This window comes from Nymphaea colorata, chromosome 5 (genome assembly GCF_008831285.2).
Source record: "Nymphaea colorata isolate Beijing-Zhang1983 chromosome 5, ASM883128v2, whole genome shotgun sequence".
Classification (NCBI taxonomy): domain Eukaryota; kingdom Viridiplantae; phylum Streptophyta; class Magnoliopsida; order Nymphaeales; family Nymphaeaceae; genus Nymphaea; species Nymphaea colorata.
Window position 1 is genome coordinate 661,243 of NC_045142.1, and position 105,476 is coordinate 766,718.

Below are 105,476 nucleotides of genomic sequence, written 5' to 3' on the forward strand. Positions count from 1 at the left end.
ATACAGAATGCGTGATGAATCTATTCTAAAGGAACATTTTTATGTGCATTCCTGTCATTTCACAACGAACAATGGGTCTACAGTTATATTCTAGTTTTCACTTCTCTGGGTAAAGGCATCAAGTTTTTTGTACTGCATACTTTGAAAAGTTTAGTAATGTATTTTGTGAAAAATCTCAAGAGGTTTATAAGGGGGTGGTCTTAATGATTGGTTATCTTGTTCCTAGTATTTTTGAAGCTAAAACTTGGTTTTGATCAGCCAAACAAGGAACTTGAGACCCCCATGTGAAAGTGGGTCGAGCTATTACATTTATATCAAAGCTGGTTCAATACTTAGACCTGAATGTAAACACATATACCTTAATGGGACACTTTGTTTGTCCTAATTGAGTTCGGATTTAGTTTGCTTTACATTACAAGCCAGCCACCGTTGGGTGCTTTGATCTTCTTGGAAAGGTAGAAATTTTCACATTTTCACCTTTGTCTTTATAGGAGGGTATCCTTAATTTTTCTCATGTGAGTGTATTTTGGACATTTTGGTGTAGTGGATACTTGGGCAGTCTATAATCATCATCTCCACTTCTAATGTACTTGTAATCATAAAAGAAGTTATAAAAATGACTAGTTGCCTTGGTTTCTAATTTTTTGAGTATTGGACCTATAACTATTAAGAGGCCAGTCACTAGATCTAGGGTTCACACACATAGATGCATGTACTTTAAAAAAGTAGATTGTAACGTTTGAAGTTTAGTCCTGTTTCAAAGACTGCCAAAGATCTTCAATTTATGAAGTTTAGTCTTACTTTAAAGATTGTCAAAGATTTTCAATAACTTTTAGGGAATGTTAAAGTGTTTAGTTGTGTTTGGTTTCTAACTTTGTTGACCCTAAAACCGAAACTCGTAGAGAATAGATTGGAATTTGTATGACCAAGGGCCCAAGCTCAATAATATGAGAGGACCAGATTGGAATTCATCAAACCAAGAGCCCAAGCCCAAGTCCGATGTGGAAGTGGTCTGCATCGTCACACTAATTATCAAAATAGGTCTCCAGGCACAATATCAACATCTAACAAAAGATCTATGTTCGGGTCAGATTTATATCAAATTGGATGCTTTCTCCATCCTACCAAAACTTGTGCTTGGGCACCTGATTTGAATAACATTAAGGCCACTATCTTTTGAGTCGATTTTTTTACGCATGATACAATTTCTCTGCCATCCCCTTATTTTCTTGTAGTGCATGAAACTAACTCTGAAAGCTACCAACTTCATGGCATCTGAATGTCTTACTTTGCACAAGAAGGATGATCCTTTGAAATTTTAGGCAACAGTCGTACCCAGATGCTAAAACATGACAGCAACGGTGACAGCCGCTGCTCTTTCTTAAAAGCTTTTCTAATTCATTGTATTCGTGGTTCAGTGGGACACTGTAAGAAATTTCTAAACTTGAGGCTCAAATATGGAGTCGAGCTTATGTTGAAATTTTCCTTCGGATTGATCGTTAAACATTAGTCTTTCAGGTTCCACAGTTTAAAATTTTAAATATATGAAATTTACGCCCGCTACTTGTGCATAGACCCCACACATATTTTAATATTAGTTCACCTTTTTTTTTTCTTTTAAGCATTTATATTCTTTAATATTAATTCACCCTTATTTTTTTTTCTTAAGCATCCATTTGGGTTACATGAACAACTAAATTTAACAAAACCAAAATCATGCAAACAGCTAAACATTAGTTAAAAAGGGGCAGAAAAGGAAACAACAGTGGCATGGCCATGGTGAACAGAGGGAGGACACTACTTCCATGGCCATATTATTTCCCTCAAAGACACCATTAGCTACATATTACGTGATCTTGCAGAGACAGACATACAAGGAGAGGTGTTCTTCACACCATATAGCAGTCATCTATGGCCTGCCATTCATTTGCCACACTTGCATGAAGAGCCACAGCTGCAGTTGGCGCCACACTTGCACCCATCATTCTCATACCCAACCATCTCCATGTCCTCAAAGTGCCTGCACCCCCCACACACATCCACACAGAGTTCCAGAAAAGTCATTGAATTTACAGGGGTTCTTAAACAGAAGATGGAAGAAAATGAAACAGAGATGAAGGTTGCATACTTGGCTTCAGGGGCAATACCAACGACGCTGATCTCCATGATCTTTTCTCCAGAGAAGGAGAGATCAGGGAACATCTTGCACCTGCAACACCACAAAAAGTTGCCTCTTCAGTCATGGGGAGTAATTGAATCTTCAATTGAAGGGACAAGGAAAAGAAAAATGAAAGAGAACACGAGAAATTTCAGTGAGCAGAACTGAGGAAATTGAAGCCGAAATTTTTTAAAACGTAAGACTTGTCATAAGAACAGAAGTTGATGCAGCTAAATGCATAAATCATAGGTCTAGATTTAGAGAAACAGTATATGAAAACATAGAATTTATATCAATCGACTGCGTGCATGCATACAGAAAACGAGCAATAGAAAGAAAGATCACAGAGATGAAGAAAGCAGGAGATAGATGGCAAAGATCAAGGACCAAATTAAGAAAAGAAATCAAGCACGCATCGTCGTCAAGAAAATATCCAGAAATTCAGCTAAAAAAAAAAAAAAAACTTTTATTCAAGAAAAAAGATCTTTACCCTCCACAGCCCTTGCCGCAGCCGCAGCCAGAGCCGCATCCGCAGTTTCCACCACAGCAAGACATTTTCTCTCCCTAGACTTCTGCTGAAGAGCCCTCCCCCCAACAAATCTAAACAACACTCTTGGCTGCCCTGCCTGAACGCCATTGGACTTACTTAGGCTTATATAGAGCGCAGGGGAGGCGAGGTGGGCTTCCCTACCGTCCACGTGTCACCATCTTAGGCAACGAGTAAATTACTTTTGGCCCATTTATTTAGGCAGACGTCACCGTCCTTTATCATTATCTGTATCTCCAATTGATTGCACCACCTTTCCTTTTCCCAATCCCCGTTTCACTTTTTTTCGTTAAAATTGACCAAAAAATTTGGAAAAACGGCTGCGCCGTATCGGATTTCCGTAGTCCAAGTTCAGGAACTGGGCCGAGCTCACCTAAAATAGTTCCAGATGATATTTAATTTTTCAATTTGGTGTAGTAAGTATTTGTTGTTGATATAAAGGATCTATGTTTGTAATGATTTATTCTATTCACGGGAAGGAAAAAGAAGAGAGATATTTTTTGGGCTCGAGATGTGATGCAATCATCTTAAACAGTCAGCTAAGAAGTTAAAAAAGTTCTTTGAAATGGGCTTATAACATAACAACAACAGAAGAAGAATGAACTTTCATGAAAAGCAATCTTCTGAGTTTCGAAGCCGATTCTTTATGGACTCGGTTCGATGAGGAAAACGGTCCAGCCCTCCCACTGCATTCGGTTATCGAAAAATGGTTTTTTAGGAGTCATTTTCTTGATGGAACTGGAGCAGGAAGAACCTGTTGCCTTCCAGAAAATACCTGCCATTGCTAGATCTTTCCTGCTCACGGAGTCGCCGCCGACACCCAACGAACAATCTAGAACGTTTATTTGTTTATTTACTTTTACCATTTGCACACAAAATATTATGCAGAAATTGAGTTTTATAAAGGTTTATTATTTAAACTTTGTTTGAACTATTACAAATTTCATTTCATGTTTTTCTCTTGACAAATCTTGGGTATATTATCTTGCATCCATCTTCTCAATCAAGTTTTTGAAACAATGATTAAAGGAATAATACATGGAGAGTATATTTATGCGCATATACAATAAATTTGGCTATGTAACAGTCGTGGCTTGATCTTGTGCATTGAATTGAAGACACTCAAGGGAGATTTGAATCTTTAATATATATATCGGACAAGAACGGGAAGGAAAGCAATATTCTACCATACATGTATTAATGAATTTATCATATATAAAATAAAAGTGACAAAGACATTTGGTAGGTTTGATGGGCTAATCATGTCCCGTCTTTCCTTTCGTGATTCCAAAGAGGCTATGGAAAAAGGATTAAGAAATTAATGGGATTTTCAAAAAGCAATAGGGGAGATACATGTAACGCTTGAAAAACGTTCAACGAATCTATGACAGTATCATATATATTATAGTCTACCTGATGCACGCGTCTCCAAACTTTTAAATATGAACAATTTCCCCCCCCCAAAAAAAAAGGATCAGTGATAATAATTTGGCTGTTGCCTACTATTGTAGATAGAAATGACTTATGAAAATCAGAAATCATTGATTGGGCAATTCCTATGTTACCACGGTCCAGTTTTGCTTAATATAACGAGAAAAATCGGTAGGTATTGAACGCTTAGATGCTAGGCCAGTAAGAAATCATTTTGACCCTTAATAATCTCAAATATAACTCCATAGAAAATGATTTTACAAGAACAAAACATAGAAATTTCATGGTTAGCTACCTATCGCAATGAGGCAGAAGCTTAAATGTTCATATGACACCAAAAAAGTGGTGATCAAAATCAAATATTATATACATATATATAGTGGAATTCAACTTGCTAGATGGCAGATGTCGTCAGATAGTTAAAATTTTAAAATATGTAAAAGACCGTCACTATAAGGACATTAGCGATTATTTATAGTGCAGAGATAGTTTCATACTTTTAATGGTAGGTCATGGTGTTTGTCAGTGACATTTTTTTTTTTTTATATTTTTTTAACATATGACAATGTTCAACACTTGAGAGATTTGAGTTTTCATACACACTCACACAGAGAGAAGAGTTTAAATTTCAGGCTACTTAAAAGAGATTGAATTACTTGAATTTTAGCGGAAGGTTTACACCAAAATTCATGCAGAGTTCCATCAAACTGAGGAGCTTATCATTTTTTATTTTATGCAGGGGGCAAAGGTCCGATTCCTTCTCCATGGATCTCAAACACTCCAGAGGTCAACAAAGAAACCAAACCTACTTGACTTCTTGTCTACAAAGACAATTTAATTTTTAGACAAAATATCAATAATGGGGTTGGGAAGGTCAAGTTCTATCTAAATGCATGGCTTTTGGGAAGGGCGGCCTTACACTCACCCGGAAAAAAAAAAAAAAAATGCTTGACAGAGACGGACCAGAACGTAGCTAGGCATTATCTAGGACGTCTATCCTTTTAAGTTTCTTGCCCATCAGCCCATCCAAAACCTCAATTATTTTAGATTCCCCAAACACGAAAAGGATTGCCCTTGTCCTTTCGCATATAAATAATATACGCAAGTTGCCTTACAATGAAAGGAGAATACCGTTTCTCCACTAACACACTTTGCGTGTGTTTGATTGTCTAGGATGGGTTAATTTCTGCATACGCCAAGGCAAGGTGTATCTAGTGAAGTTTATAAGCTGACATATCCAATGAATTTTTTTTGCTGCTGCTTCCAATTCTATAATATTAGATAGCAAGGTGTACCTTTAAAGTCAAGGATATTTATATCATACATATATATATATATATAATCCTTTAGCCATATGGAGCTCCATCTATTCATAGGATTCAGATGCAATGGCATCGGGTGGTGTGCTCTCTCTCATTGTGGGAAGCCGTCCAAATCTGAAGGGAGAAATCCACAAAAAATTGATTGATTGGTAAGAAGGTCCTGGTAAGATCATTCATTAGGTCAATGGAACGTTGGAAGGCCTTAATATTCTTCACACGTTACGCTGCCGTGCACTGTGAAGACTTTCTTGTACTGATTCTTTTCCTTTTCTTCGATAATTTGAAACTTTATGGTGATTGAGAAGATTTGCTTTCTTCGACATGACCCCGCCCCACTAACCATACACCCACTGTCTATTCTATTCTAAGGTCCACTTCATAGGGAACGCATCTTTATACATATACATACAATCTGCATATATATATACACACACACACACCTTTTGATACACATTTTAATTTGTATTGTTTAGTGTTCCGGATCCCACAAAAATGATACAGAGAAGGGGTCCCCATTAGTCGTACTAAATCGGCCTGCATTTTTGTTGTTAAACATAACAATTGCTCATTTCTAATGTTTTTACTATTATGTTGAGTAAATATTAAGGTTAGGGATGCCAAGTTTCCCATATAATTTGATTCGGGTCCAAACCCAATATTAAGATTTTATAAGAAAATCCATGCGTAATTTGCAGTGGATATTTATTTGGATCCATGTCAAACTTAAGTCTCAAATTTAGTTTCGATTATTAGACAACTTCAGAGTCCCAATCTGATTTAGATAGATTTTGAATCGGATACGTAATTGTGTACACCCTGCCTGAGTCCTTCCAAATGACTACGGACAATCAATAATTCAATCGGATAGGTAGTCGGTCAGGCTACGGACCCAATTCAATAATTCAGTTGCACCAGAAGAAGACATTATTTGTATCGATTTAAAAACATGAAAGGCATACACAAAGTAAGCAAAAATATGTCAGAAATAATAAACCAATGAACTTTGTATAAAACGTAGCATTACTGTATCAGCCGGTGCCTTAAATTGTTTTTCAGAATATTTATATCGTCCCTACAACAGAGAGAGAGAGAGAGAGAGAGAGAGAGAGAGAGAGAGAGAGAGAGAAAAGGAAGGTGGACCCAAGTACGATTGTTCCTTGAGCTTGACTCGTATGGCCAGACTGAGCCTTTTGCCGGGTCACCTTTTTGTATGAGTGTTTTGGCTGGACTTGGGCAAATCCTTAAAAGCTTGATAAGTACTTGGCTTGATGTTTACGCAGCACCAATCAATCATACGATAGTGCCTCTTGTTTAGTCTAATTACTCAAGTTCATTAAATAGTTTGGTTCACATCATTTTGAAAAGAGTAATTGGCGCAATGGTCAGGATAAGGAGGAGGGCTAATCGGCTGTCAGTTCCCGTTTCAAATTCTCCGGATGTTATTTCTCTGTACTGCAAAAAATACGCATCATTATGTAAATTGAAACATAACAGATATGCTACCCTTAAACACCGCCCTGACGGTGAGATTTCCTCCCAATCACCAAAAAGAATAGTTTGGTTCACGTCAAGGCCTAACCTTACCAATATATTTGAAAAGGAAAAAAAATGTTTTGCTGTTTTATACACAGTTTTGTCCTTTATCACCGCTCTCAGAGTCTCAAACGAACGATAGTTATAAAGGTTGCGATTAGACATATTTGGTTATTGATCAGATTTTGTGTCCATTAAGCAAGATCTAGTTGCTAGCTAATCAAATTTGGACTTAGTACTTAGTTTTACAATTGAATCAAATCCTCCTCCAAAATCCGACTGCGACCCAATTACATGTAAACATCAGTCCTGACAATAGTCGATCCAAGTTTAGGTGTGGAAAATAAGATTCTCATCCAAATCAGACCTTGTGTTCGTTGGACCAAGTTTGGTTTTGGAAAGTAGTAGCATTCAAATTTGAGTTCGATTACATGGCAGAGTTGTACAAGTTGAAGCGCTGCATACTTCAACCTTAGCAGCAATGCATTTTTGGGCTTTTGGGACAGGGAAAAGACCGCAGCAGAATGAAATATTTCTCCTGCTCACCCAAAAAAAAAAAAAATCCTGCAAAGGTCAATGAGACCTTAATCTAAACTGCTTGCATTCCCCGATAAGTGGTGACCAATAACATCACTAGTGATCACACTTTTTAGTTGGTTTTCTAAAAGTATGTGGCGCTGTTGGTGTTTCACTTTCACAATGTCACCCACTGGTCGATTTCATCTGCATGCACGAATCTCCATACATACAGTAACGAGATAAATAAATATTTTGCCAATATCTGATCATATCTGGCCGTGTTGACACGAGCGGCGAGACAGGTTTGCATGTGAAACATACCAAAAATAAAGGCTACAAGCTAGCTGGTGGAATCAAAGTAGGAAGTTTTGTGCCTGCAGGGACCAAGTTAGGCACATTGTGCGGGCTATGGGTTCATGGGTCTGGACCCACTTGTACTGTACGTGGGTTTACTTAATCCTGTCAAGATCACCATAGGTCTGTCTTCCACCATGATTTGTATTCTTCCACAGTGACCAGACACGGATCTTGGCAGCTAGCCTTCTTCTCTTGGGAATCAAGAACCATGTGCAAAGTAAGACACTGCTATTGGTGGTAGCACAAAGTACTCCACTGACGTTTGTTCTTTAGCTTAGAAAAAGTACCGCACACTACCAATGGTGCAAATTTGTTCAAAGCAAGATACAGTTTGTTCTTAAAAGATAAAGAATTGGACAAATCTTTAACTGTGGCACTCAATCTACCAAGGATTGGGCTCCCCAAAGCAACAACATAGTTATTGGGCATAAAAGAGTACTGGTTTTCATAAGATTCTATTGATGGGTTTTCTTTTTTTTTTCTTTTTTTTTTTTTGTATTATTGGGTTGAACCCTGTTAAAGATGCTTCCTCTTAACTAACAAGGGTGAATAAAGTTTACGAAAGTCGATATAGTTCTTCTCCTAATATTCGTGTTTATTAGGGATGCAAATGAGCTGGTTCTAGATGTGCCAGGTCAGTTGTTAAGAGTGCCAACTTATTAGTTTCTTTTGGATCTGAATGATTTGATCAATCTCTAATAAATGCCTATCACAAGAAAGCAACGCACAGTCTTGTATCCACAAATACCTGATCTTTTTGTTTTTTTTTTTTTTCTTGGGGAGGGCAGGGGTTGGGTTCATGTCTAGCTAACACGTGCTTATTTCGATTCTTGTGGGTACTATTCTCGTGAGCCATTAAAGGTGGGGTGCGCTCAAATAAGGTGGACCGCTGCCCACTTAAACATGAAGAGAGGTACACTTGGTATTCAGGTTGAGCTTGTTTACATGAAAAGCCAGTGAAATCGAGCTCAAACTTCATACAATCTGCAAGTCATGCATAAGTTGATTTGTCTCCAAAAAACCAACTTTGTTATATATATATATATATATATACACACATATTTTATGTAGAATAATTTTAAGCTCCCATGTGCTGGATTTACCAGGGTCAGAGTGCGATTTCTTCTTTGCCATATGGCTTTGCCAACCCTGTACTTCCTATGGCTACAATTTACAAAGTTGTAAATAAAAAAAAAAACCATCACACGAGCAACAGTTTATGCCTTTAGCAACTTTTTATGGTGCTTTAGCAACAATTTATAGCACTTTTAATAACAAACTTCTAATTTTTGGCTATCCAGTCAATCCTTTGCTCTCTCTCTCTCTCTCTCTCTCTCTCTCTCTCTCTCTCTTTTTTGTATATATATATATATATACACAAAGAGAGAGAGAGAGAGAGAGAGAGAGAGGTTTATGTCCTTTAAAGTTTCAAAAGGTCGCTTTCGGCGTAGTTACTTGTGAGTTATTTGATCATATTATTAAACACCTAACGTGACCAAGTACTTGTTTCCTTTATTTAAAGCTTTTAATTTCAAGCACCATCTTATGTAGAGAAAAAATTTTCCGGCAATGGATGAATGGTTCAAGCACGCATATATGCTGACATCAACACAAAAGGTTATTAAATATTGTACTGTCAATTTGTTTCCATGAATTTAAATGCCTAATTAAGGGGCAGCCCATTAATCATGTTTCATAAAACTGATAAATTTAATAATATTAATTAATTATTTTTTAATCACTAGTTGAACATTTCACATGTATGAGTTGCTTCTAGAAAACACAGGTGAGGAAGTTCACTTCAACTAGCAACCAGCCACCTAACAGTCGGTGGTCCAAGCTCGATCAAAACAGGATATATGCACACAACTCAATCTCATGCCAGATGCTTTGTTTTGTTGATGCTTTCCTCCATAGATTGTTTTCTTTGAATTAGTTGGGTTCTCTCTCTTCTACCCATACCGGCTAAGACAAAGGAGCTTCCCTTCTGAAAAAAAAAACTCAAGCAGAGAGATGACAGTAAAAAGCTACGAACATTCGATATGCAGAATTTTAATTATGAGCAGGAAAAGTTAGGGGCGTATGTAGAATCCGAATTACTCATAAGATTTGACAAATTTTTATCGATCTTATGCGTTTGGACATGCATCGTCGTCTACACTGTTGGATTCGTCAAAATTTTTTTTAGGAAGATGCAGAACAGAGAGAAGAAACGAACGAGGTTGAAACGACAAGTGGAAGTTCTTTATTCATAATCACTGGTCTTCAGAAAGTACAGAGAGGAGTATTTCCAACTACAGACAAGTGATACCCAAGTGACAAAGATGACTCCTTTTCTCATTATTGCTTGGTTCTACTAGCAGGAGTAAACATTGCCATGGTGGGAAGTTGGTTCATTTATTGCAGCCGCAGTTGGGGCAGCTGCACTTGGGGCCACAGTTGCATCCTCCATTCGTAACCATGGCTCCTTCAAACACCTCCTCATATCTATATACACAGCAAATACCCGAACATTATTAATAAATCTGGAACATATAATTCTACCAGAAACTGCGTACATATATAGGAAAAACAACTAAAATGATTGGATAAATGAATGTTTTGAGCAATACCCAGTTTCTGAGGATACATCTACGATCCTGGATTCAACTGTTCTCTCGCTGAACATGCTTATTTCCGGGTACATCTTGCACCTGCACCAAAGCAAAGTGATCAGTTTCAGGTCAGATTTCAATTCTTTTACAATTGGATGGTCCTCACACAAGCATGAATGAATTTATTTTTTCTGATTTGGGAGCATGGAATTATTTGACTGATAAAATTCTTCTTTGAGTTATATCTATACACAGAATAGATAATTAAGCACTCTGAATGCAGGCACACGAGCTCTTTCCAATAGTTTCCATGCCATCAGGTGGATGGCTCATCAAAGGCGCACAAGTGCACATGTGCACACACACACACACACAAACACACATATAAATAGAGAAAGAGATCAATACCCCCCACACCCATTGCCACACTTGCACCCAGAGCCACATCCACAATTTCCACCACAGCAAGACATCTTCTTCTTCTCACCTCTCTGTGTTTCTGGCTATAGAACACTCTCAACAAGACTGCTGCTGGGATGAACTGAGATGTGTGAGCTACCCTATTTATAGGCGTAATGGAGTTCACTTTTCTCCGGATTTCTCATTTATTAATTCGAAGAAATCATTTGCACCCACTGCTTTTTTTTTTCTGGCCATGCTTTGTGGGGTTAGTGCTTTGATATAGACTTCAAGAATCTGCACATTCAGCAGCAAGTTAAGAAAGTCTTCAAGTTAAATATCTAAAACTTATTTTAGAAGAACTAAAAAAAAAAACAATAGTTTGAGCTTTCTTTGTTTATAAATCATTTCATTGGTTTTGAGATATGAAACACAAACAGACATACAATTTGGTCCCCTCCCTGCTTTTTGAAGCACATCTAAAATTAAATTGCCGGACAAGGTTTTAATGGCTATGACATTTCCCTTTGAGAAAGCAACAAAGAAAACTTGGCATACTATTGAAGAAAACAATACATATGTGCTGTGAGCTTTATAGGGACTGATGTAGTGTCCTTTGTCCCTTCCCTTACACATTTTCAATGTCACAACCAATCACACTCTCCTAATTACACGTAACTTGGAATCTTGATTAAGATGCTTAATCAAAAGAGACTGCCAATCATTTTTCTAATTACCCTTTTGCTTATGCAATTGAAAACCCAAATTTCATAAAAAAGCCAAGTTAGAATATTATGTTTCCGAAGCACCAATTTTTCGAAAATTCAAGTGTTTTTTTTTTCTTTTTAATGGTTGTCACTCAACCGATTAGGCCTCTGTGGCAATGGAACTCTTTGCTCGTCTTCTTTCTAGTACAGAGAAAATGCCTCAAGGATAGGAATACTACTTGAGTGCAGTACAAGTTAGGGTCTTTGTTGTACATCAGCCACAGATGAACATTAGTGCAACGGAAAGGGCAGGGAAGGCAAGGCTCTTCTTTGGTGTGGGCAGTACATTCGGAGTCTTGTCTTGTGATATTTCTTTGGTGGGAACCACATGGTAAGAAGCACTGAAATAATTGAGGCCCTTATTCCAGAAGGCTAGCTCGCTCCAATTTCATTTTTTTCACTCAATTATAGTGCGTGTTTGGGATGTCTCACTTTTTTTGTCCCACTTCTCGAATGGGACACAATTTGATGTTAAAGCCAGGACATGCAGGCTGATGGTACGTCCACAATTTTCTTCATAAAACAAAAAGTGAGGTAGAGTGTCCTGATCAAAATCATGCCATGATGGAACTGAATGTCCATTGTTCCCAGTTTCTGATTCAAGGGAGCTGCCAACGTGGGTCATTTGGCAATGGAGTTTGAATCTTTGGCGCATGGCTTTTTATCACGACGACAAAGAGGCTGAACATGGTTCAACTTCTTTATATATTTCGATCATCAGCGGCTTCCTACATGTGGTTACCAAGTTGGTAAAAGGAAAGAGAACAAGATTCCGGATGCATTCTTATAGTATAATCTGTTAGAAATCTACTTCGACGTTCTAGCCAACCAATAACAAATAAAAGAAAGCATTTTTAATCTACTGTAAAGTGATACTTACAAAAATTGAAAAAAATACATCAAACTTCATATATTAAAGTGTTTCTATCATTATAAGCAGGTAACTCAAATGCCGTGACATGAATCCTAAGTGATCACGACCCACATAACAAGCAATGTTGGACAAGAAAATGAGCCCTTGAACAGGTTATTTAAAGCATCCCCAAATCTTTATGAATGTCATTATGTGAGGATGAGTGGTAGAGGACACAGCCTATAAATCATGTGGTTGTCAATCTCACAGTGTGAACAACTTGATCAAATTGAAGTGAGTCGAGATCAGGATTGTCACTTGTTTCACCTTCTTCGTCGTAATCATATAAACTCTTTTTATTTGGGTTATCAGTGTACTCTCATCAATAAATCAATTTGACTTCAATCTCAATAAAATGCCATGGGCGATCCAACTTTACTACGAGTAAAGCTCATGTATAGTGCTGCATATTACATTCATCCGAAGATATATCATAATGTCTCTTTAATTGCTGTGCCATCTTGCCCATTTCCTTTGATGGCAGGGAATCTTATAAGCAATTCGACTTGTTGGGTAGAACAATTGAGAGCTCCAGTGAGAGCTCCAGTTTCAAGGAGCATAGCGTAGGTGGTTGAGCTACAGGCTTGTATAACGGCAGATTTATAGATCGATTCCTCTGGGCACTATGTTCATGTGTCTTAAGGTGGTAAAGTGTGACATGCAAGTTGAAGGGTGCACCGTTGTTATTGTTGACACTGACACAACTTAGGGCCCAAGAAGCAGGGGGAATGGGATGAACCTCTCGCTCACCTGAGAGATCGTTTCTCGAAGCCACGAGAAAACTCCTAATATCACAAGATGAGGGGGAGTTTCGTCTTTGCAGGCAGACAATAGGAACAAGCTCAAACAACATGGCGAGGGAACTGGGGTTTGATCCAGAGCTATGTCACCAGAATGCGGGGTGTGGGTACCGGTGCGATATATCTCAAAAAATTATGGTGTGGTGGTGCGGTGAAGGTATTTATTATTATTATTAATTTATTATTATAATATATTAATAATATCAAATCTGATAAAGAAAACCTAAAAACAAAACTGAAATCAATAGGGTGTGGGTTGGGTGCGAATCTGGGTCGCACCCGCACGTCGACGCGGGTGCGTCACCAGGGTTGCCGCACCCTGGTGACATAGATCCAGAGTCTTCAAATCGACTCTGTCAGCAATCTTTCTTACAATCGACAGTGAGACTTAATCTATCCGGTCCTAGATCCATCAGGAAAGAAGTACGGCATTTTAGTGACTGATTTAGTATTGATTCACTACTTTTTCTCTCATCCGTCAGTATGAAAAAACCAACATCTAAGATTGTTCATGATAGATCTAGCACCGACCTGTTTCTCATGGTTTATACTCAAAAAACTAGTTGGAGATAAAGACCTGATCACTTAAATCTTTGTAAAAGTACTTGAAAGGAACAGAGATAATGGTTCGGATCCAGATAGTATAATTGATCTCCAGATAAGGTATCCGATCAAATTGCTCTAAAAAAATATTGGTTACCAAGGAAATTTAACATCCGATTAAGAAATTGGACAGGATTACATAAAATTCATAATCCAATTGCGATCTGGATGCGGTTTTTAAATAGATACCCAATCAAATTTGGATTCAGATTCAAATTTTAATTTAATGTCAAATAAAAATCCTATATATACCTAACAATATTCATACATTTTGAAAGTTGGTTTTTAATATAGAATAATGCAGTTCTGATTCAGCTGTATATTTAAAAGTTGGATCGGATTCAGTTGTATTTCGAAGTCTGATGTGGATCATATTCAGATTTTGAAGTTCAAATTTGGATTCAAATATGATGTAGACTTTTCTTTGTTTTGTTTGCATTCAAATATGATCCAAATCCAAATTAGATCAGCATCGACTAAATCAAGGATTCAGTTGTATTTCGAAGTCTGATGTGGATCATATTCAGATTTTGAAGTTCAAATTTGGGTTCAAATATGATGTAGACTTTTCTTTGTTTTGTTTGCATTCAAATATGATCCAAATCCAAATTAGATCGGCATCGACTAAATCAAATATGTAAGAGTTTATATCCAATTCGAATCCAATTTGTTGACATTCCTATCGGCAAAATAAATGTGCTAATATGTTTATGAGTACTGCTTTTATAATCAAAACTTTTATTGCATTTTCTACTTTCAAAGTTTTGATTATATAAGAGCTATTTATTTTTTATTGTCAAACAAATGCACTTATAATACATTCTTAAGGTCATATTGCAGAAAACATTCTTTTATAGTCAAACTTAAGTGATTTGGTTGGTTGTTGTAATCTTCTTTCCTTTCAAGTCACTCATCTCCTCCTCTAAAGAAAATTCAAATTTTTATGAATAACTTTAGCTTCAACCGCAACTAATTTGAAAATATTAACTTAGAAAGAAAAAAACAAATTGCTAGTTGTACAAAGTAGTTGCATATATTCAATAAGACAGGTTTCTGACTGAAATATTTGGGCATGGCTTAACGATCGGTTGTGTTTGATTCGAGGGTGCTATGCGTAATTTTATCTTCTTTTTTTTTATATATTTTTCGTTTTCTTAGAAATAAAATTTTAACAATTTTCACCGTCATTGAGTCAGGGATTCGAAAACCGACACTATGGTTGTGTTTGTTTTTAGTGATTTCAAATCCACAAATTTAAAGTTGGACCTTCTCCTTTCTCCTTTTCCCTTTTTTTTTTCAAAAAAAAAAAAAAAGCTTAAATTCATAGTTTTTTACATTATTATAGATTTAAAATCCACTTTATTGAAACCCTAAACAAACCAAGATCTGATCTACCAAAACACATCTTTTAAACCCCAAACTATCAAACACACAACTTAATGTGAATGAAAAATTTGTGAAGACGTAAGATGGGATTTATGCAATTGTTTATAAATTTGAGAAAACCCAAAAAATATTCTTCACAATAAAATTTTTAGGCGAGACTTTAAGAACGAAAATTTAACGGATATTTTGGCAAGCTATTCTTGCAAGCGATATTTTAGGTGCGGGTGTATATTCGATTCTTCGAAACGCCTGATCGCTGTGCTTGTAAGTTGGGACTCATTTTCCGCGCGTTATTTTCCCCTTGAACGTTCGTGTTTTCTCGCGGGATCTCGCAGCGAGGGAGAGACTCCAATTTCCCCCTTCTATGGAGTCGCCATGGACGATCCCCCTCTCTCTGCTTTTCCTCACTCTGGTCTTCTCCTTACTTTTCTCATCCTCATTATCTATCCCCTTCCTCCGGAAGTTCCAATTATTTCGCGATTCTTATTTTCATTTATTGCTTCTTCTGCAGGTCTTGGCTCTAGTTCTGGCCCTAGCGATCGTTCTACTGGGTGCGATAACGAAGCTTGAATCGGAAAGGTCAGAAGCACTTGTCCAGTTTCTTCTAATGCATTCCACTTTTTGGCGTTTTGGATTTGGTTGTCTGAAATGTCTCCATTCATCTCAGAGTAGATGCTGGTCATGCGTTCTTCGTGGACCCTAATTCGTCGAAGCGGGTAATTCTTTCAGGTTTTCTGCGTTGTTTTCATTCTTGGATAACCTAAAAGTAGCGCAAATATTGGTACCAAGAAGGAAGAGAGAATCCCGATGCTTGTGCGGATGGGTTCTTTCGGTAGTTAATCCCTGATTCCACGTACTTTCAAGCATCTTCGAACTTGCTTTATTGAAGTTGGGGTGAACATAGTGATGGTGTTAAACGGTTGTCAGGTGACTGAACCTGATGCCAATTTGTGTTGACATGATGGATTCTAGATGCCAAACTAGTTTTACCTACATTCTTCTGTAAGAAAAGATAAAGAAAAATGAAGTACATATGACTTACGATTGGCTGTTGCATCAAGTTGCAATACTCAGTGTTCAGTTACATTGGCTTCGTGATTAGATATTGGGAGGTGGTTCAGAATCCTAATCGCCCTTGAAGTTAATCATGTAAATAGTTTTAAAGTACTTGAATGCAAGCACATATTGGGGTTATCTAATTGTGATATTCTGGAATCTTGGAAAATGTTCTGCAATTGGATTTGGTTGTACTGTCGTTTTTGATTGGTGGAGATGATAATTATCCGTTTGTGTTTACAATATTGTGAATTTGGAATTATTGACCTAGCTGAAGCAGGTAATCGAATTTCATTGATCAATGTCTAAGATTGTATGAATTTGCTTGTCTTCTGCCTCGTTTATGTTGTCTAGGGATGAAGTTTGAAGTAGGGAGTTAATTTACCCAAACTAGTGAGTTTAAATTTACTCTTTTTCTACACTGTCATATTCTCCAGGTTATCTGAATTTAAAGAATTCCCATCAAATTTAACTATTGTTTGCAGGTAGCATGCCCGTCGATATTTGATCCAGCTCAAAAGTGCATGTCATTGATAATTCCTGCTTTCAATGAAGAGCACAGACTTCCTGCAGCTCTTAGTGAGACCTTAAGGTCAGATTTCTTTCCAGCCTCCAACATCCAGCTACCTTTCCTTTCTGAAACCGTGCTCCAAATAGCCTCTCCTATCACTGAACACTAAAAGTACATAGTTTTCACTTTTCACTATAAGATTTAGCATGCAAATGTACACAACTATATACGTTTTAAATGAAGGGCTGAGGCTAATCTTCCTTGTGCCTGTCCAGATGTTTTGTTAAAGAGCAGGGCATGGGATTGAGGTTTCAAACGTTGGAAATAGATTTTCTGATGTTTCTTTGCCAGTAGATCCTGTGACAACAGTACGTTAGGAACATTTTCATCTCTTGATTTTAGCTTAATGTATTCATCGGGGAGAGCTACAATTCTAAAGAACCTTAACAACCCATTGTTATTACTAAATGGATTTTAAGGTGCCAGCTAACTCACCTACTATGGAATTATGGCCTTCCATTATTTTGTCAAATTTTACATATGTTCTTCTTTTTATTGGAAACAGAACTGGTTGTAAAACTATGTGGTGATGGGTATCATCTATAGAAACAGGGGCATCAACCCACTGCTCAGCCTACTCTGCATGGTCTGGACATTACGGCTTTGTTCACATTTGGAATTCAATCTGCTACCATCCTTTGTGTGTGTGTCTGTTGCTGCAGCCACTGTCATGACTTCCACAGAATAAGGAAATAGCACACAGAGCATTCTGTTGAACACGTTATTGTCCCTTTCTTTGCAGTGTTTAGCATTGTGGGGCTAAAAAAGCACTGGTAGCTGCTGTAGCTTGTTATATTGGTTATTATATAAAGTTGTGCAAGTCTAGGAGTAGCTTTAGTTGTTATTTATTGTTTACTGTGTGCTCTTTTTCCCAGAAAGAACAAAAAAAGTCATGATGGTAATAAAGATATACTTTGTTAAACAAAGGCTGCTCGATTTACTTGCCTTAATATATGCAGTTATCTCCAACAACGTGCGAAGAGAGATAAATCATTTTCTTACGAGGTATGCTTTTCTCTTCCAATATTCAATGCACAGTAAGTGTAGATAATCTGGTTCTTTAATCATGGTTAGATGTTCTCGGACTTTCTGGTGGTTTTGGGATGTCACAATCATCTCGGTTTCTTTCTTGTATTAATTTGCCTAAAGTATTGTCTAAATTTTCAATAATTTCTATGATGGCATGGTATATCTCATGCTATTAAAAGCTTCATTTATGCACCTATACAGTTGACACATGAACTGCTTGGCATCCGGCATGCATCGTGTTGACATATATAATCTCATAGTAAACAGCATTTCGTTTTCATTATTTTGCAGTTCATTTCAAACAGGTAAAGGATGGTTGCTTTCCGTAATGAGTATCTGTATTATTAGATGCATTTATTTGGTCCCTTTACCATTTAAGTTTGCTATTTTGAACTTCATTCAGCAAAAAACTAATTTTTTTCTTTTACCACCATGATGCTACGAAAGCAGGTCATAATAGTTGATGATGGGAGCAAGGACAAAACTTATAAAGTAGCCCTTGATCATGCAAGGAAATACACAATTGATAATGTGAGGGTTATCCTTCTTGGAAGAAACCAAGGGAAAGGAGCAGCTGTCAAACAAGTGAGACACTTAACCTTTATGTTCCAAGAACTACATGGTACTAATATGGTAACCAGGAATTTGAAGGACTTACATTTCAGTGTTAAAATTTTAAATTCTTTTTACTTGTTCCAAATATTTATTTGGTTTGATTCGTTTGAATGATGAATTATGCAAATACATTCATTTACTATGGCCACTAAGGCTCCTTGTATTTTGTAAAACTTGGTAAAACAGGGAATGCTTCATGCACGTGGCGAGCTTCTTCTAATGCTTGATGCTGATGGGGCTACTAAAGTCACTGATCTAGAGAAATTGGAGGAACAGGTTTTTTGTCAATTGTATATATTTTGTTAGTGTTGCATGCTTTTGGTTCTGAATATGCATCGCTAGCTGGAGTTTGCAATGCATGAGTATCTAATGCTCTGATCTCTTGTCTAATGCACTATCAGATACTGGCAGCAGCTAAGAGGCAACTCTGTGTAGGAGGAGGTGCTTCGCCCATCAGTTCGGTTCCAAACATGCCTGAAGTTCCAGTTGTTGCATTTGGTTCTCGTGCTCATCTTGAGAAGCAAGCTCTAGCTACAGTGTGTAAATATTTTTCTCTGGATTTTAGCTTCTGTCTATTTCAAATCTCTAAAAATGCATTCTTGTTACTCTTTCAGCGTAAATGGTACCGGAATTTGTTGATGAAGGGCTTTCATTTACTAGTCCTCCTAACTGCTGGTGTAGGAGTTCGGGACACTCAGGTTATTACTTTGCTAATAATTGCTGTCGTGGTTGTGTGCATGCCTTGATAGCCATTATAAGCTTTTCTGCTAAGCAGCAATAATCTTTGCATTCATTTTTATGATGAAAATATTTGTCCCCTTCAGTGTGGCTTTAAGATGTTCACAAGAGCTGCTGCTCAGAAGCTTTTCACTAATATGCGCTTGAGGAGGTAATATGAACTTGTCCTTAAAGCTTGCAATCCACCTTTGAATGTATCCCTTCTAATGGATGAGCTCTGATGTATCTCATTAACAAAACATACGGAAAAGAAAATTGAAAGATGGGCATGTCCAAATAAGCTGTTTTTGGTATTTTAGTTGTTAATGAAGACACCCTTGATCCTGGATCAGTTGCCATTAGATTCTTAAAATACTGTGAATCTGTTTCTTGGTGGTGCAGCTTAGTTCTATGATAAGTGGTATCATGAAATAATGAAATAAAGTATATTCAAATTCTCTTGCGGCCCATTTTTGTGCCATAATGCGAACAGTGTTAGAATAATTCATCATGATGCCATATTTGATCAAGCATGCATCCAATAACTGGTCACTGTTTATTTTTGTTTATTTAAAATCTGAAACTGGTAATGCACTACAGTGCACCATCTTTTCTTATTAGTTCATATTTTGATGCCTGATACAGCAATCTTATTGATTCATAATTCTAAAACTGGTAGTGCACTACAATGTGATACCTTTGTATATATGTTGTCAATACTTTTGCTGATTTAGCAGTATAGAGCTCCATGCGAGACCATTTCAGTTCTATCATATTTTTACCTTGACCTTTTTGCATCAAAATTCATTGTATCATTGACTTGAGATTGTCAACAATACTTATTTACAAGGTTAGCAGTCGGATGGGTGTCTAGCACACTTGTGTATCATTTGTCACAAGAAAGGAAAAATTGTTGACATGAGCTCTCCCTCTTTGGTGTCTTGAAGAATGTTTAGTAACCCTACCTTAATGAACAATATGGCTAGTATTTAAAATTAGCCTACTGAATATGGCATATGAAATTGATGATTTACTCAAAATACTTCTGTTGAGAGTCTGATCCTTGTTGATCATAGGCACTTGTCTTCAGTCGTTAGCTGTGATTGGTAACATCAATTGATTTTGGCCATCTATGTTCTTAAAAGAACTCATAGAAAGGCAATGGAGTTTCATGTATTTATATGAAAAGGTTCTGCCTTTTCTCCTTGGATCAGACTCCTGAATACCCTGTTTCTTCCAGAATGGCTTAATTAAGTATGACCCCTTGACCAGGTTCACGTACATAAATTTAATGGTTGGATGTTGAACCTGCAATATCTTAGAAAACCTTGTGGTTAGGTCCCCACGATGGCATCTACAGCTTAGCAATCTTTGCTTTAATCTAATACATTATTCAATTGGACTACTGTGGTAGAGACATGGTTGCAAACCCCTAGTTTGTCTCTTTTCTTGATCATTCAAAGATTGGAGAAGTAGGTGAACAGCAAACAATTGTGTGGGTCATTGCTACTGGAATTAAAAAACTTTTTACCCTTGATTTCTTGTACTAGGAGGATCTAGAAACATCATTATCACATTTGTAACTTGATTAACAGCAGTTCATATTTTAAGAGAGCTAGTCATGTCGTCAGATGATAGACATGTTATTTGATTGAATTCTGCAGAGTAACAAAGTTATCAGGTTAAAATGTTACAATCAGAAAGGGCTTGACATTATCTGCATCATCTATGACATTTTCTAAAATAAGTTCCTTTTTTTATTTTGCATATAGTTGGTTGCATTTTGTTAACCACTCAGCCTTTTCTTTCCAGGTGGTGCTTCGATGTTGAACTAGTATATTTGTGCAAACAACTTGATATACCAGTTATTGAAATCTCCGTCAATTGGATGGAAATTCCTGGATCCAAGGTGCGCATGACAAGTATCATGCACATGCTTTTTGAGCTTATGCTTATTCACGTTGGTTATGGATTCAGCTTATGGAAAATTCAGACATGAGATTATTGTTCACTTATTTTCCGAAAGAAGCAAGCCAATGGAGCCAACACAAAACCTTGAAGGCACAATGAGAAACTCCTTTTGCCTACGTTCAAGGTGGAAGCTCCATTCATATTCTTGCCCCATATGACGTCATGTAGTGGTCATATATGCTTCTTATCTATCATTTTATGGGAAGGTTAAATGAAGCAAAACCATTGAGAAAACTCCAGATGATTAGATTTGTATGTTCTACTTGTAAGCTTAAACACTAAATTTGTCAGGTCATTTTTTGCTGGCCTGATGTTTATATTTTGTATGCCCTTGATTTTGTTGCACAAGGTAGATTAAAATTAATTTGTTCAGAAGTTCATATATATCATTTATGTCACATGGGTACAGGACAAATCCGATGACTCTAATATACATACATACATACACACACACACATATATATATAGAAAGCTATAGAACACTAAAAATCTGAAGCATGTCAAATATATGTAACTAACGATAGAACAATAAAGTGAAGTTAGGTGTTGTCCTAAGCGTGAAACAAGTTGGGTGTGGAGTATGACTATACATGTATGTACATGCATATATGTTAAAACGAATTATCTCTTGGCAACATTTTCTGTAGATCAAGCTGTTTATTGATGATTTTAACAATTAAAGTGCAAAACACGTCCAACATATATAACCGAGTAAAAACTTCTTGTCGAAATGTGTCCTTGTAATTTGGATAGTCTTCATCCGGAGTTTAACCACACCTGTAACATCCTTCGTGCAAATTCTGGATAAGTCTAATGGAATTGCCAGGTTAGACCGTTGACTGTCGTTCATACCCGTTGAACTTGTATTTCCATTGACGTGCAACGTTTCAATGTGTCGACTTCATGGGAAATGTCTGGCGATATCTGGTAACTGGTTCACAAGTTGTAGTTTTATCTTCTAAGTATGCTTATGTTCCTATAGTTGCATCTTCAAATCTACTATCTGACTTGATGAAAATATGGCAGAATATCCAATGTATATATTGCTCAAAGAATCTGAAACTAACTGTCAAAGGGAAGCGTAAGCAGCTATCCCAGCGGTGTTCTGATGTTCAAGTCACGAGACTCATGCAGTAGTTGGTTGTAGCTAGAAAACATAATTGCAGGTTTGGCATCGTACCTTATGGAGAAACACTCTCTGGAATCTTGGTCTTCACTCTTGGGGACGCAGCCAAAAGTAGGGCAGGTGAAAGCACATTGAACCTCATAAATTCCCCCCCAGGCAGTCACAGCAAAAATCCATCATGCAAGAGGCTACAATAAGGTTCCAATCCATGACCAGCCATCTGTTTATGTGGCCCTTTTAACTAGTTATGCTAATTGCTTGGGTTCATTCAAATGCGCACCATCGTGAGAAGAGTAAGAATAGTACAATCAATCCACCTTCCAGGAATAACATGTGAATGTTAAGGCGCTTTCTGCTGAATGAATTAATGGATAATTTGGGTATCATTCGGCATTCCAGTCGCTGGTCTTCAATTGGGAAACATTTTTGGGAATTAATCCTGGTGACATGCAATTGGACCATTAGTGCTCTCTTCCAGGGCAAGATACTATGCTTTAGCTACTTCATATATTGTTCTTTCTGTGGTTACAGTCAAATTGAACGCCAATAAGCACCAGTATTTGTTGTATAAGCAAGAGACTGAAACAAGATTGGTTGAATTAGAGTTTCTGACCACATTCTGTGTCTAGGTTTCAGAGTTGGTTGATTTTAGATACCATTCGAGTGTTTGGTCTCTGCTTGTCACTATAGCCTCGATTCATCAGGTTTAGTTAGAATATTGTTATCATGCATGGTTTAACCACTAAATCAGAGGCTAGAACTAACCATATAGATGTATTTGTCGTGATTTTATCTCTCTATTCTCATGCGATGCTTTGTCATGTTAGACATGCAAACATATTTGATTTCTGTGATCGTAAAGAATGGATATGCTACTGTTCGTCCGGATCATAAATATACATTTTAAATCCTTCTAGATTCAGATGGGACAAACATTTTGGAGGCACCAACTCTATCATAGCAAACTAGCAAATAAAGCAGGTTAAATGCGGTCAAACATTATTCAAATCATTCATATGCTACCGTCTTATTAAAAGAAGTTCATTTCATTATCATTGCATAGTGGATGAGGCACGAGTAAGAAAACAGTAAAAAAAATATCAAAAAGATTAATACCATGTGTTATGCTAAGCAACATTAATGTCTTTTATATTGTGGGAAGTAGATACAAGATCAATAATGATATTATTTATCATAAATTAATATAAATAATAAAAAATATTAGCAGTAAAAAATGATAAAAGTATGCAGATCCAGACAAGGATAGTAGAGTCCATGATGGTTGAGATTGCATTATAGAGATCACAAAATCTCGAGCAGATGTATATAGATGTTGACATATATATATCTATATGATATTTTTCTAGTCGCATCGTGAGAAGAGAGAAAGAGGGGGAGAGAGTCGTGATGGGTGATTGCATTTAGATAACTGGATTCAGGGCTGGGTTGGGACTCGGAAAGGAAATGACCAAGGCTGAGTTTGCATTCAAGTAGCTACGAATTCTATATTTGGCATGTAACACAGCACGGACTATTGCAGATCTGGAGGATATTCAGATCGGACATCTGATTTGGCTGCTATACCATAAATAGTCGACCAGACCCAGCAATTTGGATTTGAATTTGTTGAGATATCTCACGTAAAGTCTGTGTTCAGTCAACATGCACATGTGCATGCATGCATGCGCGCGCGCACACAGAGAGAGAGAGAGAGAGAGAGAGAGAGAGAGGATAAGTATGATATATCTGATGATTCACTAATTATTTTTCATGTTTGAATAATGAAGGATGCTAGGGATCACTATTGAACTGAAAGGGGACTCGAGAAGGTCAGGGAAAACATTTGTGCCCCCACCTGACCTCGGAACAGGAAAGGTCTCAATTATTGGTCACTTTAACAAAAACATATGGAAAAAATTTAATATAAAAGTTGGGACGGAATCAATGTTGTCAACGTCAGCATTGAAGAAGGCAAATCATCTTTGCCAAAAGATACAAGGAAATACTGCACCTTATTAGTCATATCAGATTGATGCATGACTATTTCAATTTTCAGAATTTAAGAAATAATAAAGAAGTTTTAAAGTTTTTGAATTGGAGGTACCTGAAGAGGCCGTAGCTACCCCCTTTCCCCTTCTCCTTGATTTGCAAGGCATCTTGGTGGGAAGCGTGACATCTATCAACTATATTCTTGCATATCCATCAGGCTGATACACACCGCTACTGACAACATTGCACAGGTGTGTATTGGTGCTTATTGCATCTGCACCCATTAAATTTCATTTCAGGAGCTGGTTATTGTTATGGCTCCTAACAAGAGACCAAAGGTTATGAGTTAAAAATGACCAAAATACATCTCTTGGTTAAATGGAAGATCCTCTCCCTAATATAAAAAAGTGGGAACATGTCTTGTCATGTTAGTTGCATAACATGGAAGCACTCTCTTAAATTCCTCACAAAAAATTCATGATTGAAGTTCATTTTTAAACCTTGTTGAGATTAGTAGCAAAACCCTATCAAATCCTTTAACAGGCTCGAGAACTATGAGGGCACACCCTCTTCGAGTTTCACAAAAAGTCATTTGAACAAGTATTTTGAAAACTTTTGCTGCTGATCCATCCATTTAAAGTTTTGGAAACTATAAATGGGTGCTTAAAAAAAGTTTCTGGCTTCGCCCCAAGGTTAGGATTAGAAATTTGTGGTTGAGGGATTGTGGGGCACATATATAAAAAAAATATTAGATTTGAAAGGCATTAATATGTAATAAAATTTGGCATTGAGGGGTCTAATATTAAGAAATTTTAGATTTGAAGGGACTAATAAGTAATAAAATTGAACTATTTACAGTGAATTAACATGCAAATAGAATAAATTATGTGAGTTCGTGTCGGCCACAGCCCACGCAGCTCATGAATTTTAAGAATTGGACTTCAGCACTTGATGAAACCGGTTTCCTCGAGAACTTGTCTGTTTCTATGGGAAAACTGCGACAATGGCGGTTGCAAGGGCAGGATCAAGAGATATGCAGAAACACATTGTCTTCATTCTTTATCCCAATGATCACAATCCCATTGACGATCCCTTAATTGGCATGTCTTCCTCTTCTTAGATGCACTTAGTAAACATCACCCATCAGCCAAGCCACTAATACAACCCTAAGGGAAATCCGCCAAGGCGGTTAATTAAGACCAATTTTAGCACAGCACTAATGAACAACTTGGTCAAGCCGAGTCGGGCGTGAAATAGGTGTGTATCGGCATATGGCCTGGCTCATGGTCCAGTCATTTCCGTGACGCGACTCGACCATAGTCGCACCACTGCACCGAGACGTGCACCCTGGGTCATGTTGGCTGAGACCAAGCTAGTATTAGCCGAACAATGGCCCAAAGGGTCGTATGAAGACAAAACATCATCCCCAATTTGTTAAAAAGAACAAGTGGGCATCATGTTTAGCTGGAGATTCTCATGTTAAGGGGGAAAAGCTGGAGATTCTCATGTTAATGGGGGAAAAGAATAGGAGACAAAGATGGCCCACCCCACTCTTCATTCATTCACTTTCTCATGATTGAACGAACAGAAGGGCTTTTTTTTTTCTTTGAATCTTATTGTTTCTATCATTCAATTCACCTCAAATGATAGAAGTTGAACACCATGCATGGGCCAACCCCAAATTCCATCGAGCAGTTCATCCAAGTCTCATCCAGCCAAGCAAATTAATAATGGACCACATGGCCCGCCGCTAATGGCCGGCTGTGGCCATGCATGTGGAATGAGAATGCTTGTTCGGGCATTTCAGCTTGAATCGGCGGAGTTAGATGACATTATAGTATAAGGTTACACTGGATTACCCTATAACGACTCAGCCTACCGAACTCAGACCCTTAGAATTGGACTTCTAATAGTTTTGGTTCAAGCCCTTAAAAGGTATGGGGACCTCTTAAGAACTCCCTTTTTTAAAATACTTTACAATCTTCAATATATAAATAACTAAGCTCTCAAAAGTAAGCAGGCCTTGATTTTTGGATCGGCTTGACCGAGCAACGGTGAAATGCAAATAATACGAAAAACATTAGAAACTCCGTCTTTTTATATTTCAATAAAATCATGCAATTTTAAAAACTTGGCGAACGCAAAAACTTTAGCCTAGCCAAACGCCAAAACGGTGAAAGTAGATCGGATATGTCCTACATAAGGTTTAAATCCATCCCATAGTTTTGGGTCTAAAATGGGAATGTATATCAAAATTGGAGGACAAGACGTCCCCTAAATACAAAAACCCACAAGCAAGCAAAGTGGGATTTTAATTTTTAGCCGGGGTTGGATCAAGTAACTTGGATCAGGTTGTGACTGGATTAAGAATTCCAACCCGGTTGGCAATTTGTACGTGTAAGCTGTAAAGGAGGGAGGATATTACCATGGATTCTGATCCAATCCAACTCTCCCTGCCTGCTATGACCTATGTGCTGCTGACGGAGAATGTGAAGGTCAAGCCACCACCGGGCAGTTTTATAATCCGGAAATCTTCTGGACCGTCGATCGGCGCAAGGTTGATACCGTGGGATGGCAAGTGCAGTTCCCGTGGGGCCAACGCCGGTTCACGGGACGCTGAGACGACCTCGCTTTCAGACAGTTCTGGTGACGGTACAATCTTGGCCGCATGTCCCATTTACATGAGTGACGTTGTTCTCATTCAACACCCTTTAACACACTCGTGCACCGGAGCGACAGAAACTTCCAGTTCAAGTGCCCCCATTCCATTACTTCCCAAAACAAGAAGCGAATTCTAGCTCAAAAAGTTGTCGAAAACTGCAAATTTCCATCCACAAATACAAGAACAATCTTAAATTTCGTTGTTGTTAGACTCAGAGAGCTCCGCCTGAATTTTGAAGATAAAAGCGAAAGAATGAATGAGCTTTTTACTGTTTTGCATGCAGGAAGACGGCAAGGGAAACGACAGGGGACGTCCCGTAGCCATCCACGAACCCGCTCGCTTGCCTTTGTGGATAGCAGCTGTAACGCATCGATGAAGCCTTGACACGTACTGACTTGGACTTCCGGCGCACTTTCATACGCGCCGGAGGCAGCTGAACTCTGACCACCTCCGTGCAGTCAACCCCGGAAAAGAAGAAGCCTGGTCGCCCAAACGGCTTCCAGGGGTTGATTAGTCACATGAAATTGGCCAAAAATGAAACTAACAAATTGATTGTAAGAAGCTCACACTGGCAACCAAGGAAAGAGCCACAGTTCCAACAACGCGTCACGGGTGGCATAGGGCCCTCTAGCTGTAAGTAGTAAGATGAAAATGTCCGAAAAATGTTATTGTCTTTAATCAGAAAGACCATTCGGTCCCCAACTGCCACATCTTCCGCCGGTGGCTCAGAGAACAAAAAAAAAAAAAGTCAGAAAAAGACAACCATGTCCTTCATTTATTTATGTGGGGGCTGAAAAGCCCTAATATTTAATTAACCAGTTGGCTGGCTGGATAGGGGGGGGGGCCATCGAAATTTACGTTGTTGCCCTTCGCCATTCTCTTTAAATACCTCTCCAGATCTCGCACTTCCCCGGTCAGGTGAATGAATCTTTTATCACATTCTCCTGCGACATGTTACGGAAATAGCCTCGAAAATGCGTCTGTTCGAGAGAAGCAGGGTAGGGGTAAAACGGTCACCTTCGACAAATAACTAAATTACGTTGCAAGTTTAACAATCTGACCTGTTGACAGCGGGAAGATCGAGGCACACTGAGAACTCTGGTCCAATTACCTAAATACACCTAAACTCGGGGCCGATGGACACGCGTCATATGAGTCACGACCTTCCGTACGGAGGGGTAATTTCGACATATAAAAAGCTGCAGAGCTTTTCGTAATCCGACCAGAAAAGGATCAGATAAAATAAATAAGAAAATAAATATAATAAATAAAACCCTTTTTCTTGGCGCTCACTCTGCTCCCACTCGCGCGCGCACTCGGAAGCCCGCTGCGCTTGCTCGCCGGAAAATGCCGCCGCTGCCGGAGTCCGGAGTCCGACGTCGCTTCGCTGCCGTGATTGGGGTCGTCCTCTTGTTGTTTTCCCGCGCCGTCGGCTTCAACGTCACGACATTCCTCTCGTCCTTCCCCGACTTTTCCACCTTCAACCACCTCCTCGCAACCACCGAAGTTGCCGGAGATCTCGACCGCCGGTCGTCTCTCACAATTCTTGCGGTGCCCAACCACCTCCTCGACTCCACCAGCCTCGGCAGGCTCCCTTCCGCCCAGATCTCCGACGTCCTGCGCTACCACGTCCTCCTCCAGTACCTAGACTGGACGGCGCTCCGTCAGATCCCGGCGTCCGGGAAGCTCGTTGCGACGCTCTACCAGACGACCGGCCGCGCTGAGGCGAACCTCGGGGCGGTAAACATCACGCACGACCCCTTGACGGGAAACGTCACTGTGCGGCCGCCGGGCGCCTTCGCCCCCTCGAACGCCACAGTCGTCTCGCTGATACGCGCCGTCCCCTACTCCGTGGCGGTGTACGCCGTCGACGGCCTGCTCCTGCCTTCGGGATACGGTCTCTCGGCGTCGGAGAGCCGCCCGCAGGTGCATATCAACATCACCGGCGTGCTGATCGGCGCGAAGGACTTCAACGTCGTGGCGGCGATGCTGGCGGCCTCGGGCGTCACGGCGGAGTTCGAGAACGACGAGCAGGGAGCCGGGATCACAGCCTTTCTCCCGACGGACGACGCCTTCACCGACCTATCGGCGCAGCGCCTGCAGAGCCTCCCGGCGGACACGAAGGCGGTGGTGCTCAAGTATCACGTCCTCCACTCCTACTACCCCCTCGGCTCCCTGCAATCGATCGTCAATCCCGTGCAACCAACGCTTGCGACGGAGGAGAAGGGCGCCGGAAGCTTCACACTTAACATCACCAGGGCCAACGGATCCGTCGCCCTCGACACCGGAATCGTTCAGGCAGCAATCACGCAGACGGTCTACGACCAGAAGCCGGTGGCGATCTTCGGCATCTCGAACGTGCTCCTTCCCAGAGAGGTCTTCGGCTCCGGGCAGGTCGACCAGAGCACGCCGGTAAGCGGCCCCCCCGATTACTCGTCGGCCCCTACAGAACGCCCCGCACAATCACCCGGTGCCGCCATTTCCCCGACGAGCGAGGTGCCCCCGATCGGGAGCCTTGGAGGCGTGTCGAGTAGCGCCGGCGGCGGCGGAGAAGAGCGAAGCGTCGTCGTCGCCGGGATTTTGGGGTTTTTAGGGTTGTGGTGGATCGCCGCCTTGTGAAAACGATTCCCGGTTTCCCATTTTTTTCATTTTTTTTCGCATTAAAATTTTATTATATATGCTGCAAAAAAGCAGTGATTTTTTTTTCTTTTTTGTGATTCGAATTTTTTGTACTCGAAATAACGAGGAATTTTTTGGGCTTTTTTTTTTTCTCTAGTTATTTTATTTTATTTTACGGTATAGAATTGTTGATTTGTGGAAGAGAAAAGAAAATTCTGGATCTTCAAAACTCTTGTTTCTTTTGCTTGTCAGAAGAATTTTGGATTTTCCAGGACTTTGGTCTTTTGGGTGGCACCGAGATCCCAATTAGTCCAGCCACAAGCCGAAATGAACGGCAGAGTGCGTTTGGCATCAGCGCTGGCAGCATGATCAAGTTCATGAAAAGTGGGATCAATTTCAGTCTAGTGCCAAACGGGGGTCCACTTTGGTCGAGTTTTTAAGATGAGAGAGGAGAGGGTAGAGAGAATGAGGCAAAGGAGAAAGGCTTTTAGGCTGGGAAGATGGTCCCTTTTAGGATGTGGGACCCGGAACCAACTGGCAATTCCCTTCTCCTTTGGATTTTTTTCACGCTATATTCCATTACAGGGTACACAACAACCCCTAGTTTTTTGGTGATGTTGCAAAGGTGCGTCTTAGTTTCAATGTATTTCGTTTAACCATCTCTTATCTTCTCTTCTCTTCTCTTCGGTGTGTGTGTATCTCTAAATTAGTTTTAATTTTAAACTATAGTTAGAAGGGGTGGTAGTGCACAAGGACAAGTGCTCTGAAGAACTCGGGATTGAGTACTTGCTTGCCTGTTTCATGAACTACTCACCTTAACATAAAATAAAAAACTATAATTAAAAGTATGAAAAAGATTAATTGGTATAAAAAGTGCCAGGGCAACCAATTTGTCAAATCCACACAACTCAAAGATGAACTTGAAATTCTTTGTGTGTGTGTGTTGGGACTTTCTCTTACATCAATGAGCTCCAAAAGCTCCCAATCAATCATGGAGCTGCTGGGCATTCCTAGAGAGCCCAGCGATCAAAGTGGGCTTTGCAAATGGATCGGGTGAGGTCCGAATTTGATGCTCCTGGCTTTTGGCTTTTTATAGATATGGACCATAAGAATAATTCTTGGGATATCTTTTGTGTTGGGTTTAGTTTCGCATGCTTATGTCAATTCAATACATGGATCAATGTTTTTTCCTTTCCTTCCATAATCTAGGCAATCCAAAAAAAGTCACATGGTGGAAAACCCAGTTTTGTATAAAATTGGCTTTTTGAAAAATTAAGATTTTTAATAAGTTTATAAAACATATTTTTGCATCCAAATCACTTTTTTTTTTTTTTTTGAATAACTTGGAGGGCAAGGTTAATCACTCTCATTTTGAAAACCAGCCAGAATGAGATGTGACTTCCAGTCCCCTAACATTCCCTTTTGACTCCGAATCATTGTAGAAAATTCGCTACATACATGCCCACCATTTGGTAATAATTCCAGAAACAGACTTCACGTTTTTTAAAGTTTTTAGACCAACCAATGTTTTTTTTTTCTTTTTGTTTCTTTGGTACAGTACCGTGGAGCTGGTTATGTCTAACAGGAAAAGGCAACTTTTGCTGGCCTACTTTTCACTATTATTTTTATCTCTTAACTGTAGTTAAAAGCCCGGCTAAATTATTAGAGCGGCAGTTATACCATGTTTGGTTTTTATAAACTTACAAGGCAAACAAAGAAAAGGATAGATCGTCGCCACTTTTAACCAGAGGCCAATTGGCCGCTTGACAGCAAAAGTTTGCTACTTATTGACAAATTCAAATGCATGAAGCCAGCTTTTTAGTTTATAGCCAAAACTTAGGACTAGAACTGAAGTTTACTTTTACACGAATATTTGATTTGAAATCATGATGGTGAAACGTATTTATTGTGAAATGATTATCTTTCCGAAATCCAAGTCTCGTAGGAAGCCAATCTGTTGATACTCCACTTTATGATATTTCACCCAAAAAAAAAAACAGTTTGTAGTCGCAAATCACAGTAACCTTCTAAGTTGACTAAATAATTCACACAAACATGCATTGAAAAATATTGAAACATAAGAAAAGTAATACTCTACCTTTAATAAAATGGGATTTCTTTTCAACAAAGAGAATTGTCACAAAAACATTTAAATTGATCTCTCTCACTCTCTCTCATATGCCAAATCATGACGAAACCAGCCAAAAAAAAATTGTGGATTGTGAACAACACTTCTCTGATTTTTTTTTTTTTGGCGGCAGAATGGTCTTTCACAATATATCTTCCTCTTTTCCGTTCATGAAATGGGTGTTTGTAAATTTTTTTTATAAATTTAAGCACTTTTCTGTAATTTTACAAATATTAGGTATCGCCATATAGCTTTAGCAAAATTTGAGTTTTTTTTTTTTTTTAATTTTCCGCTCACACCATCTATATGGTCTCATTATAATAAAAATAAGAACAGACTCAGTTACTTTTTTTTTTTTTTTCATAACCACATGGTGCTCACATCAGCCTCACAAAATTTGTTTATTTTTATGTTAATGTTTTGATATATTTGATTGTTTATATATATATATATAGGTATCAATAAAACATTACAGTTATTGAACAAGTGCCCCTCCATCCAAAATTTCAGGTTCTATGAAGGTCGAGGTCTGCTTTCCGTTTAAAACAAGAAGGGTTTGCGGTTTCTCACAAAATTTTAAGTCATCCAATACATGGCAGAATCTAGTAGCTTAGAAATCATTTGTTCCTGGATGAAAAGCTTGCTAATAGTTGTGCTTCTTGTACCATGTATAGAAAATTAATTGTGAAACAGATACTCATTTTCTTCTATGATGAGGTATTTTCTTGGGAAAATGATAAAGAAAAAGATGCCTCTCAATAGAATCCTCCGTAAGTCACAGGCTCTGTTATCCTCCATGAACGTCGAGGCCTGAGTTCCGCAATGGAGCGAAGCTTTTTTGGCAGTGATAGATTGAACATCTACGTGAAAGAGATTCGAACTTTAAAAAATTTGTTTTTGAAAAAAAAAAAAAAAAAAACCAAACTTCTGATTGAATTCAATTCAATAGATGCCATGAATCTTTCGAGAAAATGGTTCGGCATTCAATCGATCTGATTTTGATATTCGCGCTCTTAATATTCAATCCCTCCAATATTCTTCTTGCATGTCAGGTGGGCGATAGAACTCAACATTCGAGAGTTACATCATATAATATGGTCAGTTATGTTGTCAATATATACACTAATGATACTTTTAGACTTAAATTTCATCTTACAATTAAATCATGGATTCATGCATGTACACAACGCCAACTTGGTGATGATAAAAAAAGCGGGTTTGGATCAAGGACAGATCCAAAACAGCCAAAATTGAAGGAGAACCGCCAAATCATGACTTCAAAAGGATCCGATATTTGCTGTTGATTGGAGTATTCCCCACGCAAATGATCTTGATGCGTAGTGTCATGATGGTGTGACCGCCCATCGGTAAAATGGATGGTGGAGATTTTGGATACCTTTAGAAGTATGATTTGCAAAGTTACATTCTGATACACAACCACCAAGACTTAACGGTTCTGCAATGGCTTCTGTGGTTTGAGTGTGGTGTCCAACACCTTGTTGGAACACTACTCACACGGCAATTTTGCAGTAAGGGGGCGCTTTGTGACGAGAAATGTGAAGGGTTTGGATTTATGTAAGATATCTAACTAAAGTCAAAGACATTCAAATTTGGATTCAACTAATATTTGGATATGAAACTAATTACAACCCTTTTGCATTTGAATCCGAATCCGAGCATGAATACAATCTGAATTCAAGTATGGTTAAATTTCTGCTTCGTGCTTGTTGGGTTCGAATTCCGCTGGCTGCAAGATCACATCTTCTTATTACTATGAACATGAAAAGAGATAGAAGAAGATAGCAAGACTTACTTATGCCCACCCAGCTAGGGGTTAGACTTAAGACATTCAAGTCGAAGAAGGTCGCATATGAGAGCAGCTGGTCTGGTAAGTATCTGTTCTATCAAACAAAGGTTGGATGGCTTTGAAAACCAAAGAACCAATCTTGTACCAAAAAAAAAATTGATAAAGATCTCAAGTAGTTCAGGTCAGATGTTGTCTATGCACCAAATCTAAGAAGATTATAGCCGAAACTTTTTCTTGTTCCATTTGAACTTCTGGTTGATTTTTAATGGCCATTTGCCCGCGCCTTGCCATTGTGGATCGATCCAAGTGGTCTGCCATGTTGGTCATGGTCAGTCAGAAGTGCACATATTCAAAATTCATGAACTCTTTGAGTCCTTCCAAAAGGAGTTGCAGGCCTCACATACTGTGCTAAGGGGCAGCTTGTGACTGACCCAAGGATCAGCCAAGCCAAGCCACTAGGGCAAGTGTGGCATGATTCCCTACTTTGTGGGCACTTTGGCATCTTATGAAAAGTGGTTGCAAGAAAGAACAAGAGGTGTATGTTAATCCTGCTTGAACAGATCCAGACAAGGAGAAGGACAAGTGCACATCAATAGGCCACAGAAGCCATGTGAGTGTGTTTGCAATTAGATAATCCAAGGGCCTCGAGGCATTGCAGGGATACTGGCCATGTGGCCGGGCGGGATTGCATGAGCATGTTTTTCGCCGTGAATCGATTCAAGCCAGGTTGCAGGCGTGCCGCAGCTTTTCGCAGTTAAATGGTTGTTGTGTGCCGCAACTCAAGATCTACATTGCAAGGCAAGCTAGGCATATCTGTACTTTGGATGATACTAAACCACCATGGCATCTCTTTCTCTTCTACCTTTCTTCTCTTGGTGTGGTGAGTGAGACAGACTTCAATCCTAACAAAGACTTTTAGCATCAGTGATTGCTTTGCGTGATACTAAAACCATGTTAGAGATCAGATTTTCAGCATTGGAATTCGCTGTTGGTAGTTTGTTTTGATGTGAAAAGCGGGTTTATGACAATGATCTTTGCATCTTATGTAAGGCTGAAATCGGTGAACTTCACCCAGATCCGTCAAGATCTTAGAACTGCATATCTGAAGTCGGACGATCCATGGTTTTTATAATGTAATGCGGGCCTCAAATCAAGTCAGCAGTTGTGAAATCCACTGTTTGCTTAATTCAACAGCAGATTTCACCTAATGCTGAACTGAAATCAGCATGGGATCTCAGATCCGAGGGTCCTATGGACTATAAGATGGCCCAGTCCCAAAGTAGCCAGATCAACAAACAAACATGCTAGAATCATACTTGTTTACCTTGGCATCAAGGTGATCATTTTGTCTCACCTTGGCATATCAATAATATTCTCATCCGTTACTCTTTTAGGGCTCGTTTGACAGCAGGGAAGAGAACATCCGCATTCTAAATCATGTGTTCGCCTCCACCATGCTAAGCACTTACAAAAAAATGATTGAGCACTTCATATTAATGCCAGGTTCGCTTTCGTCTGTGTCATGTAATCATAGCCATAAGCAGTGGCGGAGCCTCATGAACTGCCCACACTAGCCTCACAAAGTTTTCTTATTTTTTATGTTGATGCTTATATATATAAGCTAAAGTGGCCAGAAGGATATGGAAACTTATAGAAGAAGCTCAAGTTGAGCATCATCCTCTAGCGATAGCCTAGAGCTGATCTATATATGCATGTCAGACTAACTTGCATGAACAACCAATGTTGTAAAAATCGGTTTCTGAACCGAATCAGCTGAACCCATTGTGCATATGCAGCCGAAAATGCTCAAAAGATTTTGGGAAAATATAAATGAAAAAGCTAATTTAAAATTAGTTGAAATAATAAAAAATAAATTTATTTAAAGAAATAGTAAAATATTGACATGCTGCACTCTTAAATAGGCCACTGAATCAAAAAAGTCCAACTTAAGCTGATTCTGGCTGCATTGCAATAAACACATAATTTTGATATTGGGAAGCTACACCCAGACCAAGATGCCTGTATGTATGCTAGTCGACTCATTCAAGTGGGGAAATAACTCAAATATTCCAATTAGGAACTGGGAATGGAGAGTGGGAACACAGATTGGGGTCGAAACGTTATTAGTACAGGTGATTTGATTATCACAAGTTTGGTAGATCTGGATCTGTTGTGCAGATACAGAAAATTTGAGTTTATTCTGATCCAATTCATATGGATTTCCAGAGTTCACTGCTCCAAGACAACACAAACTCAAACAAACAGAGGTCTTTGAGAGGTACGTAAGAAAGATCCGAACTTGCCCATCCAAATATGAAGAAAAGTTATCCATTTTCCATCTCGAACATATCGAGTGAACCAGGACCAATGTATCCAGATCAATTCCATATCACATACTTTTCTCAAAAGATGGGAGCTATCAAATTGGATTCTGTCCGAACTGTTATAAGGGCTATAGTCGGTTGATCCACCATGCCCCAGTACCGATCCAATCAAAATTGAACCACCGACTCGTTGTTAGGGCTGTATACGAGCGAACCCGAGCTTGGTCAGCTCAAAAAACTCGAGCTCGAGCTCGGCTCAAAAAACTCGAGCTCGAGCTCGGCTCGAACTCGGTTCGAGCTCCCTATAACAAGCTCGAGCTCGACTCAACTACACAAAATCGAGTTTGAGCTCGACTCATTTATCCCATTTAACTCGCATAGGCATTAACTCATGTAAGCGTTAACTCGTTCAACTCGTGTAAGCGTGAACCCGTATAACTTGTGAAACCGGTTTTACCAATATTATATGGAGTACCGATTTGTGAGTTGAGTCGAGTATGAACGAGTCGAGTTGCTGAAACTCTTATCATTTCGAGTATGATTATAAGGTAGAACTAGGCTCTTTTATAAACGAGCCGAGTTTTTTCGAGCGAGTTCGAGTCGAGCCCAAGTCGGCTCGACTTGTTGTGCAGCCGGAAGCCAGATTTAGTTTCATGTGTAAAAGCATCCCAGATCCATAGTCTGTTTCGGATCAGTGGGTTGTCTCGGAGCATTGAAACTAACTAGGATTCACAGCACACAACTCCAAACCATCAGTATCAAGTTTCTGACTATGCAAGGCTCTCAGCCAGAGAGAGAGCTGGGAACATCCATTTTAAAATTTATACTCTTTCTCTCTGGTCTGCAGATACAGTTGGAGTTTTAATGGGTACAGTTGCAATAATGTGAATGAAAGGGGAGGAGAGAAAGGAGTCGTGGGGGTGGATGGGATTAAATATGACAAGTTGAAGACGCTGCGGCAAAACAAGCGAACCCTTTCTAATGGTTTTGGGTGTCCGAAGCCATATATAACTTATTACTTTATACGAACATAGGAAGTATAGGTGATGTGAACACAGCAAATACTGAAGCTTCTACCAATGAGAAAACTCCTCCGTTCCTTCGAAAGACCAAGTTGTTCACTTCACACTGAACAAGTGGGGATCGATAGATAGGTGCTGATCAACTGCTCCCTCATTTAAGTAAGCATTGAGGATTAAAGTGGGAAAGCAATGGAAGTTAGCAGCCAAGAAAGTAGTGGGAGATGCGATTATAAAAATCAACGTTATAGGCGAAAGTCAGAAGTCAATGGAGAAAAGCAAGGGGGAAGGCGATCGTGAGAACATTGCCATTTAGCTTCACTGCTACTCCAATTCTTTCGAAAGAAATTTTTGGTTGAACTGAGTTTTTCTTTTTTTCATTTTAATGTGCGACCAGTTGTCCAAGAGAAGGTTTGGTGTTATAGGGATCGAGAGAGAGAGAGAGTGCTGGTGGATTCAAATGCTAGAAATCCACTTGCTGCGAAATGAATCATGTCCACTTTGAAAGTTGGTACAGATATTTCTTTATTATCGTTACTGTTTCTCTCTCTAGGAGTGGAACTCTACCACCCTTTGCTTGAACTTTTGAACAATCAACTTGCACGTCTTCCCGTTTTTAAATGCGAGTTATGTTGGATGTTGACCTGAATTTCGTCATGAGAAGGTTGGGGGAGCAATGATGAAGCCACCATTTATATATATTCACCAAGTAGCGATGCAATTAAAACACTTGAATAAGTTTTCAAAAGAGAGTTTGGAGTCTTTTTCTACAACTGCTAGTCTTCATTTCATTGTCAGACAACTTTGCATACATATTTGGATTCAACGATTCAGAAGTCAATCCCCATTCAAAGAAACCATTTACATTTTTATGCCTTCTTGCTTTCATACACAATATATAGGAAGGTGCTTATTGCTCAAGCGTTTTTTTTTTTTTTTTTAGGTTGGACTTTAAATTAATACACCTACTTCATTTAATTGTTTAATTTTCTTGGGTCCACCGTGCATTTGTATGGGTCGGACCAGGAACTAAAAGTCGTATTTGATTCATTTGTATGTTGGAGTTTGAGATTTTCTTTTTCTATGGTAGATCTATTTTGAGTAGGACCCGACCCGACCCGACCCATGTAGCCACTGAAGGGGTGGGGATGCGGTGAGTCACGTGCATGGTGATGCCATCTGCAACGTGGCAAGTAACGATTAGGCGATGTTCTGGGTGGGCATGCGTAGATAGGCACTTGTCCTCGTGTTTGCTTTGCCCATCAACAAGTCAAGTCTCTCTCTCGTAATGATATCCTTTGTAGTGCTGCTGACCTCATTTTGCTTTTTACCTTTTTTTTTTTCTTTTTTTTTTTATAAGATGTTATATAAGATGTTATAGTATGAATTTACCAATTAGTTATCTATGGACGACGAGACTCGGCCAAGTGATTAGTTATCTATGGACGACGAGACTCGGCCACACTTGATTAGGCTTGGTTTGACTTGGTCACCCTCGACTAGGCATATGAGAGAGTTGGTGGCTGGTGTGGGCAGTTGCTCCCATAAATTGGGTTTGTCATGCATTCATGCTCTCGACATTTTACTTTGTATCTCAAAAGTTGGCATTTGTCTTACATTTTTACCGTGACTTTTATCAAAGGTACAAATGTGGGCTACCATTAACATGCTTTGCTGCCCCTCCTTAGCAAAACGAGCACATATCCTTGAAGTACACGGTGACATTGATGGAGCCATAAATTTTGGTTGGATGAAAGCTAAGTTAATAATTCACTATCTTCAATCTTTTTAGGGGCACTTCTCCGTACAAACAGTCAAATATTTCAGATCAACACCCAACACCCCTACACCCAACACCCCTATCTGGCTCTGACCACTACGCTTAAAGTGATATCATAAAATGAAGGTAAATCTAGGGTCCAGGTCTGGCTTTTGCATGCAGTAATCACGTTATTCAAAAGCAGCAGCAACCAGCTCTCTACTAGCCATACGCCCAAGCTGATTAACGAGTGGCATCCTACCAGCTGTCAGGGGCGGGGCGAAGGCAGGGGGGCCTGCCTAGGCCATGGCTCCACCCCAGCTTATTAAAAAAGAAATTACATTAAAAATTTGAAAATTTTTAGTTGCGTAATGTATTTTTTAGATTCAGGTTTAATTTGGCCCTACCCGGATAAATTCGTTAAACCGTTGGAACTGTCTCTGAAAAAAAAATCCTCGTTCTGCCCCTGCCAGCCACCAGCAAAACCCCTTAAAGTATCTTCAAGGTCGCTGAGAGGACTTTTAGTTCACTTACTTTGAGTTAGTGGGGAAGAAAAAGTTAATTAGAGGATGAAGTTAAACGAAGGGAAGAATGTATCTCGATGTTTGAAAAAAAAAAAAAAGTATGTATTCAAAAAATGGTGAGTGACATGGGTGATTCTTTGTGTCCATAAGAAGGGACTCGCTTCTATAAAGTTTTTAAAAGAAGAAAAGATAGCGAATTTCTTGATAACTATGCATAAAGTAGAAGCGTCAATGAAATTGAGAAGTGAATATAACGCGATAAACTATGAAAAAAAAAAAACTCTAAAAAGTATTTGGTGTTTAAATCTTTTAATTGACGATGCCAACTAAATCTAAATTCACAACATAAACTCTTACGAGAGAAAAGGAGGAATTCTGGTTTTCTTTACAAGAAGAGAGAAAAGAAAAGAGTGTCACCTTTTAGCCTAAGCGAATGAAACTGTTAAATTTTTAGAAGTGACTACCACTTAAATAGTTGCTTTAAATAGGCAAGTTGGATTAAGTAGATCCTACCAAAAATCATGATATTTTTATTTGTAAGTCAGATCTCATAAAGCGTTATATATGCATCGGCATGAGCTTCTTTTGCTTATAAAATCTAGTTTATGTAAGGAAAGAACATGTTCTGCAGCTCAACTTCACGTTTTCTATTATAAAGATTAGATGATTGTGGTTAATTTTGTTTTAGAAAAAAGAAAGATACTTGCGAATGTGAAGTATAATGCTTCAGAGTGCACAAAGATCTGTTCTTTTCTTTAAGATGTTTGATATGCATATTAAATTATTCCATATGCCTTGTTGTAACTTAATCTGCTGGTAGTTTTTTAATGATGGTGTGCATGATATTGGGCATGCTAGAAAGACGATGTGTAAAAAACTAACTCATCAACAAAAGAGATAAAAAAAATACATGTGTGTATGTAGACTCTCAAAAATTTATTATCGAAAGAAAGAACTATGAACTGTTGCTAGAACCACCATGAATAATCTGAATCGGGTTTTATCCGATTCATTGACCAACAAAACGAGCCAATGTTCTATGCTGAGACGAATCGCTCCCGGAGTTGACATTCGGAGGCAATGGCGTGTCTTCTGCGTGTGCACTGCGAGCACGCTATCTATTTATTTATTTGTTTATTTATTTTTCAGAGATTTAATGTACATCCAAATTAGTAGTTCAGTTTGCATGGCAAAGTAGGCTTCATGGTTCATTATAATAACAGGGCTGCCATCGGAGTGAGGTTTCTTGGATTTGGTACCAAATACTAGAACATATTAGATGTCGGTTTCAAATTTGATAGCGAGATTTTGGTATATAGTTTGATTATGAAGAAGAAGTATAATTGGATTTGGGCATTTGGTTTTCGAACACTCGCATGTTTCCACTGGTATTGAATTGGATCTGGATCTTGAATCAGATTTGTTAAAGGGAAATAAGGATCAAACTGATCTTAAGAGAGCATGTGTGCATATGCATACAACTAAAACGTATTTTGACCTTAATAACAGGGGATTTTAACGGGCCATTTGGGATCCATAACATTAAGTTCTTGTTTCATATATATAATTTGAAAATTGGTTAGATGTATTAAACTCTTTGACTGTTTTACTTTTTAGGGCGACTATGAAACGGCAACATATTGTTACTGTTCCCAAATGAAACGAAACGACCTATGGTGTGACATTGATGTATGCTTTTAGCGTGTGATAATGGTGTAGGACTTTGGGGCCCGGTTAGTTGAAGGAGGGTAAAAAGGTCAATTTTTTGAATTTAGACATTCAAAAAATGAGCAAGTCAACGGTCAAGGGGGCTTGTGTGCCATGTGGACTTGATCCCAATTTGACCGGAGGAGTTGGCATGGCACAGAGGTTCACATTATTAGTTGAAATGGGAATTCCATGTCACATCTTTCAGTAACATTATTTTCTTGTGTTTTAGAAAGATTGGATATGACATTGATTGAACACAATGTTTTGTAAGAACACAATGTTCTTCTTTTCTTACTTACTAGTTGTTCTTTGATTGCGACATCATGAATTATGCTAAGTTTAAACACCGAATAATTCACGTTTATAACATTGGATCATCCATCCAGTTAACAGGACTATTTATTATTTTTTAGAAAACAAAAGCTGGCAACGAAGAAAACCAATCAACGCGTTTCGCGTTGGAGGGCATCCTCGTTATTTCGCGCTTAAACAGCCCCGGACGCGTAACGTTTAAATATTTTTTATTTCATTTAAATAAGAAAAAAGTTGTGAAAAGGGCAAGGCCGTTTTCCTCGAATCTCGCTTCCCGTCGTATGAGCCAAAAAAAAAAAATGAACAAAAAAAAAGAAGCAATTTTTCTTTAAAAAAAAGAAAAAAGAAAAAGAAAAAGACTGAAAAGTCTTTCAAGCAAAGGGCGATGGGCACAGTCCCTCTCAAACAGCGGCTCGGTCGACGCAACACGGGGATCTATCTTCCGCCACGTGGCGTCGAGAAGTTTTTTGGACGGCTCAGATTCTTCCTTCGCCGGATCCGAGACCTTTGACTCCGTGGGGCCCGCGATTAAACAATCCGGTTGGGGTTCCGGACCTAACCCCGGGTCAACGCCCCACCTTCTCTCTCTCACTATGATTTTCTCTCTCTCTCCCCACCGCGGGGGGGGCTCCCTTTTTCTCTCTCTCTCTCTCTCTCTCTCTCTACCCCCACCTTTAATTCAACCAACTCCTCCACTTGCTAATCGAAATGTCAACGCCATCATCTCAAGGGGCAGAAACCACGCCACTCCGACAACCCACCGGATTCCGGCATAAGCCCACCGGAGAACCAGTCCTACGGTCCGATTTTAATTCCGCAGCCTCTACTACCCGGCCAGGGAGGATATTTTTGCCCGTCGAGGGCTGCATCGCCAGCGGCTGCCTTCGTTGTTCGCTACCATTGCACGCTGCACCACTGAAGAAGAGCGATTTCGAGAACCTGGTACTTGAGCATCGAGTTCTTATCTTCCTATTGTTTTTCAGATCTGCTAGTGCATATGTAGGTATAATTCAGCCGGTGGACGGCCGGAAATTTGGTGGTTCTTTCCTAAAATCATAAAAGTCGCCGGAAGGCGGTTTGTTTATGCTTGCTATGTGAAGTTTTTTTTTTCTTTTTGTTCCTTTGGTAATTTGTCGTTGTGATTTTGGGCTTTCAGGATCGTTTAAGGTGTGTAGAAAGTCGAAACAGTCAGAGGTCTCTCGCTCGATTTTCTCTAGATTTGGGCAAAACATTGGCCGAAAACAGCAACTGCTGATCATTTTTACGATTGTGTGGCCGATTTTTTATGTGATTCTTTTATGGGTTCTCGTTTGGAACTTGTCTAAGAGTCGGATTTGTTGCTAGAAAGGAGAAAAGAGGAAAATGTCACTGAAAAAATGGGGTAAATCTGTTGGACTTGGCAGAGGACCGCTTCTTGTTCACCACTGGTGAAATCCTAGTTTTTAAGAATTTTTGAACCATCCGTTTTTACGTTTTCAAGTCATCTTTGTTAAATTTCTTAGGGATTTTCGTTTAGAATTTAGTAAGGACGCCATTTTGTTGCCTTCGAGCGAAGGAGATGGCGCTGTTCTAAGAAGAACAAAGCCAAGAAGACGCTGCCTGTTGCAGCAGCAGTCTGTGGCCGCCTCCCTCTGCTGACTGCTGAGTCCCTTCTTTTAAACTGCACATGATCAACCAGCACGGTACTTATCCTGTCATATTACCTCCGCTGCCTGTTGACGTCTAGTCTTTATGCAGATTCTGGCCTGAGCAGCTGCGCCTGAAGCGTCTGTTGAAATCGAGAGCGAGGCATCAAATCTTTCTGCAGATTCCTGCCTGATTATTCAAGTTGGCGGCTTCCCGCCGTAAGTTGCCGAATTCTTGGGTAGCTTGAGTCGGTCGACTACTTCGGTAGCTTGTTCCTGTTTGTAGAGTGAATTGCTGTCGGGTGTTCGATGGGCAACCGGTTTGGGAAGATATGCGGTTGCTGCATCGTGTCAGGGCGCCGGCGCGGCGACGTCCTAGCAATCGGCGGCAGCGGAGGAGGGCCTGATGAGGGCCTCGGTCACTCCTTCTGTTATATACGGCCGGACCTGGCGCGCCTCTCGTCGTCGAAGGTCCACCACTCGGAGGAGACCACCACTTTCCGGTCGATATCCGGAGCCGCGTTAGGCGCCAACACCTCTACACCTCTGTCTACGGACCTCTGCTCCTATGCCGCTGCGACGGCTGTCTCTGCGTCAGCAGCCTTCGAGAGCTCCGACTCGTTCCAGTCGATTCCGCTCCAACCTGTGCCGCGGTTTGGTGGTGGTGGTGGCGGCGGCGGCGGAGTATTTTCGGGGCCGATCGGAGTTCCACCCTTTTCGGGCCCAATTGAACGAGGATTTATGTCCGGGCCAATCGAGCGGGGATTCCTGTCGGGCCCTCTAGATAAGGCGGTGTTTTCCGGCCCGCTGGAAAAGTTCCAGCGGAGCTTCTCCCATGGCGGCATATTCGCTGGTCGGCACCGGAAAGCCTCCTTAATTAAGGCCCTTCGGCGGGCCATCACCAGTGCGGTTGCTCGGTCATCAATTGTAGCGCCAATTAAGTTAGGCGTCTCCGGATTTTCAAAGGAGAAGAAGTTCTCTTCTGGTGGTAGTGGCGCTGTTGCTGAAAATGTGAGCTGCGACGGCGGCGGCGGTGGTAGTGAATTGGGTACAAATGATGAAGACTTTTCCTTTGAGAGTCAGAACCTTCAGTGGGCGCAGGGTAAGGCAGGGGAAGACAGAGTACATGTAGTGATATCTGAGGAGCATGGATGGCTCTTTGTTGGAATCTATGATGGATTCAATGGCCCAGATGCTCCTGATTACCTCCTATCCAATCTCTACACTGCTGTTCAAATGGAGCTCAAGGGTCTCCTCTGGGACCAGCCGCCATCCATGGTCGGTGCTCAACAGAATGGCTGTTCTAGCTCTGTAGAGGAACCAAACGTCAATGGCTCCGACCAAAATTGGACGATCGGAGGTTATGGGAATTCAGAGAATGCCGAGAAGAAAAAGAACGCGATGAAGAGGTGGAAGAGAAGGAATGGCAGGAGCAGGTTCAAGGGAGTGACCAAAAAGTGGGAGGAGAGCCAGAGGAGATGGAAGGAGCAGTATGGAAGCAGCGCCGCGACAGAAGGAACGGTTGATCATGGCAGAGTTTTGAAGGCGCTCGCTCGCGCATTGAGGAAGACAGAGGAGGACTACTTGGAGATCGCGGACAAGATGCTTTCAGAGAATCCTGAATTGGCTCTAATGGGGTCCTGTGTTCTGGTGATGCTGATGAAGGGAGAGGATGTTTACTTGATGAATGTTGGGGACAGCAGGGGGGTTTTAGCTCAAAAGGTAGAAGCAGATTTGTGGGACTTGGAAAGAATCAATGAGGAAACGCCCACTGATCTCCAGTTCCGCGATGAAGACTACAGCTTCTCAGATAATACACCATCCTTGTCTGCGCTTCAGCTCACCTTGGATCATAGTACCAGCGTGGAAGAGGTAGCGGACCAACTCTCTATTCTTTCCCTTTTCCCTTTGTATTTCGTTTATTTATTTAATCTATTTAAGGTTTATGATTTGATCTATACATTCTCTGATGAATTCCCCATGTTGGGATCCATAAATTATATGATGTAGGGAATTGGTTTCTTAAGGTTTTCATTTTTTTCACACAGGAAGTTGCAAGAATTAGAAAGGAGCATCCAGATGATGCTTGTACTATCATGAACGACAGAGTCAAGGGCTCTCTCAAGGTCACAAGAGCATTTGGAGCAGGCTTTCTTAAGCAGGTCAGTCTTTTCATTTGATGTCTACGCTTGTATACATTCTGTGCCTGCAATCTGCATTTCATGATGGGGTTGTGCATTTGACATATAATTATACATGAGCAATGTACTGATCAGATTTTGTTCTATGTGCAAATATGGTGTCATCTGCTTCTTATATTCTTGAACTGTTATTCTCCAGATGTAGGGATACATTAGTATTTTATATTTTTTTCCTTGTATATGAAACAAGAAATCAACGCAAGAGGCATAAATATGAGCATTTGGTTCATATCAACAAGTCATTCTTGTCCACCTTAACTTAAGCTTGGCCATGTAGAAAAGAAATGCATCTAGCATCCATTCTGATAGATGTGAAATCTGAGAGCAAATCTATATATGATAGGAACTGTGTTTCAATCCACAGAGTTATTACATGAATGTGCACAGGATTCACTTGCTCTGGCATCTTATAGAAGATATGAATCTGCAAAAGTTTAGAAATTTTGGCTGAGAGATGCACTTTATTCTTTTGCAGCGAAAGTGGAATGATGCTCTACTACAGATGTTCCAAATAGATTACATTGGAACTGCACCATATCTCACTTGTGCTCCCTCTCTGTATCACCACCGACTCGGTCCGAGGGATAGATTCTTGATACTGTCATCGGATGGGCTCTATCAATACTTCACCAATGAGGAAGCTGTGGCTGAGGTTGAGACGTTCATCCAGTCATATCCAGAAGGAGACCCAGCACAACATCTTGTTGAGGAAGTTCTCTTCCGCGCAGCAAAGAAAGCAGGTAATGCACAACTCAAAATCTCCCAGAATAGTGAAGAAACTGTGCTTCTTCGTTACCAAAGCATTGGCATGAGCAACTTTAACTCAAACATGTTTGCTTGCAGGTATGGATTTTCATGAACTGCTGGAAATACCGCACGGTGATCGACGCAGATATCACGATGATGTCTCCATAATTGTGGTTTCTTTGGAAGGAAGAATCTGGAGATCATGTGTGTAAATACAGCTAGACAGAACCCATTCAGTACTTACGGAAAAGTTAGAACTTTTCTGGTTTTTTTGCAGTCACCATTGTACAATCCAAGCTGAACTTTCCAATGTGGATCTTGCTTGCATCTATCTGTCATCGGGGTTGAAAGAGGTAAGAGACCCCCACAACCTAATTTCATTAGAGCTACAAAGCCCCAGAGCTTAATTTTGGAATGTCATCTTAATGTAATTCCCCAATAAATGGTTCTTGTGCAGAGTTATAATGCAATTCAACAACTATAGTAACATCCCCTGATCTCTCATCTTCCTTCTCTGCATTCGACTCCCCTCCATTGTCAGCCACCATCTTCACTCTTCCGTTTCTCGAGTTCTGCTTTCCGAACACAAACAAAAGCCGAAAAGCAGAGTAACAAACAATACCTGCTTCTTTGGCGGCAAATAAAGGCGACCCACGTGATGATAGCAAAGATGCAACTGCTCCGAGTACAGAAGTAAAATTTTCATTCAAAGTCCATGTTGTCGTGCATGCATAATCTAATGCACGCAGCACGCTGCTTCTTCGCTGACCAAACAATGGTTTGAAAATGCATCTCTATATATACAGTGTGTGCCAACAAGTTAGGCCTTCGTTTGGACAAAGGCCTGGCCGAAATCCAGATGCCCACCAAGGTTTGCGAGAGCCTAACTTCTTGGCTGTAGCCAGAGAGAGAGAGAGAGATTATATATATATATAATATATATATAAAAAAAGTTGGAGGGCAGGGGTACCCTACAAGCAAACAAGTAGGGCACTTGACTTGGCCTTAAATGAAGGCTACCCTACTTCTACCTAGAAAATGGAAGCTCATTTATGGAGAATTTAAGTCACATCCTCTAAAGTCAAAAGTCAATATTGTCTTTCATTTCAAACTTTTCCATTTCATATTGGTCACATCTTTTTCTTATATTGATAATGACGGGAGGGGTAGGCCCCCTCCACTGCCTCCTGCCCAAGTTGACTTCTTTTATGGATCTGAGAAGTGTGGCTATCAGGGTCGCCGGTTCGGACCCTTGTGCGTGGTTGGTGATGTGAATGCTTCGCAACCACTTCAGCTTTTGGTGGCAGCCATTAATGTCAAAGCACCGATTTTCTTTTTTTGTTTCACTTTTTCGTTTGTCACTTACAAAGATGAACCAAAACATTTTTTGTCTTTTAGTTTTCTTACCGGAAAACGTTCTTCAATTGAAAATGCCTAACTTGTTTATCTTCTAGTTCCCTATAATTTTATAAAGGGATGTAAGTAATTTGGATTTTGATTTGCCCAAATGCAGAAGGATTTGGATTACTTTGAATTTGTCACAGCCAAGAAAATCTAAAATCCTGTAACCATACTGTCATCATCTACTTAGCTCGTCGACAATGGAGGTGCCCAAATCACGAGTTTGGAAACGAGTGCATGATTTCATTAAACAATGGATTCGAGATTACTTAAAACTGAGGATTCCAGATCCTTACTTCTGGCACTCACTTTTAGGGATGTCAACGGATCAGATTCTAATTGAATGTACCCTTAAACACGTATCATCTGATGCTTACAATTTTCTTTTTTTCTTATTTAATTTTTTTTTGAAGTATCCGATCCAAATCAGATGTACTCACTTTGCCATTTCATATCAATAATCTCCACTACAGGGCTGTCAAACACGATCTTAAAATTCCATATGGTATAAGTCCCTAAAGTTGAACTTATCTCTTCTCTTGTTGACGATAAATTGTAATTAACTAAAGATTCGTAACGAATATCTGAAGATAAAGGTAGGCATTCATTTGATTTATATGTTATCCTAAGCACACCTTTTATTCTATTGCGGAAAAAGAATCCCAGTATATTTTATTCGCAAACAACCTCTTAAATCCAGATCCGTTGACGTCCTCAAATCAACGAGAAGAAAACGACGTGATTGGAAAATAGCGTGTGCTTCTAAATGACCATGCTTCCGTCATCAAACCCATCTCTTTTGATTTCCTTCCCTTTTTGGCTTGTCCTGTGAAAAAAGTCAAAATCCTCAGCAACGAAATTTCAGGACTCTTGTTTTTCCACGCCGCTTACTAATTTTTCATCCTCATCATCTTCTCTCTCTCTCTCTCTCTCTCTCTCTCTCTCTCTCTCTCTCTCTCTCTCTCACACACACACACATATATATATATAGTCTGTCTCTATTCATGGTAGTAGATATTTGTTTGATTGAAAAAGAAATAAAGTATCTGCAGAAGATATACATGCACCTGGATAAGTTTGAAGAGGAGACTGCATTTAAGTTGTACAAATTAAAAAGCACAGCTCCATGAAAGGACCTTCTTGGTGCACCTGGCTATGGTTGGCGGTATACATAACATTGGGCTTGCACACAGAATGGTGCGCTGGAAATCATGCAATAACCATCTTCATAATGGAGGATGCCAATCCTTTTGACTTCATATTATGTTAAAGTTTGCCTGAATAGAATTTGGGTAGGTAAACACAATTATAGCTGAATTCAATTTTTTAAAAAATAATGTTATAAAATTGGATTTTTTTTTTTCCCTTGCTCAAGGAATCTCTTGAGACAGGAAAAACCCATTTCAGAAATTATCATTCTCTTGAGTTAGGGAAAACCAAATTACATGTAGCTGGTTTTATCACAGACTTCCATGCATTCTATATCTAAAAAATGAGTTGGGTGTCGACAGCATCCTTCTACATTTATTTAGTTGGCAACTTAGCTTTAGGGCTGGTTAACCAAGCTCTTGACTTCCTTCCTTCAACCTGAAGTTCTCAAGTGAGCGCACCAACCTCGGGCGACTTTTTTTTGAAGCCTTCAGTATCTGAATCAGAAGATGACACGCATCACCTCTTAAAGATTAAAGCTTGCAAATTAATATAGACATAGATTGGTGCCGGAGAAGTGATGTTATGTGTGTGGTTCATCTTTTTCTTGTGAACATGTCTTCCTCACGAAATATCTTTCTCATCACAATAGATTGTGATGGCTGTCCTCCCTCTGCCCGCACTTGATCAACAGCTGATTCGGGTCACGCGCATAAACCTGGATCTAATTGGATAGAATCTGGTAGTCAGTTCCAGTGTGGGAGGATGGATATCCTAGACCCGCTTTCAAATATGCCTATGTATTGATTGCGAGTCGCACACATTGCATATAGTCAACGGTACTTTTTTTTTTTCGATCATCATAGGTGTTATTTTTCTGTACTGTGTACTGTAAAAATGGTGGATGCATTATACTCTAAATGATGAGTGTCTCACTTTCCACCCAGATCTACAAATTAAGGGAAGGAGAAAGGGAGGAGGGCTTGGCCTCTTCGAGGTACCCCGAATGGTACTATTTCTAAATATCTTTGTCTTTTCATGGTACATCTATGATTGGATCGTTATAATTTTGAAATGACCATAAAAAAAAAGATTTCCTATTAATATGGGGGATCATTTTGGTTTTAAAAGCATTAGTTGAGAGTATGAAGTGCTGTAACTAGAAGAAAGTCAATATATTTTAAAGGCAAATTAATTTTTAAAATTACGAGTAATGATCCATTAATTCCTCAATATGATCCATTTAGTTCCTAAGTTTAGCATACAATGTCATTTTTATTTGTGTGTTCAAATGTACCAAAAGAAGGTCTGGTAATCTGAAAGGATGTAGGAAAGGGTGGAAATTTCGGCCCTCTTTAGAGATCTATCTATAAGCCATGAAATCTACACATTTGGCCTAACTTTGTTTTATGGTCCTCATAATATCACACCATCTCTTCAGCCTTATAGCGATGAACTAAGTGCTCAAAAATTTTGCGTCCGCAGGGTTTGTTCAATCACCAAGGTACTTCATCTGGTGTTTGTGAGCTTAATGAGCTTATCATGGTGACCAATTTGGAAGACCATGGTGCCAGTTTGATTCAGATAAACTAAATGAATAGGAAGTCGGATCTGGATTGACTCCGATGCAGGTAAATGAATAGGAAGTTGGATCGGATTGTATTAAATGCGGCTAATTAAATACGTAGAAATGAACTGAACTTCGGATTGGATCCAGTGCGGAAATGAATATAAGAAATCGGACTCATGTCAGATCATATAGGGGCAAATGAACCAAAATTGAGCTGCTCTGGGGATGAAAGGAAAATCGTGAGCACCTGTCTTTAATTAGAAGGTATGAAGGTATTTTATTAGCACCAATTTTTTCTGCTATATGATAAAAATCATCAAAACCTGAAGCCAAAAGTAATCAACTTAGGTAATTTGTTGGATCGTCCCAGTATCATATTTAGTTTTAGGATGTAAATCGGTAATTGAGGTTATGATAGGATGCAGAAATCAGCAAATCTTGCTACCTCTGCCCCTGACTTGCACCACAAATGGTGGGATCGCGGCAGTAAAGCTAAAGGGTAGGCCAAATCCCACCCATCTCTCGATGCAGTTCAAGACCCTAGAAGTAGGGGGAATGGGAGGCCTTCGGGCCTCACTCCAGACAGTGGGGTAACCTCCTGTTCACCGAAATCAGCAAATCTTGCTAACCTAATGTTGCGGATTTGCATTTGGGTGTATAAATTACAAATTAAATTATGTACAAGTACATCTAACAAATTTGGTGTCTGACGAGCTCTTGCACTAAATTTGGTTTTGATTTCGATAATTGGTTCGGATTTTTTTTCCCGATACCGACCCACCTAGTCCTTGGTTAATTAGTTTATCAAATAAATTGTTGAGAAACACTGACATTCAAATGAATTCAAGTGTTAGGCTGTCAATGGATCAGATGATCTGTTCTGCTCCACCACTTTTGGTCGTCACTTAGGTGAGTCCAATGAGACCAATTATCATGAACAGCGCCATTGCCATTACTGTGTAGATCAAACAAACTAATCGCAATCCGTATCCAGTGGAATTATATAACTTTTTACGCTTTTGCATGGAAATTCTGATGAATCATGAAATTGAAATGTGGATCAGATTAGCGGTACAGTTCAGATATATAAAACCATAGCCTGATCGTATAACGGTGGAACCTTGTGGCCAATAACTTAAAAAGATTGTTACGTACTTGATTTATTGTACTGATCTAAGTCCCAAAGGTGGAAAACCGATATGTTGATCATCAGTGCTACGGCTTGAAGTAGGGTTGGCAGGCGGTCAATGTGTAAATTGAAGCACAGCAAAGACAACACCTCAGAGAACATCTGAAGCACGGTATGAGATATGAGCTTTGACTCTCTGCTTGGCAGTGGATGGATCTCCCCTGCTCACCCGAATATGTTGGTATCATCTTACCATTGATCCGCATAAGTCTCCCGAATTTTCTTAAAATTTTTACTTACCTTCATGCATAGTGGTTTAAACTTCGGTCCTTGAATTATTACTGGTCTGGACAACGATTCTGACTGGATTTATTTCGGCTGATTTCTGAATCTCTTGGAAAAGCATTTTCATTCATGAACTGATTTTCAAGTGTACCAGAGGATGGCCAATACCATAGAAGCTGCTTTAAAGATTGCGATTTCTTTCCTCAATTATCAATATTTAATGCATTCATTCATGACGTGTCTGGACTTTCACTTGACGAAACCACGACACAATGATAATGATGGACGGCTTGAGACTTCCTTCAATTTTCGGAAATCTTGAATGCCTCATAAAATCTTGATTTTAGTGGGAAGTCCAACTGTTTTATGGTGGAAATGGTGGCCGGGGAATTCTGACTGATCGAGGTTCACAGAAAGTGGAGAACATAGTGGGCCTGATCCCATGAACTCACGTTTCTCTACTTTTCAGGAATACTGTTCACCTGCAGGACCTGTTTGAATGCGCAGAAGAGAAGATCACAAGGAGAAAAAAAATGTTTGAGACTTTCTCATCCGCACTCCTCGCCCGGTGGATACTTTGGAGAAAATAACCTTTCTTATTTGGTTGTTTGAAGGGGAGGATGTGTATCTTTGAGACAGAACGTTTGATAGCCTTGGATCTCAAATCACTGGCTGATTTGAAATCTTAATTTGTTGGGCCATGAAATCCACTGTTCGAACAAAGAATGAATCTAGAGAAAAAGTAAATACTTTTGCTATTCTAGAATCTCACATCCGAAGCTGATGTGAATCCACATCGCTGCTTAAACAAACAGTCAATTTCGGCATTTTATATTTCAACTTCATCATATTTCAGGTTCCACTATACCACCGCATAAAACACCTTTCAAATGCATGGGCTGAACTTTTTTTAACTTTCGGAGGCTATCTAGATCCAAGAGGATTTTAAAACTGTGGATCTGTAGTCTGACCCCCTCAGATCATAGATCCGTGGTTTTTATAATGTAATGGGAATCCCAATTCCTCGGTTGTGAAATCCGTTGTTTGTTTGCTTCAACAATGGCTTTCATCTAATGCGGATTTGAGATCGACCTCAAATATTAGATCAAAGGCTATCAAACATGGCCTAAGTTATACATGCATTCAAAGTACCACAAGACCTTTCTTTCTAAACATATTTTCCCGTTTCAAAGTGGGAAAACCACATTTCATATTTCAAAATGATAGCATAATTCCCCATGACTAGCACTCTCGCCCTAAGGTCTTTCCCACTGGAAAGAAAGAGAGAGTATATATAATATATATATATAACAAAGTTATCGGTTATTCATTTCGCCAGTTTCATGTAATAAGATACTTAGGATCAACTTTCAATGAAGGATAGTCGCCTCAGCTTTATTGCAAAGATACTTAGAATGTTGGCCTTTATGTGTGAATATATATGTATCTTTTTTAACATTTAATGGCTTTTCATTGACTTCAGAACAAAATAAATTGATTTCGCAGAAAACGGCCTCTAAAAGGAAGTGACATTCTCGGAGGCCCCAACATTAAGGATCCAAGTTAGAAGTCAATTGCTTGATATAGGCATCAGGGCTTCACGTACACTGTTAGTTGAGTGACAAAAAGGAAGAAAATCTTCAAAAGGAGGAGAGAAGAAAGCGTGTTTAATCGACTGATATCATTGAAAAAGTGACAGTATTCTTTTCTCTGTTCAAGATCTACCACCTTTTTTTTTTTTCCTTTTGTTGCTGTTAAATTGTCGCCAAAAGGTGAGGCTCTAATGAAGAAGTTGTGAAAAAGGTTGAAGTCCAAGCTATAAGTTCGGCCTTCTGGGAAGTTGCAGCGGCGGTGACGTTAATGGGAACGATGGAGAGAAGAGATGAGAGTGGGAAAAGAAAGGTGTGAAAGTTAAAAAGATTTGGAGCAATTAGAGTCACAGAATCGGCAAGTTGCTCAAGTGACAAAAAAGTAGAAAGCAAAGGCATCGGTAGTTTGGAAAAAGTGGGACTTTTTATCGCCTTATGGACGTAGATGACGAAGATAAGTGCTTTAACTCCATCGGGTGGGAATGTGATACGTGGTCTCACGCGCCTCCTAACTCGAGAGACCTTTTCCCTTTTTCTCCGGTTTCATGGAAGATCGAGCTCTGTGCACGCTCGTGACTGTCGACTGAGGGTTTGAAGTTGAAGAATCACCAAGCCGCATCTCTCGTGATCAGATCCGATTTGGTTTGGGAATTCTAAGTCTCAATGGGACTTTGATTGTTTGAAGAAGCATTAGTATAGTTGATTGGGCAGATGGGTGCACATGTCACATGTTTGATTCATGTGGATGGGCAGGCGGGTGCATGAAAGGCTTGTCACATGTTTGATTCATGTAGATGTTACTTTCATCTTGCATTGAAAGCACTCAAATAAAAGAAAGATGATTCAACTTCAAACCTTTTTTAATGTAGCGGGCAACAGATGGGTGCATACTATACTCGACCCAAATCTTAATGCAACCCGAGACCTCAAAGGTAGTTTTTTTTCAGGTGGTAAAGGAAAGGGAAGTGGTGATTGTCAACCTCTTGCTCACCTGAATAATAGAGCTCCGACTAAGGTAGATTTTACTAAGTTGAATCAGGTAAATAATGGATCCAACTCAAAACCACCAAACTGTTCACACCCGTAACTGGCTCCATTCGTAATGCAACATGTTGGTAAAACTTGTGCTTCCAAGCTGAAAACAGAAAGGCGTTAAGGAAACCATATTTCACTTCCCATTGCCCACAGAGTGCTCCTGAATAATCTTTTTAAGACTATGTTTAGAAGGAGTTAAAGCACATGATAGTGAAGGATGGGAAGTAAGGGGAAAAAAACACGAAGACTAAAGAAAAAAAAGGGATTTGAACATCATTTTGGTTGTTGGTCATGCACCTAGATTTAAGGCTACCATCTAAGATGAAGAAGCCTTCGGCAATCATATCGATGTGCAATATTTCTATATTCTAAATCAGATGAAAGTGCATACAGACAGCGGATCCCGTGTCCTTTGAAGTATATATAATCATGTGACCAGTGCTTCCTCGAGCCGATCTGAAGATCAAGTGCATGCAAACTGGATCTCCACACTATGCTTACGGTAGATAGATGGACAATATATTTTCGGTACAAGCTACGAGTTTCTGGTATCACTTGTTTAGCTCGTGCGCTTGATCCGAGCCCGTGTGCTGTGAGAGGACTAGCTGGATATTGATCTTGGGTTGGATGATATGCACACACACACAAAGTGCATAATGCATATGCATGCATGTACATATATGGGTGTGAAGAGCAGAGCCACATACGAGTTGATATCAGCAGTTGCCCACACCAGCCACACAATTTTCCTTTTTTTTTTATGGGGGTGCCCTTCAAATATTTGCTTATATATATGCTGAATGCCCTTAAGGAATGAAAATTTTTAATACAGTGCCTACTAGCAAAAATAATTTTTGGTTCTACCATTGATCAGTGTGCACGACTAGGTTCAATCACCTATCCCTATGGTAATAGGAAGAGGTTCCTCTGAAATAATTTGATTATAAAGAGAAGAATGATCCACTCATGTGATCCTCGGAAAAACATATATATGATATATAGAAGAATGAGAAATTTTCAAATGTATCTTGTTCTTGGATTTGCATCAATTTATTCCTACTATTATATTGCTTTTATTACAGATCTTGATGCTTAGATATAGCGCGTATGTTTTTTGCTTAACGAACTTCATATATTACTCGATCTGCTTCAGAATGATAATGGGAGAAAAGGTTACATGTGGTGCCAACACCAAACTTGTATTCCAAAACTGCTTGATCTACTCGTAGTGGTGCCAACACCAAACTTGTATTCCAAAACTGCTTGATCTACTCGTAGAATTCGACTTTCTGCCTTGTAGCTTAAGCCATGTCACACCAGTCTATTAAAAATTATATTACAATATCTCCATGTGGTGCCCACACCAAACTTGTATGGCTAACTCAAGAGCCTTTCGACAAAAAAAAATCGTGACTCCACCACTGCTTAAAGGACATGTATCTTATAAGCACATTCAATGAAATTTAAGCATGAAATAAAAAATACACACACTCTCTAAAGGTATGTAAAGCTTGGCACGTGGGAATGCACCACTGATATGGCGACAAAAGGAACAAGGAATGAGAAAGATTACTAGCATGGATTAGTTGAGATGGTTAATGAGAGTAGCTAGAAAAATATATAATGAAAAAGCAACTAGGGATAAGATTTCTTATATCCTAAGCTTTCTAAGAGTTTCTAACTTAGTAAACTTGTCTTGAAACCCGTCTCCACACAATTCTATAGTGCACACCGTAGCCACAAACCGTCAGCCTCACGTTGTTCGGACTGGATTGTCACCAAAAATTTTGAAAATTATGCTTTTCTTTTTCTTTCTGTAAGAAGGATATTGACAGTAGAATGTTTGAAGAATTTTCTTGAACATATAAACAGGTTAACTTTCTAATACTTGGGTTTCTTTTAAATTATGACTAGACAATATGACATATGACCGTGTTTTGTGTTCTCCGAGCAAAAACTTTACATGTTTGTGCTCTGTTTGCTTTAAATTTCAATTTCCGCCGCTGGATAGTATGTAACTTCGGAGGAAAGCAATACCATCTTCCTGGACTTGCATTATAACAAATGCAGACAAGGGACTATGCTATTTGAATTATGACAATTCTTGGAGGTTAGCTGGATGTTGAGATAATGAGCAAAGAAGAGTTAAAGCCATACTAGACTTTTGCAAACAATGATCGAATATTCCCAAGCTGAGCTAATTTCAACTTTGTTTAATAACAAATTGGCCTTGACAATGATCTTGTCTCTAGGTGTTCTTTCATTCAGCTGCTAGCAAACAAAAGAACAAACCAAAACCAAACTTAGCTTGCCGCTTTGATAATGAATGCCAGCTAAAACCATGTTGGACACCTCGCCTTAGCGATGAAACTAGTTTAACAAAAAGGCTGTATCATTCCAGGATTTTAGCATATCTGCTAGCTCGTCAACGCTTATAGATGTGACATAATATTCCTGATTCCTTTGGCTGTTAAATACTAAATAAATATTTCAACAAGAATGCCTATCACCCAAAACTATATATGTGTGTGTAGTTATTGGACCTTATGAACCAATTTTAAGAAAATTAGATGGCAGAAATTAAGCTGAAAAAAATAAAAACCAAACTATATTGTCAAGAGATTGAAATATCTCCCAAAAGAAGACCAGAAATCTAGATTAAGGAAGCTGATTCGTGTCCTTCTATGAGGGGTATTTTTGTCTCTTGAAATACTGACTTGGTTTCTATGTTTTTCAACTTATTATCCACCACATGATATCCTTAAAATTGACGGCTCATACAATTTCTATCTAGTTTGGCATATAAGGGTATGATAGGTACCCATTTTCCTCTCTCTCTCTCTCTCTCTCTCTCTCCTCTATATATATACACCCAATGTCGGATGTCATATACAATGTTTGGAGTTTGAAAATTCTTTTTATTTCTGGTTTGCTTCCTTAAGGCGTTGATTGACTTAATATGCGGCTAACGTGTATGTTTCTATACAGAGGGATCAGAGAGATTCTAGTATGACAACCATCAAAGTAGGTGGGGAATCGACTACTAGCTGTACTTTTTTTTAGCATAGATTATCGACGAAATGAGACAGAATTTTTGCATTTCCTTCCTTCTTAGAAGCTAGCTCCTCATCAATCAACTGTGGAATGTTTTTGTTAGATTTCCTTCCAAATGGTTGTTGCAACTATGCTCTAAACCATACTATAACTCCAAGATCAAACGACCCAACTCTTTAGAAACCAACTTTTCCCTTCGACAATCCAATCTTGAAATTTTGGTAAGAGTACTTGAGAGCAGCAGTAAAGTTAACCCTAACTATGTATACTTTCCATCCTCAGGAAGTACACTTTCCGATGGCTTAGAAGTCCTTCAAAAGATATGCCATGTTCTAATTTAATTAGTGGCCATAACTATATGCTTCAAACTATACTACATAACAGACAAGCATAATATTGACACACTTAATAAGAAACTAAAAATTGTGACAATTAATTTTCTCATGAGATCTGGTTCAAAACAAGTTATCAGCGAACAAAGTTGCGCAACTTCTAATTGGTTTCGCAGATAGGAACATGACTGATGGTGTATTATGCCTCGATACTAGTTGTCACGATCCACTTTTTAATTGAAAAAACAACTTTCCATATAGCTTTTTATAGTTTAACAGTTGTGTTGATGAGGTAACTTATATACAATTCACGCACTCATTAGATTCATTCGCTTAGTCTATCTATTTTATAGAACTACATATACCATCAACAATATGTTATGAATATCGTCTCACCGGATTCGATATTTGTCCAACATCCTTCGTCTGGCACCGCTGAAAGTTTTCCTTAGCTACCAAGAGTCACCTCTCTCTCTCTCTCTCTCTCAAGCGTTCTGTTTTTTGTAGGAAATTTAAGTCCCTTAAAGTTGTCTCTTCTACACTTTCTTGGTCTTGGTAGAAACCTGGTTCCTACGCGTAAATGCCTGTCTCTCTGTTACCACTTGTTGTACCCCCTTCCTCTCTCTCTCTCTCTCTCTCTCTCTCTCTCTCTCTCTCTCTCTCTATCTATCTATCTATCTATCTATATATATATATATATATATTAAAGGGTTGCTTTCATGGACTTTTTCAGACGGTATCTGAAACGATGGATTTGTGGAAATCTTGGTAATAAAGCCATTGTAAGTACTTTCCTTTTAGAAGAGAAACTTATATCCAATGTGTGACCCCACGCTTCTTTACGATAATGCCAAGATTGGCAGCCTACTTATTTTGGCATGCGATTATTTGCCAGCAAGCAAGAAAGCCTTTCCTCTCTCTGCTCTTTGAGATAATGTTCTATCCATGGATTGGATTTATTCAATTACATGTTTGAATTTGTTTCCATTTTGTCGCGTTTGATGATGAATTTTTTGGATTCAGATTTAGATGCCAACATGCAATTTCCGCGACCAACCCCGATTGGAGCAAGAATTTTGACCCTTTCACATGTAAACGGTGGTCCTTAACATAGCCAGATCCAAGTTCGGTCTTCAAAAAGCAGATCTCGGATCGGCAAATGACATTGAAATGGATCTTCTCGTGAGATCCAGTTAGTTCAGACTCGGTAAAGCTCGATTTCAAACGCAATCTGAACCATTTACATCCCTATTTTGGATTAGATTGGATTTAGATCAAGTACTGAAAACCATGATTAAATGCCCGTAACAAAATCGGATCCGTTTGCTCTCCAGGACTTCAAATGACACATTAAACAGCCGTGCCTGGAGTTGCTTCCCCGAAGTTCATCACATGTTCTGGTCTTCATATGCTCACTTGCACACAATATTAAAGTGTACATGGGGACAGCAAAGGAGAAAAAAAATCTACAACTTTTCACTAAAATGGAGAACACGTGCTTTTGATATATATATATATATATATAAACTCAGTCAGGTTCAGTGAGATAACATCTTCCATTAATTACAAGATAATGAAAAACCGATGTTCAATTGGAAATAACAATGTAATCTATAAAATTTAACACCTTGCAACATGATAGGCTTTGGTACTTATGTGGTTGATTATATTATCTGATTAGGTAGACTCATGAGGATCAGAGGCAAAGTCACATGGGGGCATGGCCTCCTCTAGTTTTTCAATTTTTTTTTTTTTTTTTTGCTAAACTCTACATTGGTTTTTTAATAGAACTCATGTTTTCATCAAAGTTAGTAAAAGATATAAAATGCCCTTGAAAAATTGTGACAGATAATGAATCCCCAAAACTTTTCTGGCTTTGCTGCTGCTAGGGATGGCCATAACTTTGTCCCTTTTGGGAAGAAACCAAGTACTTTACCGCTGCACCAAGCAATGACTCTTGAAAGGCTTGACAAAGAAATGCGAAAGGAAAAAGAACACAAGTTGATTGTGTTATCTTGGAAACTTCCTTCTCTTTGTTTTCACTTAACCAGCAGATTAGGATTGGACCTTCCTTTCCTTCTACTTTTGTGGCGGAGAGTTTGTGAGGGAGGCAGTGTAGCTATCACAATTAAGACCCAAACAGCATTCAACATCACCAGAGAACAACTCAAACTCTTTGTTATAAGTTCTAAAATAGACTCAAAAGGGCCAATTCAATCAGAATCGAAGGTGAAAGGCTGAAAATAGATCATTGGCAAGCTAAATTCGCGCACATCTTCAAAGGGTTTTATGCAGGAAAAACTTTTTTCCATTAAATTCAGATGGGCGGTCCATGAATTTGCCCTTATCTCTAGGGGATACATGGAATCCTATGGGGCATTTGATTACTTCATATTTGAAATCTATGGATATGATGTGACATGCTTTTCTTGATGTGGCAAAAGATACACAATAGAATTCATGGTTTATCAAACTAAGGATCTTAGGTCAAAGCAGTAGTGGAGCCATCGTGGGGCAGGCGTGGGTGCCTGCCCACGCCAGCCCACGAAAGCTCCACAGTGAAATGGAGCCTCAGTCTGCCTCACGCCCGTGTTGACGCCGTGTTACCCACGCCAAACATGGATCGGGTCCAGCAATCCACATTGATCCAGCTCCAGAAAACATAAACATTCTGCCCACCCAAATTCACCTGAAAGTAGAAACTCTCGAGAAGGGGTGAACCGGCAAAGGGCAAGGCTGCAAGGTGCAAGCGGCAAGGGTCAAGCCTCCAAATCGCTTTTGCCTCATGCATCTGATTTTTGTGCTAAAGACAGAAGTAGCGCCCGGATCTCGACTAAGTGGTCGGTGCCACGGTCAGGACGAGGATTAAATCAATAGATGAGTCTCAAACGACCTGGTGATACTCACTGGAGTTCTTACTATGATGTCTCAGTCAATTTAGTCAACATGTATCCCTTTGTGATTAAGGCATTAGATTTTATTGCAGAAAATAAAAGTAAAGGAAAATGGGAGGCACTTGAATTGATATGTTCCTTGCGAAATTTTGAATTTATATTTGCCTTGCATTTGATGTATAAAGTTTTGCGGATAACTCACATGCTTTCACAAGCACTCCAAATCAATATATTGTAAATGCTATGAATTTAGTTATTGTATCAAAAACATGTCTTCAAGATTTGAGAGATAATGGTGGAGACTTTTTTATGAGTGAAATTTCTATATTTTGCAATAAATTTGATATATTTGTGCCTGATTTAGAGGAAATCTATACACCCGAAGGACGACCCAGATGTGTACATCAAAGGATTACATTTTCGCATCATTATCATGTTGAAGTATTTTATGCTGTTATTGATATGCAACTTCAAGAGTTGAATAGTCGTTTCACTGAGGCAAATACAGAGTTTCTTCTTTCAGTAGCATGTTTAAGTCCAAAGAATAGCTTTTTTGTTTTTGACAAACATAAATTGATTCGTCTTACTGTGTTCTATCATAAAGATTTCAATGGAGCAGACTTCTATAGACTTGAAAGTCAATTAGATGTATATCTTGAAGACATAAAAACCACTAAAAAATTTTCAAATTTGAAATCTTTGACTGAGCTATTTGAAATGATTGCGACAACTGGAAAGCACATAATATTTCCTCTGGTGTATTTGTTGATTAAATTGGCACTAACTTTGTCAGTTGCAACTGCAAGTATTGAGAGAGCATTTTCAGCTATGAACATTATCAAAACTAGGCTTCGTAACAAGACGAAAGATGAATTGGTTAATGATGTTTTAGTCACTTACATTAAGATGGACACATTTGATAGTATCAGTGATGAAACAATCATGCATCGTTGTCAGAATATGAAAAAGAGACGAGACCACATGCAATTTTGTACATGACTATAGTTTTTTTTACTTGCTTTTTGAGACTAATTGTAAATTTGTTTATAAATATAGTCATTTGTTGAGATGAACACATTTGATAGTATCAGTCATGAAACAATCATGCATCATTATCAAAATATGAAAAAGAGATGAGACCACATGTAATTTTGTACATGACTATAGGTTTTTTTACTTGCTTTTTGAGGCCAATTGTAAATTTGTTTATAAATATAGTCATTTGATTTATTTTTTATGCTAATTGTAAATTTGTTCACATTCAGTCATCCAATTGATTATTTTGATGTCATTGGCCAATTGTAATTTTGTCCATAACATTAATGATATGATTTGTTTGTTGGGGATCATTGTAAGTTTGTTCATAAGTATGTTTATTTGCTTTATTTTTAAAATAACATATATTTTAGTTTGAAAATTTTTTCACATACTATATACTAGTGCCCCATAGGAAAAAATTTCTGACTCCGCCACTTTGCTAGAGTTAAGATTCATACTTGAATTGCTTACTTCGTCTTTTTGCATTGAGAAAAGGACAGTGTTTGATCTTCTTAAATCCTAAGGATTTAAACATTCCAAAGTGTGTTCGTTCGTTAGCAGCAGATGTGAGATTTACAATGGTTTATAATCACCAACGTTCTCAGATGGTTTGTGGATTTGAAGTCTGCGACCTTCTCCCTTTCGTGGAAGCCTCAGATCCATGCTTTTTTACACCTACAATGGATATAAGAGTTGCACCATGTGGGGGCAATTGTCCACACAGACACCAAAATTTTTATTATTTTTATCTGTATGTGTGTTATGTGATTGTTGTTGGCGATCTGTGCATATGGTCAATGTCTAAAGCTCATGTGAAGCATGTTCTTCGTCTTGTTCCTAATGTATCGGTCAAAGAAAAAAGAGTATATTCTTTCTTAAGATGTAACTCGACAATTTTTTTTGTATAGTTACAAATTGTATTTTACATCTTCTTATAACCTTCCACGTGCCTTCCTTAATAGTTCGGACTTTTTTTAACAATTTCTCATTGAGTTTTGCATGAACTTACAAATTCAACTAATAAAATAAAATTTCCATACATCATATTTGTCAAGAAAAAAAAAAATCAACGCTGATGGCAATGGTTCCACATGTAGTGCCAGCCTTTTTTAAATGTTATCAAAATTAATTAATATTTTTTAACATATCAGATTCGAATCGGATGTATTTGTTTATCAAATCCAATTAGTTGGTTAGTTGAATATTAAGATTGAAACTTAAACCCAAAGGAAGAGAAAGTCTGCATCTAATTCTTAAAAAAAAACAATTGAATTTGATACTGTACTGAACTTGAATTAAATGTCGCATGTGCCCAGTGCCAACCATCCAACTATTAATTTCTCCCAACTTGCAGACCTCAGCCTACCTATTAATTGCGGATAAAATGTTGACTTTGGTAGAAATCTGGGCTTCACATCCCGTGCATTTTTTCATAATTTTATTCACTTACTTTTCTCTTCTTTTTTTTTAATTTTAGCTAATTCACGCGCTTTGATGAAATAAAACAATCGATTTATGTACCAGAAGAAATATTTTCCATTCTTTAGCTGGCGTATGGCCCAAGGAATTAAGCAGACAATTAGAATTGACCAAGCGGCCGAGTCGCAGGAAGATCGGAAAATTCTAGTTCAATAACTCTGACTTTATCTCTTTCTGTCTTTTTTTTTTTTATTAGCTTAATTATGATCTTGGAGTGGATAATTATTTTCCACAGTTTCACGGAAAATTAAGAAGAAGCAAAAAAAAAAAAAAAAAAAAAAAAAAGCAATGAATTGAATTGAGTACTACCAAAAACACTAAGAGCCAGTCGGGACAGCTTGGTTCTAACCATGACGGCTTAACCTTGACTTTATGGTCCAAAACTGGACACTGGGAAAGGGTCAAAAGCCAAGGGGCTCTTGGTCAAACCCTGGAGGACCAGACTTACACGTCTCATCTGGGCTCGTCTCAACTTGGACCATCGACCTCTTCCAAGTAACTTGTTCATGGTCCGGGTTTGCGGCAAAGGGGACCCAGATGAAACACGGATCCACTTAGTCCAAAATAATCACACAATTTCTGCTCGCAACCCTCTAACTATAGTTCAATGTCCACAACAGGGATCGTCTCAACTTTTTCACCACTTGACTCTCCCTTTACCTCCTTGAAATCATAATTTTAATTATTATTTACTTGTGAACTCTGTGAAACATTTTCTCCTGCTTTTGCTTTTGAGTGAATGGGGTACCCCACCACATGGCCGAAGAAGAAAACTTCTTCTTTCTCATTTTTCTTAGGGTCCAGGATTGTGTCGGTGCATTAAAAGGATTTAGGTTAGGTTGTGTTTGATTTCCTACGGATCTCAAATCCAAGGAGAGCTGTGATTAATAAAAGCTAAAATGTATATTTCAGCTTGAAGCCTTCAACATAAATCTCAAATATATGTTACATTGTAAAACTCATGGAAGGAGGTTGGACTTCAAAACCATGGACCAAAGACTGACTGTGATTTATGTTGTGATCTTACATTACATGACAATGTATCTCATGTTTGTGGTGATCAAACGCAACCTTAGGGTACCTTTACTTCATCTCCGTAATACCAAAGGGTAGCAACAAACACACGCACCTGACCAGGTATGCAAAGATTTTTGTGCTTCCCAAATCGAGGGATTATCAGAAAATTGTGGAGATGTTTCTTACAGCAGCCATTTCTTTGAAATGGTAGGACGGATTCTGTAATTTCAAGAAATAATTCCTCTCATTAGAATTAACGGGAAGATTTTTGGGTGATGGTGAAATTTCCTACGCGGGGCGGGGCAGGCCGGGACTCCCACCAACTATAAAAACGGTTCTCCGGCGACCGCCGGTCCGTCTGCGTGACACTCGTTATGGAGCTCCTGCGACCCCTGCCCGCCGGACTCCAGCCTCCGACCGGTTCCTCCTCCACATCTCCGCATCCAAAGCGCGACGAACTTCAGGCTTCGTCATTGCCTTCGTGCTCCTCCTCCTCCTCCTCCTCCTCTTCCTCCGCGTCTTCCTCTTCGGCTTCTCAGCATCGACCGGAAGCGATTCCGGAGGAGAAGCCGGTGGTCTCCCCTGGTAGAGTTTACGTGGCGGTCGGAAAGACCGCGGACAAGGCGGCGTGCTTGCTCAGATGGACCTTCCTGCAGTTCCCAAGCCGCGAGGTCACTCTCCTTCACGTCCATCGGCCGTCGAGCACGATCCCGACGCTGCGTATGTCTCTGCTCGGCGCGTCGTTGCTTCTTTTCTTTCTCTTTCCTCTTTTTTTTTTTTGGCTTCTTTTCAGATCTTATTTTGATAACTAGAGGATTTTTAAAATCTGGTGAACAGAAAAGTGATCGGTGAAGGAATTGCGTGCTCCTTTTTGCTGTTTTCTTCTTTTAGAACTTCTAAGTTTCGATACGATTTTTTGTGGTGATTGGTGAAGATAAGCTGAACGCGAGAATTTACGGTTTCTCGCGGAGACGTCGAAGTGATCAGATTTTTTTTTTCCTGAATCGTCTTTTTTCTTGCTGTATTTTCCTTTGTGCCGGAATGCATGATTTCCCCTGTTTACGGATATGGCGACTGTTGAGTGTTGCTCTGATGCTCTTCTGTTTGAAGCGTATTTGTGGTTTAAGTGTTTATCTTCTTTTTCTTTTATTTTTCCATTCTCTTTCTATTTACGGCGACGAAGAATAATCACTATATTTATTCATTTTCCTACTCCTTCCAAGCGCGGGATAACCCCAAGGAGTTGTGGGTTTTTTTTTTCTACCGAGCAAAGACCCCATCGACAACAGGTTTTCTATGGGCGGGGCATTTTCAGGGGGTAGCCCTTTCCTTTTTTTTTTCCTTTTTGGATTATATGGCTTCGCATTCAGAAAGAGGTCAAATATTCAATAGCTGGGGCAGAAGAGAGAGTCGCTTGGTGTTACGAAAAAAATTATTCTTTACTTGTTCAATATTCGTCTTTACGCGGTAGGTTCTCTTGTCATAATCTATTTCAGGCATTTTTCATTTTTTTTATTTTGTTTTAAATCTTTTAATTTATTCTCTACTTCATGCAAAATTGTGGAATCTTTTCCAATTTTCTTGCATGGTTTTTTTTTCTGCATTTTCCGTCCATTTTTTTAATGGTTTTCATTGTTAATACAAGATTTCCTTCATGGGCGTAAAGACTTTCTCGATTAGATTTGGGCCAACTGTCTGGAAGCATATTTATCTCTTCGTCTTCCTTAATCACGTTCATTACCCTCATCCAGTACCGCAAAGCTGATGAAAGATTATGACCTTTCAGGTTCTTTGTCTAAGCAGTTTTTAATTTTGAATTGTTTTATGGACGCACTTTTGTTCTCCTTCTCTTCCGTCCTTTCAGGTTCTCATAACAGTATATTAACATGACTAAGAAAATATTTCCTTATGTATAATTTGCTTATTCTATTACTGCTAACTACCGAGCGTGTTTTCACATTTTCTATAAGCTTCTAACCTTATTTAGATTTCCTTATTTATGTGGGGAGAAAGATCCTTTGCATTAGAATATCTGACTTTATCCTTTGTTTCATGCTTCTTGGTCTTCCATGAGTACGTTTGGCCTTAGCACTTCTTCCACGACATGCACACATTTGCCCATATGGTTATCATGGTTATGGACTTAGCACTTATGACATTAATTTTGGTTAGGCTTATCATCCTAGTCTTCATATATTTGGGGTTATTTTCATAATTATCTTATGCAAATGTGTGTTTGCTACATTATTTTACAAGTCTTGACCTGCATTTGAGTTTTAATTTCATTATTGGCTGCATGCTTTTGCTTTTACCATGTGTAGCATTGCACGTTATGTATATTATAAGCACAGTAGCACTTATTTTCTTATGTTTCATATTGCATTTTAAGGATTTGCTTTTTGTTTCTAAATCTCGAGAAGAAGCCCAGCAATTCATACATGTTTCATCAGAATTTGGAAAATTAAATATTTTATTTATTGATTATGAAAATTTTCGGGTTGTCTATTATAGTGGGTAAACTTCCTGCAAGCCAAGCAAGTCCAGAGGCACTCTTAGCATACAGGATAGAAGAAAAGGAGGAAATGAAGAAAACCCTCTGCAATTATTTGAATATCTGCAGAAGAGCCAAGGTGAATGGCCTAGATTTCTGCTGTTTTTGTTATAAACATCTGTATTGTTACCATGTAGGCATCTACTCTTTGTTATTCAGTTTACTTACAATAAGTCAGCTGTGCTGATAACCTTCCTATAGAGCTTACCTAATTTGAGAATTGCCTTTCTTTTCCAAATTCTTTTCATGCAAAAGTTCAATATGCTAGGAAGCATATCTCCTGTAACAGGAAACCAGTGAACATGCATTTGATAACAGACAGCATATATTGATATGTTTGCTTCTTTCTGGAATGTTGCAGTCCAACATCTTTTATAAACTGATTTTTTCATTTTCTGATAGAAAGCAGGGGTTTGGCAGACCCTACAGATTACGCTAACAGATTGCACTGTGTAATGAACACTTGACGCTCTTCAACTTGAGGGCCCAGTCCAGCCCCTTAATCAGCTGGGTGAAACTCTTGTTGGTGCCAGATATTAATGATAATTCAGATTTCATAATTTCTCATGCATTACCACAGTTTCAATCTCCCAAATCTTGCTGAAAATGGTTTTGATTATCAGATTGCATGTGAATCTTTGTTCATGGCATGTGAAAGCATGATTATGTATTTGAGTTTATCTTTCAATTACTTGATGAGAAAAATGTTTGGGTGTAAAATTTGTTTAGTAGGTTAATCTGAAGCATGATGGGATAAACTTATAAAGTTTGTTAGTACTGAGGATATCATTCTTTTTTTGTATATCTTTTGATCAATATGAGTGTCTGCTGGTCATTATTGGATGGGGAAACTTTCGTTACAATCTATTGTGTGTGATCAACAACTTTCTTGAGTAGTGGCGAACTTAGGTTTTAATTTTTTTTCTGTTTTCTTTCTTTTCTCTGCTTCTTCATTGTTAGTGTGTTACAATGCTAATTGCTTTGCAGGTGAAAGCCACTGCAGTCGTCATTGAAGCAACACAGGTTCAGTTTGGTCTAGTAGATATGGTGGTTCATTATGGTATCAGGACGCTTATAATGGGAGCAGCTTCTGAGAGGTATGATCCGCTTTCAACAGCTTTGAGATAATTATAGCAAATGTTGGCATCATATAGTAACTAGACTGCAAATGTTTTATCTTGAAAAGCATGATATCTTCTGATGTTTTACTAGATCAGTAATCAAATTTGTGTGCGTAGAGGTGTGCAAGAATGGTTGGCTTTATTAGCTGCTGTTACATTTTCTTGCAGTTGCTTGAAAGCGAATAGCTCTAGCAAAGCACAATATGCTGTCAAGAATGCCCCTCTTTTCTGTGAGATTTGGTTCATATGCAAAGGGAAAAGCATCCGGACAAGAAAAGCAACTCAAGTTTTTGAACCAGCTCAATCCATTGATCCTGAAGGAAGTACAAAAGGAGAAAGATTGAGATCAAGGTCATTGCCATGTCAGAAAGAAATGATTGAGTTTAATCCACGTTATACACAATCCAACTCTTGCAAATCAGAACCAAGTATTGGCATCACAAGTGAAGCGTGCGGCAACAATTTGAGTTATTTAAAACCAGTGAAGAAAGTCATAGAAAAAATTGATTCATTCCTTGTGCGGTCTTCATATTTTTCATCTCATACTTCACACACTTCAGGTTCTAATTGTGTAAGTGGTCGAGAATCGAAGTCCATAATATCCTACTTTTTTCCTCACCATCTCTGATCTTTGAACAATTTTATTGCAGGAAGAATATATAGAACTTGAGCTTCTGACTGGTACAATTATAGAAGCAAAAACTGAAGCAGCGAAATCTAGCAATGATGCCCTTAGTGAGGTATGTTTTCTCATATTTTTCCACATTAGGATGGCTATGGAAAGTAACAAATTTCCATGTGCTTTTCCAGGAAAGGAAAATTGAAGTGAACCATGCAAAGGAGAAGGAGCTACAAGAAGCAGAAGACAAGCTAAGAAAAACAGAATTTGAACTTGGAAAACTCTTGAAACAACGTGAAGAGATCACTGGAGAGATGCAGAAGGCAAAGAGAGTAATAGCCTCTCTAGACAGCCAAACTGGTGACTCAAAACCGCTACTAGGTGAGACAACTGGGAAGCTGGCATCATTGCAGGTGTCTCTGGCTGATCTTAGACGTCAAATAAACAGTGTCAGGAAATTGAGAGATGAAACCATACAGAAAATCCAACTTTGGCATGATTCTGGTGATTTTGATGGATCATTTTCCCCACAGGCAAATGATTTTTCAGAATACACTCTTCTTGATATTCAGACAGCAACATGCAGCTTCTCAGAGAGTTTCAAGCTTGGTCAAGGAGGGCATGGCTGTGTCTACAAAGGCGAGATCTCTGGAAGAACAGTGGCCATCAAGAATTTTCATCCTGAGGACATGTACAGCATATTAGAATTCCAACAAGAGGTAAACCTTTTTCCTGGTCGATAAGCATATAAATGTGTTATATAACAATCGTGATTTACCTTTTCTCATGACTTGAAGTTAACTTGAGGTATTTATAATTTTCCAGCCTCAAGTCTCAAGGTGCAATTTCTTTGGTTATTGATTACAGCTTCCATGTAGTGTTGATTACATCATTACAGTTTCTTTGTTGTTGTGAATGTTCTTGTGATTGTATAGCAACTACTTTTTGCATCGACTAAATTAACAGTACCTCAAAAACTTGGGTTAATCATGCCCTTGAATTAATATATTCAACACAAATTATCAAATATAGTCTTGCCATGTCACTTATGTCACTATGTGACATGCACACAAACAGGCTTCCTTACACAAGTCTACTTTGCTGAGGCTGGCATAATTATATGGCTCTTTTAGTTCATATGCACAAGCATGCACGCAAACACAACCTTGCTGCACCAGCACCCAAGTTTTTCTTGAAAAAATGCCACTTCTGCACCTACACGTGCACTCATGTGACAGCATATCACCTGTGCCCTATTTCTGACTTCAAGAAAGGAACTATCTAAGTGTAGTGAAGAGTAATAGATTTTGCATCGCATGGGTTTATGATGTTTATCAATGTCATGGTACTCTTCAAACTTCAGTTCAACTTGGTCCATCAGGTTGGATTTACATTTACTCCTTTTCCTTCTCTATTGCAGGAAAAAAGGGACGATAATGTAACGAAAAGAATCATTTGCTATCCTATGTGAATCTTTGTCCTGCTTTCTATGTTTTCTGCTGAGGATGAGAATCATACTTAATTCAGTGTTTTAATTATGACACGGTCATGCATTATCTAACTGTAATCAAGTCTGAACAAGTTGTGTTGGAAAGAGTTCTTGATGATGTCAAAGTTTTAACCCAACCTTCTTTAGTTTTAACTCAACAAACTTATTGTGGTTGACTTTTGACTGAGGTTCCATATTTTCAGTTTCAATGTTCCTCGTTGATACGTCATCTACACAAATACATGTTCTCGTTAATAAGTGAAAAAACTCGATAAAAATGTGAGAACTTTATTTTGCTTTCTTTTTTTGGCTGAAAGCAATTGTTCTTGGCACAGAGACTTTGACTCTGAGGGAAAATCCAATTTAATCTTACTGAAGTAGCATCATATGTGCCTAATTTGACCGTTTCTCTGATTTTGTGAAAATGATTGGGTATGCTAAGGACTTTCTAGGTCTACGCTTTATGTGCTTCTTTTTCTAATATCTTATCATTATGCTGCAGGTTAAGGTTCTTAGTAAGATTCGCCACCCAAACCTATTGATACTCTTGGGAGCCTGCCCTGAGGCTCTGTCTCTTGTCTATGAATACATGCCTAAAGGGAGTCTTCAACGGTATTTAACCCACTCCTTGAACACAACACCATTGACATGGAGAATAAGGACTAAAATTGCTTCTCAAATTGCCTCTGCACTTCTGTTCCTCCATTCATCGAAGCCTGAGAAGATAGTTCATGGTGACCTCAAACCTGAAAACATTCTTCTCAAGTCTGATTTCACATGCAAGATTGGGGACTTTGGCATTTCTCGTCTCTTACCAGAACAAAATTCAGAGTCCAGGATCATCTTCCAGAACACTGAACCTAAATGTTCATTTGCTTATATGGATCCAGAGACTCAGAGGACTGGAAGTCCTACCCCAGAATCAGATGTGTACGCATTTGGGATTGTGGTTCTACAGCTGGTCACTGGCAGGCAACCTCAGGGATTGGCAAGAAAAGTTCGTCATGCATCAGCTTGCGGGAAGTTGGAGGAATTTCTTGATGTGTCAGCAGGTGAATGGCCTATGAGATCAGCAACAAGAATGATAGAGCTGGGCCTCAGATGCTGTGAGCTGAATAGACGGGACAGGTTGAAGCTGTCCCCAGAGGTGGTACAGGAGTTGGAAAAGATGGTTTAAGAAGATATGCTAACCACGAACTATCCATCCATTTGCTCCACATTAAAGGATTGCTTGCTCGCATTCTTTTATGAAGGCATATATTTTACCACAGCAGATGGCACACCATTTCAGGTGCTTCATTTTAGAAACTCTGTCTAGTTTGCAAATGTGTAAATAGTCCTGCTGTCATCCTTTCCAAGTGGTAATCTCAGGGTTATTTGAATAATCAGATATTTGAATAATCAGAGATATATTCATTAAAGTATACACATTGAGTAGCTTTGTGGAGGGGAAAGGTGACTCAGGTATTTGTCTGATAGCCAGCATCACCCTGGTGCCTGTGTTACAAACCTTTGTTTGGTGCCATAGTTGCTCTGGCGGCAGTGGAGATTGTTGAAGCATTTCTTTGGATCCATTCTGGATCATTCATATTAAACAGGAGGACATTCTGATACGAAGCTATAATGTCCAGCTTCAGGTTCTCCACACATCGACAGCGTATCTGAGTAGGTTATCCATTAATTAGAGAATTATAGGAATTTCTTGTTGCGTGTACATCTCCCAGTTCATGTGCATATGTAAATGTTATAAATATTTGTTTGTTTTATGTAAGCATTGTTGGCGTTGATGATGCCTTGATTTCTGCGCCATTATGGCAAATGTTGTGACTCTTGCTTTGGATGACCGGATCCCCTTATGGGCAGTTTTATGAAATCCTTTATTTTCAGACCTTCGCAAGTCAACATGATGGCCAGCAGAAACCCGAAATTGCCAGAGAAGTCGCTTTATTTTGAGACGTCAAGTAGCTTTTCTGGTGTCTTATATTTTTTCCGTTATTTCATGTCTATTTAATATTTATTAAATATTGCTTTTTCTTCAACATATAACGTTAAGAATGGAGAAGTAAGGGGAAATGGAAAAAATTGTGAAAAATTCATATATTTTGAAATATCATTAAATGGAAATATCATGTTATTGCTAAAATATTTGTGCGCTTTTTTTCATTTCTAATAAATTTAAATATGTTTAGTAGGAAACTCAAAATTTCATAATTTTGTAATTAACTTTTTGCGTCGTTTAGGTTTTTGTGTACTCGATACTTTTCCAAAAGAGAAAAATTTATATGTTTTACATTTGTTAGGTATGCAATTAAAAACCTTAAGGTTTCTTTGGATGGAAGCGAAAAAAAGGTTTAAAAATTTGATGACAATGGCTATCGCGGAAAATTTGTCATTTGCGGACTTGTAGTAGGTTTTCATACCAAGTGATGAAGCATCAAACTTTGTACCGAGAGCCAAGTCCTCTATCAAGTCCGTGTGGTGGCGCGAACCATTTCCCGATCTGTGCCTCTCATTCTTGTTGAGGGACGATGATATTCTTTTTATGCGTTGTTCCAATTTTATCAGATGTCTCGAAGAGACAAGAAGTAGGCACGTCTCGAAAGAGTTGAGCTTGATCAAACTTGTCCCATGAATTTGATTAATTTATGTACTGATTCACGCTCAAGCTTGAAGTTGTAAGTGTGATATAACGATCACCAGATTGTTCAAGCATAATTGAATTTTGAAACCTTAAGCTAACCTTCTTTGCTCATGATTAAAATATAAATTTAAGACGTTAATTGGCTTAATAAGTGAAAGTATATGTATATTAGTGAGTTTTATGCAAAAAAAAAAAAAACATGAATGGAGCTCTAGGCATACACTGACATAGACAAGCAGCTCATTAATAGCTCGTTCAAGCTAAGTTTAGTCAAATACAACTTGCTCATGCTTGGCTCGCCAATCCTAGCGAACGGATTCATGTCCAGTTCATTAACTTGTTGAACCGAGTTGAGACAAGCTAAAATGATCCAAGCCAAGAACTACTTGTTCGTTTGATTATCAGCCCGGACAAAGCGAGCAAAAAATTCTGCTGGCAGCACTACTAAATTTTGGCATAGGCTAGTCTGAACCCAAATCTGAAGTCAATTTAATATGGCAGATCTGAACCCAAATCTGAATCTTATGTATTATGACTAGCAAGAAAGATGTTAGAAAAAATCCCCGTAAAGGCAAAAGGAAAACAAGATTGAAATCAAATCTAATTTGGATCTTAATGCAGACCCAACATGATTTGTTGCTTCAAGTGGGGACCTAATTTCAGATAAATTTTGCATTATTAGATTGGAACTGATATAAATGCCAAGTTCGGTTGGATCGCGTCCATCATCCAAAGAGGCCGATCCACTTGTTATCGTTACTCTCCAGAACTACCTTTCCCTTCCGATCGCAGCCCTGTCGAGGAAAAAACTTGGTTTTCCAACGTGGCAACAGCCAAGATATATGGCTTGATTTTTAGGTTCGATTCCGGTTCCCCACAATTTTCCCTGGCATAGGAGAAGTGGGATCAGAAGTAGGCGGGGCTCTCCCTTCTCCCTCTCTCTCTCTCTCGCACATTGGCGTTCACTGGCAGGAAGAGGAGATGGGAAGGCTGGCTGTGGCGGTGGTGGTAGCACTGTGGGCTGTCCCTTTCTCCTTTATGGTCAATCGCATCGTCCCTGAGCCTTACATGGTCTGTAATCTCTCTCGCTCTCACTCTCTGTGCCTCTCCTTGTCTCTGTCTCTCTCTCATTCTCATTCTTTTGTGCCTGCAGGACGAGGTGTTTCACGTGCCACAAGCCCAAGAATACTGCAGATTCAATTTTAGGAGTTGGAATTCCATGATCACGACTCCTCCTGGCCTGTAAGGGTCGTCTCTCAAACCTCTATTTCTGCAAATATGTCACGTCTTTCTATTTATGGTTCTTAATGGAGCTACATTGCAACAAATCCTCTTGAATTGAAGTTGGCCTTAGGTGTAACAGGACTCCCAGTTACTGCTCGCGATCGAATACTGAGGTGCTCCCCGCCGGGCTCCAGTTCTGCCACCCATTCCGCTAAGAGGGGTCGTATAAGACCTTGTTGGGATGTCAAAAGTGGGAATTGTGTCACTTTCTAGTTCCAGTTCCGGAGCTACTGCCAGTGTCTGTCTATAAAGAAAGCGATGTCTTGGTACCCTTCCCCTGGGGCCCCCATCCATTTGCATCCTCTATCTGTCCTTAAGGTTTTGATCTTGCGATCAAATTGGTTTTGTGTCTCAAGCATATATCATCACCGGCTGACCGAGTCGGTCTTTCAGTCCCTTCCTCTCTGTCGCTCGTTTTGAGGCTGTTGCTTTCCCACGTTGGGAAGTTACTTCTATGGGAAGAGATGTTCTCGATTCAACATTTAATTAGATTTCACTTTTCGGTTTTGATTTGTGGTAGAAGGACCGGCGAATTAGTTGGTGATGATGGTTTTTTCTGATAGACTTTCACGCGTCAGTGATGGACCGGAACTCGTCGTATGTATTAGAAAGGAGAAAGCCAGAACTTGGTTAAATTCTGTAATGGATTAAGGTTCTGGGGACCTTTTTGAAGAACTAAATTACATGTTTGCACTAGGTTTGCACGCCTAATTGCGTGGTTAGTTTGTAAAATTAACGGAATGTGAAAGTATGAGGTGTTCATGTTTTATTCTTGCCATTGTTACCTGATTTGCGCAATGCATTTGGAACAATGTTAAACCGTTGATTCTCTTCCGGTCCTCGAAAATTTGTTATATTGTCTGCGTTCTGCAACAGAATACTGATGATGTAGATTTTCTATTAAAATTTTACCAACCCGTGGATACATTTGTGGTGTTTTAGGGACCAAAAGGTTCAGGAATTCATGCACATAGTAGTTGACATTCTAGTTTGGTAGCCGTCTTATGTGTTGTTATATGAGCGTAAGCTAATAAAATGTATGAGCGTAAGACACATTCTACAAACCCAACCTTTGGAAAGTTGGGTGCGACGTGTACCTAAATGAGGATAGATTTTTGAATATCTGCATTGGCTGCACTTACCACGGCTGATCATGGGATTTTTCTAGTCAGAGTTGCATCCAAAACCTTTTAGGTAATCAGTGTGGGAGTGTGCTTGAAGGCGTAATGACTAGCTAGTGAGATAGATGTACACTAGATTAGTGTCTATTTCTTTGCTTGAAAACATGATTTAGTAATGACGTGTGATGTCCCTTTAGCTGTAGATATTCATCTTTTGGTTTTGGTGAATGTTGCTAATATGCAAGCAAATTATAATTTATTATATATTTATTTACTTACCGTGTTGGATCTCCAAGTTCAAATAAGTGACTTTGATATGACGTGATTGGTTTATTATGTTGTTGATGTGAACGTATGAAAACTGTTGCAGGTATTGCTTGTCACTTGGACATATTGCTACTATATTTCCAGGCTTCTGGTGGACTGGAGCAGTTTCATCATATTCAGAGTTATGTTCAGCTGCAGTTCTTCGTTCCATCAATTGCGCATTGGCAGTAATTTGTGCTGTGCTATTCTATGACATAGTTGTGCACACAAGGCCAGGTCTTAATCAAGGGAGAGCAACTTTATTTGCTGTGGTTTTAGCCTTATACCCTCTTCACTGGTTCTTCACTTATCTTTACTACACAGACATAGCTTCCACAACCGCAGTAATGGCCATGTATCTATCTTGTTTGAAGAGATCATATTGGTTAAGCGCACTGGTAGGTGTAATAGGTTAATCTGTTGAAATTTAATGAAAAAAAAGTTCTCTTGCTAAATATTATTAGTGTTCTTTGACATGATGCTATCATGGTACAATCAGGCCCTTAACCTGTGGCTGTAAGCCTGTAACTACTGACCCATCACACCATATTCTGGGGTTGGTTTTAGGGCATAAAGTTCTGACTTACACTCCTAAAATTTCTGCAAAAACAGTGTTAAAGGAAGAAGAGAGTTAAACAAAGAGAATGAGTGCATCAGCAGGTTGAGAGCAAAATGGAGAACCTTTCGCTTACTGATTATATGTTTGGATAATTTTGAACTCATAAACTGTCACTTCTCCATCTTTTCTGCAGCTTTATCTCTGTTTCCTGTTTGATATGGTACTAAGCTAAGTCACACAGACTCTTCTATTTTACTGCCGCACCCGAGTTGCGTCGAGTCGGGTGCGCACCGGACATAGGTGCGACTTCGACTCGCACCCGAGCCCAGTCACCGTGAGTCGGATGCGGTCAGCCGCACCAGACTATATTTTTCCATTTATGACATGCACCCGACTCGCATCAAACTCGAGTCGGGTGTGGTCAACCCACGTCCGGTCTAAATGTGTCCCATTTTTTGGTATTATTGTTGTATACATTTTAGTATTTTATTTTAGATGCTTGTTCAGTTGTTCTTGAATCGACTATAAAAATTTCAAAGTTCAACTAACAAATATATATTGTCAGTCATGTACATATGCAGCCGTGCATATATACTTTCCAACTGATATAGTGATATATTGTCATGTTATAAACTTATAATATATAATATAAGCTTTTTTATATATGCATTATGCAGCCGACTAACTGTGGTTCGTGTTGTTCTTTTGAAGTTTTAATTTCAAATTTTCAATTTCTGCTTCTATGATTCTATCAATTTTTTATGTTTTATGTTACACTGTTAGTATGTCATATTACTAAATTGCTATATATAATATATATAATATATTATATATAATATATGTTGTTCTGATATTTTCCTATGCAATACAATTATGCAAGTATGTTATATACATTAATAACTAAATAGTAATGATAATATATACATTCTTATTCTGTTATATATATAATAAATTAATAATAATAATAATAATAATAATAATAATAATAAAATACCTTTGCCGCACCTAAATTTTTTTGGGATGTGCCGCTCCGGCACCCGCACCCGCACCACGTACTCATGTGACATAGGTACTAAGCTTCTGGGTTGATGTACCTTGAAGACCAAAGGGCCGAAAGGCATGAAAGTTTGATGCTTTTGTCATTCAGTTTGTTCAGATGTCTTACTTTTCTTAGAGGATTCATGATAAGCCCTTTGGAACAATAAAAGGTATACCTGTTGAATTTTGTTTTAGTTGCATGTCATCATCTTATTTGTTTAATTTATGGTTCTAGTTGGTGGAGTTCAGTTGCAATTGCATCTACAGGAACTTCTTGGGAAGGAAGGATAGAACTAGTACCAATCAAATATTTCTAAAATTTCACCACTGAAAACTGCTTTTCATGTCCATTTTCTTCGAGAATTTCTTTCCCTTTCTGTTGCATGTCATCCATATTTTTTTTCACCTGAAACAGCAGAAAGGCCTCCGGAACTGCATTCAGGTGTGGAAAAGGAAAAAGAAGCTACCTTAGGATATGAAGTCACATAGAAAAGTTTTAGTTGCCTTCTTAGAAAATTGTTAAATATTAGATTTTTTTCTTTTACGTTTCATTTTCTTTTACAGCTAGGTGGAATTGCTATAACTATTCGCCAAACGAACGTGATATGGATGTTGTTTGTTGCATGTCTTGGGACTATTGATTATGTGGGGCTTCTGAAAGGGAATGGACCTAGACCATCAATTGGTTCCACTTCTTCAGTTAACAAAAATGAGGAACTGGCTAATGTAAAGAATGCATCAGTAAGCAGCAATTTGAGAAAACGAAGGAAGGGAAACTTCACATATGCTGCTGCAGGTTCTTGCTTGATGTATGGAAATTCAAGTCAAGCTCCAGGGTCTGGTTTGTAACTTTTATATTTCTACAATTCCCATTTCTTATACCTAAAAGCTTTCTCCTTTTTAAAGTTTGTGTGGAAAATAGAATTACCGTAAGACTTGAGTCTTGTGCTCCTCATCACTTGTACCAATACTGGCCACAAGATGAAAATTGAGAAGACATCTGTTGGCAGTATTTTTTATTCATTTATCTTAACAAATGGTGATTTATTCTCCAAGATTAGTTCTGTAGTCACTTTGTTCTCCCTCAGTTGGTTGAAAGATAAATTTCTCTTATATTTTTTGAATTCAATAGCGTTGTACTTCAGGTTTTCCTTGATGCTTAATATGTTAACTTTCCTGTCCTGATTTCTGCTTTTATTTCAAAATTAGTGCCGTTATGATTCTGAGGCCAAAATGTGGGACTGTAAAAAACTAAGAATAGATGTGACAATAAGAGGTCCCAAAAGTCGCACACACTACTTCCCTTGACAAATTGTTAAATTATTTATTGGTCTTCTGTAAAAGCAGGCAACAGAAGTAAACTGACCTTAATACTTCTAAATTGAAATACATACACAGTGCCATTGTGTACCTATTCAAGCCTGCATCTGCATATGTTCACATACTCTAGCAAGTAATTTGAGTAGTCCTACATGGAATCCTATCAAAATACATATGCACATAGACATGTAAATGTGAGTGTATGGCTGTATGCATGTGTGCTTGACAATACACATACTACCCTAAAATGAATGATGACTTCCAGTCAATAAAAATATTGCTAAGATGTCTGTTTCTTTTAGTACTGAAGCATGAGTCTTTCCTTTCCTTGTTCATCTGCCTGTGATTTGCTTTACTTATCTGTCGTTGTTTAGGAAGATAAAATTTTTGCTTTCTTTGTGTTTCTAACTTTTGTTGTTTAATGGCCTTATATGGCAGGGTTCCTTGATGAAGTCCGCACTATCATTTGTAGACTCTGGTACCTGAAGTTTGAGATACTAATTTCATTCCTCCTGTATCTTATTGTCTTCTTGACATTTGTTGCTTTTGTTCTATGGAATGGAGGCATTGTTCTTGGTATGTAATTCCTAAAACCTTATGTTCTTCCTTGTCTTTATTTTACACAAATTGTAGTCTATTTTCTCATTTGTTTTCTAACTTCTGCCAATTTCAAAACATACAGGTGCAAAGGATGCTCATGTAGTTTCGCCACACCTCATGCAGATACTATATTTTGGATTGGTCTCTGCTGCTGCCATGGGTTCAACACATTTCAGTCTGGGCCAAGTTCTGGCTATTTACGAATTTTTCTCAAAGAGAAAATTATCTAGTTTCCTAGTTCTGTTTTTGGGGCTTATCTCGGTGCATTTTTTCAGGTAAAATGCATTACGTTTTGAATTTTTTTGGTAATTTGTATTAATCTGAGCCCAACGTTGAAATAGCAAATGGAAGGATTTGCACTTCTCTCTGTGCTCATTTAGTGATGGAGTCCACTTGTGCTCATTGGTTTCCTCATACCTGGTAGCTTACCACCTCTGAGGTGCAATGGCAAGTTGTGTTACGACAACTTCTTGGATATTGCTACGCTTCATGATTCTTCTACTCTTGCACTTCTTTCCTCCTAATTTTCATATCCTTGTTTTCCTGCATTTTCCATTTGCTTTTATTGTAGCTCCAACAACTAAGTTCATGAAATTCATGTGTGCAGTATAGCACATCCCTATCTTCTTGCAGATAACCGGCATTATCCATTTTATATATGGAGGAAAATTATTCAAGTACACTGGTTGATGAAATACCTTCTGGTGCCATTTTATGTTTACTCATGGTTTTCCATCTTCAATGTCCTAGGTTCGTACTTAACTTGATAGTGATGCAGTTTCCCAGGAAATTCAATTCGTCACTGTTTTTATTTTTTTGATACAGGAAAATCACAAAAGACAATCTGCATCCTGTTGTATTTCTTTGCTTGTGCAGCAGTTCTCATACCCACACCACTGATCGAGTTCAGATATTACACCATCCCATTTTATTTCTTGGTCTTCCAATCTCCTATAGGTGACAACAAAAGCTGGTATATCATGGGTTTGCAATATGTTGTGGTCAACTTGTTCACAATTTGGATGTTCTTGTTCCAGCCTTTTCATTGGGATCATGAACCTGGAATCCAAAGGTTCATGTGGTAGGGATTAGAATCCTTTTAGTTACACAGGTTTCATCAACCAAGGAAAATCACATTTCTTATGGGAAGGCATCAAACCAGAACATGATACACGGGCTTCATAGGACAGGAAAAGTGCCTGCGTCTTTGGTGATTCGGCTGAGACTCCATGTCATGCTCCTTTTCAGGGAACTTGGAATCTGCGTTCTTTATTTGGAATTTCATTTTCTGGTCCCCAATTCAGGCTCCATCTGAAAGAATGCTGTAATTATTAGAGCTCCATCCTGGCGTTCGTAGCTTATTGTCATCTTGGAGGTTGGCAATCAAATGCTGTTTATTTTACTAAACACTGTCATGCTGTTCATTTACTAAATACTGAATCATCAGCTCACAATGTTGACCAGTAAATTCTTCCATGTTCTCCAGATCGTGGAAAATTGGCTCCCTGTTGACTAGCAAAGCAATTGAGATGCATTCTTTGGTTGCAAAATCTTTTCTTTATTATTGATATTTGATTAGAGGGGCTTGATATTTATCTGTAACAATGGCAATTACTTTTGCGCAAGAGTGAGTGTACGCCAATCCCACCAGTCAATGGGGCCTTGCGTGTGGTTACCACATTCTAATGCTTCTGGATTCTCACATAACAATAGCCCACCAGAGTTTCTGCTGCATGTAGTATGCATCTCTATGACAATATTGAAAACATTGAACTTGGAGACTTTTGCCTTCATGTGGGGTGCATGTCACCCATGGCACTGGCTGAATATATTAGGGGTAGGCATGACCTTGACATGCATTGGGATTATTAAGTTGTATTAAGATTTTGATAATCCTAAAACAATATATTGCATGTCAGGATATCCACAAAGTAGTTACTGGTGAGCCATCGATCTGCAACAAGGGAAACACGGAAAATGAAGTCTTTCGAAAGCGATACGAATCTTTACCAGCTACTAGCTGACACTTTTGAAGAACTACGTATAAAACATTATCCCTCTTTGGTTCCTCCTTCCTTTTTTCTCTTTTGTTGTTGATCCATTTTTTTTCTCTTTTCCGTTCATAACTTGGGAAGCCACTAACAGGATGGCTACCGATGAATCATGACTTCAAACCATTCTCCATGGACGCCATAATTACTGTGCCCATGCATTCAATAAGAAAAGAGGCACTCAGTAGTTAGGGTTCCCTAGATTGTTAGAAATCATGATCCAATATGTATTAATCTGAACTCTAAGATGACATTCGTACAGCCCAAAATTTGTGTTTATAAGTTTTTTAGAAAAAAATGAATTACAGAATATCCCGTGTTCATGGTTGGAAAACCTCAGCAACCTTTTTTTTGAAAAAAAAATCCATTCGACAACTGTCACAGTAAAATTTCAGGTTCAAGAGTTCAAGAATGACATTTCTTTCTTCTCTCCATGGAGAAATAATAAACTCTCCCTTCTCTATTACGCATTAGAAAGCAAGTCAACCTCACAGCCCTTCTTCCTAACTACGCTGCTTCATAAGGCTACATTGAATCATAAAACATACAAATTAATTTGAAGTTATCATTCAATAACTATTAATTAGTGAGAATTACTTTTCGTTTGATGAAGTTGGTTGGCAATTTTTACAATAAAAGTATCTATGTCAGATTTATGGGGGGACAACAAGACAGAAATAAGAGAGTGGTTGGAAACAGCAATTGCAAGATGATAAATATGATGATAATTTTCATGGAGGCCACTCCAGTACTTACTAGCGGCGTGGAACCTTTTCTTTTTCTTTGCCTTTTATGCAGAAGAAAAAGCATTTTTCTTTCTTCGAAATGCAAACTAGATCGATTCCTGTCGGTTTATCCCGAGAGCACCTCATGTTTCAAGTATAAATATCCGTCAAATATTTTAAATGTTCCCAGTCTTATTGTTTTTCTAAGCAGTTGAATTCATCGAAGCATGAGTAAGGCAAAATATTTTTTTACTGCTGCTGTCAATGTTGGCATTTGGGAACGAAGTCTACGAGACCCTTTCAAAAGAAAGCTTTCTTCCGCACCATCAATTGATTTCCCGTGTAGCTTTAATTTTCTTTTACGTCCAAGACTTAACCAATTGCTGTAACTTTTTAAATATCTAGTACAAAACACAACTTTCAATCATTGGTTTTTTCTTCTTTTTGCCGCTCTTCAGGTTCCTTTACTTTTTCTTTTTCACTTCATGTTGCTCATTTCAATTCAAATAAAAGCGGACGCAGTGGGTACTGACTACTGTGAAAGCGAGCCAGTAATTCGACATCTGGAAATGAAAACTACATTTTGTCACTTCGGCTTGTCTGATATTGATTTCTGTTTCAACTATTATCTCTAAGGAAAAGGACAACCATCTCTCTATCACTCTCTCTTTCCCTCTGTCACACAAAGAAGAAGTCTATCTATAATATATCCAATAAAGATTAAATTTACATGGCAAAATCTACCATCCCTCCTAGCATCTAGTTTTCTATACAAAAGTCTGAAGCTTTCCTGAAGAAAACCTGTGTTGTGTCAAGAGGCAAACGCTGCAAAGGGAGAGTGGCTTAATGAAGAAAATTGGAACATCACCAACAATTAACTAAGCAAGCATTTCTAAGCTCCTGCGCTGAAGCTTCTATTGAACCTTGCTCCTTCTGAAGCTCAAAACATGATAGACATGTAAGCTTGAAGAATTCAACCAGAAGCACTGTTTCTAGCCTTTTGAACATGAAGAATACTTCTTCCCAAGTATATGAAAGCTTGAAACAGGTCAGCCTGAAGCCACTGTTTCTAGCATTTGTACAAGAACAGTACTTCCTAGCGTGAGTATCAAAATCCCACAAAGAAATTGAAAAGAAACTAAGCCTCTAGTGATGCAAACACACAGAGATTGCATATATAAACGCCCACCAATATTTAGAGATCTGTTCATTGTGTTCTTGAAGAGAGCAGACTAACCCTGCCCTGCACTTCAAGTTGACTGAATGGATGAATGCTACCCACCGGTGATGGAGAATCTGAGTGCATAAAATCTTCTTCCTTAACACCCAAAAGTGGCTGCGACTCTTTCCTCGGATCCCAATCATCATCGTGGTCTTCTGGTTTCAAACTCTTGGAGGAGACAATTCCGTTCGTCTTTATGATCATTAAGGTTTCATTCTCTTCATTCTTCTTCATGGAATTCGATTCATCTGTTCGTTCCTTCAGAAACCTGCTGCTAACTTCATGACTGTTGGTACTAGATACAGGGGACTCTGAATCTGCAGAAAAGTCAGAGCTTGATCTGCATTTACTGATCTCTGTGGAACTCGTGTCCGTCGAGTACGCTAAATCTTCTTGCTCCGGATAGTCATCACACTGAGAATTACACCGTGCAATTGACTTATTATATTTTCCTAATGTTTGTGCTGGTGAATTTGATGATCTAAGAGAGAAACTCCCAAATCCTTGAATCTCCCTTGTCAGCTTCCGTGCTCTTTGGCGCTCTTCTTTGAGAAGGTCTCCCTGATCAAGAAACTTCTGTATCATCTCAGATTTCTTTCTAACAGAAAGGCCCCAGTTGAATCTGCAATTCAGAAAAAAATTGTTAGCGGTTGAAAACTTCAAATTTCGTAAAAAAAAAAAAATATCAGAGTAGAATGGAGGTGCATTATTACCCTTTCTCATCAATATACTGAAAATTCCCACACTCTTTTATAACTTGTTTGTCACCCTGAAATTCTAGACAAACACTCTCTGGTCCATGGGTAAGAAGGTGCTCCAGAAGTACCAAAGCTTGATAAGACCGTCTCCAATTTTTCCTATCAAATTTTTCCAACCTGCAGGGATGGTTAAAAACAAGGACTTTGAATTACTCAAATTGAGGGACTGAAGCAATGAAATAGAGAGAAGAAGCTTGAACCAAAATTTCTCCTGCCTAATATACATTACTCTGTTCCTTTCCAACCATCTAATCCAAAAAATACTGCGTAGCGCAGATCAGTAAGGTGGAGAAAATATACTGTTGAATTTTTTTTTTAAGAAAAAGTAAAAACAAAAATTAAACGGATCTCGTACGAAAAATAAGAGAAAGAGAATCCTAATTTCATCTAAATTATGATCAAGAAAGCTCATTCAGAAGTGAGAATATATCAATTTTGGATTATTAAAACGCCAAACTGGTTGTTGATTCCGAACCTAACGAGGCCAAACCTTCTTAATGTTGATAGGAATTGAGAAGTGTTTGCATTGAAATATTACATTAAAATACAGTAGTTATTCGAGATTAACAGAACAGCTTCTCCTCCTCTAAGCACCCAAATCTAACCATTCAGATCAATTAGGAAAACATGACAACAAAAACAAAAAGAAGAAAGGCCACAACCTAGAAGAATGTTTTCCAAGAATAATTTGTTATAAGGAAGACAAGCTAAAAATGCCTTCAAGAAACAAAATAACTAGAACGATATATATCAATCATGTAGGCATACTTCTACTATGAAACAAGTCAACGAGAAAAATATAATACGAAAAATCATATTCATAGAAGGAAAAAAACCACCTCTTATGCAAGACTTCCACAATTCTCCAGTAGTCACCAATTTCAAAGGCTGCTTTTGATATCATACTCATCGTCCTCGCATCGGGTACCCATGGATTACCATTTGTCGCTTCTTCTGTCATTCTTTTGAAACCCCATAATTGAAACAAAGAAGAAAATTTTGAAGAAAATCAGACAGTCATCTATTGAGTGAACAATACGAAACCAAAATTAATAACTACACAAATTCGAACACCCAAGTTCTAGATCAGCAACATGAATCCAATATAACGATAATAAGAAAGAAAAACGAGCCATCGAGATTGGAGCATACAACTCCGCAGGGGTCACGTCGGTCAAGGCCAACCGAGCGCTTCTGAGCTTATCTCTGAGAAAGAAGGAAGCCTGCTTCTTCATCTCGCTAAGGAAAGGGGTGCCCATATTGCTGTTGCTAACAACTGGCATCTCTGAAGAATAAGAAGAAGAGGGTGCTGGAGGAAAACACCCCGGAGGTCAGATTTTTTCTGCAACTACTCTACTAATGACGAAACCCAGTAAATCTCTCTCTCTCTCTCTCTCTCTCTCTCTCTCTCTCTCTCTGTGGGTGTGTTTTGATCTTAGTGATCCGGTGAAGAATACAGAGGTGGATCCATGGAAGAAAACGCCATCAGAAGGCTTGGAAGTTCTCGCCAGTCAATTCATGTGGGGAAAGAGAGAGAGAGAGATGGAGAGATCACCCGTTGCTTTCGAATTTAGAAAAACTAACCGTTTCAAAGACTGATTCTGAGTCAACCACGAACCAAATGACTTAAATGCGCCTCACAGTTTGGTCAAGGACAGGAACGAGCCGTTTGTTACCTCATCTCCAATTCAATCCACTGAATCTTTCACTTGGGTTTCAAGATCCAGGGTTTGGATCCAGGAGTTCAAGAGCCAAGACCTGACCTAGTATCAGATCTAACCCACTTGCTTTGCAACCCTAGTGAAAACCTGGATCCAATCTAAATTAAAAGATTTTGTCCCAAAACCCGTTTGATTAGACCGCATTCCAAATTTTATTTGAATTATGTCATCAGACCCGAGCCTTACGCCCAATGAGGAGTAGGAATGTAAGTGGTTCGGGTTCAGGAAGATCTGATTTTAAGAGAGCTTAATTTGACTGGACTCTACGCAACTGGTTTCAGATTTGAACACGGATTTAGACTTTATTAAAACCGGATTCAGATATGACAAGTAAGTGGATCAAAATTTCATCAATCTGAAATTACATCCCTTATCTGAATCTTCCAAGTAATAAGATTAAAATTTCATTTCCAATCTGACTAAATGAAATGTAAATCAAGGTATATCCAGTCCGATCACATACATATTTTTTATGAAAAAAATAGAAAATTTCAAACCATTAGTCTGATGGTCAAAATCGGAAAACTTAAATGTAAAAGAAAATATAAAAATAAAAATCTGGTATCAAAAAATTGGAAAAAAAAAAGTCAAAACATGAAAAATGAAAAAAAAAGGAGAAAAAACTCTTTAACGCATTAAACACGGCTTCTTTTAATGGGCTATATAGGTCCCATGCCTTAGCTAGATCGATGAAAACTAGTAAGACAGACACTGTTATTAGTCCAAGACCTAGTGGTGGAGGCACATATAAGCTGATGTGAGCAATTGCCCGACCTCACCACATGCAAATTGCTTCATTTACATATTTGATACTTGGTTACCTTTTACTTATTTCCTCAAATCTAATATAGATGTCATCAAAGCTTATAAAATATTAGTGCCGGGTTGTTAGAAATTTCTAGCTCAGCTATTACATGGACCCAGGGGCCATCAGAGGCCTTATGATCCATTGATTCAGTGGGTCAGGGCGAATGGGGGCGGAGCTTGGCCTAACCTAGAGATGCCATTGACTTTGGCAACTAGGATCTTTTTTAGACGCGTACTGCCGTTATTAATTTTTGGAAACTTGGTGGAATCTGCAAATGCTTTTACGTGTTAGTGCATTTGTATATTTGTGTTCTATTCTACCCAAAATTTCTGGGACTTCACCAATGCACACCCATGTACAAAACACAACCCATAAGAAACTTTATCGAGTGTTCTTATCTACCATAGAACAACTTTATTTGTGTAATATCATTTATTGATTGTCATCCCTTTTGTTTAATGTATTTTCTTAGCTCATAGGCGACAATATATATATATATATATATATATATAGAGAGAGAGAGAGAGAGAGTAACATCTGGTGCTGAAAGTATGTGGGACAAGTTTTCTATAACAAATTAATTGATAACTCTGGTAAAATATTTAAAGGAATAAATCAACGGCAAAACATCATTATCACCAGCAATATCATACAAGTAATGCAGTTTGACCTTAAACAATGCAATAGATATTATATATATCTCTCTCTCAAATGTGTGACAATTATATACGCAAATATATGTTATTTCATAACCAAATGGGCTGTAAATTGTTACAGAGAAAACCGGCCCTAGCTGTTACGCAAACAGTCGCTTTTCGAATTTCGTGAGCATCAACTCGATATAAAAGGGGATGTGAGATGTCAAAGGATTAGATTTGGAGATATGACCCATCATAACCATACATTTACATACAAGGAAAGAAAAGTCATCTCGAATCAAAAAATAGAATTTACAATGTGAATCCGACTCAAATCTAGTTTTTATATTTATATCAGAATCCAAATTTTGAACTGAATTTTGCCAATTTTTAGCATTAAATATCGAATACTTGTCTAAAAATAAGTTGGATTTCTGATCCGATTTTTTAATCAAATATTAAATTCTTTTTCATATCTGATTTTTTAGAATCGATTAGTCGGATATCTGATTGAAATGAGATATATTGACAAACCCAACAAGCCTAAAAAAGGTCATGTGTCTCAAGGAGTCACATATACACATATATAGGTGCATCTAAAACATTTCAAGGGTCCAATCATGTCCAAGATTCAGCAAAATACATAGAATATATCTACCACAAAAATCAAACTCTTAAACACTACCCTTTGTGGTCGGTCCTGACCCGGCCCGTTTAATAGATGGGCCACGCAAGTCTGGCGATTTATGTGATTGACAACCGAGCGGGGACAATCCATGTTATAAGCACACGATGATGAGGCTGGTAATAAATGACCGACTCTTATTGGTAGGGGCGGACAGAACTTTCTTTTGGGGGGCCGAATGATCAAGTGACCTATAAGGCAAATATATATATATATATACACACACGTATTCCCACACGTATTCCCACTGCTCGAAAAGTTGAGGTCTGATTAATTTTTCATCTTTCTAATTGGTTTGAAAAAAATATTTTTATATCTAAACAACATGAAATATTCAAATCAGTAGGTTGAAGTTAAGCTTGATTACAAAGCCGAAACCAATTCCTAATAGTTTGGCAAAGAAAAATGAATCTGGCTATTCCTTATTCAAATGTGTACCTGTCTAATTTCTGGAGTGCAGAAAAGGTAATGCCAAAAAGTGGACAAATATTACGTGAAGTGCCTATTCATTTTCTTTCTTTAATTCTTCCAACTGATTTTTTACCAATTTCATTATTGAAGATTGCTTTCTTGCTGACCAACTTAATTTTTTTTCCTGAAATTAGTAGTCTATTTATTTACCAAATTCTTGAAGAAATTGATTCTTCTTCTCTTTTCTTGGGGATGAGAAGTTAGTTCAGCTGTACTTAGTGTGCATGTGATAATGTCTCAAATAATGGCAAAGTAGCTTTCCAAGCTTTAGTCGACTTTAGAGAGCCTTAGCTTCTAATTACAGGTAAACCTTACGTTAAATTCTTTTTTTCTTCTCCCCAACGATCCTTTACATATATTGAAGCATGAATATTGATCAAGATTAGCATTCATCTTCATGTTGATCGTGGCCGTTCACTCTTTTGTCTCTCACACTGTCTCACTATTTGTTTTTCTCTTTTCTCTCTCCTCCTTCTTTCCCCTTTCACAAATATCTTCCCCTCAATCGATAATTCTAAGGGAGAAGACGCCTTGAAAAAACCAGCAGTGGCATAGTGCCAGTCTTTAAAAAATTATTTATTTTTAAATAAATATCTTAAATATTTATCCTAACTACCCCTTTAACTATTTTTAAAGCAAATTTTTGTGGCTCACCGGCATTGATATTAGATTAGTTTTACTTTCCCGGTACACACACTTTTTGGATCATGTCAAGCGACATTCAAATCACATTTTCCTAAGTGCATTGAGCAGAACTTTTTTCAGAATAATTGCTATGTGTCATACATTTTCATATGCAACAGAAAATCTCATCCTTTTTTGCATATGTCATTGCAGTTTGCTTTGATACAAGTGTTTTACATCCTTTGTTGCAAGATTGATGCCAACAAGCACATTTTTGTTTCATTGCTGAAGTCTTTCGCCACAAACAACTAGATGCGTATGCCCCAAGACCGGGCGTAGCATAGTGGTTGGGCCAGAGACTGTGTAGAAGGCGAATCACCGATTCGAGTCCCGCGTGTCCCACTTTCATGTACCATAAACAGTGGGACGGTAATAATCTAGTTGAGGTCACTCGGTAGAACTCTCAGGTCCTCAGACCCGGAAGATGCACACCCAGCCTTGACCATGTCTCACAGGACTCCGACAGCATTTTGCTTGTGGTATAAGCCATAATTAACATCATGGCCAATAAATTAGCACATTTATATCATTCAAGTGACTTTAAATTTTCTCTCGACTTAAATGCTTATATTATTGTACAATTGATGAAGGGCGTGAAAACCTTTAAAGCCGGAACACATTTTTCAAGCACAACATAAATTCTGTTGGTGGGTTATGTTCTTTCCATTTAGAAAAAGTCTATAAATTTTAAGATGTGTTATGGTGCCTTTCACTTCAATTCACCCTTTTATTTTGGGGGGCAAAGCAAAGTTCTTCCACAATGCTTCACTTTCAACTCATTGTGGTAGGACCGACCACTCTTTTGCAAAAGGTTTGGGATATTGCACAATGAATGTTTTTGTAAGAAAGTCAACAAGTTTTCTTTCGGAGCATCTTTTCTTTTTCAACACTGTGATGTATGTACATACGATTTTTCTGTTGCAAAGATGAAGCTGGATTGCTATGATCAATGCAAGGCTTGTTGAAAATGCAGAGCCAAACATTTAGCTGCATTCATAGCCATAATGTCTGTGACTTGAAGACCAAGCTTTTTGTTTACTTAAACGAGAAGGAAAAAGGAAAAAAACTTCCAAACTTCAATTTACTCTGTCCTCCATCAAGAGGTGGCGAGCCCAGTTGGTTCATAACCTTCATGGCCCAGTTATATCCCACTAAGTTCATGGCCAATTGAAAATTTGTTAACTATATGAAAAAAAAAAAAAAAAAAATTGGCTCTTCAAAATTAGGATGACTTTGGGATAAATGGCGGTCAAGTTAGTGGATCGACTCAGCTGGCCCTGTCAAGAGGCTTTCTCTCGAGCAATTTACGTTAATTTTCTTAAAGCTACAATAGAATGGGTAAGATCATTTGCTTGTCTTTCGTACACACTTAATCTGTTATGTAGAACACGTCTAAAATTAAATACAACTGGAACATGTTTATGTATAGATTTTTTAAAGGTTATCGACTTAATATTGTGTAGTTGGATTTCGATTCCTACTCAAATTCAGATGTCATATACATTTTAAGAGTGAATATGGATTTCACTAATGTTTGTCATAATCGAGTTAGGTTGTATCGGGTTTCGGTCGAATACGGGATTCAGAATAAAATTTGGTTATGAAATTGCGTATCAAATTCAAGTGCAATTAATAGTGCTATTCCAATTTTCTTTATCACATCCAAAGAAAAAATTTCCAAACTAGAAAGCTTAGCATTTTCCCCCGCATTTATGAAAAGGAAATTTTTCTTCACAAAATCTCTCTCTCTCTCTCTCCCCACATTTACTCGACATGAAGCCTTTAACTGATTCAACCACTACAAGTCTCCTGAGGTCTCCAAATGCATTCAAGCTTCATGGTTCCTTGGTTCCTTCCCCCGAGAAAGAGAGAGAGAGCTATGAATTAAGGATGGGAAGCTTTAATGAGGCGCTACTAAATCCAGCAGGAAGGAAAGAAGCGTGGGAGCGAGAGAGAGAGAGGGGAGGGAAGGCACTATTAAGTTCGGTGCATATCTCTCCCTCTGGAGACGCTGTTGCACCATATTCTTCTTCTTCACTGCTTCATTCTACCTTCACCTCTTCTTTCACCCTCGCCCTCTCCTTAGCCATCCTCAACACCCAGCGTCGTTACCTTTTTTTTTTTCTTCTTCTTCTTCTTCACAGGATGGACGTTGAGGACGTTAACTTGCTAAAGGAACAGCGAGTTGCCTACATCAATTCCCTCATCTGCGAGGTCCCCTCTCTCTCTCTCTTTCTATATATATATATATATATATGTGTGTGTGTGTGTGTGTTTGTGTTTTGCATTAATATCTCTTATTTTATACGTTGTTGCCGTAGGTAAAGGAAGTTTTCAGTTGTTGGCCGTTGGCTGTCTGAAAATTCATTTTTGTTGGTAGTGTCAAATTTTAGATGAAATGGTTTTAGAAGAGTAGCCAAGGAATAGAAGGTAATCAGAGTCCCACTGTACTTCTGATTGATGGTTCGAAGATGAGCTTTAGTGGCACTTTAATTGCCCTTATTCCCATGCTGATAGTTCGGACATGAGTCACCCTGTACATTTTGATTTTCTTTTATTGTCCTCTCTGATGGTTCAGAAATGGACCTACGCGATCTTTGCTTCATGGGCAGCCTCAGGATGTGGCCCTAAATGAGTATAGACGACCTGCTCAGTGCTGAAAAACATGTGTAGAAAACATTCTCTCACTGGTGGGTAAAATTTTGCTGGCCTATTTTGTTAATGCAATGCCTTTGGCGTGGCATTGAAAATCTGCCACGAAAGTGAGTGGTAAGAAAATTCACTCTTCTTTTATGCGATTGGAAGATTCTTCTGTCGTGGTCTTGAGAATCAGCCATTTAAATGACTGTTGTTGAAGAAGACGTATTCCATTTTATGCCGTTGGAAGAATATCTTAGCTATGTAGCTAATAACCATTAATTAATTTTTTTTCCTGCAAGTTCCTTTTCATGCATGTTCTATGTTAACAAAAATGCAATTTATTTCTTCTTGTTGCATGGGAGAAGAAAGATCACAGAATTGGCGACTTTTTCTTTTTAACTTCAAGCGCACGGATGTGAATTGGAAAAGAAAGCGGATTATATGTAATACATGTGTATGATTATGTGTGTGTGATTGTCTGTCAATACTCCTTGAGCACTGCGACAAGTACATGTTTAAACCATAAGCGAGAGCCAGAAGATGGAATTAATGTCATTGCATTTCGTCCAAATATAGGATGGGTGAAACCGTGAAAATCTAAGCTATTGACCAGCTTGACATGAATTCGACCTTTCATGATGTCTGGTTGGTGCGATCAGCGTATTTTTTTTTCCACTTCTGTATTTCCTTGGGACGAGTATTGCAGTTGTCTGAACTATCATTCTTTTCCTTCTCCTTGCTTGTAGGGACACCTTGATGAGCAATTCAAGCAGGTACAGATGCTGCAAGATGCTAACAATCCTGAATTTGTGGTAGATTTGATTAACTTGTACTGTCAAGATTCGGAGAACATCTTAGCAGAACTGAGCCGATCTCTGTACGTACTACCTCATTCTTGTCACAATCTGAACTCATTTGTATAGAACATGACAGTTTTTCGTACAATTATTTTTCTGAGATGTTCGGCCTTGCTGTTGCAGGAATGAGGATGCACCTGATTTCAAAAAGATTGATGCATCTGTTCACCAATTAAAAGGAAGCAGTGCAAGGTAGCTTGATCATGTCATCTAAGCTTGTCCAATAATCACATTTGATGTATGACACAGAAAGTCCATATGACTACAATTGTAAAGTATTTATGTGCGTAACTTACACCTGCGCTTTGCTGTGGATGATGTATTTATGGGCACATGTAGACATTTATATCAGTGTTATGATCCTGTCTTTTCCAATTTACAATTGAGATAGTTCTTGCAGTGTGGGTGCTAATCAAGTTAAGTTGGCTTGTATCGAGCTGCGTACCTGCTGCGAGCAAGCAAATAAACATGGGTGAGTGGCTCACTCCTTTTAGAGTTCCGTTACCTTTGGCTATAGGAATACCTAGCAAGCCTCAAATGTGCCATACTCTTGTCTCGCATACTTAGTGTTCTAATGTGATTAAAAAAAAAAATCCCAAGTTTGTTTAAAACGACCACAATTTGATTTCATATGCACCTCGTGCACTTCAATCATTGTTATGGTTTGCTGCAAAATACAAAAGTGACTTATGCTGTCCAGGCCATGTGAACTCTGGAAGAGAGCCTAATCTTAAAACTTTTGAGACAGTTTCACTTCAGTCAGTTAATGGATGCATTGGATCCTAACATCTCACAGAAGTTAGTTTTTTATGTTGATTTAAACGCTGAACTTAAGATCACACGTAGTTGAAGGATTCATCATCAGTTTTTTTTTATTATGCTTCAAACAATTGAATAGCATCAAGACTCATTGCGTTTCTAACCACCTGATCACATTTCACCTTTGTATTGCACTTGTATTGATTTTGTGTTTCATCATTGCATCGACTATCATTTCCAAAAAATGTCCTTTTTATTTTCAAAAGAGTCTCTCTATTTTCTGATAAAATTGTGAAGCTGCATATCGTTTGCAGGTGTATAGATGCACTGAACACGATCAAGCAAAAGTTTTACATTCTACAAAATAAATTGGAAACACTGGTTCAGGTAAAGTAGAAAATCTGCTGCACTTTTCCCATTATCCAATCTAGCGCTTTGTTTATTCAGGCAAATTAAGTTTAGCATCTAAAATGGATTTAGATCTGTTCTGATTGTTCTCTGCTCTCTGCAAGCCAATTAGATTGTGAATGCAATACGTAGGAGGGAACCAACCGTTCCTGGTTTGTTGCCATTCTGATAAATGTCTACCATATCACCCATGGATGACAAATGTTTTTGTTTCTCATTTTCAAATTCCAAACCTGGCAAAAGATGCTTTGAGTAAAAAACACATTCATATTGTAAAAATAAGGTGTTCAACTCATGAGGTAATATTTATTGTTGTTAACTAGCAAACAGAGTGAAGAAAGCATGGGTTTCAAATACAAGAGCATCAGTGACATAGCAGAATTTCAATGTCATAAATAAAGAAGAGACTTTCTAGCCGACTTTGTTTCCAATGGACATTTGCTTGAAGTTAGGCTCCTGACTTCTATTGCCAAAAGTTGGAAATATATGTACATCAAGAATCACTAATGAGGATTGCATCACATCAACACTCATTGCAAACAACACCCTGGAAACAAGTTGCTTTAACCAAAAGCTCCAAAAGACATAGAGCAACCAGCATTACAAGCACTAACCAGTGAACAAAAAATGCAATGTATGCAGAACTACAGATTGCTTGACCAGAGGAGAATCCGACTAGAAATTTGTGAAATGGAAAAAAAAGGAACTTAATGAGGAGACTAAAACTAGATTATCTATTCAGAGGATATCAAACAATTCTATCTAAATTTGATGTGTCTAAAGTAGAGACTTGAACTCAAGGTTGAAAAGGATTTAGTTAAGAAAATTAATAGTTAATGGAAGTGCAGATGCAGATATGACTTTGTAGCTGGACCAAGAAAGTCTTCATCTTAAGGTAATCCAACCATATGAATAATGAGATCTCTTGCATTGTTGACAACTATTTGTATGCAACAAATTCTTGTATTGCCAGTCAATGACTCCTATTTTCAAATTTCAATTACATATGCTGATTAAACTTAGTTGTTCTTCACTTAAAAATGGTGTTTGTCTGAAAGCTCTTAATTTGTTTCTATATGTCCAAGTCTTGAGTCTGCAAGGATAACATGTTTCTTTATTTGATGGTTTTTTATTGTGCAGCTGGAGGGGAAAATTCAGGCCCTTGAAGATGCTCATCTTTGATCCTTGGCTTTCTAAATATATTTGGGATGGAAATGAACATCTACAGTTCTTTGTTTTCCTGCTTGAATGTGTTTCCAGTATGCTGTTTAATTATGCAAATGGAGGTTTTTTCAACATTTTGTATAAATAGTGCTATAGCCAACATGCCAGCAGCAATTTTAAGGATAGACAAGGAATTAATGTGAGGAAAGCCATTGATTGTTTTACCTGTCAAGAATGAGTCTGTGGAATAGGAATGCAAATGGTCTCCAATTTGGTTTAAAACCTGAATCTGATTAGTAGTTTTGCTAACCTGGATCCACATCAAGATAACTGCAGTGTTGAATTTTATTTAAATGTAAGAACAGAATACCAAATAAAAATAACACTAGAATCTGAAATGCTTATGAGAAATTAAGCCAAAAGACCCAATAAAGAGGCTGAAAAAACATTAGTAACTAGTTGATACAATTTAACACAACAATGGAATATAATTCCTTAGAGACTGAGGAAACAGTAGCAACTGAACAGTGAACTACTCCAAGAAAGAAAATGAAGACTTACTCGAGTGAAACTTACATCGAGAAGCCAAGTCACAAAATTCGGAAAAATGGGGAAAGTATCACCCAACGCCGTGGATGTTCTGGCCTTCCTTATTCTCCATCAAATAGCTGGTTAAACCTTTCGGTCTCAATGTTAAGAGAATCGAAAAGCCTTTTCATTGAAAACTTACATGATACAGAACTTGTTCGACATTATACAGCTTCTCAAACAAAAAATCATTGAGCCAAAGCACCCAAATCTAACAATTGAAGTCAACGACGAAAACATGGCATCAAAGGGAAAAGGAAGAAAAGGCCCACAACCTGGAAGAATGTGTTCCAACTTCCAATAATGTTTTGTTCCAAGGAGGATGAGTTAAAAATGCATCAAAAAACAAAATAACTAGAAACATATCTACCAATCATGTAAGCATACTTATACTACTAAACAAGTAAACAACGAGAAAAATATATCTAAAAAATCATACTTATAGAAGGAAACAACTATCTCTTAAGCAAGATTTCCACAATTCTGCAGTAGTCACCAAGTCCAAAGGCTGCTTTTGATATGAAACTCATCGTCCCCACATCGGTTACCCATGGATTACTATTTGCCGCTTCTTCTGTCCTTCTTTTGAAACCCCAAAATTAAAATAAAGAGGAAAAATCTGAAAACAAAGCAGACTGTCATCAACTGAATGAACAATTGCATGTCCAAATTAAAAGAAAAACTACGGAAAGTCAAACACCCGACTTATAACCAAAGAAAAATAAGCCACCGAGATTGAAGCATACCACTCTTCAGGGGTTACGCTGGTCAAGGCCAACTGAGAGCTTCTGAGCTTCTCTCTGAGGAAGAAAGAGGCCTGCTTCCTCATCTTGCCAAGGAAAGGGGTGCGCATACTGTTGTTGCTAAGGATTGGCATCGAAGAAGAAAAAGAGGAGGGTGCAAGTGAAACTACTCCACGAACGATAAAATCCCTCCCTCTGTCTTTCTCTTTCCGGATTCCGCCAGTATGATAATATTGATGAAGAGTAAATGTTCATCTCGAGCTCGAGTCGAGCTCAATAAAATAAGCTCGAGCTTAGTTTGAGAATGAGGCCGAGAAGAATAGCAAAACAAGGCAAGAATGCTTAGCAATCCCCAAGAACCGATCCATATATGCTTATTTGAATATAACAAACGCATCCGACTGAGATCTTAAAGGCATGGAACATAAATGTATGACTCGAATCAGTAGGAAAAATACATTGGGGGCACTTTTTAAGATTTAATGGTTATACTATATTGTGTCATAAGATCGAATATAAATATCACGTCATTTCCAGATTTCTTTTATTTGCGTATTAATTGCATATATTTTCCAGCCCTTGATGCTGCCAAAGTTATAAAAACCTCATGTTCTTCTATACATCGCGAGAGTTTGCATTGAATCATTCTCTCTAGCATGACCTCACATTGCGAGTTTGGCTTTGGATATTGCTCAAAGTCTTTAAATTTGCCTCAAGGCTAAGTATCAGTTAGTTTGGGAATCGGGCCAGCGGGTGCCATTTGACAGCTTAGAGGCTTAGGACTGTCTGATTTGAATTAGGCATGGCTTGATTTTATTTTAACAAAAATTTTAAAACATATGCATTATATACAAAAAATATGTTTATAATTTAATAATAAAATTTTTTGTTGGGCCCGTGCCCACTCTTAGTGTCAGTTGGTGGGTGGAGATAGTCCTAGTTTTTTTTTTTTTTTTGGAGGATCATTTGTAATTTTTGTATCAGCCAAAGTTATTATCAACCTTCCCTTTCCATGGTGTCAGAATATTGTAAACGTGATTACAGCAAACTCGTTCAGGACTTCTCTTTATCAATCAAACCAACCTACGGCTACCATTCTGTTTTTCAAAATATATTTTCACGTTAATTTTTACGTCCTTCTCTTTCTACCTCTCACAAATACAAATCTATCCTTTAGGATTCTACATTACTCTTTGAAGTAAAAAAAATTCTGTAAGAACTTCTGTGCATTGTGACAAGCAACATTAAGAGAGTAAAAAGAAGGAAATGAGTAAAAGAACATCTAAGCATACAAGATTTTTCCTTTGTACATGTGTTATCTTTTAGAAAGCATAATTAACTATTGCAAGCAGCTAGCTTTGCAATAAAGGTTGGGGTGATAATGCTCCCAGCAGAGTTGCTTCGGAAATCTGGGACTAAAACTCATGATTTTCTTCTAATAGTAGGCTCTAGAGGAATTAAAATTCTTGTATCTAACGTTATTTGTCATTTCCTTATTTTTCCTCTTTTAATATTACTCAATTACAATACATAGAAGTTCTTACTCAGAAATCTAACTTCAAAGACAATTGGTTGGCTAGATGTTTCGTGGTCACCAGATTTCTTTCTCTGTTAGGATTATCCTTGATTGTCATCATAACCTTCGGTGCTTCATCTTCAAAATGTTGACGATTTTTTATACTACAATTCCTTTCCTGATTTCTCATTTTGATTACACTCCTCCAATTTGAGTTGACATGGTAAGTGTTATGCTTTGTGTTATCTTTAAGGATGCTCTAATGAGGTGCTACTAAAACAAGCAGGAAGGAAAGATTGGGCAAGAAAATATAGATAGTGTTTTTCTGTTATAGAAAAAAAAAAAAAATCATTACCTAATAGTTTCTGTTAACTTTTGCTTATCCATGGAGATGTAAGCCAACTGTTTGGGGGGCACCATATTTCTTTCTCTGTTAAAATTATCCTTGATTGTCATGACAGTCTTTGGCATTTTTATCTCCACAATCTTGACCAACTGTCAAGCAATTTGTGGTATGGATACATACATAGAAAACTTGGATTCCTCTAGAATCCAACACTGGGTTATGTATACATACATAGAAAATGTGGATTCCTCTACAATTCAGGCATTGGGCTTCATGTGTATATATATGTGCGTGTAGAAAACTTGGATTCATCCAAAATCTGTCATTTGGCCTCGTGCAAGAGAGGCAGCCATGCACCCGACGGATGCCATCGAGAGGCCCTACTGTCCTTGGGGATTCAGTCCCTCGTCTACATATATATGTGTGTGTATATTTGTGATCATGAGTTGATATACTGTATGTCTATATTCATTTCTACATTGTTGTTGTAGATAAAGGATGTTTTATAGTTATTCTCCGTTTGTTGTCTGGAAATTCATATTTGTTGGTAGCAATGCTTGATCCAGGAGAAGACGAACGGTAATGCGTTCTCTTTCGTTCATTTTTTTTTCCAAATTACTTATGAAATAAAGAAAATGTCGCGTTGTTTTGTGGAGGACCGATCAAATTCTAGATTAAGTGGGATTAAAACTTAAAGAATAAAGCAAAGAACTGAAGGTAATCATAGAAATTACGAATAAGAGTTGATGATTGTCTATGTATCTTTTTTGTTGGTCGTGATTGGTGAGCGAGTCTCAGTGTACTTTTGATTGATGGCATAGCCATAGAAACAGCAGTTCGTTCAATTTTTCCCCACACACACACACACATATATATATATATATATAAGAAAAGCTACACCCGAGTTTGCCTTGCTGCAGAAGTTAAGCTCGCTTTTGCAAGTTCTTTAAAACTTTCCAAAATAATGCAAAAGGCCACTAGGTGAGGGCGAATGGTGATTTACCACTCACTTGATGACAACTTCACGCAAACCAACCTTTTGTTCTCCTCAACAATGGAAAACAAATGTCCAAGGCTTGCTTGTCATAGCTTAATTTGTTGTATTCCAAAATAAAATGGTGGCTTTTCCTTGTGAGGTTCAAGGTAGAACTACTAAAATGATAACAGATCGATCTCAAAGGTCATATTCAAACACGGAAGTGTCCGGATTAAATTTTAGAGAAACTTTAGAGAATACAACAAATTAAGCTATGACACGCATGTTGGACACTTGTTTTCCATTGTTGAGGGGAACAAAAGGTTGGTTTTGCGTGAAGTTGTCATCAAGTGAGTGGTAAAATACCATTTGCCCTCACCTACCCGCCTTTTGCATTATTTTGGAAAGTTCTAAAGAACTTGCAAAAATGAGCTTAACTTCTGCAGCAAGGCAAACTCGGGCCTAGCTTTTCCTCTTCATAGAAAAGCACATAACTAGTTAGATATATCATCAATCAATAGGAGCGCATATATATATATATATGATTACCTTGTATTGTGAAAATGATGAGAAGAATATAGCAATACATTGTAACCAACAAAATTCCTATATCAACCAGACTGGAGTGGATGTATCCGCGAGGACTTAGATCTAAAAAGGACGAGAATGTCATATAGTCGATCTGCATCACCTCTACCAGTATTTATATAAAATCTTAGAAAATAAAGGGGTATAGATTAGGTCATGGAGCCCTTTCCATCTCTATCTATTGTCTTTTTTTTTTGCATCTGACTTGATCTATGGGCCTTTGAGATGAGCAGGAGATTAATAACAACCCACCCCACAGAAAGAAAGCCCAAAGGTTTCTCTCAGTTGTCTCTCGGTTCAGGGCTGCTTCATGAAGGATCTAAGTGAGGTCCAGTGCACCTTTCATTAAGATCTCCACTGTTTAGAGTCCGAAGGAATAACACTATGGGATTCGAACCAACAACCTCATGAGGCAACATGATCCATGGGGCTTCACCTTTCCCCTGCTACTTCGAAGCTTGTGCCTTGGATGGATCCCCCGGCCAAACTCACCCTTCCCCTCTTCTCCTTCCCTTCTGTCGTCTTTCTCCCCCAGCCTTCCCTATAACATTGCTTCCCTCTCTCCGTCTCCCTTTGCATTCCTGAAGAGCAGAGATGGCTGAGATGTAATGCTTTGTCACTCTTATTTTTCGGTTGCCATCCTTCTTTCTCTGTGATCCCGTTACACATTGGCAGTTCTCGAGAGAGAAAGAGGATGTAGATTTTAGACAGAGAAAGAGGGATGGTAACGGAAAACTAGGAGTGAGAGAGAACTATATCTCCCCACCTTTGCACATTAGAAAGGGAACGCAGAGAGTGACAGAGTTGTTACGGAAGAGAGGGTAAGTTTAGGAAGACCAAGGGTGAAGGAGTACAGAGCGGGAGGAGAAGATGGAAAGGATGAGTCGTGCAGGAGGATCTAGAGAAATCATGTTAGATGCACTGAGTGGAAAAACAGCATAAGGAGATGGAAGGGGCTCGGTGGCCTAATCTACTCCCTTTTGTTTTCTAAGATTTTATGTAAATACTGGAAGAGGTGGTGCATATCACTTTTCTGATCGATGATATATAAGAGTTTCATCTTTTTTAGTTCTAAACTCCCATCTTTGCATCCACTCGCCTTGAATAGGAAGTTATCGTCATGAAAGGAATTCAACTCAGCGGTCAAATTCCAATCCAAACTCAGACTGGGAAGCTATTCTTGAATATAACGCTTATGTGAAACTGGATTAATAAATCTTTATTGGTTCCCCGTCAGATATCAAACTTGTTAACAAAACTGATAAGGATGATAAGTGATGAATCCGTTGGAGAGAAAATCAGCAATCAAGATATGAATAAAGATGTCAAGAAGGTAATAGAAGATTGTGATCAAATAAAAAAGGCAGAAAAATCAGAAGAAAAGGAAAGGCGGAAATTTGGGGATCAGATGAAGATTTCATCTAATTTGAGTGATCAGATGAAGATTTCATCTAATTTGAGTGCCTTCTGATCGTGGACGTAAGCTCAAACAGAGCTGAACCACGTTAATTTCTGTTCTCTTCTTTCGTTTTTCTTTAAAACTTATGTTGAGATATGGTTGTAAAACTGCTCGCGTAGAAAATTTTGAAATCAGTTACCATGTGGATCCAGAATTTTTTGCAGGATTCGATTAAAGGGACTGGATCAGTAATCCGATATACTCAATCTATTTACTTCGCTTTTGTTCTTAAGAAACTTTTCATGGAATAGGTCTCTTGCTGCTTGTGTTTGTGTAGTCCGACTAATAAGAGCCCCATATGATCTATGTTTGGGTGATGATGGAGATCCAGAGAAGAACGTGAAGTCAGATCTAGCTCAAGTTCACTTGGGTATGATGCAAGTGAAACCCTTTGACACCCCAATATATATGATCTTGATCGCGAGTGGTCCGTATCGAACCAGTTCAAAACCAATCCAATAGGTTGCGCACCGTAGGCTGATTCTCTGTATATTTCTGGTTGATCTCTAATTTCATTCTTGTACCAACATTAGCTTAATATGGTTTCACAATTGAATCCATCTTAAGCTAATGTTGGTGTAATTCTGAAATTGGAGATACAACCATAAATAGAGCCTACACAAACCAGTTTATGGAGGGCGCTGCAGAGAATACGCTAGGTGACAGGGGCGCAGCTAGGTGGGGGCTCTCCACGAAGTCTATTCTATAAACCTTAAATTAGTGGTTGAACTTAGGTGGATCTGGGTCCAGCTATATAGAACAACCCCACGAAACCGAATCCACTACTCTATGATCAATTGAAAATTTGTCAACTATATTAGTACCCATGGAAAAAAAAAAAAATCTTACTCTGCCTCAGCTTCAGCTAGGTGGGTTGGGTTGTTGGTGGCTCGAACCCTGTTGATGCCCCCCAGCTAGGTGGGTTGGGTCGTTGGTGGCTCGAACCCTGTTGATGCCCCCCCCAGATAGAACTTAGTAGAACAAGCTTTAATTTGTTGACTTAGTCAAAAGATGTATTTGGCAAGTTATTTACTAGGAAACACATTTTGCTTGCTCATACTTTGATAAGTTTTTAAAGCTTAGACCTCGTGCTAACTAACAGCACAATCTTAAAACTACAAGCTCATGGTAATTAAGAACACGAATTTAAAACTACAAGGTCAAGGAATAGGCCATACCAGGAACTGCGCATTGGATTCTGTGGAATGTTAGTAATTTATGACCAACTGATCGTCTTTGATGTCACCTTTAAAATCTGGCGAGCTGAAAACATGTTTGCTTGATTAAAGAATCCATGATGGGTATTATATCGTTAGGACTTGGTAGGAAGGAAAAAGAAACAAGTGGCTTGAGGTGGTAGTAACATTAGAAGATACCCCATGTTTAATGTATTTCTTTGTTTTGACTTTACTTGGTGAGGAGAAGGTTAACAATTCATAGTTTGAAAAAGACCAAAGGTTCCTTCATTCTTTTTGTCTCTAGGGTTGTAGACTGCATCAACACCTGGGTGGAGTTTGGTATATCTGTCGACTTTGGTGACACACTTTCACCATTTACAGTTTAAAAGAATAGTACTCACGAAAATCAAACAGGCGACATGCTTTCTACATGCTTCCTTGCCCAACCAACTATGTTATGGCCCTTGAGACCCCTGTTTTTGGGTTCACTTACAGCGGCAGAACTATTTTAACTTATTTTTAAAATTTAAGGTGAGTCCAACTATTAAGCCTTACAAAGACAACATTGCTTATGCAATGAAACGACAAAGTTCAGATTTGATACAAGGCCTTCAACTTGACCCCGGCCACTTTAGCGGCTATTGAGACATAAGGCTGCATTGCAGTAGAGTACTACACAACTCAAGTAGTGAACCGGATTTGAACGTGATCCAATTGATCCTTCCCTACCTCAGGCTAGCGAGTTTGGATATGGATCTTCGTTGGTTTGGACTAAGAGAACGACATTTGGTACAGGTTTTGATGTTTATAATGCCTATGCATTTGTTACATATGACGTTCGTTGGACTTGGAAGTACGAAAAATTTGTAGGCAAATAGTGCAAATGATGACACGTAACTTTAAATAATTAAAGTAATAAAAAATTTTGATATTTAAATGTTTACCAACATTATATCTCAAACATTATTAAAATTATAGCAACATTAAACAATGACATATGTAAGTTGTTCTCCAAACTCTGTCTCACATGGAATGCATATATATATATATATATATATATATATATATATATATATATATATATAAAAGGCAAGTCAGAGTTAGGTCGTTCACGCCAGTATTGAACCCATAATTTTTCGGGGGGATTGAACCGGCAGGCGCTGGCAACAAAAACCGAAACTATGGTCGATGCCCTCTAATCATATTTAAGGACGACAGCTCCAAACCTGGTTGCGTTCGACTTCGACCCGCCTACAAGAAGGGAATGTTTTCAGTGGTTGAGTTTCGGATCACCTAAAGGCGTGAAGAAACAAAATTTCCACTAAATTCGATAGGTTGCGTGCCATAGGCTGATTCTCTTGATATTGATGGTTGATCTACAATTTTGTTATTATACCAACATTAGCTTATTATGATTTTGCTTAATACAGTTTAAAACTTGGAACCATCTTACTTAAGGTCATGTTTGTACTTTAATCCTGAAATTAGAGATCCACCTGAAATATACACAGAATAAGCCTATGTGGCAGGCGACCTATTGAATTGGTTTTGAGTAGTGCTACTTTTCAAATAAACTTTTTATTTGAAAAAAACGTACAAAATAAATTGCTATTATTGTTTTAATAAAAAAAAAGGGGATGACGTTTTTAATTGTTTGATTCGAGTTATTATACGTTCTTTGAGCCGATACAGGTTGATACACGACTACAGTGGTATATAACGGCATGAACAATTTACATCCTTTTTTCTTGATACAACTTTTAACAAAAAATTTGCCCAACCACTTTCAAGGGGATTGGTGGAACAGCCGGGGAGGGGCTAGTAGGTGGCTAGTTTCAGTTTCGATCTTATGTGGCGTCAACATTTTGTGTTGCAAAAGGAAGGGGGGCACCCATATACAATTAGTACATAATTGGATGCCTAATTTAAGGCACCAAAGCAGCTCTAAACCTTGAGGAAACAAGAGAAAAAAAGGTGCTTCACTCTGGAAGTGGGACTATCCTCACCTGAAAAATTTGCCCAACTATTAATTTAGCACATTATTGGTGAATGTTGATTACTATATATGAATTAAAGCACATTGGAGTGCCACTTTAACTGAAATGTTGGCATGAAAATGGTGCTAACTGTGACGTGATATTTATCGTAAAGGTTCGTGACATTAAAAGAAACGCTTCATCCTCATTATTGTAATAAAAGATGATAATCTGAGATAAATGATTTCCTCCATTCTATACTCTCCACACCGAACCCAGGGAGCTAGCTGATTCAATCAGCTAAGAAATTAATGAAATAGTTATAAGGACATAATTTTTTTTTTAATTGTTCCAAATTCAAAAAAAATTGATGTCAATGTATTTTATTTATCCAAATCCAAACCGCTCGTATCATACAAATGGCTTTACCTGCTAGATATTTTTGACGTTAATATTCATCAAATGATCGTAGGGTCCGGGAGGGAGTCGCCGTGTCATTGCATATAAAGATGGCTTATTATGTACATATGTACGTATGTATATAATTATCAATTGGTTAATAATGCTCGTGTTGACCACAATTTGTTTCCTGATTTCTCATTTTGATTACACTCCTCCAATTGAGCTGACATGAGATTATCGCAGTAAGTGTCATGCTTTGTGTTATCTTCAAGGATGTTCTAAATTTCTAATGAGGTGCTACTAAATCAAGCAGGAAGGAAAGGTTGGGCAAGAAAAGGGATTTTTAACCTGGTTCAGATTTCTCAATACTAACTCCACCAATTCTGGCACAATAAATGCTTAACCTTGTGAGTTTTTGCTACTATCATCATTTATACATGGCATTTTTCTCTTATAGAAAAAATATATATATCATTTCATAATAGGTAATGTAACTGCTGCTTATCCATCGAGTTGTCAGCCAACTGCTTGCATATTTTTTCTTTCTATTAAAATTATCCTTGATTGCCATGACAATCTTTGGCATTTTATCTCCTAAATATTTACCAACTGTGATGCGATTTGTTTCCTTTTGTATGGAGATTGATGATTTCTGATTTTGGTTTTGCTCTTCCATTTGAGTTGGCACATGCACATTATATTTTATGTGTATACCATATTCACAAATAAAGTTTCAGAGTTTTAAAGGGCAAGGTTTTTATGGGATATAATACGGTGAGTTCAAAAAAATGAGAAAGAAAATGGATCAAATATAATAAATTTAAAATTTAAGAAACTAAAAATAGAGAAAAATAAAATAAGTATGAAACTAATGACATAAACATTAAAAAAATAAGTGGATTTGCAACAAATAAAAAATTGAAAATGAAGAAAAAAAACTGTTTTACATTAAAAAAACATGAAAAAATTGGATAATTTTGAAAAAAACGCGTTTTTTGTTTTTAACGCTTTTTAAAAAAAACACATTTTTTAAAATATTTAAATGACAATTTACTTCATCACATTTTTCGAGGTTTTTTAAAACTATGACACTGGTGTATACATAGAAAACTTGGATTCCACTAGAATCCAGCATTGATATGCACACACACACACAGGTAGTCATCTATATATATATCTCTGTGTATCTGTGAGTTTATATATTGTGTCTTCTTTTTTACATTGTTGTGGCAGATAAAGGAAGTTTTCTAGTTATTCTCTTTTTGTTCTCTAGAAATTCATATTAATTTGTTGGCAGCCGTGCTTGATCTAGGAGAAGGCAGGCTGTGATCTGTTGTCTCTTTCTTTGATGTTTTACTTTTCAAATGACTTCTGAACTAAAGAGAATGTCTCGTTGTTTGTGGAGGACCGATCAAATTCCAAATTAAATGGGTTTAAAAGATTGAGAAAAGTAAAGCAAAGAACTGAAGGTAATCATAGAAAAGAATAAGAGTTAATGATTTGCCTATGTATTTATTTTTTGTTGGTCATGATTGGTGAACACACTACAAAAAACCTAGGCATTACAGACGGTCAGAAAATGTTAGTGAAACAAAGGTGAGCGTGGGTAATGGTTTTACCGGTTATTGTTGACGAAGAGAACGGTGGTTCAA

General features: G+C 38.4%; 10 protein-coding genes and 1 long non-coding RNA gene across 20 annotated transcripts; 6 read left to right on the forward strand and 5 right to left on the reverse strand.

Moving 5' to 3' along the window:
- Positions 1-1,714: 1,714 nt before the first annotated feature.
- Positions 1,715-2,791, reverse strand: LOC116254987 (metallothionein-like protein type 2). Its single transcript, XM_031630674.2, has 3 exons — positions 2,649-2,791; positions 2,129-2,209; positions 1,715-2,020 (listed from the first exon to the last, which is right to left on the reverse strand). Exons 1-3 carry the CDS (start codon positions 2,711-2,713, stop codon positions 1,924-1,926), a joined length of 243 nt encoding a protein of 80 aa, XP_031486534.1. The 5' UTR covers positions 2,714-2,791; the 3' UTR covers positions 1,715-1,923.
- A 7,298-nt stretch (positions 2,792-10,089) lies between these two features.
- Positions 10,090-11,025, reverse strand: LOC116254989 (metallothionein-like protein type 2). Its single transcript, XM_031630675.2, has 3 exons — positions 10,870-11,025; positions 10,480-10,560; positions 10,090-10,354 (listed from the first exon to the last, which is right to left on the reverse strand). The coding sequence occupies exons 1-3, from the start codon at positions 10,932-10,934 to the stop codon at positions 10,261-10,263; spliced, it is 240 nt and encodes a 79-aa protein (XP_031486535.1). The 5' UTR covers positions 10,935-11,025; the 3' UTR covers positions 10,090-10,260.
- Positions 11,026-15,585: 4,560 nt separating this feature from the next.
- LOC116254310 (uncharacterized) lies at positions 15,586-21,668 on the forward strand. Of its 2 annotated transcripts, XM_031629633.2 has the most exons (11): positions 15,586-15,741; positions 15,841-15,908; positions 15,997-16,045; positions 16,871-16,977; positions 17,916-17,961; positions 18,436-18,570; positions 18,787-18,876; positions 19,002-19,136; positions 19,215-19,298; positions 19,425-19,489; positions 21,130-21,668. In XM_031629633.2, the coding sequence occupies exons 1-11, from the start codon at positions 15,694-15,696 to the stop codon at positions 21,314-21,316; spliced, it is 1,014 nt and encodes a 337-aa protein (XP_031485493.1). In that variant the 5' UTR covers positions 15,586-15,693; the 3' UTR covers positions 21,317-21,668. The 2 variants fall into 2 exon arrangements, with proteins under 2 accessions (XP_031485493.1, XP_031485491.1); XM_031629631.2 differs by having other exon boundaries at positions 19,002-19,298.
- Positions 21,669-26,640: 4,972 nt separating this feature from the next.
- Positions 26,641-28,018, reverse strand: LOC116254311 (uncharacterized). Its single transcript, XM_031629634.2, has 3 exons — positions 27,633-28,018; positions 27,335-27,545; positions 26,641-27,220 (listed from the first exon to the last, which is right to left on the reverse strand). Exons 1-3 carry the CDS (start codon positions 27,754-27,756, stop codon positions 27,172-27,174), a joined length of 384 nt encoding a protein of 127 aa, XP_031485494.1. The 5' UTR covers positions 27,757-28,018; the 3' UTR covers positions 26,641-27,171.
- A 188-nt stretch (positions 28,019-28,206) lies between these two features.
- On the forward strand, positions 28,207-29,827 carry LOC116254309 (fasciclin-like arabinogalactan protein 4). The gene has a single exon (XM_031629630.2). The coding sequence runs from the start codon at positions 28,413-28,415 to the stop codon at positions 29,682-29,684; it is 1,272 nt and encodes a 423-aa protein (XP_031485490.1). The 5' UTR covers positions 28,207-28,412; the 3' UTR covers positions 29,685-29,827.
- Positions 29,828-41,929: 12,102 nt separating this feature from the next.
- Positions 41,930-46,600, forward strand: LOC116254873 (probable protein phosphatase 2C 23). 2 transcript variants are annotated; one of them, XR_007573488.1, is made up of 6 exons: positions 41,930-42,209; positions 43,005-44,764; positions 44,941-45,054; positions 45,569-45,833; positions 45,937-46,193; positions 46,298-46,600. XR_007573488.1 is itself a non-coding variant. In XM_031630499.2 (5 exons), the coding sequence occupies exons 2-5, from the start codon at positions 43,202-43,204 to the stop codon at positions 46,050-46,052; spliced, it is 2,058 nt and encodes a 685-aa protein (XP_031486359.1). In that variant the 5' UTR covers positions 41,930-42,209; positions 43,005-43,201; the 3' UTR covers positions 46,053-46,291. The 2 variants fall into 2 exon arrangements, 1 of the variants encoding a protein (XP_031486359.1); XM_031630499.2 differs by lacking the exon at positions 46,298-46,600 and having other exon boundaries at positions 45,937-46,291.
- A 17,584-nt stretch (positions 46,601-64,184) lies between these two features.
- On the forward strand, positions 64,185-71,382 carry LOC116255128 (U-box domain-containing protein 33-like). 2 transcript variants are annotated; one of them, XM_031630887.2, is made up of 7 exons: positions 64,185-64,532; positions 66,324-66,442; positions 67,351-67,460; positions 67,653-68,055; positions 68,135-68,224; positions 68,295-68,822; positions 70,095-71,382. In XM_031630887.2, exons 1-7 carry the CDS (start codon positions 64,187-64,189, stop codon positions 70,767-70,769), a joined length of 2,271 nt encoding a protein of 756 aa, XP_031486747.1. In that variant the 5' UTR covers positions 64,185-64,186; the 3' UTR covers positions 70,770-71,382. The 2 variants fall into 2 exon arrangements, with proteins under 2 accessions (XP_031486747.1, XP_049933662.1); XM_050077705.1 differs by having other exon boundaries at positions 64,315-64,483.
- Positions 71,383-73,116: 1,734 nt separating this feature from the next.
- LOC116254944 (dol-P-Glc:Glc(2)Man(9)GlcNAc(2)-PP-Dol alpha-1,2-glucosyltransferase) lies at positions 73,117-80,011 on the forward strand. The gene is made up of 8 exons (XM_031630614.2): positions 73,117-73,304; positions 73,387-73,475; positions 75,009-75,342; positions 77,106-77,382; positions 78,300-78,437; positions 78,544-78,736; positions 79,069-79,211; positions 79,287-80,011. Exons 1-8 carry the CDS (start codon positions 73,215-73,217, stop codon positions 79,544-79,546), a joined length of 1,524 nt encoding a protein of 507 aa, XP_031486474.1. The 5' UTR covers positions 73,117-73,214; the 3' UTR covers positions 79,547-80,011.
- Positions 80,012-81,913: 1,902 nt separating this feature from the next.
- On the reverse strand, positions 81,914-84,757 carry LOC116255320 (uncharacterized). Its single transcript, XM_031631124.2, has 4 exons — positions 84,370-84,757; positions 84,057-84,179; positions 83,173-83,334; positions 81,914-83,081 (listed from the first exon to the last, which is right to left on the reverse strand). Exons 1-4 carry the CDS (start codon positions 84,498-84,500, stop codon positions 82,445-82,447), a joined length of 1,053 nt encoding a protein of 350 aa, XP_031486984.1. The 5' UTR covers positions 84,501-84,757; the 3' UTR covers positions 81,914-82,444.
- A 5,321-nt stretch (positions 84,758-90,078) lies between these two features.
- Positions 90,079-94,276, forward strand: LOC116254910 (histidine-containing phosphotransfer protein 1-like). The gene is made up of 6 exons (XM_031630559.2): positions 90,079-90,438; positions 91,611-91,741; positions 91,845-91,913; positions 92,122-92,193; positions 92,795-92,867; positions 94,029-94,276. Exons 1-6 carry the CDS (start codon positions 90,115-90,117, stop codon positions 94,068-94,070), a joined length of 711 nt encoding a protein of 236 aa, XP_031486419.1. The 5' UTR covers positions 90,079-90,114; the 3' UTR covers positions 94,071-94,276.
- On the reverse strand, positions 91,723-95,672 carry LOC116254911 (uncharacterized). Of its 7 annotated transcripts, none has more exons than XR_007573493.1 (4): positions 95,387-95,672; positions 94,278-95,259; positions 92,018-92,169; positions 91,736-91,858 (listed from the first exon to the last, which is right to left on the reverse strand). It is a non-coding gene; the product is annotated as an uncharacterized LOC116254911 (long non-coding RNA). The 7 variants fall into 7 exon arrangements; XR_004172778.2 differs by having other exon boundaries at positions 91,736-91,882; XR_004172779.2 differs by lacking the exon at positions 92,018-92,169 and having other exon boundaries at positions 91,723-91,858; positions 95,387-95,669.
- Positions 95,673-105,476: the final 9,804 nt, after the last annotated feature.

Bases quoted from the DNA above. Each gene is read 5' to 3' on its own strand.
- LOC116254944 (XM_031630614.2), top strand. From the start codon at position 73,215: ATGGGAAGGCTGGCTGTGGCGGTGGTGGTAGCACTGTGGGCTGTCCCT. The intron at 77,383-78,299 runs GTTTGTAACTTT...CTTATATGGCAG, and splicing joins AAGTCAAGCTCCAGGGTCTG to GGTTCCTTGATGAAGTCCGC. The intron at 78,438-78,543 runs GTATGTAATTCC...CAAAACATACAG, and splicing joins GAATGGAGGCATTGTTCTTG to GTGCAAAGGATGCTCATGTA.
- LOC116254310 (XM_031629631.2), top strand. From the start codon at position 15,694: ATGGAGTCGCCATGGACGATCCCCCTCTCTCTGCTTTTCCTCACTCTG. The intron at 17,962-18,435 runs GTATGCTTTTCT...CTACGAAAGCAG, and splicing joins ATAAATCATTTTCTTACGAG to GTCATAATAGTTGATGATGG. The intron at 18,877-19,001 runs GTTTTTTGTCAA...ATGCACTATCAG, and splicing joins TAGAGAAATTGGAGGAACAG to ATACTGGCAGCAGCTAAGAG.
- LOC116254309 (XM_031629630.2), top strand. From the start codon at position 28,413: ATGCCGCCGCTGCCGGAGTCCGGAGTCCGACGTCGCTTCGCTGCCGTG.
- LOC116254987 (XM_031630674.2), bottom strand. From the start codon at position 2,713: ATGTCTTGCTGTGGTGGAAACTGCGGATGCGGCTCTGGCTGCGGCTGC. The intron at 2,210-2,648 runs GTAAAGATCTTT...GTGGTGTTGCAG, and splicing joins TGCGGCAAGGGCTGTGGAGG to GTGCAAGATGTTCCCTGATC. The intron at 2,021-2,128 runs GTATGCAACCTT...TGGGGGGTGCAG, and splicing joins GGTATTGCCCCTGAAGCCAA to GCACTTTGAGGACATGGAGA.
- LOC116254910 (XM_031630559.2), top strand. From the start codon at position 90,115: ATGGGAAGCTTTAATGAGGCGCTACTAAATCCAGCAGGAAGGAAAGAA. The intron at 91,742-91,844 runs GTACGTACTACC...TTGCTGTTGCAG, and splicing joins GCAGAACTGAGCCGATCTCT to GAATGAGGATGCACCTGATT. The intron at 92,194-92,794 runs GTGAGTGGCTCA...TATCGTTTGCAG, and splicing joins GAGCAAGCAAATAAACATGG to GTGTATAGATGCACTGAACA.
- LOC116255128 (XM_031630887.2), top strand. From the start codon at position 64,187: ATGGAGCTCCTGCGACCCCTGCCCGCCGGACTCCAGCCTCCGACCGGT. The intron at 68,225-68,294 runs GTATGTTTTCTC...GTGCTTTTCCAG, and splicing joins GCAATGATGCCCTTAGTGAG to GAAAGGAAAATTGAAGTGAA. The intron at 68,823-70,094 runs GTAAACCTTTTT...ATTATGCTGCAG, and splicing joins TATTAGAATTCCAACAAGAG to GTTAAGGTTCTTAGTAAGAT.
- LOC116254873 (XM_031630499.2), top strand. From the start codon at position 43,202: ATGGGCAACCGGTTTGGGAAGATATGCGGTTGCTGCATCGTGTCAGGG. The intron at 44,765-44,940 runs GTAGCGGACCAA...TTTTTCACACAG, and splicing joins ATAGTACCAGCGTGGAAGAG to GAAGTTGCAAGAATTAGAAA. The intron at 45,055-45,568 runs GTCAGTCTTTTC...ATTCTTTTGCAG, and splicing joins GAGCAGGCTTTCTTAAGCAG to CGAAAGTGGAATGATGCTCT.
- LOC116254311 (XM_031629634.2), bottom strand. From the start codon at position 27,756: ATGGTCTTTCTGATTAAAGACAATAACATTTTTCGGACATTTTCATCT. The intron at 27,546-27,632 runs GTGAGCTTCTTA...TTGGGCGACCAG, and splicing joins CTCTTTCCTTGGTTGCCAGT to GCTTCTTCTTTTCCGGGGTT. The intron at 27,221-27,334 runs GTAAAAAGCTCA...GGAAATTTGCAG, and splicing joins GTCTTCCTGCATGCAAAACA to TTTTCGACAACTTTTTGAGC.
- LOC116254989 (XM_031630675.2), bottom strand. From the start codon at position 10,934: ATGTCTTGCTGTGGTGGAAATTGTGGATGTGGCTCTGGGTGCAAGTGT. The intron at 10,561-10,869 runs GTATTGATCTCT...GCTTTGGTGCAG, and splicing joins TGTGGCAATGGGTGTGGGGG to GTGCAAGATGTACCCGGAAA. The intron at 10,355-10,479 runs GTATTGCTCAAA...CTGTGTATATAG, and splicing joins GATGTATCCTCAGAAACTGG to ATATGAGGAGGTGTTTGAAG.
- LOC116255320 (XM_031631124.2), bottom strand. From the start codon at position 84,500: ATGCCAGTTGTTAGCAACAGCAATATGGGCACCCCTTTCCTTAGCGAG. The intron at 84,180-84,369 runs GTATGCTCCAAT...GGGTTTCAAAAG, and splicing joins GACGTGACCCCTGCGGAGTT to AATGACAGAAGAAGCGACAA. The intron at 83,335-84,056 runs GTGGTTTTTTTC...CCATCCCTGCAG, and splicing joins GTGGAAGTCTTGCATAAGAG to GTTGGAAAAATTTGATAGGA.